The sequence below is a fragment of the Microtus oregoni genome, unplaced genomic scaffold, assembly GCF_018167655.1.
Source record: "Microtus oregoni isolate MIOR12 unplaced genomic scaffold, Mior012 000001F_ref0000356, whole genome shotgun sequence".
Taxonomy (NCBI): Eukaryota; Metazoa; Chordata; class Mammalia; order Rodentia; family Cricetidae; genus Microtus; species Microtus oregoni.
The window spans coordinates 5,014,032-5,157,141 of NW_024543060.1; the positions used below are offsets into that span (position 1 = coordinate 5,014,032).

A 143,110-nucleotide genomic window follows, 5' to 3' on the forward strand; every position below is an offset into this window, starting at 1 on the left:
GAAAATTCTTTTACACATGTTTAAGATTTATCTTGGGGGCTGGAGAGATGGCTCAGAGGTTAAGAGCATTGCCTGCTCTTCCAAAGGTCCTGAGTTCAATTCCCAGCAACCACATGGTGGCTCACAACCATCTGTAATGGGGTCTGGTGCCCTCTTCTGGCCTGCAGGCATACACACAGTCAAAATATTGTATATATAATAAATAAAATAAATTTTAAAAAAATTTATCTTTACCTAACGTATATGTGTGAGACTACATGAGTATATGTGTATCGCATGTATGCAAGAGGCCACAGAGGTCAGAAGAAGACATTAGATCTCCTGGGATTCAAGTTACATGTAAGCCATGTGGTTGCTGGGAACTGAACTCAGGTCTTCGGCAAGAGCAGCAAGTGCTTTTAACCTGTGAGCCATCTCTCCAGTCCCTAAAATTCCTTTTCTTCTTCCTCCTCCTCCTCTTCTTCTCTATCCTGTAGACCTTGATGTCTTGGAATTTGCCTTGTAGACCAGGCTTGTCTCAAGCTCAAAGAGATCCAACCTGCTAAGCACTGGACTTAAAACAGTGTGCCGCCACGCCAACTAAAATTCCTTTTAAGATGAGCCTCCTGGGTAAAATTTCATTTAGCAAACATTGAAACATTTGTTGTCCACCAATATCCCCAGGATGGAGTTGGGGACTAACTATAAAGAGGTTGGATAAAGGAGAATAAAAGTCTTGTCTTCTGAAGGAACCTGAGCAAAAGCAAAGCACAGATATTCTCCTGTGGAATTTACTGAATGAGGGGTCAAGGGTAAATACCAGGGGCCAGTAGTGTCTCCCTACTCCGTCTGGGCCAAAAGCCAACTTCTTTCTCAGAACCCCATCTTTCTCCCTCCCGAGCACGCCACCAGGCGTACTTCTGTCCTGGGTACCACAGTTGGTTCATATAGCTAGGGGCATTCCTTCTACTTAGAAATTTGTTGGTGCTGGGTCTGGGAGTTCAAGCCTGTAATCTCAGTTGTTCAGGAGACTGAGGCAGGAACATCACAAGTTCAAGGCCTGCCTAGGCTACATTAAGTGGCCAACTGAGTGAAAGCTTATCTCAAAATAATCTGGAAGAAGAGAATGGGGATGTAGCTCACTGGTGAGGGTTACTGTAGCAAGCAAAAGATCTAGGTGCAATCCCACAAGATTTCAAATGTTACTAGTCATAAACTGCGTTTGATTTAGTCAGGACAGCGACCTTATGTTTGTCCTTCCATTACCTCCCACTCCCGCGCATGGGTAACCTTAGCTTCAGGCCCCCAAAGCAATGCTGCACATATTGGCAGGCACCCGGAAGTGTGTTAAAAAGGCAACACAGAACAGCGACCAGTGCTGAGTGATGTCTTTGATGAGCTTGGAGGCCAAGCCCTATTCTGAACGCCTGACCTACCACATCACACAGAGATGCCTGTGTGACATCTCTGTTAGGTAGTTTCTGTCACTCGTCCAGGTTACGAGTCATTTCTGGAACCCAGCAGGGAGAAGTCAAATGACTTGCCCAAGATAACAAGTAGGTGGAGAAACAGGCCGTGGAATTCTGGCCTGCTCAGTCCTTTCTCCTGGAACAGGCACGAGAAAGTACTGCTGGGAAGGTTCCCCACCTCTCTGTCATCTGTGTCTAGCTCCTGGTGCTACCTGGAAGGTGGCTGGCAGAAGTGTGGTCTCCGGGTGAGGCAGGGGTTGAGAGGATGCGGACTGGACTGGGCCTGCCGGTTTGGAGTGGTCAGTTTTCTGACCCTGAACTGCAGTAAGAGATCGTACAGAGAAGCAACAGGAGGTCGTGACTGACTTGAGATCTCCTTACTCAGCCCTGAATCTCAAGTTCCTTCACCTTCGAGGAAAAGGCAACGAGCGCCACCCCGACCGCGCAGGAGGCATGTTTACGCAGCCGGAATGAGTACGCTCATCGAGAACGGAGGTCGATTTGGGGGCTCAGGCAAGAAATTAAGAGGTTCCGCCAGGCCCAGGCTACAGGGAAGATGGAGCGGAGAGAGCTGCGTGTGCAGAAACAGCGCCGGTACCCACGCCGCCCCGAGGCCCAGCGCGCCGAGCGGGTTGGAGCCGAGCCAGGCAGCGCAAGGCAGCGCAGGCCGCAGGGCGGGGCGAGGCGGGACTTGGCCACGCCCCCAGCCCATTTTCCCCTCCCGCCCATAGCGCGAGTCACGTGGGCGTGTGCGCGTGGGCGGGGCGGTCCCTGGGGGAGAAGGCTCGCCAAAGGCTAGGGGCCTCTTCGGCTCCGGGGCCCGGCGAGAGGAAGGCGGGAGGGAGGGGGCGGGGCCTGTTGTGGGGGGCGGAGCCTGTTGCTAGGGTTGGCGCAGGAAACTGGGCTCAGGGGCCCGGCCTACTGGCTGCGGGCTTCAGGACTGCTTGTTTACTCCTGGCGGGGGAGCTGTAACCCGGTGTGGGGAGGGGGGAGGCGGCGAGAAAGCGAGCGCGAAAACGCGGCCCGGAGTTGAGCCGGCTGCGGGAGCGGAGCGGGCTGGGGCCCAAGGGTCCGCGGCCGGCCTCGAAAGGAGCTGGATGATTCCGCCCAGCGCAGTCTTTATAAACGATTTCCTAGCCGCTGCACAGCTCCTCGCCTGTGCGCCGTTCACCCTTCGTATGCACACAGTACTGTAGTTGGTGAAGGGTGAATGCGCACCGTTTTTGAGGCCCTGAAATTCTTGGATCCTTTAGGGTAGGGCTGTGGAGCGGTGCTCCTGATGTGGCTGCCCTAAGAGGCGGACACCCGCTGCGTGCTGTTCCTGAATGGGTCTCTGCCACTTTTCTTAATCCAGGAAATGATTCATTTGCTCGTCCTCATGTAGTTCGCATGCCTGCATGTAGCCAGTCACACAAATAAGCCCTTTGGGGTTTGTTCTGGGCAGTTCAATCTCGCGCCTGGTTCTTCTAATTCATGGGATGAGCCAGAGGGCTGCTCACACAACCTAAAGTGCTCCACATAGGAATTCGAAAAAAATAAGTGAACACTGGGCAAATGCCTGCCTCAACTGAGTTTCTCGATATCTGAAAACTACAAAGCGCGGAGAAACTGTAGTACACACGTCATTTGATACTGTATTCCTAACTACCGTGTAGCTGTTTTGTACCCGAAGACTTGAAACTCTTAAAGTCACTAGTTGGTCAGAAGTCACAAGCCAGAAAAAAAGCAAAGGAACAAAAGCAAAAAGGAGGCACTGACTCCATTGTGTGAGGCTGTATGTTGTTCTGACACTAGTGTCTCCGATTTGGGGACATCACTCCTCTATTCCCAGGGGTTAGTTATTAAATATTTATCTTTTAAATTGTGTGCGTGCTTGTGTGTGGGTTATGTGCGTGTGGATGCAGGCTCTGGTGGAGACCAGAGGTGTGAGATCTCCTGGAGCTGTAGGCTGTGGCGAGCTGCCCTAGGTGGGTGCAGGGAACTGAACTCTAGGCCTCTTGAAGAGCAGCAAGCCCACCCCTTAAACTCTGAGCCAGCTCTCCCTGCGGTTTGATTTGGCCTCATGATCATAGAATCTTACCCTTTCTGGGATCCGTGGTTGAGAGGGTGGGACATTTTATCTCAGCAGTCAATTAGAGTCTTTCCTGGAGACCAACAGGAGGTGGTTGGGAGAGAAAGGGCTGTTTTTCTGCTAGAGTTGCTAAGTTGAGATGTTGGATTTAGGAGTTGCCAACAAACTGTGTTCCCGAGTATATGAAGGAAGTCCTTGGGGGGGGGGGGGGAAGAGGAGCTCTTTTTAGGTAGGGCCCATAAATGGAACTACTAAGATAGAGCAAACAGACATGAGAAATTTGGCTAGCTGAATCATTACCAAGTTGTTTAAACCTGAGCTCTTAAGCGCTGGGGATGGGTCTGGCTCCATGTTAGAGTATTTGACCAGCATGCACAAGGCCCTGTGTTCAATCCCTGGCACATTTGATTTCTCAGTGAAGCCAACAAGTTTGCTCTTTTTTTGCTTAAGCTAGCATAAAGCGAGTTCCTCTTATCTCTAAAAAGAAGTCTGACTAATAAGTTTGGCACGGGGTTTATTTTTCCCTCCGAGAATAATGGAAGTTGGGTGCTGGCCACAACTATCACTTCTTAAGTGTTCTACTTCCCGTAGTGAGTCAGGCCAAGAGTGTGTGTGTCCCATGGATGTGGGTTAGACAGAAGGAAGCAAGTTCAATTCTTCAGTGTTACTGCCATTGCAAACAGGACACACTTCAACAAGCCCAAATTAAGGGTTACATAGATAACACTTAACCCTGGGATACTGTAATTGTCTGAATTGTGAGTAGAATATGGACTGAGATTCTAGATTTTCTCATTTATGTTTTTTTGTTTTGTTTTGTTTTTGATTTTTGGTTTGTTTGGTTTTGGTTTTTTGAGAAAGGGTTTCTCTGTAGCTTTGGAGCCTGACCTGGAAATAGTTCTTGTAGACCACGCTGGCCTCGAACTCACAGAGATTCGCCAGCTTCTGCCTCCCGAGTGCTAGAATTAAAGGCCTGTGCCACCATGCCCAGCTCATTTATGTATTTTGCTTTTGTTTTCTGAGACAGGGTTTCTCTCTGTAGCCCTGACTGTCCTGGAACTCACTCTGTAGACCAGGCTGGCCTCGAACTCAGAGACCTGCTTGCCTCTGCCTCCTGAGTGCTAGGATTAAAGGGGAGTGCCACCACTGCCCAGCCGTTTATGTACAGCCAGACTAACGCTCACCTATAATGCATAAACTTGTGCCTGAACTCCCTAGTATTGGGATGGGAATACAGGCACAAGCCACCACAGCTTACTAAGACTGCTAAGGCCAAGTTTATCTCTTTATTACATTCATCATCATCTTGCTTTATTGACACAGACTCTCACGTATCTTAGCTTGACCTTGAACTGGAGTCCCAGCCAAGGATGATGACCTACTTTCATTTCCCATGTGCCAGGGCTGAGCACCATCTTAGTTGATTCTGTGCTGCTGGAGATCAAACCCAGGGCTTCATGGATTCTAGGCAAGCACTCTACTAACTGAACTCTGTCACCAGTCAAAGACAGGCTTGTGAGATGAGATTACTTGGTTTTTAGGACAAAGAAAGAAAGAAAGACAGACAAGAGAGAGGGAGGGAGGGAAGGAGGGAGGGAGGGAGGGAGGGAGGGAGGAAGTCTCGTAACAATTTTTAGTGGGTTAAAGCTGAAGGATCGATAGGAGCAGGCACATTTATAATCACTAAATCTTAGACACCAAGGGTCCCTAATGTGTCATTCTCCTTCCTGAGTAGTTCCAGTGATGAAGAGCTGGGCAGGTCACCAAGGAAAAGGGTGTCCGTGATGCATAAAGAACATGGGTAGATGATCTTTTTCACTTTTTTTTGTCAGTAATGGCCATTCTGAAGGTCTGTGGGGGAAAGGGAGCTGCGTGTAGTCCTTGGAAACACATCAGGGAAACCAATGAAAGTTTAAAAGAAGAAGAAGAAAAAAAGCTGAAATGATAGCGTTAGAGAGATGGCTCCATGATTATGAGCACTTACTGCTCTTGCAAAGGGCAGAGGTTTGATTTCTGGTACCTACATGGTGGTTCACAACCAGCCAGAACCTCAGTTCCAGAGGATCTGACCCCTATGGCGCACAAACATGCAGGCAGGCAAAATGGCCATACACATAAAATAAATAAATAGAATAAATAAACGAATCGAAAATTAATGAATTAATTTGAACACTTGAGATAACTAAAATACTAAGTACTATCTGTCCTTGGCTCCTCTGGGGGAGGAGCCTCTGCCTGGTGAGAGTAGGGTGCTGGATCCCTGAAAAAGCTTCTCTGCAGAAGGCAGGTTGTCCCTGGAGGAGGGGGAGTAAGTGAGACCCGAAAGGCTGAGGACAGCAGCAGAAAGAAAGAGAGACAGAGCGAAACAGCAGATGTGGGAGTTGAATCTTGAGGAGAGGAATTTGGAAAGAAGGTTTTTGAGAGCGTTGTTGTGTGTTGCGCAATAGAATTGCTCCTTGGCTTCTTCCCATCAAAGAGTCAACAGAGAGCCTGGGGATGGAGCTCGCTTGGTGGAGTGCCTGCCTAATTGGCACCACGCCTGGGTGCTAGCTCTAGGACTGTGTAAGCCAGGTGTGATGCAGCCTGTAATCTCTGCATTCTGGTAAGTGGTGGCAGAGGAACAGAAGTTCAAGGCTATATCCTTGGTTACAGAGGGAGTTGAAGGACAGACATGATGAGGCCTGAGACTTTGCATAGTAAAAGGGGTGGGAGTGAGGGGTGGGCATGGTGGATCAGCAAATAAAAGCTCCTGCCCAGCCAGCTCGACAACCCGACAACCCGAGGGCAATCCCTGAGCCCCAGGGTGGAGGGAGAGAACTGATTTGTGAGTGATGAACTCTGACCTGCATACTCAGGTGGTGGTACATGCATGTGTGCCTGAACACACACATGCACACACACAATAATACATAAACGTAGATCTAAAAAGAGAATGCAATAGTGTTATCTTATGGTCTTTTAAAGAAGGCCTGACATATTTATTATTGAGCCAACCAACTAGAGCAGATCAAAGGAAAAGAAACGTCAGATCCCCAAGCACGGTCAGTTGTTGGAACTGTGGTTATATATGTGATGGCGTAAGATGGTCATAATTGGTAAATCACGATTCTTGTGCCAGCTCATGGGGAGTCCTTATAGACCCAGCTTGCTTTTCCAGTGTCTGCTTTTGGAGATGGACCTGGTCTTATGACGAGTTTTCATCTGAATCCACCGAGGAATGGGGCCATCTGTTTTGTTGTCTTGGCTTGGCCCAGAAACTCTTGTGAGAGAAACCTGGGAATAATTCAGTGGAGTCAGGTATATCCCACAATGGTGGAGAAAAGGAAGGGCAATAAAGCACTCTTAACTGCAGAGCCATCTCTCCAACTCCAGAAGATGACGATTCTATGCCAGGAGGATTGTGCTCTACCACACCAGGACACATAGGAAGGCATGAATAACTGAAGTTACCAAGTGGCAGTGCGTTTGCTCACTGCAAATGGGCTGATGCTACAGTAAAGAACAGGCATTTCCTAGCTCCTGGCATTTGTTGAAACTAGCTGGCTAGTGTGCCTTAGGGGTTCAGGACAGTTTTGGTCCCTAGGTAAGCAGGAGTGATGGTGGGAAATATGAGGGATAATACCCTGTGGCCATCTGGAGTGGACTGAAGTCCTCAGCCCTGCCCTGAAGTGCCAGCGCAGACAATGCTTGGTTATTAGCCATTTCTTGGGTTCCCAGGAGGCACTGAAGCGGTTCATTACACACTGAGAGAGGGAGGGGTGGGACTTGGTAAATCAACAGTTTGTGAGAACATTTTGAGACTGGCCATGCCGGAGACAAGCTTTGGAAAATCAGAGTGCTCTCAGGTGGATCACAAATAGGTAATTGAGCAGGACTTTAATAATTCATAGGGCCTCTATCTCAAATTAGAAGGTTTACTAAAGGAGGATGTGGTTTAATGTCTAATGAATTGCAGCTTAAGAGACTCAGTGTGGTGATGGCTGTGTTAGGAGGTGAAGACTTAGCATCCTGGTAAGTGTTTGACTCTGAAAAACAAACAAGCAAGCAATGGAGCTGGAGAGATGACCCAGTGGCTACTTTTCCAGAGGACCCGAGTATAGTTCTCAACATCCACATCCGGCAGCTTATGACCACCTGTAGCTCCAGCTCCAGGGAATCTTATGCCCTCTTCTGGCCTCTAGGGGTACTGCACGCACGCACACACACACACACACACACACACACACCATGCACATAATAAAAATAAAACAAAATCTTTAAATAAACAAGCTTAAAGTAAGATCCACTTTTCTTTACCTGAACTTTGAGTTTAAGCATAGACACTGTTATCTAAAACTTAGATTCTCCTTCTAATGTAATTTTTAAAGATTAAATAACTTAATGGAAAAGTTTCTTCCCTTTTTGTAGATCAGGATAAATTTCTTCAGGCGAGGCTCCATCCCTTGAAATTTCTTCCACCTCTTACTATTGTCAAACTGGGAACTCGTCTCTAACCTACCAGGTTTGGAAGACAAAACCACTTCCAAAAACAATGCAGCCACCTTAAAAATCAAACAAAACAAAAACTAATTAATCTTGTATGTGTGTTCCTGTGTGTGAGCATGTGGCATGACATCTAAGTGGAAGTCCGAGGACAATCTGCAGGAGTCATTTCTCTTTTCATTATCTGGGTTCCAGGGATTAAATTCAGCTCACGAGGATTGACAGCAAGCGCCTTTTCCTGCTGAGCCATCTCGACCTGGACATCGAGTTTTATGTTGCGATACCTTACACACCTCTGACTTATTTCCCCTGTGGGTGGGAAAAGCTGCCCTAGGCCTCACTGAGGTCTTCTATGAGAAGATTCTTTCTTCAGGGATTATAACAGAGAAGCCCCTGGTGACACTGGGAAGCACATAGTGACACTCACAAAGTTGAATTCAATCAATGTTTTTGTTATTGTAACTTGCCTGTATCTGGGAGGCTCTGGGGTGACAGCCATCCAGATAGCCAGAAGACAGTGTGGAAAGCTTTCTGGTCCTCTGTACCTCCCTCCTAGGGACTTGATGTGCCTGGGAGCCACCTTCGAAATGGTCCTGTTCTGGATCTTATCACTGTGCTTCAAGCGCTGATAAACAGACTTCCCATCTCTGTTTTCTGCCCTCACTAGAAAGCAGGCAGGGTTGTCCAGAATGAATTTCCCGTGTCAGAAACCGCAGAAGCATGAAATGATAAAACCATATGTGCATATATACAGCCTGCCTGGGCTTACACATCCTCTTCTACCCAGAGTTCTTAGGCCTTGTGTTCTTTTTTTTTTTCTCTCTCTCCCCTTCAGTGAGTATGATTCTTGCTGAGATCCGGTTGCAAAGATTAGAGGAAGTAGGCACGGAGCTGAGAGATTGTGCACCGGAGTGTCCCTAGCTGTCTTCACCTGTGGGAGTTTGTCTGGGTGAAAGTGCATTGCACAGATCTAAGTCAGGTACTTGAGGGATGCCCTTAAGCTTTGAGCAACCTCACAACCTATTAACCATCTAGCGACAGAATGCTAAGCCTACTTCCTCCAGAAAAGCCTTAAGACAAGTAGATCAGAGAGAACCACTATTAGCAGCAGGCTCATCTGCAAAACGCTCTCTCTCTTTAGAATTTCTGACTCTTGTGCTTCTTAGAGTGAAAATTGTTCCGGATAGGTGCTGGGCCTGTGTGTGTGTGTGTGTGTTGTGTGTGCGTGCATGCATGTGTGTCTACTAAGATACATTGTGACTTTGCTCAGCTGGAGTAAAGCACCGAAAATGCTTCAGATGCAAAAATAGCATATTATTCTTTCCATCCGAAACTCACAGCCTGGTTTTGAGAGGACCACAAAGGAAGCTGTGTTTAGAAGTGTGTTTTGAAGAGACAGCAGTGGCTCCTACTTTGACTAAATAAGAAACAGAGCCCAAACAACCGAGTTGATAGGTGCCCTGCTTTAGGGTAGCTAAATTCTGGAGGGGGTTCAAGAAATTAAAGTTATGGATGGACTTGACTCATGTGTACCCCACCACATACCTCTTTTCATTTTCATGTGTGTGTATGTGTGTGTGAAGTATGTATGTATGCACATTTATATGCATTTACACGAATACACATGCATGTGTGTGGATATGTGTGCACATGAATACATGTGTATATGTGTGGACATGTATATGGAGGCCCGAGGTTGGGTTGATCAGGAATTATTCCCCTATCTCTCTTGCACTTTGTTCTTTGAAGGAAGGTCTCTCAGTCAAACCCAGAGCTAGCCGAGATGGCTGGTATTGCTAGCTATCTTGCTCTGGGAAGCCTCCTGTTGCTAACTTCAGAGGCTGAAATTCAATGCAGGCCACCAGTTCCACCTGTCATTTACTTGGGTGCCAGGGATCCAAACTCTAGCTTACATGCTGCTGAGCCTGGGTTTTCCCACTGAACCATCTCCCCAGCCCTTGGGTACCTTTTTGATTGACTAATCAGACTCTTGATTTCTGATTATTTGGTGGGTATCTATTATATGCTAAACACTATCCTAGAAGCTGAGGACACAGCACAGATAGAGTCCTTGTTCTCATTGAAGTTGGAGCCAAGCAGATGGAGAGACAGGCTGTCGGGTAGTAGTGAGTGCAGACTAGAGATACCACTGGGTGAATGAATGGGGTGGCGGCAGGAGCAGTCTCAGATGTGTTGGAAGGAAAATGTCTCATGCATTTGAGCAGAGATGGAGTTAAATACTTGATGTCTAGAGGAAAATTGTTCTAGATTCTAAATAAGTAGTCTCAGGAAGGCTAAGGTGGGGGCTGGTTTGAGCAACAGCAAGGGGTCAGTGTCAGTGGGTAGGCCAGAGTTGCTTGGGGACAAGATCACATGGCCTTGTAGTGAGTGGATGGAGATGCCCTTGGAGGCTTTGACAGAAGAGCAGCATGATCTGAAGGAGCGTTGTGTTTGCTGGGGTATTGCAAGGACTATAGAGAGACAACAGAGACAAGAGGGAGGCAGGATCTGTTTACAGAGATCCAGGTAGGAGAGATGGTGGCTGGTTCCGGGAAGCTGTACTGGAAATAAGACATTAGGTAGATAGTGTCAACAGATTTTTTTTTTTTTGGTTTTTCGAGACAGGGTTTCTCTGTGGTTTTGGAGCCTGTCCTGGAACTAGCTCTTGTAGACCAGGCTGGCCTCGAACTCACAGAGATCCGCCTGCCTCTGCCTCCCGAGTGCTGGGATTAAAGGCGTGCGCCACCACCGCCCGGCTTCAACAGATTTTTTTAAAAAAATGTATTACAGAGTTAGAGACAGGATAGAAGGAAGGAAGGAAGGAAGGAAGGAAGGAGAGAAGGGAAGGAGGGAGGTAAGAAGGAAGGAAGGAAGGAAGGAAGAAAGGAAATGAGTTAAGGATGTTTCCAAGGATGGGTGCTTGTTCCAGAGAACTAGCAGAATTTGTCATTTGCTGAAGTGGGAGGGACCAGGTTTGTCAAGGGCCATCAGAAGTCTGTTTTTGGACACAGAACCCCAGAGGTTTAATGCTGGAATGCCAAGCAGAGAAGTGGTGATAAGAGCTTGGTGTTCACAGCCAGGCAGTGGTGGCACACACCTTTAATCTCAGCACTCTGGAGGCAGAGGCAGGCAGATGTCTGAGTTCGAGGTCAGCATGGTCTACAGAGTGAGTTCCAAGTCAGCCAGGGCTACACAGAGAAACCCTGTCTCAAAAAAACAAAACAAAACAAAACAACAAAAAACAAACAACAACAAGAGTTTGCAGTTCAGAAAACCAAGTGATAGAAATGTCTCAAACTGGGGGTTTCACCCGGCTCTAAAGAAAGGGCTGGGAGCTCCTCAAGAACCCCAGAGCCCATGCGACATTTAAAGCATGCTTTGGACCCTAGAGCACTGCTGCTCTTTCCCCAGATCCGGTCAGCAGTTCATTCAGCAGCAAATTTTTAAGGCACTGTGCTGTATTGAACATGAGGCATTGGCATATCACAGAAATGAGACTGTCCTGTCAGTCTTGTAGGAGATGAAGAAGAAAGAGTGGAGAGTTCAGCACAGTGAGGCGGGAGTAAGCTGAGGGTGCTAGGACCATGGGAGAGGCACTTCATCTTGTCTGGAGACCAGAGAAAGTATCTAAGAGAACATGCTCCCGCAAACCTTCCTGCTTAGGGATGAGTAGGGAGAGCCACGTAGACCAGTGAGTGAGAGCAGTGTTTCAAGCAGAGGATACAGCAGGGCACAGAGGAAGCCATGTCTTCTGGTGAGCGGCTGAGGGTGTCTGGGGTGCAGCATGAATGGGGTGGACAGACACACAGACAGAGGCAGGTGGAGACTAGAGGCTCACCAGGAGCAGCTCTATGGGCAGTACTGGGACTGTATTAGGAAGGCTACAGGCAGCCTCTGGGAAGAGGAAAGAGGCCAAGGGAAAGGTAGGCTGGAGAAGCCAGGCCTATAAGCAGTAGCTTTAAGAGTCTGAGGAAGGTTTTAGACTTACAGAGGCCCCTAAATATGATAAGTGTGTCTATACAACATTAGGTAGGGGAGGGGAAGAAGAAGGTTGGGTGTGCTTGCCTTAATCTCAGCAGATGGAGGTACAAGGTACAAGCATTTTAGGAGGGAGTCAGGGTGTGTGGGAGAAAGGAAGCTGGACAGGCCGAAGATGAGACAGCCCCCAGGAAGAGCAAGGTCTTTAATATGGAGGAAGCAGCAGGCAGGAGAACAGGACCACAGACCCAAAATGACAGTCTTTCCAAGCATCCTTTGCTTGTCCCGTTGTGTGTGGTGTATATTCAGGACCGGTGCCTGGCTTCTGAGGGAAGGAGCTTTAGTATTTGGGCTAAGTGTTTGCGAAGGGATCGTCTGAGTCGGGGCTAACCGCGGAACTCTGGGATGTACACCATACTGCCTGCAGTTAAAAGGAATTTGCATTTAACAGATGCTGGGAGAGAACATATGTCCTTGAACAGCCTGTGATCCCAAGAAGAGATTTCAACCAGAACAAGCTATGGGCTGTGTTCACGTTCAGAGAGTATGGGCTCGCTTTGTACACAGTCAGGGCATATGTTTTGTCAACAGAACGAGCATTTCAGTTTTATCGAAACTCAGTCATTTTAGGAAGCATATGTTTGGTTAAAAGTTTGAATGAGATAGTTTAGGAAAAATGAATTCATCTGGGGGGTGGTGGCGCGCGCGCCTTTAATACGAGCGCTTGGGAGGCAGAGGCTGGTGGATCTCTGTAAGTTCGAGGCTAGCCTGGTCTACAGAGCAAGTTCCAGGACAGGCTCCAAGAGTTACACAGAGAAAACCTATCTCGGAAAACAAAAACAACAAAAACAAAAATAACTAAATAAATAAAAAAGAAAGAAAAATAAAATAAAATAAATTCAGGCTGGGGATTTGGATAAGAGCTAGAATGCTTGTCTAGTAGGCACAAAGCCCTGGGTTCAATCTCCAGTATTGCAAATTAAATGAGTAAGTAAATAGCCAGTAATGGTGATATATACTTTATAATCCCAGCACTGAGGACGCAGAGGCAGGTGGATTTCTGTGAGTTCAAGGCCAGCCATACAGAAAGACTCTGTCTTTTTTTTTCGAGACAGGGTTTCTCTGTAGCCTTTGGAGCCTTGTAGACTAGGCTGGCCTCGAACTCACAGAGTTCTGCCTGCCTCTGACTCCCGAGTGCTGAGATTAAAGGTGTGCGCCACCACCATCACCGGCCACTCTCATCCTCTTAGGAGGCCTAGCAGTCTGGATCCTGTGGTGCAGCTCCTATTCTGGCTAGAGTCCTACTCTGTGCGTGAAACTTTCATTTAGCTCAACAAGCATTTCTGGAGCCCTGGGTTTTACTATGAAGGTTCATTTCCCTTTCCACTCAGACACCTTAGTTCCTGGACTGCAATTAACACTTAATTATAGTTCTTTTCTTCTCTCTCTCTCTCTCTCTCTCTCTCTCTCTCTCTTTGTATTGCTCCTCAATTGTTAGTGAACAGCAGTCTCCCAAGGAGGCCGAGTGTTCCTTGGGGCAGGGACTATATTGCAAACTTCAGGTTGATCAAGAAAGGCAGGAGAGGGTGACTGACTATCCAGAAGCGTTTGAGGACAATGGGAAACAAGAACAGAAGACCATGCATCGGCTGGCTGTATGTTCCTTTCCTAATAAAATATACAATTGCAATCTACATTTTCATGCTAAAGGAAGGCTTTGTGTATTCAAGTCATTGATGTGAATCCCTACAATGCTTTGTTCTTCTTAATTCGAAACAGAACTCTTTCCCGGGGTTGAGGATTAAAGGGAGCAGCAGTCGAATCGCATCCTAGCAGAATCACCCTGGAGCAGGCATTACGGGCATTTCACACTAGTCATGAAGAACAAGCTTGTACCCAGTAGGGTATTGGTGGCATCCATGATCTTCAGCAGCTTAGATGCTAGCAGGAAACAGCCCTCACCTAACATCAATGACAAATGTCTCCAGATATTATTAAGTGTCCCTGGGGACAAAATCGCCCCTAATTGTGAACTGTGTCCCATAGGAATTTTGATTCCAGTTGGATAATATTATTTCAACAAGCAGTTGGAGGCAGGGGGACGTTCCATTTTTTAAAAAAATTATTTATTGTGTGTGTGCAGGTCTAAGGATAACTTGCAGGAGTTTCTTCTGCCACCTTTTCTTCTGCCACCTTGTGCATCCTGGGCTTTAACTTGGGACATGAGGTTTGACCAAAAGCACTGTTATCCACCTAGCTATCTCGCCAGTCCTCATGATACACTTTTTTCTTTTTCTTTTTTTGCTGTGACTTAGGCACTATCTCTAGTTACTTTGCTTTATCTTATAGATCAAGAAGCTGATGTTCAGAGTTGAAGCTGCTGAAGATGCCGGTGCTAGTTCAGCGCTTGAAACAGGATCACACATGACTCCCCAAACTTTAGCAACAAACACGCCACTGCCTACTAGAAAGGCAGCAAGTTCTAAACTGGAGAACAGCAACTTCAAAATATTTTAAAACTTTCTTTTTTGAGAAGGGAGGGGACTATTACTCTTTTACTCATTAGTTTGATTGTAAACACACACACACATACACACACACACACACACACATATATTATATATACACGCGCGCTCACACACTCATGCACATGCGCGCACGCCCCTCTCCACCGTCCTTGGCCTTATCTAGGAAAAACACAGAACTACACAATGGAACAGCTTCGATTCTCCCTGTTACAAATTATCCCAAAGCCAGAGCCTAACGGTGCCAAAAAGCAACCGGTATTGTTTACACAAGGGTTGAAGGCTAATAGTTAACTTTCTCCCATTTAATTCTAGAAACAGCAAACACCGCCTGGCGTTACAACTACAAACGAATAAATGTCATAAAACCGGGGATGAAAACTCTTGGTCTAAAGCAAAGTGGAAAGGTTGGGTTTTCAAGCGCTTCCGCCCTCGCGCGCCGCCCCCGGCTACCCGGCCTCGGGTCCCTGTCGCCCTCGTCAAACTCCTGTCCCTGGCGCCCAGAGCTTCTGGCTTCATTTCCCGCCCTGGGGCGCGCTGGAAAAACAACAGCCAGAAACTTTGGCTGGCTTTGCAGTTCAGTGAGGGGAAAAAAAGCCAAAAAAAAAAAAAAAGGGGGGGGGGTGGGAAAGCAGATACCCTAGTTCGGTTCCGGACCGAGCTGAACGTTCCGATTTAGGGGTGGGGGCTGGGGGGGGGTCACAACTCGGTCAGGTTCAAATGCGCATGTATGAGAGGAGTCGCTCCAGCATTTATTGAGCGCCCACTGTGTACCGCCAGCCGGGGTGTGTGGAGCGCGCGCGCTCGCGGCCAGGGCCGGGGGCGCGCGGGCCGTGCGCGCGCGTGGCCGGGGGTGTGTCCCCGCGTCTAGCTGGCTGGCTTGCGGGCGGACTGGCTGCGAGCGGCTTGGTGCGCTCCCTTCCCGGGCGGGGGAATCCGGGCCGGGTTGTGGCCGCGGCCGCGTACGTGAGCGCTGTGTCCCGGAGAGGGAGGGCAGGCCGGCCAGGTGGGCGCGAAGGCGGCGGCGGCGGGAGGCGGCGCTGTGCAGGGGCCGCGCCGGTGGCGGGCAGGGCCGCGGCCGCTGCAGGGAGCCGAACTGTCCGGGCCAGTGGCCGACCGAGGTGAGCTGCGCGCGGGACCTCACTGGGGCTGCAACTCGGGATTGGGGACGGCATCGGGCGGGGGGCCCAGGAGGCTCGCGCGGCCCGGGCGGGACCGGGGCTGCTGCGGCGGTGGCGGGGTGGCCGGGTGGGGGTGGCCGCTCGCTTTCTCGCGCGTCGCCTTGTTTATGTCGCGGATTCTACCGCTGGATCTCCCTTCCAACTTTGAGCAGTGACCGGGAGTGGCCTGGCGGGCCCACACTGACCTGTTAACCTGCCCCCTTTCCGGCTGGGCCGTCAGCCCGGCGCTCCGCGCGCCCCTGCCCTCTCCAAATCCAGAGAGCTCGGTGCTGCAGCACTGGCCTCGCGACACACCCTCTCTCAACCCCCTTCTTGCGGGCCCCCTTCGCCGCCCCCTTGGCTCTAATCTTGCCGGCTTCACCCCGGGTCCCTCCTTGGCCGTGGCACTGTGGGCCTCTGGAGTGGCCCTTGGGGACCTAGAGAGGGAGTTTGTCATGGGCAGACAATTCCGAGGCAGGGTTCCTTTCCTGCCTGGGAGTTAAGGCTCTGCGCCTTCACTTTAGGGCCTACTTGGAGGTCTAAAGAGACCCACCTGCCAGCAATCCTGCGCGAGCCCTGTTTTCCATCTCTCCGCTTCCTGTGGTTCTGGAGGACTTACACCAGGCAATGGGTTCCCATGATGCCAGGCCATGGCACAGGGGCTATCTACAGCCCTTCACTGCTTTCTTGACTCTCCCTTACCAGAAGGGTGTAAAGTGGGGCAGTTGGTTTCAGAGTGAGCAATCAACAGGTACTGTAGCCTGGGTACACTCTCCTGAGGGGCTTTGTAAACAGAGGTTCTTCTTGCTTTGGAAGAGTGAAACAGAAGGAAATTGGTCAACCCGCAGGTACCTCTGAGAACCTACTCTGTTCTTTTCTCACTGCCAAGCTTGCTGGGTGATGCTTAGAGGCACATGAAAAGTCGAAGGTCTCAGGAAGCTGCAAGACTTAAGAGCTCAAGTTTAAATTAAGGTGCTATGACTGCAAAGTTAGTGTAAACTCTGGGGCACGGGAAGCATGGCAGTTAAAGGTGGGGAAGGGCGCTTGGCACTCATTTTGAAACTATTTCCACCTGTAGACAATTCCCTGGCAAGACTCAAAAGTCAGAAGGAAGAGTTCACTGGTTGGCAAACTTGCCAAAGAATGCCCAGTGGCTTGGTTGTCTCAGAAAGAAAGGCTGCAGAGGATACATAAATATTTCCGTGCAGGGTTTATAATCTCTTGGAGGACACAGGAAGACTTGAGCATGTGAAATAAGAATCCAGATGGGGCACAGTTAGTTGTCAAAGCGCCAGGTGCAGAAGTGGGTGCTGTTGGAGGTCAAGGGAGGGAGCTCTGGACAAGGGATTGGCAGACCTGTGCCATGTCCTTGCAAGATGAGACTCTGTGGAGGTGGGAGGCAAAGTGGGGGGGATGAATCTGGGTTTCTCCGGAGACCAGGAGATGGCCTTGGCTCTCTTGAATGTTTCCTGAACAGTGAAAGATAAAGAGAGAGAGGAACAATGACTGAGATTGTGAAAGTCCTAGAAAGTCAGACTAAGGAATTAGACTTTTATCCTGGGTGTACCAGGGAGACATCAGGCCAGGGAGTGATGTTACAAGGATTATTTGTAAAGATTTTGTTGAATCTGATGTTAGAAGGCCGACCAGTAAGTCGCCTGTCGCGCTTTTGGGGGGCTGTGGGTTTGGACTTGGTTTTACTGGAAGACTTGACTGTTGAAATAATCTGTTGACAGGGGAAGGGTGGAGAGAAGACACAAGTAGGAACTCATTCCTGGTGGAAGTTGGTTGGGCCTTGGAGTTGCCGTCGTTGGTGATCTGAATCGGAAATGTGTGTTTTGTGGAGAAGTAATTGGCACTTGGGTTCTTGAGAAGTCTTGTGTTTGCCAGGTTATCCCGGATGTAGGGATGTAGGTGCTAGCTTGCCACTGTGGCTCTGAAGAACCCTGGAGGGTAGTGTAGAGGGGAACTCAAGGGAGCCGTTTTTTAGTCGTAGGCGCAGCAGAGGATTTACGTGGGACTGAGGGTCTGACCCTCAGGCTTCTGTTTTGCCCTCCTTTCTCTTGTCACTGCCTGGATTTGACCCTGAAGGTGGAGGAGCAAGGCTGGGGAGTGGGCTTTTAGGAAAATGGGGCCATTTTTTTTTTTTACAACCATGAGGGTGGAGTTAAGAGGTTGGAGGGAAGTGGAGTGGGCTTTGCTAAAGGAGTAAGTTATTAGGCTTTGATTTGTTGAACTTTACACTTTACAGAGACACTGAGGTAAGTCTCCCTCCTGCGCTGTTTGTACAGGGGGAGGGATGGACAGCAAGACAAGCTAAAGGAAGACAGAGGAATGTGGGGCCTGTTGTAGAGCCTGGCTTTTCCCAGTCTCATCCAGTTCCCCTTCCCAGGATTCTGGTGCCAAGGATGAGTAGCAGGGAGCTGGCATTTTTTTTTTTTTTTCTGAGCTCTAAGGTCTTTCTTTTTGCAAAAGCAGCTCAGGGTGATTTGCAGAATGAATTCCCCAAGCCTCAACTTGCAACATCTGAATTTGAAGGATGATTGCAAAAGGTCGTGGAGTGAGCTGAGATGGTCATTTCAGTTGCTTATTTCTCTTGAGATTCAGGATCAGAGAACTGAGGGGAAGAGGGCCTTGAGGGATAGGGACAGAGGCCATAAGGATCAAGTTCTTTCTTTCCTTCCCCGGCCCCTTCTTTTTCTTCCTCCCTTCCTCTTCCTCTCTCTTTTTGCCTTTTCTCCGCCCCTCATCCTTCTCTCCAATTCTTCTTACTCTGTGTAAGTCAGGAGCCTTTGAACTCACTGCAATCCTCCTGCTGTGGCAGTCCTGATCTTTAACAGATATCTTTTTCCTTATAGTGACTGTCAGAGTATCAAAAAAAAGTGATCATGCAGAGCAAACAAAGGGTTGAGTTCTTTGGTTCATCATAGAGTATAATGGCCTACGTACTGACCTATATTAAGAAATAAAGTTGAGGGCTGGAGAGATGGCTCAGTGGTTAAGAGCATTGCCTGCTCTTCCAAAGGTCCTGAGTTCAATTCCCAGCAACCACATGGTGGCTCACAACCATCTGTAAAGAGGTCTGGCGCCCTCCTCTGGCCTTCAGGCATACAGACAGAATATTGTATACATAATAAAATAAATAAATATAAAAAAAAAAGAAATAAAGTTGAAGTCGGTCAGTGGTGGCACACGCCTTTAATCCCAGCACTTGGGAGGCAGAGGCAGGAGGATCTCTGTGAGTTCTAGGACAGACTCCAAAGCTACAAAAGAACCCTGTCTTGAAAAACAAAATGAAACAAAACAAAACAAAAAACCCAAATAACAAAAAAAGTTGAATGCTGACACTTGTTGGGTAAGGATGCTTGCCACGAAGCCTGGTGACCTGACTTGATTCCCAGAATTTACGTGATGGAAGGAGAGAACCGTGAACTGCAAGTGTCTCTCTCAGTGTAAAATAAGGAAGAAACTTATATCTATCTATCTATCTATCTATCTATCTATCTATCTATCTATCTCATGATTTTATATACCTAATCATGTATGTAAAAACTGAATCTCATTGTGTGAAGTTTGTCTCTTTTCTAGGTGCAACCTTGGATTTTTTTTTTTTATTGTCTATTCTGTTACTTTTCACTAAAAAAACGCTCTGTTTCCTACTGAGTTGATCCGTCCGCTCTCTAGCGGATCATAACCCAATCACAGTTTGAAATGCCCTGGGAGACTCTCACATTCCTCAAGTAGTGCAGCCGAAGCTGCCTGCGTGCAGCGCTGCGCCCCCCAGGGCTGAAGGTAGCTGCCAGCCCAACAAAGAGGTGGGGGTTTATGGTCTAGTTGGAGAGCTGAGATATACCTTGGAGAAGGGACAAGGCAGCCTGCTAAATGCCAAGATGAGAAATTAATACCTGGAAGGACTGGAGAAGCGGACAGAGGAGGGAGGACAGCACAGTGGTGTGTGCTGATGGGAATGGGAAGAACTCTTTGGAATAGCCAAGTCTAGGAGGAAGTTTGGGGCATCTAAGTGCTGCATGAATGGGGGGCGGGGGCTCGGAATGTACACTGGGGTTGTGTGTGAGAGGGAACAGAAGGTTTTTGGGAAAGAGGACCGGAAAGGTGGTTTAGGACATGTGTAGTATAGGGCCTATGCATGTGTGGCAGGTTAGAGCACATCAAAGTTCCAAAGGTTTTTTTTTTTTTTCTGGATTTAGGTTTTTAGATAGGATCTCACTGTATAGCCCTGGCTAGCCTATAGACCAGGCTCAACTCCAACTCAGAGATCGGCCTGCCTCTGTCTCCGGAGTGCTCGGACTAAAGGTATGCATCACCATGCCTGAGCACCACAGTTTTTAGAAAAGAAATTGGGAGCAGTCCAGAAAAACCTCCGAATTTGGGCCTTTGAGGAGTCAAACCTGGCTGCCTCCTCAATTTGAGGAATGGCTGTCCGCTGAGTACAAAATAAAGATATTAGAGTCCCCAGTTGTGGCCTCAATGTTCCCTGGTGCTCTGGAGCAGTCACGGCATCTTTGCAGAGGCCTGTGGACATTGGGCTTTGGAACCCAGGGGTCTATGTCGTAGGCTCTGACTGGCCACCGGAAGGGTCTTGTAAGAGTGTCACATGAAATCTGGGATATTTGTGTGTAGTGAGTTTGTGTTATGCAAGTCAGAGGCTGCTCCTAAGGAAGATGGAGCCTGAAAATATTTTTATGTAATCAGAATTTTGTTTCTCAATTTATTTTTTAAGTGTTGAGTGTTTTGTCTGTATGTATGTGTGTACGCAACATATGTGTAGGCCACAAGATGTCAGATCCCCTAGCGGAGAGTTGAACTGTGAATCTAAAGCCTGGGTCCTCTGCAAGAGCAACAAGTGTTCTTCACTGAGCCATCTCTCCAGTCCTAGAATAGTATATTCTTTCTCTTCTCTGTCTTTTGTTTTTCGAGACAGGGTTTCTCTGTGTAACCCTGGCTGTCCTGGAACTTGCTCTGTAGACCAGACTGACTTTGAACTCATAGAGATCCACCTGCCTCTTCCTCCCGAGTGCTGAGATTAAAGGTGTGTGTCACCACCACCTGGTTAGAATGGCATTCTTTTAAACAAGCTTCTGCTGGTTAAATTAGGGTCTGACTTGTTTCTAGGGATGCCAGAGGCTCTCTGGCATCTTCACGGTAGGTTTTTGCCTTTCCTGCAGAGATGGTGACTCCAGGCTTTCCTATCCTCTAAGGATGATGTCTGCTGCTGATAGCTGGTGAGATTGTGAGTCATGACTAGCCAGTGCCGCCAGACAGTGGCTTCTCAGGTGCTGTGTCTCTGGGAAACAGTCCTAAGGGAGGAGTAAGAAGGGCCAAGCCATCTCTCTCTGGTTTCTTTACCCTGGGACAGTCTAGGATTCAGGGAGACTACAGAACAGCTGGTTCAAGTCTAGGTGGTAACGGGAATGACTCCAGAAATGCTAGTCTGATTTGGTGACCAGTAGTAGTGAGAAAGTTCAAGTTTTTGTAGTCTGGAATATTCTAGTTTACTCTGGAGAATCCATAGCCACCCGTGATTCAGAGGCAGTCCCACATGAGCGACAGGTGGGAACGCTGACCAATATTTTTGTATGAGTGTACAAAATTCAATTGCTTAAAAGATACTGTTTTGATAACATAAAAAACAAAGAAGTAAGAAGCTAGACTTGGTGGTTCATACCTATAATCCTAGCACTTCAGAGGTGAGGTAGAATTGTAAGTTTAAGGCCAACCTGAGCTACATAGACTTTGGGGAAGGGGAAGGCTGTTTTGCTTTATTTTGTTTAACTATATTCTGCTTAGAAAATGTGTCTGTAGGATGCAGAGGTAGCCCAAAGTCAGCTGAATCCTATCAAATTAAATCCATGTCCTGTTATATGATGGCTGAGTGGTAGCAGCTATCCTAAATTTTGGCTTTAGTAAACATTTTTTTTTTTTTTTTTTTTTTTTTTTGGTTTTTCGAGACAAGGTTTCTCTGTAGCTTTGGAGACTCTCCTGGAACTCTTGTAGACTAGGCTGGCCTTGAACTCACAGAGATCTGCCTGCCTCCGCCTCTCTGAGATGAAAGGCATGCACCACCACCACCACCTGGCTAGATATTTAGTAAACATTTTTAAAATTTATTTTTATTTTTTTCTAAATCAGAAAATAATGTATTAGATACCATTATGCCATTTTTGAGCAAAGTGTGTTTTTGTGACTCTCCTTCTCCACCTCCTGCTGTCCCACCCTCCCTTTGTAGCATCCTCAGTCTCCAAGATTATTCTCCTCTTTCATGTCCCGTGTGTTCTCTTGCCTCCCCCTCTGCATTCTTCCTCATCACCCGGTATTACCATCTCTGGACTTCTTTTCTGGATTTTTAGACTCTGTTAGTAAAGTATTTAACACTTTTTCAAAAAGGGATAATTGTTTATATTAAACCATAGGTGGTAAAGTGTGGTGGGCTGGGGGTGTTATTAATTTAGTTTGACAATCACATGCAAAAACTTTATTATTGGCGCCAAGCCAACCTCGAGGGAGCTCTGAAAGTAAAAGTTTTGTGATATTGCTCTTGATGGGTTCAACATTTTCCTAGTGTTGGGGGGTGTCGATGTTTATCCAGCTTAAGAGTCACAGAAGTGGCAGGGACTGAGTATTTCATACTAAACCAAGGTTCAGAGTCATCTAGAAGGAGGATGATTTAGAAAGGAATTCACTAAAGAATAAATGTCCAGAGTGACTTTAAACATTTTGAACTGTGGCTTGGCAAGATGACTTGGAGGGAAAGACACATGCTCTAGCCTAGCAAGTGTGGCCGTGGACCCACGGGGAGGTGGAAGGAGAGAACGGACGTCACAGGTCTGTCTGTTCACACACAGGCCTTGGGTGTACATGTGTGACCCACCAGTCATACATATGTGTTATAACACTGCTTAGAAAATTAGAACAATATTGAACTGTGATGTATTGAGATGTTCGTGCATTCTGATTGGGAATTCCTCTTCTGAGGGTATAGCTGAGACCATATCCAAAATGCAGATGTTGTTTTATGCCCAGATTACACAGAGATTTGAAGACTATATACAGTGAAAAATGATCTCATTATGTAGTTCACGATGGCCTTCAAGTTCATAACAGCTCTCCTGCCTCTGCCTCCTAAGTGATGGGATTTCAGGCGTGTGCCACTGTGAATGAGCCTTGTGATGACGGAATACGACAAGCTTATAAAAAGTAATGTTTAGGAATAGTTTACAAAAAACAGCATCAGAGATGCTTCTACCCAAAGGTTGATGTATAAGATGAACGCGGATGTTTCCTAAAGAGCCGCGGGTAGAAGATGAGAGGTATGATGTGCTCTCTTTACATTAATACAACACACATTGATTCCGCCTCCAGAGCTGACCCCAAAGACCGGGTGAACAGATGCCAGTTCGGCCTGTAGAAGGTTTTCCAGTGGGTAGGCTGCCCAACAGGGGGCCTGACTACCCGTGCAGTAGTGAGCTTCCCGTGGTTGGGTGCATTCAAGTAGGATTCAAGCTGTCAATCAGGGAGCAGTCAGGCTGATCGTCAGAGTCTGTTTCGATTTCCAGTATTCTGTGTCACAGCTGAGGGATGACATGGAGGAGTGGGTATCCTTCCTGAGTCAATATCACTACGTAGGTCTCAAAGAAAGTTTCTCCTCTTGTTTTTCTCACTACTGGGAATGGAACCTGGGACTTCACATAAAGGCCCATCCCAGACTCGTTCTAGCATTTTGAGATGGGTTCGGACTTGGTTTGTGGTTGTTGACATTGTGTTTGGTCCTCGAGAGGCAAGGAAAGTGGGGGAGATGGTCGATCACAATGAGCGCTCCACCCTCTGCTGATTTTGTTATGGTTGTTTATTTTTTGAGTGTGGTGTGCATATGTGTGTTTGCATGTATATGGGATGTGTATGTAAGCTTGTGTGTAGAGGCCAGCAGTGGCCATCCTGTGTTGTCTTAACTGTTGTCCACTTTAGCTAGTTACTGAGGCAGGTTCTCATATAAGACCCAGAGCTCACTGACTGTCCGGCTAGTCTAGCTAGTGAGTTTGCCCTAAGGATCCTGTCTCTACTTCCCAAGTGCTAGAATAACAGGTGACCAGCGTATTTGCCCAGATTTTATGTGGGTCTGAACCCTTGCCCTCAAGACAAGTTCTTTATTCTCTGAACTGTCTCCTCAACCTCTAGATTTTTTTTTTTTTTTTGAGACAAGATCTCACTGTGAAACCTTGGTTGTCATAGAGCTCACTATATAGACCAGACTGGTTTTTTTTTTGGTTTTTTGAGACAGGGTTTCTCTGTAGCTTTGGAGCCTGTCGTGGAACTCCCTTTGTAGACCAGGCTGGCCTCGAACTCACAGAGATCTGCCTGCCTCTGCCTCCCGAGTGCTGGGATTACAGGCGTGCGCCACCACCGCCCGGCGACCAGACTGGTTTTGAACTCACAGAGATTCAGCTGCTTTTGCCTCCCCAGTGCTGGGATTGAAGGAATGGGACCCCATTTTTTTTTTTGAAGCCATCTCTCACATAGCACGCTGGGCCCACACTCACAGCTGCCTCCTCTCAATCTTAGAAGTACGGATATGAGCCAGAGCGTCCAGCTCTAGATGTTTTGGAGGCGACTTTTGCCGTTGTTGGTATTGCTTGGGCTAACTTGCAGCAGCCCCTTAGGGACTATAGCAGATGGTCTTATCTTCCAGGACTGTCCCAAGCTGATCTCTGTCTCCATGCAATTCATGCTCCTATTGTGGCATTGGAAAGATCATTATTTGACAAGAAGTGCATTCATATGGATAAGGTAGTTTGGGAACACAACAACCCAAGGACTGGCAGTTGAGGTGTGTGTAAAGTGATTGGGGAGAATTTGCTGTGAGGGACCAGAACAAAACATCTTGGTACTTTTGTTTTTTGTTTTGACACGGATCTTTGTATGCGATTTTGATGGCTTTGAACTTGTGTCCGTCCTGTGTCCGTCTTCTGAGCTCTGGGAGGACTGACAGGTGTGCACTGCAGAACCTGACTGTGCTCATGCGGAAGGATGGAGGAACTTGCCCTTATTTCCCTGTTGCTTGTGCTTTACGTGGTGTCTGTACTTGCCTAGCTACTGGAAACTGATTCTTTGGTCCACATTTGTGGGTATGGAGAAAAGTTAAACTAACATGTGACTTTTTTGTGTGTGATGTTGGGGTTGGAATCCAAGGTTTTATACAGGCTAGATAAGGGCTACATTCTTAGTCCTAGTTTGTGTGTGTGTGTGTGTTTATGAGCCGGCCATAGGACAACCTCAGGTGGTGTTCTTTAGGTATTGCCCTTCTTCCTTCCTTCCTTCCTTCCTTCCTTCCTTCCTTCCTTCCTGCCTGTCTCTCTTTCTTTTTTGGCTTTTCGAGACAGGGTTTCTTTGTGTTGTTTTCAAATCTGTCCTGGAACTAGCTCTTGTAGACCAGGCTGGCCTCGACTCACAGAGATCCGCCTGCCTTTGCCACCCAAGTTCTGGGTTTAAAGGCATGCGCCACCACCACCCAGCTTGCTTCTTTCTTTCTTTCTGTCTGTCTGTTTTTTTCTTTCTTTTGGAAACAGGGTCTCATTGGCCTGGAACTTGCCAGAGATCTGTCTGTTTATAAGTACAGAATGACTGGCTTAATTTTTTTTTAATATGAAAAAATGTGAATTCTGGGGTTTAAACTCAGGCCTTGACCTATCTTCCCAGCTCTCCATCTTTACCTTTGTTGGAGACAAAGTATATAGTTGGAGTTGGCCTGAGTTATCTTATTTTGTACCACAGAATGACCTCGAGCACCTCACTTCTCAGCCTCAGCCTCTCAGGCACTGGAATTACAGACGGAGGTAGTCATACCCATGTACTTTTCTTCTTCTTATAAAAGCGAACTGGTAAGAGTCAGCAGTTCTTGGTTTTATTTTGTTCTCTGAGTACTGGGAAGTCATAAAAATCTTGGTTAAAGACAGCCGGTCAGTGGCCAAATGTAGACAGTAATAAAACTTTCTCTCCTTTTTTTTTTAAAGATTTATTTATTTTTATGTGTATGAGTTTTGCGTGAATGGATGTCTGTGCACCATGTGTGTGTCTGGTGCCTGTGGAGGCCAGAAGAGGGCGTCAGATCTCCTGGTACTGGATTATTGGACAGTTTTGAGCCACTGTGTGGGTGCTGGGAACCTGAGTCCTCTACAAGAGCACTAAGTGCTTCTAACCACTGAGTCATCTCTCGAGCTCCTTGTCATCTATTTTTATGTGACTGGCACTATGCTATGCATAGTTTAACAGATGTTTCTAGTATCCTATAAAACAGTTCAGAGGTTTAGCTGTTTGAGTTTTTTTTTTTTTTTTTTAAAGATGGGGTCTCTCCACATAGCCCCAGCTGTCCTGAAACTTGCCATATAGACCAGGCTAGCCTCAAACTCACAGAGATCCATTTAATTCTGTTTCTCGAGTGGGATTAAAGGTGTGCACCACCACCCCTTGCTGAATTGTATTTTTTTTTCCCTAGGGTATAATTAAGTACAAATGAAATTTTCAGATCTTAGTGTTCTTAATCAGTTTTGACAAAAACATCTTTTAACCCAGACTTTGTGTGTATGTGTGAGCGTGTGTGTGTGTGACTATTTTAAGGTAATCCTTAATCTTCATCCTAATGGAAGTACCATAAATTTGATTTATGTTACTATAAATTAGTTTTACTTAGTTCTTGTGTGTTTCTGAGGACTCAGTAAGTGGCATCTGGTATCTGAAGATGAGGAGGTTATAGGGGTGTGTGTGTGTGTGTGTGTGTCTGTCTGTCTAATAACACTGTCTGGGACTGAGACTGTTAATCATTGGGGTGTGTTTTTCTAGCATGCCTAAGGCCCTGGCTTGGATCCCTCTGTAGACAGTCAATCAATTAATCATTCAGTTTCCTGTATAACTAGGTGGCCACAGTAATAATGCTGTATGTAGTGTTTTTCTTATGGGTTGTTTATGTTCTTCCTCTTCATTAGCCCAAGGGATCTAGATTGTTTCCCAGCTGGAAGAATCAGTGGAAGCGTGACGGGGCAGGAGCTGTCTTATTGCTGTGTGCGTGCGTTCTGTGTGCATGCCTGTGTGCCTAGGGTGTGTTTTAGCTTGTTGAGTTGGAGCCCTGCAGTATGGGCTAGAACTGGAGTGGCTCCAAGGAGGTCCCTTTGGATTACCAAAGTCCCCATGACATACTCCCCCACCCCTACCCCAACTGACATAAAATTTAACCATCTGCAGAGTTTCCACAGAGTTAACTGAGTTGCGCCTGTGAGATTGAAATAAGATCCGTGTTGCAAAACGAGCTGCTGGCTTGCAGCGCACACAGTCTGTGCACTGCTGAGCTTGCAGCCTTCTGGCAGGCGGGAGCCAGATTCCAGTGGAAATAACTCTTAACTAAACACGTTATGTATTGAACAGGGTCCCAATCTCTTCTTTAAAAAAATTAAATGAGTGAGAGTTTCATTGCATAAACAATATGTGAACATACTCTATAGGGGAAGAAAAATGCAGACTTCAAGCAGGCAAAAAAAGGCTTCCTTGACAACCACCTCTAATTCTAGTCGTGTCGTGTCGTGTCCCCCCCCCCCCCCCCCCCCCCCGGAGGTTAACCACAGTCCTAGGGTTGTTGATATCCTTCAGATGCTTTGCATACTTATAGTTGTGCCCCTAGGATTTAAGAGTCAAATGCACTGTCCAGAGAACGTCGGTTGGGTATACCTTACCCATACCAGGATATCTTGTCTGTGTGTGAAAAGTGGCCTTGATCTTACTTCCTGCTTAGGTTTAGAAGGCTGAACAATTGTTTCATTCTTTTCTGATTGATGGACACAGGAGTTACTTCTCATCTTTTTCTGTTACCAATGCCCTAAGAGAAAACATTGTTGCAGCCTTTGCAGCTCTTGGGAGGTAGAGTTCTAGGGCAATGTACATCTGTCGTAAGGGATGGGGACGCTTCTGAACCTAGAGTTACTATAGGCGGAAGGGTGCTTGCATTGTGCGTTGAGAGCAGGATTTAGCATGTGCAGGGTGTGTGTTCTCTGGATCTCATTGGCCATGCAGGCCAAGTGATGGTAGGTGAGAAAGTCTGGTATTAAGAAAGGCCCTTTGGGTCAGGTAGTTGATGTCTGGCCCCGTGTCCTGAGGACTTTGGTCTGTATGTTGATAGTGCCTGTGTGAAGAGTCATAGGGTGGATGAGCAGTACTGTGGACCCACAAATTCAAAGCTCTCCACTCTTTCGCCTGAGACCCAACTCACTTGTGGGTCTTCTCCTTGTACTCTTTTAGGATACAAAGTATAGCTTCACTGTTCAAGCTTGGGTGGGGCACTCGGAAGTGTTTCTAGTGTTCTGCTATTCTGCGAGTGTCTAGACCCCTGCCACACAGTGATTGTTGGAGAAAGAAGCTGCGTGTCTTCCAAGTGTGAGCATGAGCCCATGGAGGCCAGAAGAAAGGATTGGATCCTCTGAGGGCGAAGCTGCTGGAGGTCCAGGTACTCATGAGCTGCCTCAACTGGGTGCTGAAAACTGAACTCAGGTCCACTGGAAGGCCAGCAAGCACTTTTATTTGTTGAGCTATCTTGCTATCTTTTAAAAAAGATTTATTTGTATATTACGTATACAGTGTTCTGCCTGCATGTATGTCTGCATACCAGAAGAGGGCCCTAGATCTTATTATAGATGGTTGTGAGCCACCATGTGGTTGCTGGGAATTGAACTCGGGATCTCTGGAAGAGCTGTTAGTGTTCCTAATCTCTGAGCCATCTCTCCAGCCCACAAGCCATCTTTCCAGCCCTCAGGATTTGTTCGTTTGTTTGTTTTTCTTTTTGGTTTTTTGAGACAGGGTTTTTCTGTAGCTTTGGAGCCTGTCCTGGAACTAGCCGGTGGTCTCAAACTCACAGAGATCCTCCTGCCTCTGCCTCCCCAGTGCTGGGATTAAAGGCGCGTGCGCCACCGCTGCCCGGCTTGTTTGTTTTTTGGGATGGGATCTTACTCTGTGAGCGGTAGCCATCCTTGAACTCTTGTTCCTTCTGCTCAGTCTCCCACATGCTGAGATTACAGGTGTATGCCCAGTATAGGATGCTTTTTCACTTTTTGTCTTTGTGGCTAGCATAGACTGGCCATCTGATCCACAAGGACGTACATGTCCCCGCCTGTGAATGTTACTGTATGCACTTGCAAGATTTTGATGCTTTTTTTTTTTTCCAGATGCCCTCCACTGTCCTTGTCAGTGGTAAATTCTGTTCCCCTCTTTGAAATTTTAGTGACTTTATTGCGTGTGTTGGGGGTGTGGGGAGTCCATGAGTGCATCGGTGCACATCAGTGGAGGTCAGTGGACAGCCTGTAGGAGTTAGTTCTCTCTCTCCACTGTGAGTCCACGGGGGTCAGACTCAGGGGGCAGTGCCTTTACCTGCTGGGCCATCGCACCGGACCAGTATTATAATTTATTGTTTTCTCCACTATAGTGCTACCCTGTAATCTGCCTATAAATTTGGCTCTTCACCGCTGCCTGTTTGGTGTCTATTATTTGACCCTTGTGTGGGGGATTGAATGTAGGGCCTTGTGGATCCTAGTCAAGTACTGTATCATAGACCTGATGCAGCCTTACTCAGCCCCGTTTCTTTTGTTAGAAGCCTGTTTTGGGGAGACGGTACAAGCATGAAGAATCTTCAGAACCCACATGCAGTAGGTACAGTGACACTTACAGTAACCAGTGCTTCTCTGGTGAGTTGGTAGGTGGTGACAGGAGAAAGCCTGAAGCTTATGGGCCAGTTAACCTAGTGCTTGAAGTCACCAGCAAACCAGGCGGAAGGCAAGACTGGCTCCACAGGTTGTCCTCTGACCTCTCTCCACAGGTGCCCTGTAGCATATGTGTCTGTTCATTAGTGCACAGACATCACACACACACACCCCTTCTTTTTACCCTGTTAAAAAGATCATTTTTCTTCATTTTTAATTGACCAACAAAATTAAACCTATTTATAGATGGTGGCATTGCGTGTGTGTGTGTGCGAGCACCTAGCATTTATTGCATAGCTGAGCTCTTGTGTTTGACATGTACTTTCTTATTATTTTCTCTCTCAGACCTGGGGACTCAATAGCTAGGAAGAGGCGCCCATGACTCCCAAAAGCCAAGGCACCCCCTCCACCTGTACGTGTGTGTGAGGTGTATATGTGTTTGCTTGTGTGCAGGTTCGTGTGCTTGTGATGCCTGTGTTTATGGAGACCAGATGTTGGGAGCTCTCCTCGGTTGCCTCTACCTTATTCATCTAGGCAGGGTCTCAACACTGAACCTAGCGCCAGTCCAGCTGGCTGATTACTAAGGGATCTCCATCTCTTCCTTCCAATAGCTGGATTTACAACTGGGCTGCCATGTCCGACTGCATTTATATTAGCTCTAGGGATCCAGAATTTGATCCTTATAGCTGCACCGTGAGAACTTTGTTTTCCAAACCATTTCCCAGGCCCTAAGGCATTTTTGAGAATAATAAAAATAAAATAACTCCAACACGTTATTGTCTCATCAAAAGTTTCAAAGCAGCAGTGGCGCTTGCCTTTAATCTCAGCTCTTTGGAGGCAGAGGGAGGTGGATCTCTGAGTTCAAGGCCAGCCTGGTCTACAAAGTGAGTTCCAGGACAGCCAGGGCTCTACAGAGAAACCCTGTCTTGATAAACCAAGACCAACCAAACAGACAAAAGCTTCAAATTGTCCTGTAGGATAGAAACTGGTGTGTGTGTGTGTGTGTGTGTGTGTGTGTGTGTATGTGTGTGTATGTGTGTGTATATATGTGTGTGTGTGTGTGTGTGTATGTATATGTATGTATGTGTGTGTGTGTGTGTGTGTACCATTTCACAGGAGTAGTAACTGAGGAATAAGACAAAAGAGGCTTTTTTTTTTCTCCAATAGTTGGGAAGTCTGAGCTCATTTGCTGCCCAGACTGTTGGGTTTTGCCTTCTCTGCGGGTGGTCCTGATGTTGGGGGAGCCCCGTCCTGGATCACCGCCCCAGGGCCCATTTCCCCTTTCATGCCACAACCACCAGTGCCACTTTGACCTCGATATGACTTCAGATCTGTTACAAGGAGCCTGAAGAGTCATCCAGCCTCGCCGGCCCTCCACTCGTGCGTGACCATCCCAGCCGTGTTAGATAGGCTGAGCTGCCAGCTGAATCCTGTCCTGTTTCTGTGGTTCTGGAAAATTGCTCAACCTCCCTGGGGCTCAGTTCTCTTATCTGGGAAATGGGGACAAACAGGGCGCTTATGTTGTGAATTCTTTGGGAGGATTAAATGAGGTGCAAGTTGTGAAGTGCCCTGCAAGTGACTGGCGCTTAGGTATTGGATCAGCAAAGCTAGCTATTGGACGGGTTTGGAACACAGCCCCTGAAAGGCTGTGGGTTGTGTGTCAAGTTTCCTGTTCTGTGCTTGCCTGTTTATGCTGTAACCAGCCGTTCTAATGAAGGAGGCATGAGCAGCTGTGCTCTGGGATCATAGATGTTTGCCTCTGGGCAGACCACACATTCTTTTCAAGGCAGGTTGGGACCTTCAAACTCTTCTTCTTCTGCTTAGCGTTGTCTTCAGGAGCTAGGCCCTGGTATAGCTAAGTCAGCAGATGGCTAGGGGCTGGGGCTTTGCTCTGTGGTGCCCCTGTCCCCAGGTTTCTGGTGAGTCAGTGCTTAAATGTGTCTTAGCACCAGTGTGGGCCGGATCTGCTCCAGGAGGCTGGCCAGGCCACACCCCAGGGAAGTTTGGCAGTCAGCCTTGAACACCCTGGGCAGGGCCCCAAGACAGATGTAGGCACAGAGGAGCTGAGCAGGGGAGCAACCCATGGCTGAAGAGAGGTGACAGGCAGCTAGTCATGCGGAAGACAGGCGGGATCTCACTCTGAACTCCCCGAATGTCTAGGTTGTCACTGAGCACGGTCTGAGTGCTGAACCCGGGGGTTCGTTGGCCAGGAGGCCTCTAACAGCGAGAGGTTGGGTTTCTTTTTCCCCCCTCTTGCTGAAGTCAGCTTTGTTGGGATTTCAGTTAATTAGTGGCTCATCCATTGTAGGCTTCTGGATTCCCTTGAGAGTGGGTAGTCTTATTTCAGGTTCTGGTACGGTACCTTGGTGCAATGCCAGTTCTTCCTAGATGGCTGCTGGATGGACAGTGGCCGCTCTGAGTCACTTGCTGTGTAATGTAGCATGGACCCAACGGCAGGGACAGGAGCATGTTCCTTTTGGATTTGGGGTGCTGGCATTGGCTCAACGAGGCAGATGCATTCTCGCCTTCACTAATGGAGGGGGCACTGTAGACTTTCCGTCTTTCAGAAGCTGGTGGCTTCTGGAGTAGACATGGATTCCTGAGGGGTCCTTGTGCGGTGCCTTGATTTCTGCCCTCAGTGTTGAGTGTCTTTGCAGGCACAGTGTCTCTTGTGTCTGTGTTTGCAGTGTGTGTCATCTTCAGCCTGCGGCCCGAGTTGGTGGTACAGCCACTGGACACCTGTAGCTCTGAGTGCCCCGGTTCTCCACCGCAGGGAAGTGGCAGGGCCGTGGGATGACCTGTTGATTCCAGCCAGGAGCATCACTGGGTCCTTCTGTGCATCCTCCAAGCCCACTGCTTGTTTGCTTGGCCCTGTCTGGAAATGTGGTCATTCGCAGGAGTGACGTCTGAACTCTGCAGCCTCCTCTTGTAATGGATTCACCGTCATCCATCATTCCCGTTCATATGGCATCATAAGGGTCTGAGGTTAATTCATGCAAATGATGGCCCGGTTTCAAAGTATGTTTGCTTTAGTCCATGTCCCGGAAAAGAAAATATGAATTATATGCTATGCCCTGCTTCATTATTCAAGGAGTGAAACTTCACCCTCTTCACTGAGCATCAGGAGGGGATCTTGGGTGCTGTTAATACTTAGCCTGTCTTTCTAGTGTCTGCCACTGGCTTGTTAGGTTTTTAGGACTCTCATATCTCGGCTGAATGTTTTGCGATGCCCATTTTGCCAACCTTGCTTGACACTCACATAGACCCTTCTTCCTAGTGAAAATCACCCTCTTTTCCTCCAGAGTCTCCTTCCCTTCCTGTGCCATCTTCCTACCCCCCAATTCCTGGAGAAGGGAGAGCCAGACCAGGAGGAGCCAGGGAAGCTGTAAATGCACCCCCTACCCTCATTGCTAGTGTAAGGGACCTTATTTTCTCAGCCATATAACAGGGGCACCATTGGCCCTATATATCAAGAATTATTTTATAAATAAATAAAGAGAACTGTTTTTACGTTTACTTATTGTGTGTGTGTGTGTGTGTGCATATGGAGTTTGGCCAGAGGAGAGTTTGCAAGCATAGCCTTCTGCCATGCAGGTCTCAGGCTAGGGATCAAAGTTAGGTTGTCAGATTTGGTGACAGGTACCTTTATGCCTGAGCCATCCTCTGTATTTTACTGAGTTACTGGGGTGGGGTAGGGGGGCAGGAAAGTAAAGCAATCCTGAAAATGTCTGTTAAGTTGAGACTAGACAGGAAGCCACACGAGTGTCCTCCTTTGTCCCTTAAGCTCCAGCACCAAGCTCTCAGACTTACCTTGAAACACGGCAGAGTCATCGGATGTCTGGGGCCTGTCTCCCTGGGGAAACTCTGGCTCCCAGTTCCCTCCCGGGAGACCTGGCTCTGGGGAGAATGCCCAGTCAGCACTTCTTTATCTCCCTGCCCCTTCAGGGAGGCTCACGGAGGAGTTTCAGCCCGGTTTCAGTCAGCTTTAACCTCATCATTCCCTCTCTGGTTTTTCATTTATTTGCTGGCTGAAACGGGTCTTACTATGTTGCCCAGGCTGTTCTGCTAGGCCCCAGTGATCCTTGTGCTCCTCCTCTAGTCTCCCCAGTACATGGGACTACAGGAATTGCAGGTGTGCACTGCCTGCATTGCTGGTTGGTTTGTTTTCTATGTGTGTGTTTGCTAGGAGTTGAAGCCAGGGCATGCTTGGTGCATGCTAGTCAAGTGCTCTACTTCTGGGTACCCCCAACCTTTTCACCTTTATTAATATTTTGAGACTGAGTCTCACCAAGTTTCCCCTGCTTACCTTGAATTCACTCTGTAGTCTAGGCAGGCCTTGAACTTGTGTTCCTCTTCATCAACTTCTTGATTAGCTCGGATCACGGCCCTTGTACCACAAGACCTGTCTCAGTGCCTGCTTTTATGAACAATCTTAGAACTGAGTTTGTGTGCTGTTTAAAACCCTGCCTTGAAGCCTGGTGGTGGTGGTGCACACACCTTTAATCCCAGCACTTGGGAGGCAGAGGCAGGAGGATCTCTGAGTTCGAGGCCAGCCTGGTCTACAGAGTGAGTTCCAGGGCAGGCACCAAAGTTACACAGAGAAACACTGTCTCAAAAAACATAAACATACAAACAAATAAGTAGATAAATAAAAATAAAATGAAACCCTGTCTTGCGTTGGAGAGATGACTCAGTGGTTAAGAGCACTTGTTGCTTTTGCAGAGAACCCAGGTTCAGTTTTAGCATCCATATGGCAACTCGCAGCTGTCTGAAACTCCAGTTAGTTCCAGGGGATCTGATTTCTTTAGGATCCAGGTACCTATGTGGGGCACATCTAAAACACTCAAACACATGCATTTAAAAAACAAAACAGACTGCTTTACTTTTTATATAAATGTGTATGAGTGTTTTGTCTGTCTGTCTCTGTGTGTGTGTGTGTGTGTGTGTGTGTATGTATGTATGTATGTATGTGTGCTACGTGTGTCCATATCCACAGAGGCCATAAGAAAGCACCAGAACCCTTTGAATTGGGGTTGTGAACTGCTATGTGGAAATTGAACCTGGGTCCTCTGCAAGAGCAGCAAATGCTCTTAACAGTGAGACCATTTCTACAGCCCTCTGCCTTGCATTGATGTCTGCATGTCAGGGGAAACAGGTCTTCTTTTAGAACTAATTTTTGTTTCATTTTAAAATTTATCTGTTTTATGTGTAGGAGTGTTTTGCCTGTGTCTTTTATACCACTTGCATGCAATGTCCAAGGAGGTCAGCAGAGGGCATCAAATCATCTAAAACTTGAGTTAGGAATGGTTGTGAGTTGCATGTCGGTGCTGAGAACCCAATCAGGATCCTCTGCTAGAGCAAGTGCTTTTAACCGCTGAGCCATCTTTCCAGGCCCCAGACTAACTCTTCTTGAGTCTGGGACTCTGGGAAGCCTTGTTTACAATAGCAAACCTGGACTGACAAACAAAATACAGTCTGCAAGAGGCTCAGTAGCACCACTGCTGCAGGTTGAGTATTCCTTAACAGAAGTGCCTGGGAACAGACGTGTATTAGATCTTGAACCCTGTCCCCAAATTGGGAATATCTGCAAATGTATAATAACATATCCTGGACAGGGAACCCTCGATCAAACATAGAAGTCATTTGTTCATCACACCTTAGCCACATACTCTGAAGGTAATTTTACTTATTTATTCCTATGTGCATGAATACTTGCATGTATGTATGCATCACATGTATGACTGGTACCCTCTGAGGCCAGAAGAGGGTGTTGGATCTCCTGGACCTTGAGTTACAGCTGGTTGTAAACTGCCATGTGGGTGCTGGGAACTGAAAAGACCTGGCCCTTTGTAAGAGCAGCCAGTGCTCTTAACTGCCAAGGAGTCTCCAGAGCTCCTTGCGCACTGTTTTTAATGTGCCTGTGTTTTCACTGTGACCTGTTATATGAGGTCACGTGTGGAATTTTCAGCATTGTAGCACCATATGAGAGCTCATGGTATCTGAGGTTTTCAGATGAGAACCCAGGCAGGCTTGTGTTTGAGTGTTGTCTTGTTCGATAGCCTTAGGCAAGCAGGACAGTTAGGAACAAAGGGTGCTGTGTTTCTGAAAGGAGGAGGAGGAGGAGGAGGAGGTGGTAGGTGCTAGGGGAGGGAGAGTGTATTGCTGGGGAGAGCTGTGAACCCCTTCCCTTCCTGCTGTAGGCAAACAGAACTGCCTCCGTCACCCTGTTGAATGACAGCCGGGCCGTGAGACCCACAGGCATAATTTGTTGATCAGGTTCATTTATTATTTGCTGGAAACCAGATCAGATGACCTCTTTCTCTGGCCCATCCACTGGCATATGAAAATGGCTCTGTTATTTGAGACCATTATTCTTCCCTTCCATTATCCCATTACATCTGTTACCCACAGCAGCAAGACTGTGCGCCCTGTTACGGGGATGCTGCGGAAAGGGCTCCAGCCCGATGCCTAGTTGGCTGACCTTATTTAAATTCATCCAAATTACGGGACTCTGATATACTGTAACCTGTTTTTATGTTTTTGTTTTGTTTTTTAAAAGATCTTCAGAATAAGATAATTAGAACACTCTGAGAATCCAATTTTTTGCTGTCTGGACAGCTGATTTGAAATTTAAAAAAAATACATCTTACCTATTTAAGTTTTGGGTGTGGGTGTGCATGCCATGATACATGTGTCCAGGTCAGAGGATAACTTGCAGGAGTTGGTTTTCTCCATGGGGGCCCAGGGGATCAAGTGTAGGTTGTTAAGCTTGGAGGCAAATACCTCTACCCACTCACCAGCTGCTGGGCTTAGAAACACTAAAGGGGTCACAGATGTGTTCAGCGCTGTATATCTTGATGATAGTGTAGAAATCTTAGATATATATATGCCCTCACCCTAAAACAAATGGCATGCAGGGCTGGGGAGATGGCTAGAAAGTGCTCTCTGTACAGCCATGAAGACCTGGGTCCAAGTCCTCAGAACCAAAGTGAGGCTGAGCATGGAAGCTTGTGTCTGTAACCCCAGTGATCCTACAGTGAGATGGGCAGTGAGGCAGTGGTCACTCGAGGGCCAGCTAGCCTGGTGTTCACAGGAGGTCACCCTACACACACATCCCTGCAGGATGCACACACATACACACGCTCCCATAGTGTGCACACACATGCACACGTTCCCACAGTGTGCACACACATACACACGTTCCCATAGTGTGCACACACATGCACACGTTCCCACAGTGTGCACACACATTCCCACAGTGTGCACACACATGCACACATTCCCACAGTGTGCACACACATGCACACATTCCCACAGTGTGCACACACACGCACACATACAAGAACTTGGTGAATAGCTGAGCTTAGAGACTTTGGGTTAGGGCCTTGGATGCCCTCACTGGGATTTAGTTTCTTTTGTTTGTTTGTTTCGTTTATTTTTGCTATGTGTACTGTTAATTCTCCTGGAACTAGAGTTTCTGATGGTTTGTGTCACCTGACATGGGTGCTGGGAGCCAAACTTGGGTCTTCTGTAAGAACAGTTCATGTTGTTGACTGCTGAGCCTTCTCTCCAGTCCTCTCACTGGGGTTTCTAACTGAAACCAGGTAGGGTTTTCTGTCTCTATGAAGAAAAAGCCCAAGTGTGTTTTGGTTTCCTCCAAAGGCTTGAGAACCAACAGGTAGTGGTGACGGAACGTGGCAAAGTGCAGGTGGTGGCCTGTGAACCAGATTGATCATGAATGTATTTGCACACGGCCCCTGTCCGCCAAGATACTGGGTGGTCACGATGGGAAGTAGATCCCTGTGGAGATCCACTGGAAAATAAGAGACATGGTTTCCTGATACCCTTCATCCTCTGGTTGAATTTAGAACATAACATTGAAAAACAACTCAAAACATTAAAGATTTAAAGGAAAAAAAAAAACCCTGGTAATTCTCTAGTAAAGGATGAGGACGGCACACAGGCTATTAAGGACTAAAATCTCAGGTTCCTGTGTACGCGCTGGTTGTCAGATCTGTAAAGACACAAAAGCTGGGGTTTAAAACGCTGCAGCTTCATGTCTTCACTTTGGCATGTTCATCAGCGACAACCAGACTTTTTGCAATTAGGAGCCTCGCTCCAAGCTTCACCCTCCTCAACTTTGACAGGAGTCCCATGAGTTGTGCAATAAATCACTGGCTTATGACCTGTGTCCTAGAAGTGCAGGGAGGTGATGTCATGGCATGCCACAATGCCCCTGGGTAGTGAGAGGCGCAGCCATTGTGTGCAGCTCTGTGCACTTGCAGGCGTGTGCTGAGACATGCCGTGGTCCAGCAGCCTTCTGTAATGAATGGCAGTTTGCAGCTCTGAACCATAGAGTTTGTTTCATTGTTCTGCCAGGTCCGGTTATGTAACTGGTGGCAGATGTCTGCATTAAAGGCCATCAGCAGTGTGTTTGCTGAGACTGAACGAGTGTTAACCATCTCTAGACCCTGGCCAAAGTACATAAGCCATCCCTTTCCTATTGGTGACAGCACTTGAGGTTCCAGACCCCCCTGTCATATGTTCTGAGACCATTTTGGCCTAGGTTTATGCCCCAGCAGGAATCCTGTAAGTGGGGAATGTAAAATTGGAAAGGATTTGACCACATGCTGAAGTTCAGTCCTTGTTATTTTACAATACAGTTTTCTTCATTTTTCTCTGCTGCTACAGAGCTGCATGGCAAATCAAGGGATGGCTGACCCAGGAACCATCAATAGCACTTGAGAAAGCATCCAGGGAGCAGTAGCTAGAAGCAGAGGTGGGGAAGAGGACCCTGAAAGAGGCCAGCAGGAGGGGTGCTTGCATGCTAGGGGGAAGGGTGAGATCCTTCCTGCTGGGTGATCAGCTAGCACCCCCAGCTACCACTCCCGAAATAGATGTGACCTTGCTCCCGTCTTTCCAGCCAACTTCTGAATCCTGAGAGCATAATGTGTGTTTTTGAGTGGATCTTGGGAGAAAGTAGCCAGCCTGTGGAAGCAGGCCAGGGGCAGGCGAGTTGCCTATTTGTGCAGATCTCTCTGGCTTCTGGAAGGTACAGGCTTACCAACCAACAGAAGCACATTCTTTAGAAAGAAGACAGGCTTCCAAAAACACCATCAGAGTTTGTTGCCCAAACATCTCAGGTTCTTCCTGAACACTGGGAACCAAGGAGGTTTGGAAACACACTGTCTTCATTTTCAGTACTAGAAACCCCAAACTTCCGGCTCAGGAAAGTGGGGGTGGCTCCTGGCATTTTTCCTTTTTCTTTTTTCCTTTGGCCAAGAAAAGGGCTGGTACTTTCTCCGTGGTAGTGCTTCCACCTGTTGTCAGTCAGTGGTACTACACTCTAGCTTCCGTTCACTAGGTGCCCTTCTTTCCTGATGCCTGGGTTTGGACCCAGGACCTCCCTTAATACCAGGCATGCACTCTGCACTGAGCGACACACCTGGTCCAGTGGCTGCAGTTTAAAAACATCTGGGATGCATTTTTTTTCTTTTTTAAATTGTAGTCACAATATGAGAGCGTGAAGACACCAGCTATCTAACTTGGGGACTCTGCATGCCACATCTTTGCTTTGTTTCTTGGGGGCTCTGGGCCAAGCTCTGAGATAACAGATTACAGCCTTTGAGCAGTGGTTGCAGAGAACCAGCATTTGCCACTCCTCATCCTCCCACCCCTCAGGTCTCTTTCTGTAGACCAGGCTGGCCTTGAACTCACAGATCTGCCTGCCTCTGCCTTCTGAGTGCTGGAATTAAAGATATGTGCCTCCACTGCCCCGCTGCCACTTTTTAAAAATTATCCTTTTGTTGTTTTTAAATTATATTGTATCATTTCAAGCAAGTTTTACATTTAAATGTTTGATCATATTCTTCCCTCCTCTAGGTTCTTCTAGCTCCTCCCTCCCTCCCCCAACTTTAAGTTCTTTCTAAAATAAATAAAACCCAATAAAATACCCCCATCTAAAGCAAGAAAACAAAACATCAAAACAGAAAACAAACTGTAACCAAATAAAAGCATTTAAAAAAAAACCCAAAATAAACTTGAGTCTATAATATGTTGGTTGCCTGCTCCTAAACTTGAGGCTGCTGTGCAGTAGATGCTATACCTAGTGTATAGTATAGTATAGTGTATAGTGGCGAACACCGATTTTCCCATTCCCAGCAGGTATAGTTCAGCTGTTAGCCTTCACCCTAGTGGCTAGGTTTTCTTTCATTCGTTCATCATTTATTTAAAAATATAACAAAACAAACTATAATAAGATAAAACAAAAGCCTTCACATTGAAATTAGAAAGGACAAACCAGTGGCAGGAAAAGACCCTAAGAGAAGACATAAGAGTCAGAGACCCACTTGCTCGAACACTCAGGAGTCCCATGGAAGCACTAAGCTGGAAGCCATGATATTTCTGCAGAGGACCTGGTGCGGGCCCTGTGCATGCTGCCTGGCTCTTCCCGCTTTCTCTGCCTCCTCTTTTATAGCTGTTTTTTCCTGTCTTGGTTAGTTGTTGTAGACATGGTGGCTAGTAGAACTTGCCTGGCTAGTTGGGAAAAGAAGCAAGGATGTATGGGGCGAGGCTGTGGCGGGAGACCCAGACAAATCAGCCCCGAGGTACTTTTGTACCAGGCAGAAAGTAAAGGCTTAGAGACCTGTTCAAAGACAGTTGGTGCTAACAAGTATTTAAGGGGTATTTAGTGTTAGGAGATGCAGTTCACTGCGTGTGTGTGTGTGTGTGTGTGTGTGTGTGTGTGTGTGTAGGTCAGAGGACAACTTGTAGGAGTTGGTTCTACTGTGTGGGTCCCTGTGGATTGGACTCGGATCTCCAGGCTTGGTAGAAAGTGACTTTATCCACAGTTATCTCAATGACCCTGATAGGCTTCTGGTTGTGGATTGGGAAGGAAGGGGAATGTTCTGGAATTCTTTTTTGAGACATTCAGCCTGTGTGCAATTAGCCTGATGGTGTTCTAGGCTGGGGAAGCAGCAATTAGAATCAAGGTCCTGAAAACCCTGGAGTTTAAGTGCCAACGCCAGCCCATCCACACCTATAATGTGCTTCATGCCTAGTTGTTCTCAGCCAGATACCAACTGAATGGACAGAGACCTTGAACGGTAGAGACCAGAAGTCTGTTGGAGACCCAGAGTGGTTGAGAGGCCCAGGACGGCTGGGAGGAGGAGGGAAGTGCAAGTTGGCAGAGGCTGGACTTTCTTTGTCTACTTGATGATTTATTCTTTTTACTTTGTGCATACAAGTGCTTTGCTTGTGTGTGTGTCTGTCTATGCACTGTTTGGTGCTGGTGGAGGCCAGAAATAGGGCATTGGATTCCCTGAAGCTGGAGTTATGGTTGTGAGCCACCACGTGGGTACTGGAACCAGACGTGGTCTTCTGGAAGAGAAGCCGGTGTCTTTAACTCCTGAGCTACCTCTCCAGTCCTGGTGGTGGTGGGTTTCCAAAGTTGTCTGCAGCTTGGACTTGAACCCAGCTTGGGAGTCTGTGTATCCAACAAAAGTGCTCAGTGCTGATCTGGCAATATCATGTGGACGAACCTCACTAAGGAAGCAATGCTGTCTGTGCGTGCAGGTGCTCGGCTCAGGGGTTGCCTGATAAAGGCAGAGTAGCTGAGACAGCAAAATGGGACTCCATCCTTCCAGGAAGTAATGGGGGAATTTGTTAAACAGCGGCTAACACCTGCCTAGAAAGTACTGGCGGCTGTTTTTATAGGTCAACACTTAATGATGTAGGAAAAACTTAGCCGTCACATGAAGTAAAGTCAGCTTATTAGTTTAGTTTTTATAGAAATAAAGTGTGGCAGAGCTCGGTGAAGCAGCGCATTCTTGTGATCCTAGCACTTAGGGCGCTCAGGCAGGAGGATTGCTGCAGGTCAAGGCCAACTTGATATAAGTTCCAAGCCAGCCATAGCTACCTAGCAAGACCTTGCCTCAGCAGCAAAACAAAATAAGAACAGAAAGTACGCGAGTAAAGTTATAGAAGAAGGAGCGGGATGTTTTTTGGGGGGGAACTTGGAGTCAGGGCTGGGGATGTAGCTCGGTTGGTAAAGTGCTTACTAAGCATGCACGGAGCCCTGCTTGTCCTCCAGCATCACATAAGATGGGCATGGTGGTGAATACTTGGGAGATGGGGGCAGGAGGGTCAGCACTTCAAGGTCATCTCCAGCTGCATAGGAAGTTTTGGCCTGAGCTACATGAAACAGGAGTCTTAAAAAAGAAAAAAACAATAAGAATAAGAAAATGGGAGTGGGGAGGAGTGGGTATCTTTGGGAGGCAAGGTCACAAATGATTTTATTTTCTTTGAGTTTATCAATATTTTTTACATGACCTCCTAGGAATAGGCATTAATTTTCTCTGTAAGGAAAAGAGAGAGCTGACAGGATGGCTCAGCAGGTAAAGCAGCTTACCTGCAAGCCCGATGTCCTGAGTTTATCCTTGCAACCTACGTGGTAGAGAGAGAGAGAGAGAGAGAGAGAGAGAGAGAGAGAGAGAGAGATAGTTTACTCGCTGACACACTGGCACTCTTGTCTCCTCAGCAGGAGCAGCCGAGTATCCAGCATGCTGTCCCGACGTCTTGGTAAGCGCTCCCTCTTGGGAGCCCGGGTCTTGGGACCTAGTGCTTCTGAGGTGCCACTGGGGGCCAGCCTGCCCTTGGAGCCACAGGTAGAAGTACCGGAAGGAGCCACACCCCAGCCCTCACTCACCTCTAAGGACCTTGTGTGCCAGGAGCAGCCCAAGGAGGTCCTCAAGACTCTGGGAACCTCAGGCCACCCACAGGTGGCCTTTCAGCCTGGACAGAAGGTAGGTTGATGCTAACATGGACAGGTACCCTCTCTGAGTGTTGGGATTGGCAGACTAGCGGTACCTAAGTGATGGGCTGGAAGTCCTATAAACTGGGGCTCTAGACAGAGAATATGCTGTCATTTCAGACCAGGGCTTCTCCATGATTGTCATGTGGAGTAAAAAGTGGCCAGGCATTCTGGGATGCTCAGAACCTCAGGCCAAAGCATGGCCTCAGCTCAGTGGCTTCTTGTCTGCCTCAGTTCACAAAATTAGGCAGCCAGGAGAAGGACCTTTGGCACAGGTGCCAGAGAAGAGGTGTAGTCCAGATCTGATAAGAACTGTTTTTTTTTTCTTTCTTGCATCCCCTGGCCATAGATGGACCCTTGGTCACCTAGGCCTGATTTATCACTAGATCCAGATTCACAGGGCTTCTGCCCTTACCTTCTCCAGGGACCACCTACAGAGACTTGGCCTTTATCTTCCATGAAGCTTGGTGTCCCCTAGACTTTTGTCCTTATGAGATAAGGTAGCTTTTCAATTTCAGGTATCCTGATGAGAGAGCAGTCTGCCCCCTCCCTTTCCAGTGCATACAGGGGAGAATGGGACTTAGAACCCTACAGGAGAAAAGCAGTGAGTCAGAGGTATTTACGAGTTCAGAGGCAAGGAGAGGGGCATGAGCAACTGAAGGATGCATAGAGATTTAGGGTTCAGAGAAGGTGCTGGCCTGCTCGCTGCCTTCTAGGGTGGAAAGTGGATGCGGAGCTGTACGAGGAAGCTTTGGTCCCGTGTGGCTAGTCCGAGAGCGTGGGTGGGCAGCAGGTGTCTGGGAATCTCTGCTCTCCCCTGGCCCGTTCAGGCTGCTTATAATGGAATACCCAAGGCGGGGAAATGTGTAGACAGTAGTTTATTTTGGCTCAAACTTGTGGAAACAGGGAAGTCTGAGAGGAGGATGAGGATAGGAGACTGCAAGGGTTCTGCACCTTGGCTTATCACAGTTCACACTCTCCCTGCCCGTCATCCCACTCTCTGGATAATCCTGTCCTGTTGTGACAGGGCCGTTGAGAGAGCAGCAGTCCTCATGACGTCCACTCACACTACACCCCACTTCCTGACCCTGGTCTTGGGGAGGGAGTAAGTGTCTAACGTGCACACTGGGGGTGTCTGCCAGATCTTAGCACGCACACATTAGAGATGAGCGTATCAAAGCACAGACTGCAGCAGGCAGCCTGATTCCCAGCACCGAGATCTCTACGGGTCCCGAGTGTTGACCATGGGCCATCATTCCCCTGCAGGTCTGTGTGTGGTATGGGGGTCAGGAGTGCAAGGGCCTGGTGGAGCAGCACAGCTGGGCAGAAGACAAGGTGACAGTGCGACTGCTGGACCAGAAGTTGCAGATTTGCTGTAAAGTGGAAGAGGTGTGGCTGGCAGAGCTGCAGGGTACCACGTCCCAAGTGCCAACCTACAGACCCGTGTCTCGGAACATCGATGTCCCAAAGAGGTATGGAGGGTTATAGATACGGGCTGGGACGTGTGGGGTCTTGGGTCCCTGCTTGCTGGGATAGTGACACTAGAGAGAGAAGAGGCATCCTTTGAAGGAAGCCTAGGTAACACCCTTCCTTCTCCAAAACTCTATTAGGGGTTACATCTAGTTGGTTTGGTGGAGGTTTAAACTCAGCTCCTAATTTTTCACGAGAAGAGACAGGAACAGATGAGACAGAGTGCCAGCACCGGCTCCATACAGTGCGGAGACGAATGGTTTCAGCCTTGTGGGCCAAGCAGACTCCATCATTGCTACTTGGTGCAGCAGCCACAGACATAAAAGCCTGTAGGCATGCCGTGCGCCAGTGAAAACCAATCAGTCCCCAAACTTTCCTGTGACTCACTATCGTTTGTATCATCTGTCAAGGAGTGAAATGCTTTTGATTCTGAAATAGCATTTGAAAAGGTAAAGCCATCCTTTGTTGGCTTAAAACTGGACAGGCAGGCCAGCAGGTTGTGTCTGGAGCATGGTCTGATTCTTCACTTGGGTGCTAAGAACCATGGGGTAAAGAATAGATACTCCACTTTGGAGCTTAATGGTAGGATGTGCCCTGGGACTGTAGATCCTGATGTGCACCTAATGGTCTATCTATATTGATCTTTTAAGATTTAAAAGGAAAATCTGGGACTGGGAAATGGCTCGGTAGGTCTGAAGCATTTTCTGTGCAAGCCCAACAGCCTGAGTTCTCTGCCTGGGACCCCTGTAAAGGTAGCAGGAAGAGCCTACTCCACAGAGCTTTCTCTGACCTCCACTTGTATGCCAAGGCATGAGCACACTAAAGCTCACACAGCGTGCACAAGCACAATAATATTAAATAAAAATGAAAAGCAAGAAACTTGGCCAGCTGAGGCTGTTTTCCATGCAAGATATGCAAACAGCTAAACTCTATTTCACCCACTTCTGTGGGTGTGGGGGCTGTTGGTAGACCAGGCGGTTTAAAACTTATTTTAAATTACATGTGTGTGATTTAAATTAGTATGTGTACATGCTATGGCGCACGTGTGGATGGCAGAGGTTGACTTTCAGGAGTCAGGTCTCTTCTCTCTGGGTACTGTGCACTGAACTCAACTAGCCAGGCTTGGCAGCAAGCACTTTTCCCCACTGAGCTATCTTGTTGGCCCAGCAGAGACCCACTGTCTTAAGACCAGAGGGACAGCATCGTATCCAGTGGAAGACCAGCAGAGAACTTATTTTTCTATTCTGAGGAAGTGAAAACACAAAGACCATGTAATGTTTAATATGTTGACAACTTTGGTCCATCTGGTCAAACCCAGCTGCACGGTTTGGTAGACACCGTGTATAAATATGAGCGAATATAGTCCTTTGAAATAGGCAAGCCACTGGCAGTTGATTATATTCTAATTTCCCCCAAATACTTTAGATTTCGGATAGTGCTTATTTTACTTACAAATCATGTAACTATGGATTTAAAGGAGAGAAAAGAAAGCACACGTAAACTCCCGTGCAGCCTGTTTAAAGCATGGAGCTTAACAGTGGGAGATGGTTTCATCTGGTTATTTATTTTACCCCAGTTTGTTTGCTCACTGACTTATGTAATAGGTTCTGTTGACATTCAGAAGCTAACAGAATGCCGTGTTTATTTTGGCAGAGGGGAGAGAGAAATCCATTAGTGTAATTGTTTCCTCTTAAATTTGAATATAAGGCAGGGGAAGGAGGTAGTTTTAGATTGTAGTGGGCATTCTTTATTCCATGCTTCATCTTAGCATTCTAACTCTTCTCGCCACTCCCAAATAAAGTGTTCCATTTCAAGTTATGGGATTAGAAGGAGAGTTGGGGAGAGCGGTACTATCTCAGGTGTCGGCCCTGGTTTAAATGGGGGGGGGGGGCACCTGTTCATCTTGGGCTCCTTGAGACACCACCCAGAGCAAGCACTTTCCACGTTTGTTGCTTTACTTTCCATTGAGCTCATGCTGGTTGGTTGGGTGGGAGATCTGAGGCAACAGCATAGCAGTGTAAGGGGATCCCATGAAAATAAGTAGATATGGAAGCTTAATCTGTGAGCCCAGGAAGTAACGTGCTCCCCACCCACTTGACTGCAGGAAGTCGGATGCCGTGGAGATGGACGAGATGATGGCCGCAATGGTGCTGACGTCTCTGTCTTGCAGTCCTGTTGTGCAGAGTCCTCCTGGGGCGGAGCCCATCTTCTCTGGTGAGCAAGCGGGGTTGCACTGGTTCCTGGTCGGGCAGAGGCTCATGACCGATGCTCTTTCTTTCCAGCTTCTGATGCCAGGCCATTGGGTTCTGGAGGCTCTCAGGACTGTTGGTCAGAGGCTCAGGTTCCTCATCGGAGCAGAAAGTCCTTGGGGTTTTGTGACAGTGACTGAACTTAGCACTCAGCCAAGATGAGCACTCAATCAAGTTCCGTGGGAGCCTGGACAGGGCCTGCAGGAACATTTATTTAGTTCGCAAAAGCAGAACCATGCTTGGCAGTCCCCCTAGTGGTTTCTCATGATCAATACTCACTTCTGAGTAAGTCAGCCTCATAAGTTAGCGTGAGTTTTCAGGCCAAATACCTGAGCTGAAGTCTCAAGTATGGTTGCTTTATATAAACCGATAGTATAGTGGGTAAAGGTGCTTGCTGCCGAGCCTGACAGCCTGTTTGATCCCTGGGACTCACATGGTGAAAGAAAAGAATCGACTCCCCTAAGTTAGTTATCCTGTGACCTCTACTTATGCACCACATCTCTGTCTCTCTCTCTCTCTCTCTCTCTCTCTCTCTCTCTCTCTCTCTCTCACACACACACACACACACACACACACACACACACACTCCACAGATACTGTAATAAAAAGTCCCTAGTAATATGACTTCAGGTTTATAGATGCAAACAGAAATCTTCTGATTATAATCCCGAGATGCTTCCCCAGCACTTGGGAGGGCAGCATGGAAACTCCTTATCTGCTGGTCCTAAAAGCTATTTAAAAGTCTGTAGGAGAATATGGAGCTAGTTCTAATTCACACGGAGAGAAAAGTGGCCTTTACAAGTGTCCCTCATAAATAATCTCCTTTTTAAAAAAATATTTTTATTTATTTATTATATATACAATATTCTTTCTGCCTGTATGCCTGCAGGCCAGAAGAGGGCACCAGACCTCACTACAGATGGTTGTGAGCCACCATGTGGTTGCTGGGAATTGAACTCAGGGCCTTTGGAAGAGCAGGCAATGCTCTTACCCTCTGAGCCATCTCTCCAGCCCCAAATAATCTCCTTTGATTGAAAGCCAATTTAATTATTCCATCCAGAGGCTATTGCCACACTTTGGGACACCTAGTGGTGAACCCCAGCAGTGCAGCTGCTTTAACGTGCACAAAGACCCAGAGCAGGGATGCTAAATTCTTAAGTCCAAGAAGTTGAGTCAACAGATTCAGGAAAGGAGCTGAAGGGGGTGGGGGAGACAAGGCTGTTGTTCCCTCTTGGGCCCATGTTCATGGGTCCATGATCAGTTGCTTTGGATGCTTCTCGAGTTCTGCCCTGAATATTTACTATTTTAAACTCTGTGAGTCGCGATGGGAATCTCTCAGTTTCCAGGAAGAGCAAGTGATGAGAGTTTTAAGATTGGGCAGGGGTACCTGGGGAGGAGGGGATCTTTATCCAGAATCCCATTTGGGCAAGCGTCTCCAAAAAGTAAAGAGAACCTTGTTTGGAAACATGGAACCTTGGAGTTGGCCCAGCCTTCAGGATCTGTCCTGATTCCTTAGGGTGTGGCAATGTGTCTTCAGGCCTAGGGTCAGGAGACTCTGAATGTCTGGATAGGAGCTGGGCTGCTGGGAGCATAAGTTTTTTGTTTTTGGTGTTTTTTTTCTATCTTTCTTGCTGCTCCCATGTATTAGACTTTCAGATCATCTTATGCGATTAATTGTCCAGCTTGAGTCTGAAGCAGCCTACAGACCCATCAATCAAAAAAGTAAAAAAAAAAAAAAAATCGAGGCTTGGGGTTTCTCTCAGTGATGACCCATGTGGCCATGGCAGAAAATGTCCACCAGGCAGAACAGTTATAGCACCAAAAATTGCCATAGCGTTTGCACCTCCCCCATCTTGTAGCTCAGGAAGAAACTTCTTTAATAATTAAAATTTTAGTAATATTTTGATTTTCACCATTTACTTGCTCCCTTCTTCTCTCTGTTCCTGGGGACAAGCCCCCTGAGTGTCCTTTCACCTCTCTCTGGCTAGTTTCCCGTGCAGCCTGCGGTGACCCGTGGAAGGAGAGCGGTGACGTATCAGACAGCGGCAGCAGCACTACCAGCGGGCACTGGAGCGGGAGCAGTGGCGTCTCCACCCCCTCGCCTCCCCACCCTCAGGCCAGCCCCAAGTACCTGGGTGACGCCTTTGGGTCTCCCCAAACCGATCATGGCTTTGAGACGGATTCCGACCCGTTCCTGTTGGATGAACCAGCCCCACGCAAGAGGAAGGTAGGTGACTGGTGAGCACGTGGGGACAGCCATCCCCAGGGGAGCAGGGACTCCATGGGTCCCGGGTGCTTCTAGTTTTCCTTTGTGGCACCTGTTGGTGAAATCCCTAGACTGAGGCTGCTTCCTTTTCCTTTTTGGGGGTGTGTATGTTTGTGGGTGTGCATGCACCTGGAGGCCAAAGATCAACCTCAGGTATTGTCTTGAGGTGCCGTTCATCTCTCCCACCTCATGCCATCTTAGTGTTTGAGATAGGTTCTCACTGCTCTGAAGCTCACCAATAGGCTAGGATCTACTGTCTCTGCCACTCATTGAGATCACAAGTGTACGCTACTATGTGTGTGTGTGTGTGTGTATACACATATACACATATATATATATATATATACACACACATACACACACACACATATATATTAATGTGGCCACCAGGTACTCTCAGGTTCTCTTGGGCATGTTTCTATGCTCTCTGGGAGCCCCCTACCTGGAGGTTTTTCTTTTGGGTCTGGCGGAGGATGGCAGCCAGCTGAAGTCCTCATCAGGTGACGAGAGAGGCCAGAGAGGATGCACACACCCTGGTTACTAAGACTTCTTTCTCCCCCCTAGAACTCCGTGAAGGTGATGTACAAGTGCCTGTGGCCCAGCTGTGGCAAAGTTCTGCGCTCCATCGTGGGCATCAAACGGCACGTGAAAGCCCTCCACCTGGGGTAGGTCTAGAGCTCAGTGCCTCTTGCCTAAGGTGCCTGTTAGGTGTGCCTCCACCCTGCTAACTCCACAGGACTCGCAGCCCAGAGGCTTCTAGTGAAATGGCTTGCTACAGGCACTGCCCGGTCCCCCTCCCTGACCACTGAATGTATGATGCCTTCGCTGGGCAGGGAGACTCTTTATATCGTGGTCAGTGTTGGTGCTGTTGCCAGAGAGTTAGCTCTGTGTGTCTTGTGGTGGTATCTTCCTACCTGGTGTAGGAAGCTAGATGTTTCAGTTCTGGGTAGAAATAGAATGGTTTGGTTTAGTCACTGGTGAGATTCTGTGGCTTAGGCTTAGTGGCCAAGTTTTACTTCTGCTTCTGTAGATGGAAGTTAGGTCTATATCAGCGCCGTGACACCAACGTGAGGGTCTTATCTCTGGACAGAACCCTCAAGGCAGCTCCTCTGGCATTCACTGCCTCACTGGATGCGAGAGCATGCTATAGATGGGGTGGGCCCCGAGAGGGCTCATAATAAGACTAGGTCTGTGTTGACACATGTTCGCTGTTGTGTGAGCCCTCATGCCAGGAAGAACAGCTTCCATGGGTGGGCAGTTCTAACCCCTTATGATAGCCTCTGAGCGCAGTGCTCCTGAGTATTTTCCTGGGTACCCTCCCCAACTTCCTGGGTGGGCACAAGTGTTCACTTCCTCCTTGTACCTTTCTCTTCTCTGGCTTCAAACTAAGGCAGCGTGTTCTTAACGATGGTCGAATGTCTGTTCCACACAGGGACACTGTGGACTCTGATCAGTTCAAGCGGGAGGAAGACTTTTACTATACAGAGATGCAGATGAAGGAAGAATCTGCTCTGGCTGTGGCTGCCCCCCTTGCCCCTGGGACACCCAACGGCGAGCCAGCCCCCACCTCCCGTGTGACCAGCCCATCCCTTGCTGCTCTTTCATTGCCTCCACCCAAAGTCCAGTCCTCTGGCTCTGAACACCCTGGCCTGGAGTCTCCCCTGCCTTCAGTTGCACTCAGCAAGTCAGCTCCTGGCTCCTTCTGGCACATTCAGGCTGACCATGCATACCAGGTTTGGAACAGGCGTATGCGGGGGCTTAGCCTGGGATCTCAGTGGTCACTGGCTGTCAGAGCGCAGGTCTCTGCACACCTTATTAAGACTGAGCCTTTTGGCTGAGTTGTTAATCTTACTTCCACAGAGAAGGAAAGGAAAGACTGGGATATAGGCCAGTTGGTAAAGTTGCTCACTGAGCATGCGCAGGGCCCTGGGTTGCTCTAAGCATAAACCCAGTGTAAGGCACACAGCACACACTAGCCCTCAGGGTGGAGACAGGAGGAATAGTTCAGGGTCATCCTTTCCTACTTGGGGAGTTTAGAGCCAGCTTGGGCTACATGCAAACTCTGTCTCAAAATCAGCAGCAGCAAACACTGAGACACTCAGTGCAAAGAGCAGTGCATAACAGAATGTGAACCAAGAGCTGTCACTTCCAAGGCCGCCTAGAAGAGTGGACAGGGTCACGCAGGGCTTCCCAGGCAGCTGCTTAGATCATTGAATGGTGCTGCTCTGAGCACCTACTGGATGTCAACACTGGGTTAGGTAAGCCTTCCAGTTAGACTGGGGCATGACCTCATGACATACATGATGGAGTGGGGTTAGTTGGGACTAATTGTAAGTTGTCAAAGTGCCATTTCCTCGAGACACGGGAAGGCATGGCATAGTCCCAAAGGAGAAAACTCCATCATTCTCTTGGGCCTGGGGAAGTTGTCATGTGGAGGATGACAGTGTCATTTAGAATGACCTTCACCCTGCAAGCAAGGCTCCCATTCCCGTATGCTGGTTTAGTTTATAATTTGACTTGAGCAGACCTGACCAGTGTGCAAGTTAGTAAATAAAAAGTAGTGCTTCCAGCCAGGTGTGCTTGTCATACTTAAAATGCTGGCACCTGGGAGGTCAAGGTCAGCTTGAGCTACATAGTAAGGGCAAAAATACCACCACAACAAAACAAATCAAAATAAAACAAAACCCCTAAACCAATGATACTTTCAGTGAGAAAAAGTACAAAATAAGCAGGCTATCCTCATTAGAATTCGTGGTCCAGAGATAGACCTAAATCAGACATCCTTGCCTGTACCTGAGGAGTTGCCTGGCAGTTCTCTGTCCTTTCTCGGAAATACTACTCAGACTTAGAGGGCTTTGGAAGTTTTGCCTGAAGCACGTTCTCCGTAGGTGACCCAGCCACTGACTACCACCCTGTAAGGACTAAATCATGGGGTTGGCATGTAAGCAGCCCCGAAGGGAGGGCTACAGAGTAAGATCAGCGCCTCTCAGGAAGAAGGAAGCTGTGCTGATGATGGATTAAATGGCTTTGAGGCTGCTCATGGTAAAACCTATCTAGCCGTCTTGGTGTTTTCCAGGCTCTTGCCTGGGCAGAGCTCCTCCTTCGATTGCTAATGGGAAGTTACTGGAACCTGAGGCAGTTGAATTGGAGCACAGACTAACACACTCCTGTCTCTGCAGGCTCTGCCATCCTTCCAGATCCCCGTCTCTCCCCACATCTACACCAGCATTAGCTGGGCTGCTGCCCCTACCACCACCTCCCCGCTCTCTCCGGTGAGTGTGAGCTTCCATACCTCCAAAGCTCTTGCATACACCCCCAGGGCTGGAGGACACAGCACATCCCTATACTTTATAAAGATCATCTTGTATCCTCCTCTATCTGGCAACAACTCCTCTCAGTAGCTAGGAGGGGTCTTCACGGGGAGTCAGGGTGGAGTAGTTCCTTCCTTAGAAATGTACTGGACAAGGGTAAGCTCACTCCCTTGCTCTGTGAATGTCTGAGTGCTTGTTAGAGTTCTGATGCCTAGATGAAAGGAAGGGAGAACAAGAAGGAAGACCACTCGGAGGCTGTGTGGGCTGCACCAGAAGTCTCAGACCACTATGAACTTGTACCCATGACTCTGAACTGAAATAGATTGGAAGTCATTAGAACCACATATGGGTGACTCTAGTTTCAAGTGTCTGCCACAGAGAAGTATCACACGTGGCAGAACCTAGTTGACAGAAGGTGTCTCCATTTACACCTTGTATGGTAACTCCATCTAATTCCCCTAAAATTTTAAGGGTGACTCCTGTCTCTGGCCCTGACCTTCTTGGGGAGGCTGCATGGTCCCCTGTACCAGCACCTGTTGTGGGGCTCAGGGAGGCATGCATGTCAGAGCCCAGGGAGTTTCATTGCAGTCCTGAGGGAGTCTCATGTTCACAGCTGTGCTTATTCCCCCTCATACCCAGGTCCGCAGTCGGTCACTCAGCTTCAGCGAGCCCCAGCAGCCGCCGCCCACAGTGAAGTCTCACCTGATTGTCACCTCCCCACCCCGGGCTCAGAGCAGCTCCAGGTGAGCCATTTCATCCTTAGCCTTGGGGTTTCTGCCCCCTGTCAGCACTGGGGATAAATCGACCCAACTTTAGTCTCCAGGGCTTGTCCTCAGACAGAGGCTACACTGGTGGAACTGGCTCCTCTCCCCTGAGTCTCTGACTGTGGGTGCCACCAGCTTGTGCCAGAAGCCACCCCTCCTAGCTCCTGAGTGCTTGCCTGCTTATGCGTGGCCATCAACTGGGTCTAATCTCCATTACCTGATGCCACCCTCATTTCATTCCTGTCAGGAAAGCCCGTGGAGAAGCCAAGAAGTGCCGTAAGGTGTACGGCATAGAGCACCGGGACCAGTGGTGCACAGCCTGCCGGTGGAAGAAGGCCTGCCAGCGCTTCCTGGACTGAGCCTGCCTCTCCCAGCCCCACTCCTCACCCTGCCTGGCAACTAGGAGGTCTTCAGGCCTGCAGCCATCAGCAGAACACAGAGAGATATGGAGTGGATGTGGGCCGCTGGGACTCCTTTGGCTAAGATTTAACACTTAAAAACACTTTCTCCCCCTTGTGGGAATGTTTTATTTTAAAAAAAAACAAAAACGAAAAAAAAAAAGAAAAGAAAATATTTTTCCCCCTAAAATAGGAGAGAGCCAAAATTGACCAAGGGTATTCTGCAGCGAACCAGAGACCAAAGAATTATCCCCCCCCCTCCCCGCCCTCTTGGGGACTAGTTTGTGTGCATCAAAAGTAGGCCAGGATGCCTTGCCCATTTTTGTGCTGAGCTGGTGAAACATTTGCTCCTTTAATTGTTCCAGAATGGACTGTGAGCAAAATTAATTTCATTTTCTTAGAAAAAAGAAAAGCCCTTTCTGGCAGGTGGATGACCCAGGGAGCAGTAGCAGGGCTCCGAGAAAAGTAGGCAGCTGGCTGTACTTGGCGAGATGCAGGGTTACTTCTGTGGGAGCAGCCTCTGGGGACAGAAGAGGGACACCCTTTTACCATGTCAACTTTTGGATCTGGCTCCCCTCAGATGTTGGGTTGCTTGTAAGTAAACATGTGGCTTCTTCTCAAAGCCTGTCCCCCAAAACACTGAACCAAAAGGCTAATACGAATTAAGTTTGAGAATGTGGCCTTGAAACACTACCCATGAGCATCCTTCCAGCTCTGAGAGGAAGTGTGGAGGGTCTCCACAGAAACTGCTCCCACTGAGTGAAGTCCTTCCTGAGGCCTCTTCCCTCCCGTGCCACAGAGGCTTTAGAATGTCTGGTCCTGTCTGCAGTGGGAGTCTTTGATGTTGAAGCCTTCTTTCCCGAGTGGGCTCTGGGAGATCCTAGCAGACTCTGCCCACGCCTGCTGAACATGGCTTCCCAGACCCAGCCCAGGGAGTTCCACCAGGCCACCTCTCCAGGGACTGACCACTGAGGGTCTACTGGTGACATTAATTACATGGGAAACACACGTCTGCTTTTCAGTCTGAGACACACTAAGTTAAGAACCTAAGAGACTGTGTATGTGATGTGAAGGCTGTAGTGGTAGCCTGGGCTGCTGGCAGAGGGAAGAGACACGAGTGTCTTTGGTAGGGATTTGTTTTTATAACAAACCTAACCCGCCAGAGGCGGCCCTGGGTTCTTCTGCCCCTTCAACCTTATGGATAATTAAAAGCTGGCAGCAGAAGTCTCTTTTCTCTCCTTACTTCCCATGATGCTCAGCTTCCAATCTTACTGGAGAGGGGAGGGGACTATAGAGACAGAGAGACCTCACCAGGAAACTCTCCTCTCCCCTTCTTAATCCCAGTGTGGGCTAAGCCTCCACTTCAGCAGAGGCATTGTAATCCCCCAGCCTCGGTTTGGAGCGTGCAGATGTAACTGACCATAATAATTTTCTCCATTTGAATCAGGCTTCCTATGCCATTGGCTTGCCAGGCAGAGAAGGAAGAGGAAAAAGAAAAAGGAAAAAAGAAATAGATGGGATGGCTTAGAAACTGAGAGAGTTTTGATTTTGTTCAGTTCTGTTTTATTCTGTTTCTGTGCAGCCTTCCATGTTGGCAGTCGTTCTCTCTCTTCTGGCGGTGGTGGCCTCCCGCCCACTGTTGTCTCGCCCCCTCCTCCCCCGTGCTCCTTCATCTTGATGCTTTCATGTTGGTTCCTGTCACATGGTCTGGCTTTGGGTTTGGAGGGCAAGGGTGGTTTGTGAGCACACCCAGCCACCAGGCCCGCTTCCTTCATCTCTAGCTCCCTGCCTCCCAGCCCCCTGGCTTTAGAACCTGACTGGGTGAAGGTGCCACAGGTGTGCTTCTGAAACCAACAGGCCCTAGTTTGCAAGTAGTTGTCCTGGAAACTGTCTAGCCCTGTTTCCGTTGTTCGGAGCGCTCTCAGAGTTCCTTTCAGACTTGGTGCCATGTTGGGAGCGGCCTCAAATGAGTCTGCACCATTCCCAACTCCGTTCTGCAAGTCCAGGGTTACTGTCTGTGGCCAGCCGAAGTCTCAGGTACAGAGCCAAAGGGCTCTCCGGTAACACAGGCTTGGATAGATGATAAGGCTTTTAACATGGCCCTGGAAGCAGTTTTTGCCACTTCAGACAGTGCTGCCTTGTCACAGTGAGTGTATAGCTCGACGCCTTAGAGGACCCTGTGAAATTGGATATGGAAACGGATTTGGTGAAAGAAATCTGTTTTGTTACTTTCTGGTCACCCCAGGTTCTGACTTTACCAGGGGCAAAAAAAAAAAAAAAAAAAAAGTAAAAAAAAAGATTAAAGCAAAACAAGAAGGGAAAAGAATCCCATCTGTGAATTTGTCTTATCGGCGCTTCTTCCCCTCCCCCACCCCAGCCCCGCTGTCTTCCAAGTATTATTTTTACTGTTAAGATTTTTTTTAAATGTGAAATGAAATGTAATGTTTTTACAGCAATGATATGAAATATATTTTATAAGGAATAAAATGGTACATTGTCTGAGTTAGTGTGTGCCTGCACTGAGTTCTTTCCTGTTCCTACAATAAGTTGCACATGATATCACATGACACTAGGCATCGAGACCCATTCACTTATAATTTCAGCCACTTGGTAGGGACTGCAGCTCACTGGAGGAGCACTTGTGTGGCTCTAGGTTCAAAGTCCTAAAACAAATTCAAGCAGGGCCATATTTACCAGGGAGCCGACCGAGCGCTGATGGCAGTGGTGCTCAGCCTTCCTAATGCTGCAACCCTTTAATACCCTCCTCCGTGTTCTGGGACCCCCAGCCATAAAATTATTTTCATTGATACTTCATAACTGCACTTTTGCTGCTGTTATGAATTGTAAGTATCTGATATGCGACCCCCAAAGGGATCATGACCCTTTGAGAACAGCTGCTTTAACAGATGAGGCGTGGAGGTTGATATCTTGCCAAGGGTACAGACTGGGATAGGGTGGGGTGATGGCATTGGTATTGTAATCTGGGCAGTGAATGTTTTCTATGACTTATGTTAATTTTCAAAAGAGGACATATGGGCATATGTTTATGCCTGATGGAGACTGGGTTGGGAACTTGGGAGAAAATAAATGACATTCTATATATCCATCAGCTTTTCATAGCTATAATAAAATACCCGAGGTGGGCTAACTTTGAAAGCAAGAGGTTTAGAGGCTGAAAGACCAAACCCTATGGTGCAGGGTCTTGCACTGAACACATCACCTCCTGGAACAGGTGGCAATGTTGGGAACTCATACCAAGGGAGGTATCACAGTGTGAACATAGGAAGCTAGAGAGGCTGGGGTCCCTTCCTCAGGCACGACTTCCCACTGCCACCCCAAACATTATGCCTCCAGCACATCAAGGCACATGAAGGTTGGGGACCTCCCCAGACATGTCAAACCATAGCACGGTGTCTACAGAAGGGCTTCTCTGTGTAGTCTCTGCAGGGCATTGACTTTCACAGGTTGTGGACAGATGCTAGCTAAGTTGGCTTCTGTTGGCAGGGTCCTAGAAGCAGAAAGGACCCCCCACCACACACACAGACATTGGCTTATTCAACTTTAATCATTCCAAGAGCCTGTCAAGCCAGGCCACAGGAAGTTGTGGGGGATGTGTTTAAGTGTTCTAAGGACATTTGGAGTATGAAGGGGGTTGTGCTGCCCTTGTAAGAGCTATCTGGTCCCCCTCCCCTCCCCGGTATTCTCTGTGCAGTTCAGCATGGCCTCCCCTTGCCTCTTGAGAGCTGAGATTACAGGTGTGCACCACCCTGCTCAGCTCTTAGATTTTAAGGGGGTGGCTGGAGTGTGGGAAGGAGATCTGGTATCTTTCATTTTATTTTATTTTATTTTTGCATTAAGCTGGCATCCTGTTTAGGAAAGGCAGGAGCTGGAGTGTGTGCCTGTTGGAAGAGAGAGCCAGAGGAATGGAGAGCTGCTTCTGAGCTTGGCAGCCATCTCTGGGGCTGGGGTCTCAGCATTGCTGGACAGTGAAGGCCCCTTAATCTTTTGCTTTTTGACCTCAGGAAATGTGAGCAGAGTAAATTAGGCATTGTTCATAATTTACCCATTTTGCGGTGCAATTGTCCACTGGTATCTACACAGTACAATAAAACAACTGTGTGCATGATATTTATGTTATAGTAGAGAGCATAGAAATAATTTTGATACACAGAAGCTTGTATGTAGGTTATATACAAATGTGCTATTTTGCGCAATGGATGATTTTGCTACTCACAGGGGGTCCTGGAACTAGTGCCTCGAGGTTATAGACAAACAGTTGTATTCTGTCCTTCCAGCAGGGGCAAATGGACCATGAAAGCTGACTACTACATAGATACTGAACTGGTCACTTCCTCCAATTGGGTTCTCCATGTGTTTCCCGGCTGGACTTCGAGAGTCACACACCTTACCATGCTTAGTGTTGCATGGAGAAAAAAGCAGGCGGGTAGGTTCACCACTCCCTTGCTTCGGTCACAACCCGCTGGCGCCAAACCACCAGGCTCTGCATCACCTGGGAGCTGTTAAAAATATAAGTTCCTGCTGGACCCAGAGCTGGAAGGAGGGTCCAAGAGCAGCCGGATGGACGCAAAGGTTGAGAACGGCTGTCTCCCTCTCCATCACCTACCCGCTCACGCGTTCACACAGCCCTTTGCATCTGACTTCACAGTGCCCTTGCCTGTTGCCCTCGGCGTGGTCATTTCCCAGTGGTCATGTCCCAGCGTCACCTTGCGCCAACTTTATAGTCCCCATAGCTGTCTAAGAGTTTCCAGCCCCGGAGTTGCCCACCTGGCTCTCACGGTGTGTGTTTGCACCGTGCCGCATTGCCTCGTCTAAAGACAGCCAACGAGTTTATTAACCATTTGCTCAGTAGAAGTTTAATGGAGAGAGTTGTTTCAAACGATCGGTCAAAAAAGAACAGATCTTTTAGAAACAGGTTATGGCAGTGACAAGGCAAGACCCCGGGTCTGATTTCACATTCCTCTCCCCTGGCCCTGGAAGAGGGCGGAAGGTGAGGGAGAGGAAGGGCCGTGGAAATGTTAGCTGGAGGAGTTACAAAAATACACTCTGATGTAGCAACAAGGTTGTGGTGAAACATGCCATGGGGAGGGGACAACAACCGGGCAGGGGGTTGCTGTGGGTACTCAATGCCTCAGGGAAGAAGGAATCCTGACTCCTGGCCGGCACTTCTGAGTGTGGACACATGCTGTTCGGGGGGTCACCTGGATGCCTGGGGAGACAGAAAGGAACAAAATGTCAAATCCAATAGGTCCACTAAGCCATCCATCCTGTTTGCCCAAGTGACTAAAGCAACCCAAAGTGGGCCACCACAGCAAGTGAAAAAATCCCAAAGTGACCAGAAGGGGTCCTTACTCAATGCCCTCCACTTACCTGTCACTTTTGCCTACTACTGACAGGAAGGATGCGTTGGATAGAAAGGGAGGCTGATGGGCAGTGACTTAAAAGGCCCAGTGACAAGTCTTTTCCCAGCACCACTTATCCCCTCTCCAGTTCTCAGCATCTATGTGAAACACAGCGTCCTCAAAGTTCTTTTATGTGACGCAGGCTCTCTAGGCTAGATGTGCAGACTACGGATGGGGTCATGAATGTGCTGCTGATGTCTAGAGGGTCAAGGCCGCACATAGCAGCAAGCGTTGGAACGATAGGTCAGAGCGGGAGAGGCAGTCCCCAAGACCTGCTATGTTCTTCTTCCTGTGTTGTCCAGGGCAGGGCCTGCACTGCAGTGCCCCGTCTTCCTACGTTGTTATTACGCTTTGGACCGGTTGGGTGGCCCCCTCTCCTGACTCCAATCTTCTGAGTATAGATTGGCGTTGGCATCTTCAACACCAGGAAGAACTACAGCAATGGGAACTGGCTAGAGTGGAAGGATTTCTGTCGTGCACGCGGCAAGTTGGGCTGTGTGTGTGTAGATAAGCCCAAGGTCTCAGCTGGCTGTGTGTGGCACATTAACACACACCCACTCCGGAACTCACCACCGTGCCCACGCAGATGAGAGAGGGAGAGAGCTGGTGACAGGGCGGCAGGACGGCCATTAATAATATCCAAATGAGCTGGCTAATGTTTCCATCAAGAACTTTGCATGTTGTGCAAAGTAGCAGATGGAAACCGGTTATTAGCCCTGTTACAGCACCTCTCAGCTGGAAGTATAATAGAAAATCAGAAAAGTCAATTGACTGGCTCAAATAGTTTTTCTTCTTTCAAATGAATTGATTCTTGCCAATGGGACTAATCTTAAACTGTCTTTAGGTAAAGAATATTGTTGTGGTTTAGAATTACATATGGGCTTTGGTGTCCCTTAGGAGCCCCTGTAGAGAATGCCATTAAGACTTAGAAAAAAATTCGTGCTACTTCTGGAAGATTTACTACTAGATACCAGACAGGTCTGACTTAGAAAGAAATTGGGTGCTTGTCAAGGACGGAGTGCAAGTTCACTCAGGATCTTTGGAGATGAACCATTCTGTTAAGACAAATTCAGGACCTTCTCCCACAACCTAAAAAATGTGACCATCTTTGGGGATAAATTTGATGCAAACAAGGGACCTAGCAGCTTGGGCACTGGGGGCTGACCCTGTGCCAGAGTGTGGGCACCAAAGATTAGCATTGGAAAACTATCTGGAAAGAGGACCATGAATGAGATGATTATGTTGGGTGTGTGGGAGGAGAAAAGAGAGGATGCATGTGTTTTTCTCTTCTGCATCAGAGACGGGAATTAGCTTCTGTTGGGACAGGATCATATGGTCAGCTAACTCGCGCTTTGTATGAGGCTGTGTTTCCAAGCTGTCTCGGGAGATGGGTGGGGCTCTGCTTAGGGTCACACTGGCATGTATGGACGGGGGGGGGGCACAGATGACAGTTGGACTCTCTTAAATCCACTGTGCTGATTCCTAATGCCATCCCTAGTTACGCACTGGTGATGGTGGGAGAGAGCTGGATTTGGAATCAGCCGGCAGTCACTGGGTTTTTGCTGTGTGTTTCCCGAGGCTTTATATGACTGTGTAAGTGTATACCAGAGGGTGGGAAGGGAACAAAGGAAGAGAACACAAGAGGCATCCTGGGACGAGTCCAAAAAACTGAAGAAAAAGAAGACTCATTCCTTAGTACTTATTCTAACTCCTACTAGCTCCATTGGACCAAATTCTGCAGTCCTGCTTCAGCAAGGATGTCATTAATGAAAAAAAAAAAACAAACCCACAATACTGGTCCTTCCTTGGCAAAGTGCAGGATGACCAAATTGTTAGTGGAAGAAATAAGAGCAAAAAACATGACTCTGGGGCCCAACAAAGGTCTTTGGCAGGGGGAAATGGGAAATATTAATGGTTTCCATGGAGTTTAGCCACCTTGAGATATAGGGTGAGTTGGATAAGCTCTCTTTGAAGTAGAGCGGTAATCAGCCTTTTTGCAAATGGCTAAGAGGAGGGCTGGCTATTGGGTATTTTTTTTTGCAGATAAAGTCTCCGAGGAAAGGTGAGCTGAATGGTTGCTATGGTAACTGACGGTTAGAATTGGACCACTTAACTGTCCCCATAGTAACTAAGCTCCTGGAGAGCTATAAAGGAATTAGTTATCTTAACATACTACTATTATCCCCATGGTAACCAGTGTCTGAATGGGAGTGGTCAGCCTCAAGGAGAATAGTGGGAAAAATCTTTCTCCCTGGAGAAATGGGTAGGAGGCAGAGATGTGAATTTCTTTACCAATCCAGCTTCTGAAGAGCTGGAGTTCTTGAGATGTGTGTAGGGAAAAGAGAGAGGGATTGGGTGGTGTGTGTGTGTGTGTGTGTGTGTGTGTGTATGTGTGTGTGTGTGTGTGTGTATGTGTGTGTTTGGGGCTGGCTAATGTGTTTTTAGGCCTGGGACAATTGGGTATATGAGGTCACTTCTTGCCCCCTGCTAATTGGTGCCCAACTCACTCATGGGTTGCAGTGGCCGGTGCAGCTGGGAGGGGCTCCTTCTGGCTACACATTACCATTCTGGTGCAGAGTGCGCCGGCGCTGACTTGATTGCATGCTCAGGACCAGGTACTGCCTCATAAACTCACTGAACCGCTTCTGGTTGGCCAACTTCCGGGCCGACTTCCGGGCCCCAGTGAAGCCCCCAAACCTCTTCTGCAACTGCTTCTGTTCCACCTCGTCGGCATCATCAGTGCCAGGCTCCGTATCTGCCGCTTGCGCCAAGCTCCTGACCCGGGGCATTCGCTTCAGATGCTGCATCTCCGAAGCTTTTGGCTGGTAAAGAGCAGCTGTCACGAGCTCTGGGTCAGCAGGGTTGAGCTGCCCAGGGTCACCGGCCATGACTTTGGCACATGCAGTCCAGAGAGGACGGAGTAAGACCTTTCCTTCACACTGGAGGATGCATGCCTGCAAAAACACAGGCAGGAGGGAGAGAAGAGGGGATAGAGCCAGGCGTGAGCTAGGATCATCTATAGCTGTTCCGAGTCGCGTGCCTCTGAGTCGCGTGCTTCTGAAGTGCTGGTTCTCAAGTGTTGCGCAGCAGTGTATGTATGTGTGGGAGTGCACATGTATGTATGCACGCGTGTGTGGAGGCCAGAGATCAATATTGGTTATCTTCCTCTAGTGCTTGCCATTTGATTTTCAATATCATTTTCCTTTAAAATAATGATTATTATATAATAATAAATTATTCATTAATAACAACAACAACAACAACAACAATAATAATATTATGATTGTGTGTGAGTGTGAAGGTCAGGGGACACTATGTGGAGTCTCCTTCTACCTTTATGTGGCTTCCAGGAATCAAATTCAGGTCACTGGGTTTGAATAGAAGAATATTTACCCCCTGAACCATCTTGCTGGCCCCTCCACTTTATTTTTTAGCCCGGGACTGTTATTGACCTTGGTGACCTGAGCCAGCTGGTCTATAATGGAAGGTCAGCAAGTCCCAGCAATCCTCCTGTCTCTGCTTCTCTAGTGTTGGGATCATAGGTGTGTGCTTCCATGCTCGGCTTTTCCATGTGTTCTGGGAATCAAACACAGATCCTCAGGCCTGTCTAGCAAGTACTTTACTGATGTATTAGTTAGGGTTATTATTGCTGTGATGAAACGCCATCACCAAAGCAACTTGAGGAAGGGATCTCTTTGGCTTACACTCCCATGATACAGTCCATCATAGAAGAAAGTCAGGACAGGAACTCTAGCAGGCCAGGAACCTGGAGGCAGGAACTGGTGCAGAGGCCATGGAGGGGTACTGCTTACGGGCTTACTCCTCATGGCTTGCTCAGCCTGCTTTCTTACAGAACCTAGGACCACCAGTCCAGGGATGGCACCACAATAATCACCAGTTAAGAAATGCCCTATAGGCTTGCTTACAGCCCTATTTTATGAAGGCATTTTCTTTTCTTTTCTTTCTTTTTTTTAAAAAGATTTTATTTATTATTATGTATACAGTATTCTGCCTGCATGTGGGTGCTGGGAATTGAACTCAGGTCCTCTGGAAGAATAGCCAGTGCCCTTAACCTCTGAATCAGCTCTCCTGTCCTGTACTTTTATTTCTATTGTTGTGGTAAAATTTCCTGACAAAAAGCAACTTAGGGGTTTATGTCTTATTCCAGGTTGCAGTCCATCACTGCAGGGAAGTCACAACATGAGGAACTTGAGACAACAGGTCATATCACATCCACAGTCAAAAGCAAGAGACATGAGTGCTTGCAGGCTTATTTGCTTGCTTGTTCACTTGTGCTTAACCCTGCCTAGGGAATGGTGCCGCCTACAGTAGGCTAGGTCTTCTCACATCTGTTAAGGCAATCCCCCACAGACGTGTTCACAGGCCAACCTGATACAGCCTATCCCTTATTGAGATTCTTGTGCTATGTGATTCCAGCTTGTGTTAAATTGATAAAATTAATTATCACACCAGCTTATTCTGCCCCTTTTGCTCATCTTCTCTGGCTTTCTCTGGGCGTGGTTTGTTATTCTAAAGTTGAATTTTAAAAAAAATTATTTTTTGCGTGTATGCACACATGTGTGTGTGTGCCTCTGGAGGCCGGCAGAGGACCCCTGAAGCTGGAGTCACAGCCGTTTGTACACTGCTAGACGTGAGTGCTGGGACCCGAGCTCAGGTCCTCTAGAAGAGTAGGAAGCGTTCTTAACCAGTGAGCCATCTCTCCAGCTCTGAGATTTTAAACTCTGAGTACATTTTTGCCTCTCTTCTCCCTACTATCCTCCTATCTATGCAGTATGTGCACCCGCCTCTTTTCCCATTCCTTCTACCACCGTGTAAGTGCTTCTAGAAGACAGAAGCCTCCCACCGATCTCCCCATCTCTCTTTTTGCTACTCAAATTCATGCCTCGGCCCTGGCAGGTCTAGGAGAATTATTCTAATCACATCATACCCTGCCCACAACTGCCTGGTACCTTGTCTTGTCTTCACAACATCTCCAGAATCCTGACCAGGACACAGAAGTGCTTGTACCATGTGGCCCAGCCTACCTGTACGTCACACTTCCAAGTCCTTCTCCTTCATAGTTCCCTGGGCACAGAGAGCTTCTCCCATACCTCATATATCTCCCTGCCTTTGTCACCATGTGCTCTCAGTTGGAATGACGCTTTTGCACTGTCCTCATGGACCTGGACATGTTCTAATTCTGTCTCTTTATCTTATTATCTTTTTTTTTTTGTTTTTTTTTGGGAAGAATTGCTCTGTCTTGCCTCTGTGTTCCCCCCCAACTTTGCATTCCATCCAGGGAGATGTTTTAATGATAGATAGATATATCCACAATACTTTATGAAGCATAATCTAAAAAGTTAGGGGCACATCTTATTCATATTTGAGTCCTGGGTAAGTATCTTCTCTTTATAGTGACTAGTAGGCAGTCAATTAAGTTCTTTTAAGTTCTGGACACTCTAGTGCTTGGACACGTTTGGCTGTCATAACGTGTGTCTTTTTTAACATGCATGTGTGTGTATGAATGTGTGTGGGAAGGCTAGAGAACAGTCTGGGTGTCATCCTCAGGAATGCTGTTCAGTTCCTTCAAGGCAGGGTCTCTCACCGGCTTGGAGCTCACAATTAGGCTAGACTGGATGGTCACTGAATCCCAGGGTGGGGCTAGAAGCAGCTCAACCTTTGGGTACCCTTGGTTCCTGTGCAGAGAAGGAACCCTCAATGCTCGCTGAATCCTCTGCACCTTTGGTTTGCAGGCAGAAGAGACACATCTAGAGGCCACTGGAGCTGATCACTCCCGGCCTTCTAATTCCAGATGGTAATTGGAATTTTTGTCAGTGAGAAAATGAAAATTTGTGATTGAACCAGATGCCACGGTCTTTACCAAGCTTCAACACAGCGCTAGATGAATTAGATACTGACCACATCATCACAACGGTCGCTCTAGAAGGTCTGAGGCCAACCCAGGCTGTCTAAATGTACAACCGCGTTTTTAGTGCCAGAGGGGCATAGGAGCCTAACGCTGAAGACTCTGGTCCGGGGTCCTCATCAGCTGCTTCCCCGGGATGGACTAGTGGCTTATTAAATGAGCTGGATGCATTTTCTCAGCCATGATGATGACAGGGCTATATTAAGCCAGAGTTTGCAGGAGCATCTGGAATCCTAGACTGGTGCCAAATTGATTTGTAAAGCTGGGCTCCTGAAGAGACTGAGCAAAGGGCCATTTGGATGTCTGGATCGAAGGTGAGGGTACAGGCTGAGGGTGTAACCCAGCCACAGAGGTCAGGCCTATATCCTAGCCTCCCACTGCTTATCAAGCTAGGCAGATACACTAGTCCTTTGAGAGGAATGACGACAGCTACTTCGTGATTTGGTTTCTGTTTCAGGCTAAGCCATACTTAGGAGCTGTTTGTTCTAGGAGGTTTTGCCAAAACATTCAAAGGCATGGCTCGGGATGTAACTCAGCCATGACCACCTGCCTGGTCATTCAGAGTCGCAGTTTCAATCATAACCACTGCAAAATTTAGAAAAATAAATTCAGAGGCTGGGAAGATGGTTCAGTGGTTAAGAGTACATACTGCTCTCATAGAGGACCCAACTTCAGGTCCTAGCACTTATGGGTGGTTCACAGCCACCTGTAACTCCAGCTGCAGGGGATCTGATACCACTCTGGCTTCTATGGGCAACTGTGTGTATATACCCCCTCTCTCTATTTTATATATATATATTTATTTATTTGAATATGTGTGTGTTCAAAGGCAGACACTATGACACTATCCAGGGCAGCAGGTGAACACTATGGGAAAAATCCATTAGAAGAGCTCCTGTTGCAAATCACCCGCAAAGAATTTTCACTAGCTGCAGGTAGAGACTCCAGAAGGCAGCTTCTATTGCAACAGCTGTAGGAATTTTAGATGCATTTCCCTAAAACATTTTCTGAGAGTGTATTGTTTTTGTCTTGGACTCTAAAATAACTCTGTGAATTTAGTTTCTTCTCTTGAACTGATGGAATAAGTACCACCGACAATCAGTTGAAGAACCAGAGGACACTGCAATGGGCGAGTCATTTGCTGATCGAAATTATAGTCTAACAAAAAGTCAACCATATTTGAGCCACCTACCAGGAGTAGAAATAGAAAAATTTCTGATGGAACCAAGTGTCTTGAGGATCCTGGGAGCAAGTCAGGATTATGTAATGTGGTAGAGGGACTGGTAGGTGACCCTGGCTGAAACGTGTGTCCCCTCCATCATTCCCCTCATCAAAGCAGACGTGGGCAAGATTGGCAGGCTCAGAAAACGAGACACAGTTGCTTATGCCTTTGGAATTTTGTTCTATTTAAAATGGGTTAAAAGGGAATAAGAACTAGAAAGAGAAAAACAAGCAAGCAACAGAATCCTTGGGGGGCCAGCAGGCACTGTAAAGCGTTTGTCTCCAACTGTGAGGCTTTTACCAATCCATTTTCTGACTTGTTTCTAGGAAGTAAAGTGAGTATTGTCTGGACCCCAAAGACCTGAGATGCTAATGGAGAGGGGATAGAAGCACACTTCCAATTCTCCACCACCGAAAGACCCAAATGTGAGACCTTACAGTGGCTGCCGGGATGTGCCCAGCAAGGAGCCTGCCAGTCTGAGAATCATACAGTTTCCACAAGTCAGCTGTCTGAGCCCTGTTGTGGGCCACACACAGGGCCCCATGCTGGGGTACCTAGTTAGGTTAGCAAAGGAACTCATACCTTAGTCAAAGAGAGGCGGGGGAAGGGGGGGGGGAGCATAGCACCAAGGGGCAGAATAAGTTCAACCCACGAGCATCAGCTCCAGGAAGAAGAATTTTATTTCATTTCCTCATGAAGTTCATGGTCAGATTGGTTAAAGAAACTGACGGTGTGGGAGTAGGTGGTTAAGTCTGCATGTATATTGAAAATAAAGGTCACTGTGGAGAGAACAAACCTGGTGGTTTTAATTTTCAGCCTTTGTACAGTGGCCACCCCTATCTGTGTGTGATCTACAGCCATGGCCTGGATACAGGCAGTTTGGGCGTTCGTGAGGCTGCACATGCAATCTACCCTGTAGGGCTCATTCTCGTGCCCAAACCAGACCCCAGAGTGCCAGGAACTCTGCTGCTGCTGTTTCTCCAAAGCACCACCATGTCTAGAGGAGTGGTAAGCTGGCCACTCCATCTCTGCAGCTCTTCCTGGCTGGTCCTGACCTTGGCCTCACCCTCCAGAACTTCCTGTCTCCTAGAAGCCTCTCTTTCCTTTTTCCCGTGTACTGCTTAGCTTTATCTCTGATTCTCTTGTGTATTTTCAGATCCAAACTCCACTCTATCCTCACCTTTTCCCTTTGTGAGTGAACAGTGTGTTTGTTATAAGGTGAAGCTTGGCTTTGGCCTTGAAGTGCAAGTGAGATTTGGTGGGTAGGGGAAGGGAGAGGCAGGTGCAAGGTAGCAAGACAGCAAAGAAATTCAGGGTTCCCTGGGAGCTGTAAAGAGTGCCTTGGATCTGGGAGCCTGTGAGAGAGGGTCAGGGGCCCCTTTTTCAGTTACCTGCAGCCTGAGAGAGAAAAACCAGCGAAAGTAGTGACATCTCAGAAGGAGAGGGGCAGGGGGGCAAGAAACATGCATCTTGCCATCCCTGTTGAGGGATTCGGCAGAGGAACAGAGGCCAATACAAAAGGCTGGGAAACAGTAGGTAGAGGGAAGAGACCCATAGGCTAGGTAAGAGAAGCAGGAGATGTCTCTTGAAGAATGAGATGCCCTCTGAATAGACAGATGCCTAGAGGAAAGTAGGATGGATGAGCATCAGAAACACATCCCATCCAGGTTCATCTAGGCTGCCCTTCCTGATTGCTTGATTGTGCCTTCCTGCCCAGATGACAGGTGCGACCAGGCCTGCAAGAGTGTAGTGCTTGTCTGTTTCTTCCTGGAGCCGGGAGATAGCAAGGTGTGTTGGGTACCAGCGACACTGCATTTTGTGTCTGCCTCTTTGCTTTAAGGAACAGCAATTACTTGCTCGTTTCGAAAGCTGAGGGCTGGAAGCATGGCGCCTTGACAGCAACTTTATTGACTTCAAGGGAAAAAAGTAATTGAATTATTCTGCATTTCATAGGAGAGAATCTCTATCTAAGCTGAAATTAAAAGAGTAAGAAAGCAGCTCATTTAATGAATAATAATTTAATGTTTTGTACTTCAAGCTGGAAATTTAAAACACAAGAGAGCATTTTGGATGCTCATTGTAGAAGTATTTGCAGTATAAAAAATGGATGATACTATACATGTTCTTCAGACAGGGAATGGAGAGTAAGTTATATATTCATAGAAAGAAAGCCCTTGAAATAATTGTAATAACATGAGAATATTAATTCTGCGACACTACAGAAAGTAAGAAAAGTAAGATTCTCTCTGGTTTTTGGAGTATAATGTAACATAAATATAATCTAGCAGTAGATCTTTATTGTCAACTTGAGGGGTTGAGTATTGTAGAAGAGACACAGTTGATGAGGTTGTTTCAAGAGAGATTCTACTGAGGCTGAGAACCCCACCGTGAGTCTGGGTAGCCCCACCCCTAGAGCTGGAGTCCGAGCCTGGATGAAGAAGACATGAGCTGAGTCCCAGCCTTCATCTCTATGCTCCCCAACTCAAGTTCCTGCCTCCATGCTGTCTCCTGCCTGATGGACTGTGCTCTCAGACTGTCGGCCAACATAAACCCTTCCTTAAGTCTCAACGATTTTTGTCATGGCAAAGAGTAAAGGGGTTAATTCATGGGCTTGAAGAAGATTTTAATTTTCCTTCTATACATGTATTATGCATAACATTGGGACAGGGGCATCATGAACAGATATTTATTGGAAGATGAAGATGGAGAACCACGGGAGTCTGGTGGTAGAGAGGGAGGATCACAGGGGTCTGGTGGTATAAAGGGAAGACCATAGGGATCTGGTGGTAGAGGGGGGAATCACAAGGATCTGGTATCAGAGAGGGAGGATCACAGGGGTCTGGTGGTAGGGAGGAGCGCAGGGACCTGGTGGTAGGGAGGAGCACAGGGACCTGGTGATAGGGAGGAGCACAGGGATCTGATGGTAAAGAGGGAGGACCACAGGGGTCATAGTTGGAAGATGCAGCTCAGCTCCACCTGTTTCCTCTTGGTCACACTACACGGCATAAGTCCTGTGACCTCTGGGGGAGACTTGAATGTCTCGTTTAGCATTTGCTTTGGAGTCAAAGGGAGGAGAGATTAAGGAAGAGGGTAATTCTAGACATACCTTCAAGTCGAAGCTGCCAGGGTCTGGGCGGAGCTTCTCCTGGCAGGTGAGACAGTCCCTGGGACAGCTGCTGAACACGCTGGAGAGCAGGCTCAGCAGCAGAACGTCACTAAGCAGGATTTTCATGGTGTAGCAGTGGGAAGCAAGAGGCTGAAACACACAGAGGACACATGCTAGTTAGTATCATCTGGGGAGAGGGTTAGTCTGCGCTGGGGAACCCATGACCCAGGGAGGCAAGCATCATTCCTCAGCAAGGAGATTCCTCAGGCAGCTCTGAGATTCACCTGGCAAGGAATAGATTGTAGAGAGTGCTGGTGGCCTGGTCCTGCCATCCAGGACCGCTTTTATTCATATACTGTGTATAGTCTGGATCCCTGGCAAGCACTTGTGACTCCTGCCACTTGACTGGCCTCTGTCGTTCCAGGGAGAGTTGTGGGGTAGGAAACAGCTTTCCTGGAGGCCAGAGGTGTTGCTTCCTAGCTGATTAATGTATGCACTTAAATCAACCTCTTCAAACCTCAGCTTCCATAACCATAAAAGAGAAAGCGTGGCCTATGTCTTACCATAGGCCTGCTAGGAAGATGAGAGGTGACCAGTAAGGGCCAAGGTTTTCAAGGAGCAGAGGAGCAGCTGAGTGTGGTGGCATACATCTCTCACCCCACTTTTTAGGAGGCAGAGGCAGGCAGATGACGACTAAAATGCTTCCTCTCATCCTCTCTGGCCTGATCACAAATGCCGCCCTTCAGTTCTCTTTCAGGGAGCTCTCACATGCTCCCTGCCTGTCACCTGTCAGAGCTGAGCTCCTGCTACTGTCTGAGTGTTTATGTCTTCTCAGAGACCGTATGTTGAAATCTATGATGGTAAATCTTGGCAGACAGCTTGAGCAGACTAAAAACAAGGAGAAGGAGGTGGCGGAAACAGCTCAGCGGGTAAAGTGCTTACTATGTTTGGATTCCACTCAGCAAACATGGAGTGGGGTTGGTGGACCACCTGCAACACCAAGGCAGTAGGAGCTGGAGACGGTGGCGAGTCACCAGAACAGGTTGGGCAAATAAATGGTTGAATCCGTGGCCTCCAGGTCTAAGCGAGAGAACCTGCTTCTCCATATATAGTCTAGTTAATAATTAAGGACTATATCTGAAGTCAACCTTGGGGCTCCATGCACACAATCAGTACGCCTCCACACTGTGCAAACACACACACACACTATGCACACACACACACACACACACACACACACCACATCACGTACAATGTTAGTAAATTACTCCTCTGGTTCCTGTGGGATTGGCATCTCTAGAAAGACTGAGATCTTGAGGATGCAGACATAATGAATAGGCTAACCCCTTGGTAAATGCATATGATCATGATATTATTGGGAGCTGGTGAAAGGGTAGCAGGTGGGGTCTACTAGGAAGAAGTAGGTCCCATGCCCCCTGGTTTATACTGAAGACCAACTCATGGGCTGAGTTACTGCTAGATTCTTAGACTTTTCTTTGGTAGATAGCCATTATTGAATTAGCTGGACTACAACCTATAAACCACTTTAATCAATCAATCAATCATATATATATATATGAATATATATGAATATGTATGAATATATTCATCCTATCAGTTCTGTTCCTCTAGAAATGCTAATACAACCTTTTTAGATCAAACCTCTTGAATCAAAAAACTATTCCCTTGGACTATGACATTTTGGGTTGAACCATCTTTACTTGGGATTGAATGGAAAGAGGAACAGGAAACTTGTTTTAACTGTTAACTTGACAGCTAGAGTCACCTCTGAAGAGAGTTCTAAAGTCAGGATCAGGCTGGCCCAGGAGCATGTCTGTGGGATTGCCTTGAGTGTTAATTGATGTGGGAAGACCCAGGCCACTGTGGGCGGCACCATTCCCTGGGCAAGCATTCTTGATCAGTATAAGAGAGGAGAAAGTCAACCGAGAGCAAGCAAGTAAACAAGCATGCATTTGTCCCCCTCTGCTCTACATGACTAAGTGACTGGCTGCTGCAAGCCCCTGTCTCTGTGGCAAAAGACTGCAACCTGGGGTTGTAAGCTACAGAAGTTGCTTTTAAAATATTTTCTTTTCATTTATGTGTATGTATGTATTTCTCTGTGCATGAGCCACACAGATGGTGGAGCTCCAGAGGCCAGAAAAGGGCAATGGAGTTCCTGGAGCTAGAATTACAGGCAGTTGTGAGCTCTCTGATGTGGGTGCTGAGAAGCAAAGAGTAGCCAGTGATCTTAATCACTGAGCTAACTCTCCAGCCCTCAAATTTTTTGTGTCAGGGTATTTTGTCATCGCAACAGAAATGAAGGCTGAATGGAAACTTCTAGAAATATTGACCTTTTTTTTTTTGGTTTTTTGAGACATGGCTTCTCTGTAGCTTTGGAGCCTGTCCTAGAACTAGCTCTTGTAGACCAGGCTGGCCTCAAACTCCCGAGTGCTGGAATTAAAGGCATGTGCCACTGCTGCCTGGAAATATTGACATTCTTTATTGAGGCCACAGGTGTGTGTGTGTGTGTGTGTGTGTGTGTGTGTGTGTGTAAACACAGAAATGAAGGTTGATTGGAAACTTTCCAGAAATATTGACATTCTTTACTGGTCTCTGTGTGTATATATCATATATACATACATACATATAATATATACATATATAAAATATACATATGTACACATGCACATACAGAAGTTAATGTTGAGTAGAAACCTTCTAGAAATACTGACATTCCAGGATTTCTCTGTGTAGCCCTGACTGTCCTGGAACTCGCTTTGTAGACCAGGCTAGCCTCAGACTCACAGAGATCCACCTGTCTCTGCCTTCCAAGTGCTAGGATTAAAGGTGTGCACTATAACTGCCCAGAAAGGGGTGTATATATTTTCCAAAATCCATCAAATTATAGATTTAAGGTCTGTGCATTTTACTATATGTGGCTTTTCTGCATAGAGGATTAAAAACAACTGTTCTCATTGCTTTATCGTCAGGTGATTCTTGTATCGGCGTAAATAAATGCAATGCAGATATTAAAGAATATTTACAACTTTAATGATAAACTTACAGAACCTAGGTTCCTGCGTTGCCCAGGAGGTAGGAAAGAAAAAAGGGAGGAGCTGCCTCCCGAGTGCCCATTTATCGGTATGCATTCGCCCGAGGCAAACCCGCCTCCTCAAGGGGCTGGCTTCACCCTACAGATTCTGAGAAATCTATGCATTTACCTTTCTAAGGCTGTCTGTTGGGCTCTTCTGAGAATCAGCCGGTCTTGGGCCCTACCCACAACCATCACCTCAGGATCTGGTTATTAGTAATATTCCTAGGTGACTTGTCTGCATGGCAAAGTTTGAGAGATGTGGGTGAGAAGGAGCAGGTTCATAGGAGTAAGGAGGGGACATGAAACAGAAACTACCAGGGAGCCACACTGGAAGAGCACTGGGCTCTCGCAGATCAAGAAGTGTTTCAGACCTAGGGAATGATGATCAAAGGCTGTTCAATAGATTTTTGTTTTTGAAAGAGTCTCATGTAGCCCAGGCTATCCCTAGACTCCCTTTGTAGCTGTAAATGACTTCCAATCCTTCTATTTCTACCACCCAAGGTCTGGGGCTCCGGTGTACACCACTAAGCCTAGCTTGTACAGTGTTGAGTATCAATCCCAGGGCTTCATTCATAGGTAAGCATTCTATCAACCGAGCTATATTCCCAGCCCTTAGCAGATGTCTAAGTGAGTGAGTTTCCATTTGTAGTGCATGTCAAACATGAGTGTTTGGTAACGGCGACCCTAGGAGACCTGGGATCATAGCCTGCGAGTGTGGTGAGCAGACAGGTAGCCTGGGGAACCTGCCCACATTCTTCAAGGTTAGCACCTGCTGTAAGGGGACCTAGTCCAGATGGAGCAGGTCTTGTCCTTTATCTTCAGATGAGGGATGTCTTGGGCTAATAAATAAAGCGCCCAGACATCTGTATCCATGAGTGTCTCTCAAACGCAATTTTTTTCCTTCTTTATCCCAACAACAAGCATCTAGTTGAGATTTATTGCCTTATTATTGTAATCGTCTCCTAATTAGTCCACCTAATGATCTGGCCTCCCTCCAAGCCATTGAATGATACCACTTCATTCTTAAAATAATTCTATAATGTCTATGGCTGTCAGATGTTCCAAGGACTTAGCAGGCCACTGGCTCTTGCCTTGTCCCTGTTCACTCATCCTGGCTTCAGGTCCAGAGTACAACTCTCATCTATATCAGGTTGCTAATGTTTTTTATGCCTCACCAGCAACTGTCTCCTTCGTCATAATATCATATCCCCAAGTCAGAAATATCTCCTTCCAGAAAGTCATCACTAGACAGGCTTGAGCTGGACCAGTCTTTGCTACTGTTCTGGTATCCCAAGGCAATGTGTTACCAAGAGAAACAAGTGGGGTTCAGGGCCCTGTTGGTCACATGGGCTAATCAGAATGGTCCTGTTGACTTGCATAATATGAGTTTCTGATCATCTTGGGAGAGGAGTTCTGCTTTCAGATCATTGGTTCTGTAACTTGTTGGCTGTACGCAATCTCTGAGTTCCTTATTGTAAAAGCATGGTCATCTTAGGAATTATATCATACTAGCATCAGGGGGTTCACGTCTGTGAACATTTAAAACAGTACCCAATGTATGGCAAACACTTCGTAAAAGAAAGCTGGAGCACAGTTCTCACCCTGAAGGTCCTATATCCTTACTCCCTTGGCTCTACACTTAGTAATCCATACATTAGAACCTCGCAGTTCTCTATTTCTCCCATGGGCCTAGGACTTCCTGGGGGACTGAGATCCAGTCCCATCATTCTCTCTGTCTGTGAGGTACCTAGGCTAGGACACAAACTTTAGGATCTGCACAGGGAAAAATCGACAATTAACAGCGGAAGACCTCTGGGACCACCTTCCTTTTTTTCCTGCAAATGAGGGGCCGAGGAATACTCTGGAGTCACTGCCTCATTGGGAGTCCAGCGTGCCCATGGCACAGGGGTTGCCTCGGGACCCACAAAGTCTTTACTAGTGAATCGTTCTGTTTGAGCAGGGAGAAGAGAGGGCTAGTTTTATGTCATCCTAGTAAGGTGAGAGGTTATCCTAAGCAGACAGTCTGATGCATGTCTACTAGATGACCGGCCACATGGGCTGTGTCCCACGCTAGGTCTGCGAGGGTTGAATAGGAGTGGGCAGACCAGCAATGGGAATGCTTCTTTGAGCTGATAATGCAGCTCATTAGCTATTAGGCAAAATAAATATTCTAGAACACAAGGCAGTCTTAAACATGCCTCTGTGATCCTCATTATTATCTCTCAATTATTATCTGATAATTGCTTCTCTGTGTGTGTTCATAGGAAACTCTGCTTTTGTGTTTCTGTTAGGAACCTTTTTTTTTTTTTTTATATAAGGATTTATTTAGAAAAACACAGTCGTTCCCTTTATTGCCACATGATGGCAGTGGCCATATGTCGCAGAAGAAAGGGTCTGGGCCATTTCCTTTAGCTCCTGCCTGGAATGTTTAATACAAGACTTTGCCCAGTTGATAAGCGGTGACAGATGCTAATGAGAAGCCCCAGCTGAGGGTACTCATGGACTTCACCAGCAACTTGATGGGCAGGCCGTGTCAGTGTTTTGGCCGATATTTGGCATCCGCGATTTGTGGTAAATGGAATTTAGGGGTGCGGTCCGGGGGCGATTAGCCTCTGCAGCTGGCTCTCTTTGGGGGTGGAGTTTGGTGAGAACTCAGATCTCCCTGGCTTTGGTCAGACCTTCATCCTGTTTGTACCTGATGGCCTTGCTTCTGCCTTCAATTTCTTCTTCCTCCTCCCCTCCTCCTTCCCCCTCCTTCTGTACGTCTTCATCTTTCTTTTTCTTTTCCTTCACCTCCTTTCTCTTCCTTCTCTCTCACTCTCTCCACATTTATTTATTTATTTATTTATTTATTTTTGAGTCAGGGTCTTACTATGTACTATGTAGCTTTGGCTGACTTGGAAGTCACCTTGTAGACCAGACTGGCCTCAAATTCACAGAGATGCTCCTGCCTCTGCACTCTGAGATAGGGGTTAAGGGGGTGTGCAGCGCCTCCTCTTTGAAACAGTCTCACTATGTAGCCCTGCTGGCTTCCAGCTCACTTTCCTCCTGCCTCAGTTTCATCATCTGGAATCATAGATGGGTGCCCCCTCACCCCTGCACAATCCCCTTTAATGAGCAGCTTCAGCTACTAAATAAGACCCTTCCTTCCATAACTGGCTGGTACTCATTCCTTTCTGCAAGTTCAAGAAAGCCATGAGCTAGGAATGACCACAGGATCCCATCTCACAGGTGGCTTGCCAGCTCTTAGGTATGGTCACTGTAAACAAATGTGCAAAACCTGTGGAAATACATCACAAAGTGGAGATCTTGCTCTTTTGTCTCCTCATAATATCCAGTTGTGTGCTGTATAAAATTATATTAAAAAATAGAACGCCTAGTAGAAGTTTTATTTATTTATTTATTTATTTATTTATTATGTATATAATATTCTTCCTGCGTGTATGCCTGAAGGCCAGAAGAGGGCACCAGACCTCATTACAGATGGTTGTGAGCCACCATGTGGTTGCTGGGAATTGAACTCAGGACCTTTGGAAGAGCAGGCAATGCTCTTAATCGCTGAGCCATCTCTCCAGCCCCCCCCCCCCCCAGTAGAAGTTTTAAAAATTTTAAAGTCATGATTTATTTTATTTTTGAGACAGTATGTCATGGACATCAGCTTGCCCTTGAACTTTACTATGAGCATGACCTTGACCTTTTGACCCTTCGACCCCCACCTCCCAAGTGCTGGGATTACAGGCAATGTGCCACTACGCCCAGTTTATGTGGCACTTAGGGTCTAATGCAAGACTTTGTGCATGCTAGGCAAGCACTCCACCAGCTGAGCTACAGCCCCAACTCCAAAAGCTTTTTGATTTTTAAGAAGCCTGGACAACATGTCTGGCATGGTGGCACATGCCTACAATCCTAGCACTTTGGGAGGATGAAACAGGAGGATTTCTGCAAAGCCTGAAGCCAGTCTGCGCTACAGAGTAAGACTCTATCCCCCAAAGTCCCTTCTCTCTCTCTCTCTCTCTCTCTCTCTCTCTCTCTCTCTCTTTCTTTCTCCAACCCCAATAACAAATAAAACAAGCCCAAACTCCACGCTGTGCACAGATGCTGGTGTCCAGGAGAAGGGAACCAAAGAGTTTAGCTAATTCTGGAGTCATATTTATGCTTAAGCCGTACACTTTGTAAAGGTGTGATTTGGGATGACTGAATTTACTCCCCAGAGCCTTTGTCTTCTCAGCTGCAAGGTGAAGATGAATTTTCTCCCATCTGAAGATGAAGCATTTCCCCCCCACCGCATTTGTTTATCATCCAGAAACGGTGACTGGCCATCAGGAAGCACAATGGACCTGAGGATGTTTGAGTTTTAATGGCTTCCTTTTCATAACGGAGCCCAGAGCTATTAGCCATTCACTGTGGCAATCCTATAATCAGGCTCTTTTGTAAAGAGTAAAGAAAGGTTTAATTACCTTTTATTTAAGTAATGGCACCTTATAAATTTGATTGCACCTTGCTGTTTATAAAGATAAGATACCACTGTGATTTAGTCTTAATCTACTTGCCTGTACTCTTGCCTCCAAGGGCAACACAATTAGCTGCTTTTCTGTTGGAGTAAGTGCACAGAGAGCTGAAGAGAGACTCCTGTTTTGTTTCCTGACCTAGGAGAAAGCCTGTGACTGGGGCACTACTGGTGAAGAGGGGGAAAGGGACTCACCTCCATTGGTGACACACAGGGAATACTGTTCCTTACAGGCTGTAGATGATATTTATTTTTATCTACAACCCTATCACGTGGGGGTAATTTTACTCACCTTTCTTGGATAAACATCAACTCACAAAGATGAAGTGGTTTGCCTAAGGTGGTCCAGATGATAAACAGCAGAGTTAGGACTTAAACTCGGGTATTTGAACCTGTGTTCTGGCTGCCCAGAAACGCTATACAAGGTTTGTGCTGTGCAAAAAGTAGCAAACTGGGATGGAATCTTGCTGGGAAGGAATCCCCATGCCTGAAAGCTTCTGAGAGCTAATGACTTTGTGAGGTTCCACCCTATGGCTAAGTGCTGCCCACTTCACTTCACAGTTGAGGAAACTGAGGCCGGAAGAGAGGCACTGTGAAGCACCAGACCTGGGATTGGACCCCCAAGCTTATGTTTTGAGGGTACCTCTGATGTTTTGTCTTCATGCAAATGCATTTGGAGGACTGACTCTGTCCCTCTTCCTGGTTTGACAAGAGGCACTTACACCCTCCCGGCTATGCATCAGCAGGGTGTGCAGGGTGTTCCTCATTCTCTGGTTCTCTGATCTGCCACAGGCAGGACTCTGCTATTTATTAATCAGGCAAACTGCTTAACTGCTATGAACTCACATTTATCCCAGAAAGGTAGATTACGTTACCACCAGATTACAGGGTTAGAGATGTAGAGAAAGGTCATCCATAACCTGTAAAGAACGATATTCCACATATGGCACTGATGGAAAGGAAGTGACCATACAGGCTCCTAGGAGGAAGGAGTCCCACCCTCATTTTCTAATAAAAACATCGAGAGTCACAGGGTTTCTCATAGCCCAGGGAACAAAACTCTGGGGTAGCAACAGCTAAAACTTCCATATAGAGTATGGCTTGCTTTTACCCAGGGAGACTGCTGTTTTTTTTCCTGTGATGGATGCATTTGCTCTTAAAAGGTTTCTCTCCTGCTCTCAATTTCCAGTCAGAGAGAAGGGGAAGGACAAGAGAGTTAGGGCACAAAGCATCTGTCTACCCTATGTGGACCAAGGCCCCCGTCTACACTATGTGGACCAAGGCTCCCGTCTACACTATGTGGACCAAGGCCCCTGTCTACACTATGTGGACCAAGGCCTCTGTCTACACTATGTGAACCAAGGCCCCCGTCTACACTATGTGGACCAAGGCCCCTGTCTACACTATGTGGACAAAGGCCCCCGTCTACACTATGTGGACCAATGGTGCTCAGGAAGAGCTGTAAATGAGAAAGAGCCCTGTGCTTGGAGACAAGGTCCTGGGTTCTAGATCTGATTCTGTTGCTACTTGTGAGATCTTAGGCATGACACTGTCTTTTCCTGGGCCTCAGTTTCTCTTTCTCTAAAACAGACAGTTGCATGAAATGGTTAATAATACCCTTTGATTTTATGAATGGCCAGAACTGCCCTCTGCCCGTAAGAGAAGAAAGAAGGGGAGGGGAGGAGATCACAGAGTAGTGGCTCCAGACAATCTCAAATGAAGGTCATGAAAGTGCATCTGGGTCTCACAAAGGGCCAGGAGGGAAGTCAGATGCATGTCCTTTTGGCTGTCACACATCGCAAGGGAGTGCTCTTAATGTTCACCTTCCTGATCCTGGCGAATGCTACCACGTACTCTGTCAGCATAGTTTAGATGGACTTTTAAAGCTTTTGTTTACTTTTATAAATTCACTCTAGGTTCTTTTAAAAATGATCAGAAAACCCAGATATGAAGAGAATGACGCATCTAGACTCATATAATCTTCCAGCTTCTTTAATTTTCTATCTCTAGCAACCAGTTTTAAAGAAAGTTTTAATCGACACAATTATATCTATTTATGGAAGTACAATGTGTTATTTCCACACGTGTGCAATGTGTAACAATCAGATTGGGGTGGTTGGTACATCCACTGCCTTGAAAATTTACGATTCCTTTGTGTAGTAAACATTCTAAATCCTCTAGTTATTCTGAAATAAAGAATTAATTGTCATGAACCACGGTGACACAAGGAACCAGTTTTGGATATACATTCCCAACCTCTCGATGAATGTTACATATATTATATAAAATCCACTAACGTGCAAATTAAGTAAGGTAAGATTTTGGGGGGTGGGGTGATGACTCAGTCATGCTTGCCACACAAGCATAAAGACATGTGCTCAGAACCCTGATAAAAATCCAGGAGTGGCATTGTGTGCCTCTAACCCCAGTGCTAAGGCTGGGGACAGAGACAAGTGGATGCTGCTGGTTTGCTTCCTGTCAGTCTAGCAAAACTTGGATCTTTAGGTTTAGCGAGAGATTCTGTTCAAATAAGGTGGGGAACAATAGCCTGATGTTGACCTCTGGCTTCCACATGTGAAGACTACGGGAGAAAGTGTTCTTATGTGCCTGTGTGTCGTCTGCACCTGTGTGTCCAAATAAAAAAAATAATTTAACATCTCAATTTCTAGTAACCTAGCAGGTATCTGGGTGGGTAAGCCCCTCTGGAGACCACTGGTCTGGGCTCCTTCACATTTTGAGACTTTAGCTGTGAGGTGGGAGGAAGCTGATGACGGACAGTTCTGCACTATGGGCACAAGCACTGCTCGGCTCCTATCAGGGACACTATGCACGTTCCCAGTTGGATGAATGAAAGGATGAATGAGGTGACAGGGCGGGGGAAGATCACAGGACTGGCATGAGGAGAAGGGAGGCTGACTATGACGCTGCAGGCTGCAGAGCCTTGGCTGCCTGTCAGGGAGGCAAGTCCAGCTTTTCCCACCTGGCTCGTCTATGCTGCTGCAATACCTAAGCAGCTGCTAGGATTTTGACAGACCCAGGACCATGCAAAGTCCATTATTAAAGTGATTGTAGCCTATGGAGGGTGACAATGCTCAGAAGGCCAACTTGTGTCCCCTTTCCCCCACCCTCCCAAAAATTGGTGTGCCCCGGACCTCACAGCTAGAGTTTGTGGTTAGAATTGCATGGTCTATGTGAGATGGTGGGAGCAGCTGTAAGCATCGAAAGAGAAGTGTTTCAAAGATCCCATTTGCCTAATGAGTTCCCAAGAACCCAAACCCCCAAAAGCTGAGGTGTTGAAGCCTCTCATTTTCTGAGATGAGTTCATCCTTTCCTAAAATACCTAATGACCCAGAGTACAGGAGACTTAGACATTTTCTTACGGTCTGTGTGAGCTGAGGAGTTGGGGGAGGGTCTTGGAACCACATCATTACAAGTACACAAGGATCCAGCCTCTCATTACTGCCGTGTGTGTGTGTGTGTGTGTGTGTGTGTGTGAAATAAGTAGATAACCAAGTTTATCTTACTGCCTGCCTTTCGTGACTTCAAGAAATGCTAATTCTTTTGCCTTTCTTTTGTGCCTTTGTCCTACCTGCCTTCAGACCTCTGGTCCATCCTGACTCCATCCGTCTTTCCACTGGCCTCAGTCCCTGGAAGATACCCTTCTTCAAGGTCCTCCAACATTGATTCTCTGGACCACAAGTGCAGGACTGATCCCACCCAGTCCTGAATTATCCCATTATCTTGAATTGCTTCCTGTCCGTCTGTGCTGTGTGCCTGCAACTCATTTACCAGCCTCACAGACCTTAAGGGGAGCGAGCACCAGACCTAGGACGGCTGCCCTGGGCTGGGCTTGCTTGCTGCACTGGGGGTCTTGTTCCTGCAACTCTGAGATAATGATTTTTTGCCTTCCAGGGTTGCTGCTGGAGATAATGGGTGCGAAGTGCGTAAATCACTGCACCAAGTAAAGTGCTGTTATTAGCACCTCTGCTGAATCTATAGAGCCCCATGCCTCTCCTTGCCTGGTGGGGTGTAGCTGATAAATACCTGATTGATTGAAGATGGAATTGCTTGGTGACAGCTCCATTCTCAGGCTCCACTAACGTCTAATTCCTGCAATTACTCCCTTCACTGGCGATGCAAAACCTGCTGAGTTTACTGCAGCCCTAAGTGCCCTCCGACTCCAGCCGATAAGGAAGGGATGCTGTACCTGAAGAAGACGACCCTCAGCGGCACCAGAGAGCACCTTCCACAGACAGCGCTGGCTGTCACCTGGAAAAGTGCGGCTGCTCCTTTGACTACGCAGGTGATGTCTGGGGGGGCAGTTGTCCCTGCAGAAGACTCAGCAAGCCCAAGGAATACAAATCCTTTCTGCTAAGGTATCATGGCACTGATGGAAGCTTGTAGAATATTTCCCTGCTAGGCTCCATAAATGAGAAAAGGAGGGTGTGTGCAGCACCCACCCACAGGCAGCGAGAAATCACAGCATTCTCTCTGCGAGGTTTTGATACGAAGCCGGGCAGTTACTTTTCTCCCTCTGCGATGAAAACTCTCGTTTGGGCTTGCTAGCAAATGCCGTGTGGAGCGCAGCTTTTGTTAGTCTGCTGAACAATGTTATTGGTTATAATTGGGGCAATTATGAGCTGCTGGAGGAAGCTAAACACAGATGTTTAAGCCCAGGCTTGGGGTATTCAAGTCCAAAGCGGCGTGCTTTAAATAGCCCCCTTTCCAAATCATCCTGCCTGACTTGAAATTCCCCTCCAAACTTGCCAAAGGGAGATGGGGGAGAGGAGACGATGGGTAGAGAAGGGAGGGGGGACGAGACTCACAAAGAGAGGAGGAGGAGAAAGAGAAGGCTGAGAGAGGGCAGAGAGAGTTCAGATGCTCTGACGTGTGCGAGAGTTCCATGCGACCTGGGTAGAGAGACCTTTGGATGGGACAGATGGGCAGTGGAGAGAAAGATGTCAAGAGAGAAAGGATACCTCAAAACAAGCCCGGATCCGGAGAACCAAGGTCATGCCTTCGGAAATGCCCAGGAAATCCACCCAGCCAGCGACTGACTGCATTCAGCCATGCACACAGGTGAAGCTCAGCCCTCGGGTCTGTCTTTTCTCCATAGTGTTAACAATTTCCATTAAGGTATAAGAGAACTCCAACCAGAATGACATCAGATCCAACGACACCAGAGCGGCAGCTTACACAAAGGGCAGGAAGCCACAGAATGAAAAATCCCCATAAGGTGTGCGGGGGGCTTCCCAGGGCTGCTCTGAATGGCAAGCCCCTTCCCTGGGTCTGCCCTCTCTCCTGTAGCCACCTCTTCCATGTGTATCTGCCACCCAATAGGGGCCACAACTGGGAAAGCAAAACTTTTCCTCATTTCCAAGTTTAGCTTTCTCTCGCATTTCTCTTTGAGCTTAGCCAGTCCTCCGCCCTCCCCCTTCTCTACCATCGGAACACAGAGAATAAGATGAATGAAGCCATAATCTCACAAGAGACCAGCAAGCAGCCACAGTGGACAAAAGACAGAGGTGGAGGAGCCGGCCAGGCTTCCCTGCTTTCCCCCAGAGAGGCTCCAGGCAGATAGTGCCAGCCGGCTGGTGTTGGTGCCACATGCATTGCCTACCTGACGCTGTCTGTCACAGGGCTCTCTCAGATGTGAGGCTTGTTCCTCTGTGTCAGCCACGCCAGCATATATATCCTCCCCCCCCCCCACGCACAGCCCTCCCCTTCCCTGCCTACCTCGACGATGACACATGCCTACGCTGACCCCCTTCATCAACCGAACAACCCAACTACAATCCTGCCTGCCTGGCCCCCTCCCCTGCTCTGCGTTCAGACTTGTGACACGCCAACCTCCCCATCAATCCAGCCTCTAGCCTGCTTTACCTGGACTTCGGTTCAGCCAGGATCCCTCAGCTGCCTCTCCGGTTGCTTTCAGAGCCACTGTGAGGCTGGCCAGGCAGGGAGAGCTGGCAAGTCACTCAGAAAAAACAGACTCCTGATGACAAGGGATGAGGCAGACCCCAAATCCTGTAGTCTTCTTCAGTACCCTCTCTGCCTGAGGAGTGAGGCTCAGGCAGCACACGGGAGAGGGGGGGGGAGCTCGTGCCCACCTCCCACTGGTGCAGAGAAGGGGTGAGCTGAGCTCCCCTCCTGATGTCCTGATCCCACTGGGGTGGCAAGCTCCAGGTCACACCAGGGTGGCTCTGGAGGCATTTTCCACAGGTGCCCACAGCACGGTACAGTACACAAGGCAGAGCAGGGGCTCGGCAGGGGCCCCGAGATTTCAGCTTTCTCCCTCAGAGCAGGTGTGTCTCCTGCGAGTCTCGGATTCCTTTCTGTAGAATGGGTGCACCGACTCCCAAGCTGGGAGCAGAGTGATGAGATTCTGTTTGTATCTGGAACACGCAGGCCTTTAGTAAATGCTAGTGCCGTGTTCTCTCCCACCTCACTGTCTTGTCCCTCGAGTTGGTGCCACCTGAGGTCTTCCATCAGCATCCAGGGGGTTTCCAAGCTGCCGCCGCACCTTAGGGTATTGGAGGCTGCTGAAGCCACCCCGGCTCTGCTACAGAGCCCTAATTTCCTTCTTAGCTCAGGCAGGGAGCATGCTGCAGACAGGTGGCTCACAGGCAGCTCAGAGTCCAGCCTAACCCCATGGATCCCCTTTCCTTGCTCCAGGAGAACTGCACCAGGACCCTGTGCTTCATTCTCCTAAGATTTAAAATATTCCAGGATGCAAGGCTTTCAGCATCCAATGAGAGCAAGCATTCACACATCTAGCTCTTGGTGGACTGGGGGCTTGGCAGAGGAGGGTGGAGGGAAGCGCTTGCCCTGATCGCTCATGGGCACAGGGTTTAAACGTGTCAGAAACATGCTTTTGAGTGGCGATGGTTGTCCTGTTGAAATTATAGCACAACAGAAAGCAAACAGCAAGCACTTGTCCAGGTGAAGAACAAGTCCCGAGAATAAAATTTCCACTTGTGTATGTTCCTGGTGAAAAGGTCCAGGCAACCAGCTTGCCCACGCGGCACAGAGATCTCTGAAGTCCACTTTCTCACCACGGGCCAAAGCAGCCAGGACAACCTCTTTGGGAAGTCAACATGACCTCTGTATGGCATGGGATGTGGAGAGGGGGGTCAGTTTTGCATCTTGCTGTACTTTGGGGTCCTTGGGATGGAGCCTCATCTCGTATGTGCTGTGGCAGATGTTGCTGGCTGGCTGCCCAATATGTTCCCATCCCCTTGTTACTCCTTATTGAGCAGGGGTTTGATTTTATTCAAAGTGACAGCCTGCTCAGCTAAAACTCCGCATTTCCCTCGTCTTTGGTGCAGCTGAGGCAGCCAGTGAGAGTCAAACCACTGGTCTTTAGGTGGGGTTTTGAGGAAGCTCTTTTTAAGGTGTCCAAACAGGCAGTGGAGGCTTTCTCTCTCCCCCGTTCCTCCTTTCCTGGAACACATGTATGATTGCCGGAGCAATAGCCGCTCTCCTGGATTTTGAGGCAACTTCGCGGTTGAAAGCCGTATGGTTACCGGCTACTTTTCTTGTTGCTGGGAAACAAATGCTCAACAAACCAAGGGGGAAGGGTGTATTTTGGCTCACAGTTTGAGGGTACGTACAGTCTGCCATGGTGGGAAGAACTGGATGGAGTCTGATGCCGCTGGTCATATTGTAGTCACACTCAGCAAGCAGAGAGCAATGCATGCTGGTACTCAGTTCTGTTTCTTCTTTTTGTTCAGTCTGGGATCCCAGCCAAAGGTACGTTGTTATCTACACTTAGGGTGGGTCTTTCTGCCTCAGTTTACCTAGTTGAGAAGCTCCCTCACAGACACACCCAGAGGTTTGGTTCTATGGTTCTAAATCTCATCGAGTTGACACTATTATCCATCACAGAATTCAAAGGTGATTCAACGTCAAAAAGACAGTTCTGGGTCTCCCATGGCCACGAATCTGCCATATTGATTCTAGACTTCCAAGGATCAGACCGCTGTTTTTTGAAGGGGGAAAAAACCCTTAAAGCTTTATTTCCAATGTCATCAGGATTCAGTTATATGTTGCTGTGTTTACATTTAATGCCAAAGGTGGAGGCTTAACACAACAGAACCGTGCCTGTCTCATGATTCTACAGACTGGGGATTCAGGCTGGGCTCAGCAGGGAAGTTCTTCCGGTCTCAGCAGGAATCTTTCACTCATCAGCACCCAGCTGCAAGTCGGTTTTCAGAGGCTGGCTCAGTTCTCCTGCTGAATTCTTTCTTTACTGTAGTCCCCAGCACACACCATCTCACAGCGACTGTCTTCGCTGTCCAGGACCAGGCAGGCTAGACACTACAGTCACAAGACAAAAAGAGGACAGTGGTGAGAGCCAGCCCACACTTTTGTTTAAGCCGTTGATTTGGATTTTATGTTTTACCCAGAGGAATTCCTTGAATAACACTCCTGCCATTCATTCTTAGAATGTTGAGCGATGCCGGCGGTGGCGGCTCAAGCCTTCAATCCCAGCACATAGGAGGCAGAGGTAGGTGCATCTTTGGGTTCGAGGCCAGCCTGGTCTCCAGAGTGAGTTCCAGGACAGCCAGGACTACACAGAGAAACCCTGTTACAAATATAAAAAACAAACCAAAAAAAGAATGTTGAGAGAGCTAAATACTTTCCTATGCCACAGCCAAGGAAAGGAAAAAAAAAAAGTGAGCGTGAGGAGTCACCTCCTCTGACGTTTTCATTCTCGTTTATCAAATGAGAGAGGTGAAGCCAGCGGCCTGGAGGTCCTCTGAGAGTCGAATGGAGATGTGTGTTCCATCAGGCTATTTCTGAGATAGAGGGGAGGGGTGGGATGAGCCCAGGGAGGGAACACACCCTTCAGAAAGCAGAGTACACGTTTGTCACTCTGTGATGGCTTTCTCCTGTGTACCTTGCTACAGACTCATGCTGCGGGGTCCTTGTCTTTCCTGTTGCACAGCGTGGTGACTGGTTAGAGAGTCACAAGCTCTCCTTTGTTTTCCTGACTGAACAGACACCCTGGGAAAACAGCTCAGTAAAGGGCTTACCTTGTAAGCATGGTGACTTGAATTTGACACTCCAGAACCTATATTAAGGAAAAAAAAAAAAAAGCCAGGCATGGTGGTGTGCACTTTTAACCCCAGCCTTGGGGAAGGATGTCAGGTAGACGCTGGGCCTAGCCAGCCAGTCAGCATGGCCTCCTTGGCAAACACCAGTATCAGGCCAATGAGAGACTGTGTCTCAAAATCAAGGTGGTTGGTGACTGATGATTGATGCTGTGGTTGTTCTTTGTTCTACACACGCACACACACACAATCATATTCTGGTTTTGAGTCCTAAGCATCCCCCATAGGCTGTTTTGAATATTCAGTCTCCTGCCGTTTGGAAGGCTGAGGAGCTTTTAGGAGGTGGGGCTGGTTGCTGACCACCTTGTGAGGGATGCTCACCACATGCTACTGGTGCCGTGATGGACTACTGCCCTCTGGAGAGCCAACCCATCTTCCCTTATGTGGTTCTGCCAGCTTTCGGTAGCAGAGACGAGAAAGTCGCAATGCACTTGCAGAGGGAGGCCACCTCACCTCATCTCTCCTGCTTTTGCTGGTTTTTCTCTCTCAGGAGAAGGACCCAAGCTGAGGACTATAGCAGGCGGAACTAAGGAGCAGAGTCCCACGGTCCCCACAGGGGAGTCTTGTCTCTTGTACCCTCCATTCCTCTCCCCTAGGTTTATCAGGGACTCCGGTTCATATCCTGCTGGCCGGGATAGGAGCAGACTTTTAGAACAGGTGTTGGACCCACTCTAAAGAGGAACTGCGGGGGGGGAGAAAGTGCTCAGAACCTTGCCACTTCTTCTGAACAACTCCACCGGCCTCCATATACCCAGTTATCTCCCCCTCTCAAGGCCGAGAGCACCTTCCTTCCAGGTGTTGCCACCCAGGATTTACTGATGAATTAAGGCGCCTCCAGCCAATTGGTCTCCTTAGTAACCGCAGCAGCAGGGTCCCGGCTGGAAAAGCTGCTTCTGCTTTTCCAAAGAGGGCAACCCGGCTTCACGTTTTTAAGACTCTTTCAAGTCACAATATAGGAGGACATTAAAAATAGACACATCTCTCCACAACTCTGTGTCCGAGAAAGAATGGATTTTTGAAGTATCGAGGGCAAGGTGAACCGTCTGAGAAAAAGGGTCCCTCCATTGGATGCGTTTATTTGTTTATTTATTGATGCCGGCACTAGGATGGGACCCAAGGCCTTGCATATGCCAGGAAGGTGTTGTACTACTGAACCACATCTCTAGCCCTGAATGGGCTTTTTGTTTTTAATTGGTGCATAAGAATCGTCCATAGTTAAGGTCTGAGTGATAGAGATTCATATATACCACATGGAATAACCAAGTCATGGTGGTTAGCAATGCCATCACAGCGTCATGGGGTCATTATTCATGTCTGTGACATGGAATGCAGCTATCATCTTTGCTACTTCAAACATTTGTCATTTCTCTGTATGGACACCCAATCCTTGGCTCTATCTACTTTAAAACACACAATAAATCATTGCCAATGGTGTTACAGAACACTAGAACTTAGTCCTCTTATCTAACTGTGTTTTTGTACCTCTTAGCCAACTTCCACGCTCCTCCTCTTCCTTCCTAACCCTCAGGTAATCACTGTTCTTTTGACTTTTGCGACTTCAGTTATGTTGCTGTTGAGATGGGGGTCTTGCTATGTTGCTGAGGCTAAGATGATTCTCCTGCATCAGCTTTTCCAGTGTCAGAGACTACAGGCATGCACCACCACAACAGTTCCACTAAGCAGTTTTTTTTTAATTTTTTTAAATATTTATTTATTAATTATATATACAGTATTCTCAGTATTCTGTCTGCATGTATGCCTGCACACCAGAAGAGGGCACCAGATCTTGTTACAGATGGTTGTGAGCCACCATGTGGTTGCTGGGAATTGAACTCAGGACCTTTGGAAGAGCAAGCAGTGCTCTGAACCACTGAGCCATCTCTCCAGCCCCCTAAAAAATTTTTTTATTGATTTTTATTCAGTTCTACATTTTTCTCTGCTCCCTTACCTGTCTCTCTCCTTCCCTTCAATCCTCTACCAAGGTCCCCATGCTCCAAATTTACTCAGGAGATCTTGTCTTTTTCTACTTCCCATGTAGATTAGATCTATGTAAGCTTCTTTTAGGGTCCTCATTGTTGTCTAGGTTCTCTGGGATTGTGACTTGTGGACTGGTTTTCTTTGCTTTATGTTTAAAAACTACTTGTGAATGAGTACATGTGATAATTGTCTTTCTGGGTCTGGGTTACCTCACTCAAAATGATGTTTTCTAGCTCCATCCATTTGCCTGCAAAATTGAAGATGTCATTATTTTTTTCTGCTGTGCAGTACTCCATTGTGTAAATGTACCACGTTTTCCTTATCCATTCTTTGGTGGAGGGGCATTTAGGTTGTTTCCAGGTTCTGGCTATGATAAACAATGCTTTTGTGAACATAGTTGAGCACATGTCCTTGTGGCACGATTGAGCATCCTTTGGATATATACCCAAAAGTGATATTACTGGGTCTTGAGGAAGGTTGTTTCCTAATTTTCTGAGAAGTTGCCACACTGACATCCAAAGGGGCTGTACCAGCTTGCATTCCCACCAGCAATGCAGGAGTGTTCTATTTACCCCACAACCTCTCCAGCATAAGTTGTCATCAGTGTTTTTGATCTTGGCCATTCTTATCAGTTTAAGATGGAATCTCAGAGTTGTTTTGATTTGCATGTCTCTGATGACTAAGGATGTTGAACATTTCCTTAAATGTCTTTCAGCCATTTTAGATTCCTCTGTTGAGAGTTCTCTGTTTAGGTATGTACTCCATTTTTTTTTTTGGATTATTTGTTTTTTTGATGGCAAATTTCTTGAGTTCTCTGTATATTTTGGAGATCAGACCTCTGTCTGATGTGGGGTTAGTGAAGATCTTTTCCCATTCTGTAGGCTGTCATTTTGTCTTGTTGACTGTGTCCTTTGCTTTATACAGAAGCTTTTCAGTTTCAGGAGGTCCCATTTATTAATTGTTTCTCTCAGTGTCTATGCTGCTGGGGGTTATATTTAGGAAGTGGTCTCCTGTGCCAATGCGTTCAAGTGTACTTCCCACTTTCTCTTCTATAAGGTTCAGTGTGGCTGGCTTTATGTTGAGGTCTTTGATCCATTTGGACTTGAGTTTTGTGCATGGTGATAGATATGGGTCTATTTTCATTCTTAAACATGTTGATATCCAGTTATGCCAGCACCATTTGTTTTCTTTTTCCATTTGATATTTTTTTGCTTCTTTGTCAAAAATCAGGTGTTCAAAGGTGTGTGGATTAATATCTGGCTCTTCAATTTGGTTCCATTAGTCTTCCTGTCTGTTTTTATGCCAATATCAGGCTGTTTTCAGTACTATAGCTCTGTAGTAGAGTTTGAAGTCAGGGATTTTGATGCCTCCAGAAATTCTTTTATTATACAGGATTGTTTTGGCTATCCTGGGTTTTTTGATTTTCCATATGAAGTTGAGTACCGTTCTTTGGAGGGCTGTGAAGAATTTTGCTGGGCATTGCATTGATTCTGTAGACTGCTTTGGGTAAGATTGCCATTTTTACTATGTTAATTCTACCTACCTAAGAGCATGAGACATCTTTCCACTTTCTGGCATCTTCTTCAATTTTTCTCTTCAAAGACTTAAGGTTCTCGTCATACAAGTCTTCCGCTTATTTGGTTAGAGTTACTCCAGGATATTTTATGCTATTTGTGGCTACTATGAAGGATGATGTTTCTCTGATTTCTTTCTCAGCCCATTTATCATCTGTGTACAGGAGGACTACTGATTTTTTAAAGTTAATCTTGTATCCTGCTACCATTACTGGAAGTGTTTATGAGTTGTAGAAGTTCCTTGGTAGAATTTTTGGGGTCACTTATGTAAACTATCATATCATCAGCAAATAGTGAAAATTTAACTTCTTTTCCATTTGTATCCCCTTGATCTCCTCCTTTTGGTGTCTTAATGCTCTAGCTAGAACCTCAAGTACTGTATTGAATAGACATGGAGAGAGTGGATAACCTTGTCTTGTTTCTGATTTCAGTGGAATCACTGGGAGTTTCTCTCCATTTAGTTTGATGTTGACTGTTGGCTTGCTGTATATTGCCTTCATTATGTTCAGGTATGTTCCTTGTATCCCTGCTCTCTCCAAGACCTTTAACATGAAGGGATGTTGTATTTTGTCAAAAACTTTTTTGGCATCTAATAAAATGATCATGTGGTTTTATTTTTCAGTTTATTTGTATGGTGGATTACGTTGACAGATTTTCATATGTTGAACCATCCCCGCATCTCTGGGATGAAGCCACCTTGATCATGGTGGATGATGGTTCTGATGTGTTCTCGGATTTAAGTTGCCAGTATTTTATTTAGTATTTTTGCATCAATGTTCATGAGTGAGTGTACCCGTCCAGCAGGTCCAGTTATTCCAGGGTCTGAAGAGGCGCTACCTGAAAGAACATGGGCGAGAGAGGAACGAGACCAAGCAAGATCTATTGTCAAAGTCTCAGTTTATTAGCGTAAAGTGAGATTGATCTATAATTCTCTTTCTTAGTAATGTTTTGGTTATCAGGGTAATTGTAGCCTCATAAAAAGATTGGCAGTGTTCCTTCTGTTTTTATTGTGTGGAACAATTTGAGGAGTATTGGTATTACTTCTTTGGAAATCTTGTAGAATTCTGAGCTGAAATCATCTGGTCCTGGTCTTTTTTTGGATGGGAGATTTTTTATGACTGTTTCTATTTCTTCAGCAGTTATAGGCTTGTTTAATTTGCTTATCTGGTCTTGATTTAATTTTGGTAAGTCATATTTATCCAGAAAGTTGTCCATTTCCTTTAAGCTATCCAATTTTGTGGTGTACAGGTTTTCAAAATATGACCTGATGATCCTCTGTATTTCTTCCGTGTCTGTTGTTATGTCCCTCTTTTCATTTCTGATTTTGTTAATTTGGATATTATCCCTCTTCCTTTTGGTTAGTTTGCATAAACGTTTGTCTACTTTGTTGATATTCTCGAAGAAGAACCAACTCTTTGTCTCATTGATTCTTTGCATTGTTTTCTTTGTTTCTATTTTGTTTATTTCAGCTCTCAATTTGATTATTTCCTGCCTTTTAGTTCTCTTGAGTTTGCTTCTGTTTGGTCTAAAGTTTTCAAATGTTTTGTTAATTCACTAAAGTGGGATTTTTCCCAGCTTCTTTTTTGTAGGCATTTAGTACTATGAACTTTTCTCTTAACACTGCTTTCATTGTGTCCCATAAATTTGGGTATGTTGTGTGGTCATTTTCATTGAATTTTAGGAAGTCTTTAATTTCTCCCTTAACCCAGTGATGATTCAGGTAAGCACTGTTTAATTTCCATGTGTTTGTGGGCTTTCTGGAATTAGTATTGCTGTTCGCTTCTCGTTTTAAACCATGGGGTTATTTCTTTTTCTTTTTTTTTTTTGTATTTGTTGAGGTTTGTTTTGTTACCGAGGTCAATTTTTGAGAGGGTTCCATGAGGTGCTGAGAAGAAGGTATATACTTTTATGTTTAGATGGAATCACTTAACAGTTTTTTTTTAAAAAAGTGTTTATGTATTACTTATTAGTCATATGTGTATACATGTGGAGGTCATAGGACTACTTTTGGGAGCTGGTTCTCTCCTTCCACCATGGAATCAGGAAACACGTTTAGGTGGTTAGGTTTGCATTGCCAATGCTTTTATCCACTGAGCCTCTGACAGTCCTTAGGTTCAATACTTAAAGCTCCTTTATATGAAGGAGAACACTGGAGCTGTTTTTCAGTACTTAGCTTCTTTTGCTTAACATAATACCTCACAGTCCTACACACATTGCTGCATGCAACAGGATTCCATTGCTTTTTTATAGAGATATACCACTTTAAAAACATGTTCAAGGGTCCACTAACACATAGACTCCGTATCTTAGCTATTGTGACTAGTGAACGCTGAACGTGGAAATCCTCTTATTTCTCTGACATATGATTCTAGTGTCATTGGATGTATGTCTGATAGTGAATAGATGGATCATACGTTCATTCTGTTTTCTTTCTTTCTTCCTTTTTTTTTTTGTTTTGAGGAAGGTCTTTACTAATTTCTAACAACAGTAACAAGTGAGTTTTCTGTAAGGTCTTTACTAATTTCTACCAACAGTAACAGGTGAGTTCTCCTTTGTCTGCCCCCATCACCACCTCTTTTGGTGATATTTTAACTGAGAGGACATAAACACTCGATTTTAAGTGAGTAGAATTTTCTTGCAAAGAGCCAGTGACGGCCTCTGAAAGTGTGGACTTGACCACGGCAGTGAGTGCGGTGCCCGGTGCTGTCAGAAGGAAGGGATCCTAACCCAGAGAGGTGAAGATGCTCACCTGAGCTACAAGAATTATGCTAATGAGTGCTGATCCACACAGCCTGTGCCACAGTGGCTCAGATGATGAGAGTTACACAGAGGGACTGTAAGGCGGTTCAAGTGTCTGCAAAGATGCTTGGACCCTGAGAGGACTTGGATTCCTTCCTGTAGGGATCGCGGAAAGGCTCAGTGGATGGGGCAGAGGTGAGTAGGGTCTGAAAGAGCAAGTGAGATCTGTCTGAGCGGACAGAAAGAGGGAGCAGGCAGGTGAGGGCTCAGATCCACCGAGAAAGCATATTGACCCAGGCAGCAGACACCTGGAGGGGTGGCCTCGGGACCCAGGCTTCTCCTGGGCCACAGAAAACACAGCAAGTATTTGCTATATATATATTAGAGCATCCAGCTTGGCACACAATACTTATTGACTGGAGAGAGCAGGGGAGAGTGTGGAGGTGTGCCTGCGTTTGTGACTGGCGCTTCGGGGCTGCCTGCCGTCTCAGGATTTTGCTAGAAAACGCGAAGAGTCAAGGGCCTGCGTGGAAAGCTCCCTAGGCCTCCTGAAAGCAGTTTTACATGAAAAATAAATCTCTGAATATCTTGATGTTTCTGTTTTCTACATCAGGAAATCTCTGCTCGCCAATCTGCCCTTCATCCCCGTCAGAGGTGTGATTGGCTACAGCACCCACCAGTGCTTCAGTGGGGAAGAATCTTCGCCCTCCCTTCCCCTGCGTCACATCAGACAGCGGTTGCCTTAAAGCTGGGATGGTGCCATTTCACAAAATTGGGTTCTTCATGCCAGATGACTATCGTCCCCAAGCTATTTCCTGCTTCTGAAGAGGAAAATACAAAATACAATTTCGGGGGAAAGGAGAGACAAAGTAGTTTCAATCCTTTGTAATACAAAACAGGTTTCACAGTCCATTTTTTTTTTCCTGTTTCAATGAAAAGTCAATGGTTTAAGCATCCTATTGCAACCTTCTTGGTCCTCCGTGGTCTCTTCCACTGCAGGCCACTGCAGGCTTTAGAAAGATTTGCACACACGGGCACAGGGCCACATCATCCCAGGGCATTTACTACTCATGCATGCACTCTGACATCTTGAGAATTTACTCATGGAAACACATAAGCACAACATTAAAGATCCACAAGGAGCCAAATGGTCAGTTAAGACAACGGAGTTGCTTCTCAAAGGGAAGGAAGGTGTGTTGAATACAGCCTAGCCTCACCTAGCACCTGCTTTAGGACAAGAACTTCCCCAGAGACACTTGTTTCCATCTCTTCATATCTGCTGCCCACTAAAGAGGTCAGGGTTCCCCAGGTCTGGTTCTGGGAGGCTAGACTCCTACCACAACATGCAGAGTACTGACTGAGAACGGGCTCCCCACTGAGGAAATACATCTGTATTCTAGACTGTCACACGGCCTCCAAGGGGCTGCATCTGGGACCTGAATGTTTTATGGAACCATTAATAGTGAATTTTCTGCTTGAATTCCCTGCTGCCTGGAGACAGAAGGCACTAGAGGGCTCTGTGTGGGGCTCAGGGGTGGTGTGAGAGCATTCTGATTTGTATTCCATAGCTTCTTGCATGTGTATGCTTTCAACCTGGCATAGGCGAGCCTCCTTTGCCAGCATAATTCTGTGTGTTCTTTATGTGTTCATCGACACATATGCAACAACGCTTCTAGGTGCCAGGCACTGTGCCCGGGGCTGTGCACGCAATTTGAGTCACGAGCTATTCGATGACATTCTGGACCCCTCTGAGCTTGTCCAGTGCAGTTTGTAGGAACGTAAAGCAGGGCACATCCCAATGTGAGCAGCATCCAGATGGTTTTAAATTAATGAGGCATAGATTCAGAAGGATCTACAGATGTGGACAGGCGGGAGATAAGCATACAAGCTTGTGCATGGTGGTCTCTTTCTTTCTTTCTTTCTTCTTCTTTTTTTTTTTTTTTTTTGCAAAATTTTGTTTCACGTGATTAGAGTGATACTTATGCAGTGAAACTGGAACACGCCAAGGGGAACTAAGGACTTTAAGAGACAGAGTTGGTGTTTACAAGCTATACGATGTTCCCTTGTGCTGAGTGAACAAGATTCCACCACAGAACAACAGCCCCAGGACCACCCTCAGCCGGAAAGATCACTTATGGAACAGGAAATGGTATTTTCTTCTCAAATGAGAATCCCCCCCCCCTCCAACTATACAACCGACACATACTTATTGTGAGGAGAAGTTCAAACTATATGCAAATTAAAAAATGAAAAGAAATCCTTTGGACTTCCTCAGAGGCTATTGATATTGCTGTTGGTCGGATCAATTTTAAACTCAGAGAACTGCATACATCTTTAACATCCGTGGTCACCACATAATTGCTATTATTAATATTTTAGAATTATTCTTTGAAGTAGAATTATTCTTTGACAATGCAGTCGCATATGCAATGTACCTTGATCATGGCTGCTCCCAACGCCCCACCCCCACTCGTTGCTAGTGCAACTGTTGGAAAGTTGAACCATGCGTTTCCATGTTTCTTGTGGGCTCTCCTTGTCAGGTACCAACCAAGATTAACACACTCTCCTCACCCTTTCACCCTCATCAGTCACAATTCAGCACCATCTAAGATCTGACATATAGTCAAAGCTTCCCATGAGCCTTCAAGATTTCTTTCAGGATTTAAAAAAAAATCCAGGATCCAATTGTCATCTATTGTATTTGGGGGCCACTTTTTAAATCATCAAAACCTAGACCGGTCCTCATGTTTGACTCTGTGCTTTGACAGTGACCTTTTGAAGTTTTCTGCTCAATTGTCTTACTGAACGCTCATCACTACGGATTTTCCTGGAGCTTCTTCATTTTGATTTGATTCATATTAAATTTTCCTTTGCGAAAATAATTATGAAAGTGACACTCTGTATTTCTCGCATCGTTATACAGTAAGCAACTGCTGTTAGGTCTCCTTCGTGGAGGGAGCAGCTGACAGACCAGTGAGACGGAGCACGATGTCTTTCTAGTCATTTAGAAACCGATGAGGCGATAACTCGGGGACTGTGAGCATCTTTTGTTTCTGCATAGCTTTCAAAGTGCTTTTTTTTTTTTTTTTTTTTTTTTTTGTCTAAAAGAAGGAATTGGGTCCCTTGGAGCTGGAGTTACAGACAGTTGTGAGCCACCTGATGTGGGTGCTGGGCCCTGAGCAGGTCCTTTGCAAGATCAGTATGTGGTCTTAACTGGGGAGCCAGCATTTTCAAAAAAAGTGGAGCCAAGGTCCTCACCTGAATCAAATCTTGGGATTTGCTGAGTGATAATTTTTCCTGGTTGCTTCCTTGTTTCTTAATGGCTTCTCTTCCGTTTTTCATTTCTTCTTTTATCTTCTCTCTTTGTAAGTACATCATTTGTTTGTTTTGATTTATTTGATACAATGCTATGCATCTAGTCCAAGATTACATGTGTACTAGGCAAGCTATGATCTCCAGACTTTTATGGGGCTCTGTAGATGTATATAGATCTTACAACAGCAGTCCAGGGATGCAGTTCAGTGGAAGAGCACATGAGGCCCTGGGCTTGATTTCTAGCAATGAATCCCACCCCTAGGTCCTCAATGAGTCATACACACTTAGTAAAATATTATTTTTTGTTGTTCAAATTGCCCCAAATTTGACAGTTACTCCTGTGCCTCCGACTGATTCTATTAGTCTTAGATAGAACCTTGTGTTTTTCTGGCACAAGAATTACCATGACCTTTAGTGCCACAGCTCAGAAGGCAACCACAAGCGAGAACCCAGCTCAGAGAATCAAATATTTCCCGAGATCTTGCAGAGAGAAGGGTGATTGAGTGCAGAGATAAGTCTGTCACACTGAGGCTGAAGTGTTCTGTTTTTTGAAAGAGGTTCAATGGTGGAGATGATGTTTAATTTTCCCACTATTGTGTCTCCATGGGTGGTCACAGCCCTAGCTGCGGTACTTAACCATTTGTTGAATTAACATCTTTGCCTGGAGAGCCTTATGTTTGGGCTTAGATAAGAAATCAAGACGTTAAAGGCTGGGAAGATGGCTCGGTGGTAAGAGCATTCACTACGCAAGCATAAGGACTTGAGTTCAAGTCTCCAGAACTCAAGACATGGGTTCCACATGGGCCTTTGACCTCAGTGCTAGAGTGGGCTAGAGACAGGCCAGGAGCTGCCAGTCTGAGATGCTGTCTTGTTGAAGGAGCTGCAGGCCTCATTCCTGCCACCCAGCTACCGGCCGCCTGGCTAGCTTATGCCCCAAAATAACGACACACAAATTGTATTCTTTTAAACACTGCTTGGTCCATTTCTATTAATGTGTGTAGCACCACGAGGTGGTGACTTACCAGGAAGATTCTAGCCTACGTCCATTCTGGGTCGGAGCTTTATTGTGTCTGCCCCAGAGAGGAGAGCTATCCATTCTGAGCTCACTTCCTTTTCCTCCCAGCATTCTGTTCTGTTTACTCCGCCTACCTAATTTTCTGTCCTATCAGGGCCAAGGCAGTTTCTTTATTTAACCAATGACCTTCCTCCATCACTGTTTCAGGGGACTAAGGTAGAGAAAAATAGAGCAGGAAACCCAATATCCTCCTATGGCTTCTGCATGTGCAACACACCACACACACACACACACACACACGCACACGCACACGCACACGCACGCACACACACACACACACACACACACACACACACACGGTGAGGGAGCTAGACTGAGAGCAAGCAAGGGAGAGAGAATATAGCTCACCTTAAAGCTTTGTTTGGGCTGAGGTTCTTGAAACAGTAAAAGTTCTAGGTGGACCGGAACAGCCACAGAAAGTTCCAGAAGGTAGATAGCATGACATCTGGACTTCAACCCCCAGCACCGCTATGCATTCTATCATCAGAGACCACTGGAGAATTTACTCATTTTTTTCATTTCAAATCATTCTATGACGACTGCACAGAACCGAGAAGAGACGGCACTGTACACAACTCCATTAGAAACTTTGGTAGGAATTCAAGTGTCCAGGCCTCTTTGCATCAAGTGAACTTCCATGTGCAAAAAGCATCCAAAGTGAAACGGTCACATGGTTTCTGCAAGATGCGATGGTCCAGGTTATTGTCCCAAATTATAGCAAGACAAAGTCCTTCCTGTTGTGTGGCAGGTAAAATGTCCTGTATTCGCTCCTTCTCCACAAATATGTATTATTCATGCACTAATTCTTTTGCTTGAGAAATTCACTCTGGGTGGAGTCACCTGGGGAGTCATAGGCTGAGGCTTACTTATAAAGCACATTTTACCCCAATATTAGAACCGAGAGTGCTCTTCCTCTTATCGTCTGGCTCATCTAATAATCTGAAAAGTCTTTCTCTGTCCATTTTCATTTCTTCGGCCTTTCAAGGTAGAAAATGAAAAATTCTGAATTGCTAATTGTGTTCCGTGAAGGCTAAAAGCAGACCACGAAGATAGCATCTCCCATCTTCTTTCGCACCTCCATGAAAGATGACGTCATCCTTTTGGCACCATGAAGGCAGGAGGGCGAGCTGGGGACTTAACTCGGTTGCTAAAGCTTTCACAGGGCCAGCATGAGGACCTGAATTTGATCTCAGACCCGAGGGGTGGAGACGGGCAGATCCCTGGAGCTCACCAGCCATCGTACTAGGACTATTTGGTGAATTCCAGGCCAGCGAGGCTCTGTCTCAAAAGAAAACAAGGTAGATGGCACCTGAGGGACAACACCTGAGGTTGTCCTCTGGCTTTTACATATGCACACACCTATGTATCTGCACATAGATGAACACACACATGCTCAGAAAAATGCAAGGTATGTTCTCCCTCCTCGCGTTGTCCTCTTTCCAGGAGATGCCATCATTCTTCCATTACAAGGTCACCTTCGCCGCATCTGGCACAGCTGGACCAGTGAAGGATGATAATCTCCAGGGTAAGAAAGCAGTAAGATATTTTAAGAGATAGGAGAAGAGGGATCAGCATAGTCCCATTATTTCTGAGATATATTGTCTTTGTGTGAAACAGGTTTCAGGGCAATGTTAGGGTCATTGCAAGATGGATTAAGTTTGATTCAATAAAAATGTGTGAAAATACTGTTTTCTTTCTTTCTTTCTTTTTTTCTTTCTTTCTTTCTTTCCTTCTTTTGGAGACAGGGTCTCTCTGTGTAGCTTTTGGAGCCTGTCCTGGAATTTGCTCTGTAGACCAGGCTGGCCTTGAACTCACAGATATCTGCTTGCCTCTGGAGAGCTGGGATTAAAGGTCGTGTACCACTGCCACCCAGCACAAATACTTTTTTCTTTGGAAGATCTCCCACAAAAATGTCATAAACACCACTCCTTAGAGCTAGAATCTGAAGTATGAGGCACACGAGGAGACTGGCGACAGTGAGTGAGCATACAGCTGCGGGGGAAGGCTGGCCAACGCGGGGAGACGTGACAAGGCAGGCCTGGATGGACGTCAGCAGGTGACTCGGAGTTTACCTAGCTAGGGCTTTGCAGAGTGGTGGGGACATCAGGTCAGGGGTCTGATTAAGGTCACATGTCGGTCCAAGTGTCATAAACTCCACTCCGCAGGTCCCCTGCAGCAGCCCTGAAGGGCTTTAAGCAGGGGTTTTGTGGTGCACTGGTGTACACAAACATTTTCCTGCACCTTTCTATGACACTTATTCCCACGGGTGAAACGTTAGACTGTAACAGAAATCAGGTGTGATAACTTCAACATCCAGTCAGAGCATTAGGCAATTTTTAAAGTACTTCCGTGGGCCATGCATTCAGCAGCGCGAATTAAAACCCACGTTCTGTCTTCAAGCTGAGTAAAAGCTGCTCCCTACTCAGACATAAGCCAATCGGCTTAACTATAACACTGGACATCAGCAGTGACTGAGCAGGTCTTGCTGGTTTAGGGCGACATGCTGGTTTGCCATTAGGGGAAGATGCCTTGGGCTGCAGAGCTGAAGGAGAAGCAGGGACATGATCATAGTGTTGAACTGGTAAGCTCAGGGGATCAAGAGGACACAACATTTGTTTTTCAAATTCTGAAAGGACTTTCGTAGGAAGGAAGCTTATAGAACCATTATCCCAAGAGGTGGCAGAACCTGCAAAACGAATTTCCCGGATTAAGACGCAGGTGGAGATGACAGTTATAATTGGCAATAAAAAGAAGCTGCGTGCTGTTGGTGGCCTGCCCGCAGAGGCTGTGGTCAGGGCCGTTCATTCCCAGGGGTAGACAGGTTTACCTTCCTACGCTCTTGGGAGGCAGTGTGAACCAAGGGGAGCCAGTGAAAGCTTTCCCATTTCTTGAATTGGTATTCTCAGCAACCACACGTGAAAAACTGGGTATGTTTTATCAGTTCCATCGTTCAGGCAAAGCAACAAAAGTTCAGGAACTTCATTCACAGGTCCCCAGCTGGTGGATGGCCCAGAGGTCAGTCAAACTCCAGGCTGGCCTGGGCCAGTGTGCCTTCCACTCATCACCAAGAGCCACCATCTCACTCTCAATGTATGTAAGGATGATAGACAGACAAACAGCCATGGCAAAAGGCAACACTGTTAATCTTGACCTGGGGGTGTATGACAGGAACCAGTCAAAACTGTTTTAGGAACTCTCGACCTATGAGCATCCTCCCTGGGTATAGCCAGACATGCCTGGCATCCAAATATTTTGTAACTTTTCAGCACACTAGGTTCTTAATATTTAAACTTATCCCCTTTCTAGTATGTATGTATGTATGTTTTTCTGGGTTGGGGATGAGACCCAGGCCTTGCATATGCTAGGCAGGTGCTCTGTCTTGATACATTTACATGCACACACACACATATATGTGTATGCATGTATATATGTATATATATGTGTGTGTGTGTGTGTGTGTGTGTGTGTGTTGCAGTAATCCCGCCAGATGAAGTGGTGAACGGATGTTTATAAGAAATCCCACACTAGCTCAGAACTGAGAGATAGATATTTATTTAGGGGTAAACTTACAAATCACGATTCTCTGCTTGAACGGTGGATGGAGGTCGAATCCAAACAATCTGAATGAGCAATCAGCGAGAAGAAGCATGGGGAAGGAGAAAAGGGGCAGATGCAAGTTCATTTTCTGGGGACTGTGTCCAGCTGTGGGAATGGGTACTGGACCGTGAGAAGATGTCCTCCTATCCTAGGCATTCCATCCGCCTTCTGCGATGGCTTGCATCATGGGCTAAGAAGATAGGAAGCTGCTTCCTAGAGATGGGGTGGAGGGAGCTTGGTAACTCTTGGTGGGGAGAAACGAGTCACCTTGTACCTGTGCTTCACTGCCTGTGGCTGTAGGGCGTGTGGGACAGGTGTGGCCTCAGTGGCACAGACTTCTCTTGTTCAGGTGGAACACAAAACAGCTGATAACTGGCAGTCAAAGCCAGTCACGCTGCCCGCAGATGAAATCTAAACCCTTCCTCAAGGCAGGTGGTGGAGAAGCCACATGCTCGGTCTACACAGGCTGTTCTAGACGAATATGGAAGAAAGGAAGAGAATATCACCTACATTGTGTGTGGTCTGAGGCTTAAGGGACCCAGACTGGCATAGAGAGTGGGTGGAAGAATTTGGGAGACTCTGTGCTCATCTCAAAGTGGGAGGGGGCTGAGTTAGAGATGGAGTCGGCCTGGCTCTCTACCCACCCCATTCCACCCCACTATTGTGTAGTGAGTTACTCAGGCTGGGCAGACTCTCCCGTCTGCCATTTCAGCTCTTGGCTGAGAATGTTTGTTATAGTGTGCTCAAAGTAAACTAGAATACCCCCTAGGGGGATAATGTTTTAAAGGGAGCCGCAGAAAAATTTATCGTGACTGTTAAGTGGCTAGAGAACAGAGGCAGTCTGGGGAGGGATGGGACGTCAGCTGAGCCTCACCACTAATGGGAGCGAGTAGGCACAGGACTGTGGCTAATAACTGCCTCGGGCCAGCCTTAGCGTTTGCCAAGAATCCATTGTGTCTTTCCTATTCTTTAAATGTTGCTTTCTTCCTGACAACCCTCTGCTGGCCTGCTTTGTGTCTCGCAGGTTTGGAGTGGCAGATTTGATGTGCAAAGTCTTCTTAGAAAATAATTAAACTAAGGGGTTATCTTTAGCTTGGTTTCTCTTATCTCCTGATCCCAAGGTCATTAACAGCAGCTGCCACCGAGAAGTTTCAAGCCTTCACTTATCAGAAGGATTTATCTTGCTCTGCTTTGCCGGGGAAATCTTGGCCTTCTGTCACCCTGTGGATGTCAAGGATAGCGGGTTACTCTGAGCCCCCTGGGCAGTGAGGCTGCCCCTCAGACACCATTCTGCCAGCTTCTTGGAGGATGGATTGGAAGATGGAGGTGGAGATGTCTGCAGGAGGCAGAGCACCATCTGCAGGGCCAATCATTTACAGAGCCATGATCACACCAGTTAGAAGAGAGCCTCTTGGGAAGCTGGAGAAACTCTGGGTTGTTAGTTTTCAGCAGTGAGAAAGGGAACTAGGGAGTCCAAACTGAGACTTACACCTAGGTCATGAATATCATCTGTGAGCTAGCATTGTGGGAACCCTCAACAAGCTGCTCCCAGAAGTGAGTTTCAAGGTGGGCCTGTTAGTTACTTTTGCATTGCCGTGTCAAAACACCCAACCCAGATAGTATAGTGAAGGAAAGATTTCTTTTGGCTCACGGTTTCAGGAAATTGCAGTCCATCACAGTAAAGAAGGAGTGGCAAAGCTGCTTAGTACATGGTAGACGAAGCTGTTAGCTAGCAGGGTGGTAGACCACAAGGCAGCCTACAACCTTTAAGATCCATTTTATTCACGGTTATGTATATGTGTATGTGTGTATCTGTGTATGGGTATGTGTACATTAATGCAAGTACCCACAGAGTAGTCAGATCCTTTAGAACTGAAGTTATAGCCAGACGTGAGCTGCTTGATGTGGGTGCTGGGAACGGAATTGAACTTGGGTCTTATGTAACAGCAGAAGATGCTCTTGACTGCTGAGCCAGCTCTCCATTCCCCAGGCCATAACCTTTAAAAAGCCTATTCTTGGGGACATACTTCTGCCAGATAGGCCCTACTCCAAGGTGCTATGGCCTCCTCAAAGAATGCCACCATTCAGAGAACAAAAGTCAAACATGAGTCTCCTTAAATCCTAGTGCAGCATCTTGAGGAATGTGGCATCTTTGAGCCACCGAAAGACTGCAGAGGAACAGGACAGATAAGACAAGGGAACACCAGGGCCAGCATCCAGTCAGGGAGGGGTTCTCTGTGTTGGAGACCAGGACATGGCTGGCAAGCCAGCCCACATGGGAAAGGGGGTTGATGAAGTAGGATGATGGTTTCTAATCAGATCACCTTCCTGGAGCCTGGAGAATTGAACCAGGAACTACAGGAAGAAAGGGAGGCTGTGAAATGGCTGATGGTGGAAAGAGACTGGGTGGTAATGACACTCCAGGACACTGTTGTAGCCTGCGTATGAGGAGATGGAGGAATGTGCTATCCATTCTTAATGTCACCATCATGACGTTCAGGACTGGAACTCAGACCCTGGTGATATTCTGACAGTTCCATAGTGGGACATTTCCAGTTTCCTGGTCCCATGTTCACTGACTCCCCAACACTGTGAACTCAAACAGTTGTAAAGAATTTCCTTTCTGTGTCTCTATAGGTGGAGACTGCTCATTTATTTCCCGGCCTCCCTGACCCAAATAATCACACAAAAACTATATTAACTACAACACTGACCTACTAGCTCAGGCTTCTTATTGACTAACTCTTACATCTTAAACTAACCCATTTCTATTAATCTGTGTATTGTCATAAGGCTGTGGCTTACTAGAAAGGTTCCAGCAGCAGGGTCTTTCTCCTTTGGCAGCTACATGGCGTCTCCTTGACTTCACCTACTCTCTCTTTATATCTCTTCTAGCCTGGCTGTATTCTGCCCTGCCATAGACTGAAGCAGCTTCTTTATTAACCAATATTAACATATTCACAGCACACAGAGGGGAATCACACATCAAAAAACCTCCTCAGTGTTCCTGAAGCCTTCTGCTCACGATGAAGAACCACACCACCCCATCCCTTCTGTGCCTCCAGGCCAGGCAGAATTCTTTAGTAAGCATCATGCCCTTCAGCCTTCCTTCTCATTCTGATCTCCTACATCTAATCCTACAGAAAGTCAGTTTCAATTCTGCTGCTTCTGTGTCTTTATTTATAACTTTCCATTCTGATTCAGATCTCCTTTCCCGTTCCTTCCCCTGTGGCCTCATTGATAAAACACTTGCTGTCTTGAAGGTCTAGTCTAATAAACTTACCCACGTTTCTATGAGTAGAATGAATTTCTTTGTAATGCTATATAATAACATGTAATCTTGGCGTTTTGTTTATTGATTTTTCTTGTCTTCTCCATCAACATCTTGTACATGGGACTTGACCATTCTGGGACAAACTGCCAAACCTCTTATTACTCACTTGGCTGAAATGCGGACATCAGTTACTTTTCCCTACTGTGTATGTTCCTCTTGGTGACCAGCATCTGTTTCTCTGACATCCTTCTCCTCCTCCACCTGTTCAGTCAATGATGCCATCCCTTTTTCTGCAGTAGAAGTTGTCAATACAAGGCTGTTTTCCACTCTGCTGTAGCTGAGCATGGTGGACCCACCAGCATCCCTAGAGGAGACCACTGGGTGAACTTCACAGAACCATTATGCAGATGTTAAAAATGGGAACCGAGAATTGCTTCTCAAGGGAATACCAAGGACAAAAATAAGACCACCAGTGACAGAAGACTTCATAAGGGAGACCTTAAAGCTCAGGATACAGCATCCAGTTAGCAAAACCACAGCAGCAGGTTCACCCCTAAGGCCCGTGAGCTTCCCAGTCATGACTTCTTAGCCAAATTTACAGTACCAGAAATGAGTTTCCTCCTGTGCTGTGGGACTTCAGCCCAATTAGAAATTCCTCAGTTATTCCAATGGTATCCATGCCACTATCGCATCCACTGACATGTCTTCCCAAGGCAATCATTACTATAGCTCAAAGCGTTCATAGCTGGATAAGACTACTCCTGGTTTTTCTCCCCTAGTAGCCCGCATAGTACCTTTTGATATTATAAAGACTAGCCAGCAGGTAGGAAGCTTCCAGATTGGTAGTAGCTTGATTTCAGCCCTGTAATCAACATACTTCAGCAGTGGGGTCTTACCATCAATTTCTAGTGGGAAACCAAGACAATAGGCAATAGTCTGCACTGCTTTGGGAATCCCTCAGATCCCCCCACCCTGTCACTGGAGCACTGGGCTTTCTATTTGGTGGCCTATGGCTTCTGGGGGGAGCATTATATCCCTTGTGGGGTAGCTCGTGTAGGAAGTTTATACAGTAATAGATTCCCATACAGTCTTTTTAAACATCTCTAGTGTTAGCCATTCCTCCTCTTCCTTACCTTCACATTCTCCTCCCCACTTAAACCTCAAGCCCTCATTATTTCTCTTCCCTGTTTTGGAAGCATTTAAACGATCCTTGATTCATTATTGAGTTTAAGGTGTTGTTGGAGTGTGGGTTCAGCTTCATTTATAATAAACAGCATTAACTAAGAGTCCTCAAAAATATTTGTGAATTTCCCTGGATAACACAAAGTGTAGACATAAGTGATTACTCAAAGGTCAGGTCATGTAGCTAGTGGGGACCATACTGGGGCACTGGTATAGGATACAGCACTGACCTAGATGCAGGGGAGAGGATGTTCTTGTAACTAGGATGCTCAGGCAAGGTGGTTTCCTTCTGGTATCTTCTAAACACATTGAAGTGGGTTACAAGGGCTGTGGCTGTTGACTAAATGGGTCACCTGGCTTAGTCACCCACCACTCTCCCTGGATAAACATCAGTAAGTGCTCCAGGCTCTCCCTCTGGGATGTCATGCTGCAACCGGCTGACAGGTCTTCTGTTATAGACAAGAACAGTGGGAAGGCATTGGAACTTTCCTGCGGGATCAACTTGAAGGATTAAAGAGGTCATAGCTACAAACGGCACCCTGCCTCCAGTCCCAAACTAGAGAAAGCATTTCACTGAGTGGCCATCACTCAGAATGTCAGTGAAGTACCTTGATTGTCTCAGAATTTGCAGCTGGAAAAGCCCAGAAAGCCTGTACTTAAATCTCTTCGAGGAGGACTTTCTGTCAGATGGTCTGGACTAGGGGTTTGCCGTCAATATAGACCTTTGATCTGCAGGGACTACATTGTGTACACACCTGGAATCCTGCTCATGTGCCCCCCCGCCACCCAGACATCTTCAGGGCTTGTGGAGTTCTTCTTGTCCCTAGGTGAGGTCTTCCGTCCCTTGCTGCACACCCAGACTTGGGATTCGGTCTTTTGGCCCAGCACAGAGTGAGCTCTCCTGCTTGCTCAAGGGCAATGTTCAACCTTTTGGAGATAACTATCGTTCCTCCCCTGAGTCATCTCCCTGCCTAAAGGAGCCTGACTCCTCCAGCCGCACATCGTGACCCACAGTTTCCTGACTCTTCACGATCTCGCTTCCTTCCTTTGGACAATTTTCAGGTCTATGATTAATGCAGAGTCTCCCTCCTAAAAGGATTAGCGTTGGTTTATGACAGCCGCAGAAATGTAGCAAGGTGAGGTTTTGTTTCTGATGCAAAAGAGAAACAGAGATCTTGAAAAACAAGCAAGAAAACACGATAGCACCGAGGAATAACAGAAGTGATGTCCTCTGGCAGGCGATTTGCCTCTGAGCATCCTCTTTGCTTTTAATAATCATTTAAAAATTATTGTTATAGTGTGAATGGTGTGTGGGGGATTGGGGGGTGCTGTGCCTGCTACAGCGCGTGTTGCCGAGGGTAGAGGACAACCTTGGGGAGCTGGTTCTCACCTTCCCTTTATGTGGGTGCTGGGGATCAAACTCAGGTCGCCAGGCTTACACGTGTGGAGCCATCTTGCTGCTCCTGATTCTGAGCAGCAAAAGTACAAGGAAAAAAGACAGTCAGCGGTGGGCACTTGTTAAAAAGGAGAACGCGTAGGAGACTCTTAGGGGAGGCATCTTCTTTTGGGCTTCAAGCTTCTTATGCGTTTTATCATGGAAAGAGGCGTTTTATCTTGTAGCAATTTCAGATTTACAGAAACATGGTAATAGGCACAGAGAAGTTTATGTTCCTTTCCCAATTCCCTGATGCTACATGTGTCTTACATAACATTTCCCCATCCTAAGAAACAAATACTGGTGATTGTTGACAAAACCCCAGACTTTATTTGGGTATCACCAGTTTCTCATTAATGTCCTTCTGTGTCCCAAGATCCTTGTTGAATCTGGACCCCTGATGGCACAAGTTTCATTCGACTTGTGAGTCTCTCAGACGTTGCTTCATGTAGGAGTTTTGTTATCATCATCATCATCATCATCATCATCATCATCATCATCATCATCAGAAATGTTGCATAATTTTTTGTGCTATGCTGGGGATTGAACCCAGGGTCTTGTACATGCCAGGCAGGCTCTCTGTCCCTGAGTTATATAATTAAATAGTTATTTCTCGTGAAGAATTTCCTTAAATAATGAGATTTGAAAACCAAAGGAGGTTCACCTTTCACTGACATCTTGGAAATATTTCCCAGCTCAGTAACAATGGACGCCGAAAATTCCAGCGAGTTCTGTGAACAAGGCTCCCTTATGTAGAGAAGGAGAACGAGAGTCAAGAACACAGCCTCTGGTGTTTAAGGAGGGAAGTCAGAAGTAGGGGGCGTTAGCCCTCTTATCTGAACATCACTTCTATCGGCTGGGCTTTCTATGAGAGCCTGGGGTGGGCAGATCAGAGCTATCTTCTCTGACAAAGGTCTGAAGTGGAGGTATCTCCATGGACAGACAGACACCCACGAAGGTTCAGCTCTCATCACCTAGGAAACAGAGATTTTGGAGGGTTTTTTTTTTTTGTCACATTAATGAAATAACACTTTCTGCTAATGGTAAAAATTGAATCCGAGCAAGTCTCCCCTCCGTTTCCTCCTTTCCTTGACACACCACAGTTGGGTTTTTTTTCTTCTTCTTCTTCTTTCCCCTTTTCAAGTCGTTTTTACCCCAGTGTCTGTGAACTGTGACAACTGGGGCTAAGCGTGTGGCGGCAATGACCCGCTGGCGAGGCAACAGCTGTTAATCAGGCCAGGTGAGAAGGGATTTGGGGAGGAATGCATAGCAATGGGCTGGAAAGCTGGCGTTACTCAGAGACCGAGTGACACCAGTCTGGCTGAATGGCTCCCACTGGTCAAGCAACCAGGTCCTCTGCCAGGACAAGCGTCGGTCTCTGCTGACGGCAGTGCTCTGACCTACTTCCCAGTTTGCTGTGTGACTTTACAACCCTGAGGAGCAGCTCAAAGAACTTGATGTGAACAAGTTCTTCTGGCCTAGATGAGCAAGGGTTTCTGATTGCTTGGCAAAGGCATTTTCTCTGTAGAAACCCAAGGCCAGGTATAATCTTTAATGCTGTGTGCGTCCTGGTCTTAATACGTAGCCCAGGCTAGCCTTAAACTCATACACCTGCCTCCGCCTCCTGAGGGCTGAGATGAAAGATTTTTTTCAGACGGCTCTGAAAAGCAAATACTGCATGTCAAGCAATGAAAAATTCTTCATGTAAACAACACGTTTTAATTGAGCTCATTAAGCGTTCTTAGAACATTGTCGGGGTGGAATTTCAATGGAGTTAGAAACTGTGACACAGGTTTCATTCCTCGGATCACAGTTGGCGACTGTGCCCCGTGTCTGGCATCATGCTGGGCACCAAGGGCTTCATAAAAAGTCAGAGCCTCCAGCTGTGAGCCCTGACATCCTGGTAGGGGACAGCACATCAGAAGGTCAACCAAACCACACCTGCTAGATGTGACAGGTACTCACAAAGGACTCTGGGACCTCTGAAGAGGGGGTCTAACCTAACCTCTGGGTTTAGGGACAGCTTACTATAGAGCTGTCAACTGAGCTAAGTCAGAAGACATTGGGTAAGAGACATAGCCGCATGGGTAAAGGTACCCCCATGTGTAGCACTGATGCGGGGCCCCAGTCTGTCTCTGTAGGTGTAGTGTGTCTGGAGAATTGAAGAGCCAGGCAACCCTGTTACACGGTTTGGGCTTTCTCTTCTGCTAGGGAGAAGCCCATAGTTCTCATGGGATGCCACGTTCTTCTGTTTTAGACAAACTTAAAGGGTGATTTCTGTGGGAGCCAGTCAGGATGCTGGGGATTCTGAGAAGATGTTGGCTGAACTGTACCGTTGTGACTTCCGGTTCCCTTCTCTCTGCTGGGTTAACGGGAGGATGTGGCAGATTGGCTCCCTGCAGGAGTCTGGGTCCTTGAGAGTGTAAGACCAAGCACAGGTGTGAGCTGGCAGGAACCCTGTTCTCTGGAATGCTGGGGGAAAGTAAGTCTACGGACCCGGGAGGAGCCAGGCTTCCTGTCAATCAGTGCGCACTGTTCCTTAGGGCACATAGGTTTCTGCCTCCACTGACCCCTGTCCCCTTAAGGGACTTCTCTGTTTGGTTGTCCCACTTTCCATGTGACTGGAGAAGGAAAGACCTTCAGATGCTTTTGTCAAGAAGCCCAGGTATTGTCTGACTGAAGTCGGTCTCCCTGGCTCACAGGAGCCACAGTCCCCAGGGTCCATAAGAGTCCTCCAAACTGGCCTACATAAAGGCATGCAAATCGCTGGACTTGGCAGCTTGAAGAGAAACCTAACAAAAACCAAAATCGGGAGTTCTGATTTAGATTTAGGAGTAGCTGGATTATGTAAATTTACAACTCTTACGTAGGCCACTGGAATATTATTCTGAAGGATGGTAATAGCACAAAACAAAACAAATCCAGGAGCAAAACCAAATCATTGTTTTATGTGTATCTGCATGCGTGCATGTGTGTGTGTGTGTGTGTATGTGTGTGTGTGCGCGCATGTGCTCATGCATTGCATGTACATGCATGAGGAGAGACCAGATGAGGTGTAGGGTGTCCTTCTCTCTCATTCTCTCACTGAGCTTGCAGCTAGGCTGACGGCCAAACCTATGATCTTCCCGCCTCTGTGCTCTCACAGTGCTGGGGTTACGGCACGTGCTGATCGGACCTCAGGTTCCGCGCCAGCATAGCAAGAACTCTTACCTACTAAGCTGTTTTTCCGGTCCCTAAAAGCATGCTCATTACAAAACCGAAACAGGCCGCACCACAGGTGAAACAAATAATGGCTGAGTGGTCGGGAGGGGCAAAAGAGTGAGGAGATCTCTGATTTCCCAAGGTCCCTCACTCAGCTACCAGTGAGTCATGGGCGTTATGAAAACAAGCAAGCCCCATGGAATGACGGTATTCATGTACAGTCCACACATTTGCAAGTCCAACTGTGGCTTATTTTTTCCGTTGCTTACCTATTTAATGTGTGCCCCGATGTGTGTGGAGGTCAGAGGATAGCTTTTGGGAATGAAGTCTCTCCTTCCACGTGGGCTTCTCAAGACTGAACTCAAGTCTTCAGGCTTGGCCACCAACGCCTTTACCCACTGAGCCATCTCGCTGGCCCCTGATTGTGAATCAAGCTTCATTGTTCTTCTCAAAGGCCAAGTCTGTACTGAAAGAGAGGCTGCGCGCGAATGCGTCTTCATAATGCCACTGCCGGCAACATTTGGGTGATCTGAATTCAGTTCTTCAGGTGAGTGCGTTTATGTATCATTTACATGCCATTTGCGTGGGCTGAAATCTGCGCCCATTCTCGGCAGCGTTGTATTATAACATCAAGAGAAACAGTGACATGGAGACAAAAATACTTCCAATCAAAACCCATTTGGAAACTTGAAAGCAACATTTAGGGTAATGTTCATGGCTGAAAATGTATTGTCCTATTTTCCCAGTTTACAAAGAGGGCTAGATGGCTCAGAAGCAGTAGGTACAAACAAAGGGATAAATGCTGCAACTGGGATGCAGAATGGGCACGTGTAGAACGCGGCTGCGGGACAAGAAGAAGTGCGCAGTTTATTCAAGGAGGAGCGCAAGTGAGTCCAATTAATGAATCAGAAATTGGATTTTATGGCAGGCGATCATTTCTCTCTGGTTGCCGATATGCTGTAATCTGAGTCCCATATGGATTCTCCCCAATTCTGCATCTAGCTCGGCCGCCTACCTCGGAAACTTCCAGCCTGCTAATTTTGATGTTGTAGAAGTAGAAGAGGCCCCAGAATGACAGAGACACTGTCCAAGGTTTCAGTGATGTAGGAAAAAGAAGAAGCAATAGTTACACTGCAGAGCGGAAAGCTTAGCAAATCAGCCAAGCACTAAAGATAAACATACTGAGGAAAGCTAAAGGGAGAAAAAAGGTGTTAAAGAGACACTGAAAAATGATATTAAAACATGGTGGACATCATAGGCAATGCAAAGGCGCAATTAGCATCGGGCATCCTGCTCAGAGTATGAAGTTACCCAGTAGGGGTACATGCATTATCTAGGAGAGTGTTAGGGACATTGTCCTTTCTGTCTCTATGTATATGGAGAGATGTTGGGTCCCATCAGTTACTCTTCTCAATACTGGTGCAAAATATCTGACTGAAGCAACTTAAGGGAAGAAGGGTTTATGTTGGTTCATGGTTTAAGGGGTCACAGTCTGTCATGGCAGAGAAAGGACAGAAGTTGGGATCGGATTGGTTGGAATTGGCCTTGTGGCTTCCAAAGATCTTCATGGAGCAGGAAGTAGAGACGGGGGTGTTGGCTTCCTCCTTTCTCCCTTTTCTTAATGAACTAGTCTTAGCCTCCAGTCTATGAGATGGTGCCATGTACCACCAGGGTAAGTCTCCCTCTTCCATTAACCCTCTTTGGGAATACTCTCATTGACACACCCAAAGGTGTGCCTCATGAGTACCCTAGGGCTTTCCTGACCAATCAAGGTGATAAAATGAACCATTGCAGGGGTCGCTTTCACAGAGAGCAAGCTGCTCTCTGTGTGCTGAGAACGGCTAGGCGTCTGGATTTTGATTTGAGTTCAGTGTGGGAACAGTGAAAAATGGTACCCACAGACAGTGTATCATTTTGATAGGCTAAATCAAGAAATGGGCACCTCCTTCCAAGTCTTCTCCACACAGAGGCAATCCAGCTGTGAAAGAGCAGACAGCATTCACAAGCTTTTGAATCAGGGACGCAAGAATAGCATTTCTCACGATGCTGGTCGCTTCATAACTCCACTCTCGAGACTATGTGCATTTTCCTCGACTCATGTATCCAGCCATGTGTGCCTTGTCTTTTTTGTTCCTTGTTGTTAGAACCTACTGCCTGGGGGGCTGCACGATAGTGAATTTTAATACTGAAGACGAGTCAACAGTATCTCTCTGGGGTGCAAAGCAGCTCAGTTAGAGAAAGATGGTCTTTCTTCCAACATTTGATTATTTCTCTTCTTGGGGAGAAGGAAATCAGTGACGATGGGCCGTATCTTAGAATTACCCCAAAGAGCAGCCAACGAGCAGGGGAAGCTGCTTTCTAAAGAGTAACTTAGAAATCCACTCAGCACTGATTCTCGGGCTGAGAGTCCTTCCTGCTCCCGTGTGTGGTACACTTACTGACTTAGCATCTGATAGAAGGCAGAGTGGTTTTGGTGAGTCATGCACTCTCTACGACTCCCCTGTCCCCATTCCTCCCGTGTCTCTATCACTACCCACCAGAGCCTGGCTCTTGCTGCTTTGCTCAATAATTTCAAATTTTATACTTGATGGAAATAGTTGAAGCCAATCAAATTCAGTTACATTCTGATGGCATGGACTGTGCTATCAGTCCAAAGAATAAAAAGAGCTCAGATCTATCTTCTGCCTGCATTTTAAATCATTCCTAACGGGCTGCAGTGGCTCAGTGGGTAAAGAGCTTGGTGCTCAAGCGTGAGGACCTGAGTTCGGATGCTCAGCACCCATGGAAAGCCAGACACGACAGTTCGTGTCTGCAGTCCCAGCTCTCCCGTGGCAAGACAGGCAGCAGAGGCAGAAGAATCGCCAGACACTCTTGGATCAGCTGGCCCGGCACACACAACCGAGAAGAGCCTGGCTTGGAAAAGGTGGTAGGAGAGATGGCTTAGTGGTTAAAGAGCACTGGCATATAAATTCAGACAAACACCAATGCACATAAAATAAAAAAGTGGAAGGTAACATCAACACCTGATGTTGTCTTGTGAAGGCCACACACATGTTGTAGCATGTGTATGCCCCCACCACATACACATCCCCACCACACACACATACCACTCAGACCACACACACATCAAACACCACACACACACACACCACATATCACACCATACCACACACACACACCACCCAGACTGCACACACACTGCGCACATACACTGCACACACACACCACACCACGTACACATACTACACCATATCACACACACCACTCAGACCACACACGCAGCATCAAACACCACATACACACACACACACCACATATCACACCACACACACACATACCACCCAGATCACACACACAACACTACACACACACAACATCAAGCACTGCACACACACACCACACCACATATATACATCACACACATACACACCATATCACACACACCACATCACATCACATACCACATACACCACATCACACACACAGAACACACCACACACACACACACACACACACACACACACACACACACACAAGATTTCCCCCAAAGCATAGTGGGTTAAGGATGTGTTGGTCAACTGATGGCCTTTTTCAAGGTGATTGGATAATGTGGGTTCTAACTTGATCAGTGGGTTAATCCACCGAGAAATTCATAGCTGAGTGAATGGCTAGGAGATGGGCCTTGTGAGAGGAAGCCACTGGGTATGTGCCTTTGAAAGGAATGCCTTGTCCTGGGTTTTGCACCACAGTCAAGTGACCAAGGACGAAGACTTGAGTGAAGCAGTGAGTCAGAGCAAACCCATTTTATTTTTATTGTTAAAACCATGACGAACCTCTTTAGAAATGACCTACAATTTGTGCTCTAAATGCTCATTAAGTGGTTTGTGGGCACGGACTGGTACAGGTGACTGTTTTCCAGGTTCCTTTAAAGCGATGCTTCATCCACAGTGTTCCCCACACTTTGTTCTTTCAAGCAGGTCTTAAAGCAGTCCATGCCGGGGGTGGAGTAGGGATGCCAGAGGGCAGGCAGACTGCAGAGGGCGGGCGGACTGCAGAGGGCGGGCAGAGAGGCTCACCTATATAAATTATGGAATCTGTCTGTAAGGAAGCCCTTTTCTTCTCTTCTGTTTCTCTCTTTACTGGATCATTTACTTGGGTTGTACTTGAATTCTGTGATCTTCAGCTTGTTGTTCATGTTGTCCCAGCTCTGGACATTTGCTATTTGAGCAGCTCCTACATTCCTCAGAAAGACCCATCCCTTTCTTTTCCTGAGCATGTCCTTTCTGTCTGCAGCTTCTTGATCCTCAGACTTATCTGGATTGACCTCAGCCCTGGAGTCAGCTGGTTCTCCAAGGAGCATTGGCTCCAGGTTCAGGAAAATGGTACTTAGCTCGTGGAGGTGTCTATGTGTTGCTTTTATTGGTTAATGAATAAAGAAACTGCTTTGGCCTATAGCAAGGCAGAACTTAGCTAGGCGGGGAAAACAAAACTGAATGCTGGGAGAAGGAAGGCAGAGTAGGGAGAAGCCATGTAGCCCCGCCAGAAACAGATGCCAGAACTTTACCTGATAAGCCACAGCCTTGTGGCGATACAGAGATTAATGGAGATGGGTTAATTTAAGATATGAGTTAGCCAGATATATGCTTAAGCAATTGGACAAACAGTATTGCAAATAATATTGTTTCTGTGTGATTATTTCTGGAGTCTGGGTGGCCAGGAAACAAAAAAGCAGCCTCACACAACACTTAACATGTCAGATCTAGATTTGGCCAGGCGGTGGTGTCACGTGCCTTTAATCCCAGCACTCGGAGGCAGAGGCAGGCAGATCTTTGTGAGTTCAAGGTCAGCCTGGTCTACAGAGTGAGTTCCAGGAGAGCCAAGGCAATTATACAAATATCACCATAGAACCTTCATCCAGCAACTGATGGAAACAGAAGCAGAGACCTACATTGGAGCGCTGGACTGAGCTCCCAAAGTCTAGTTGAAGAATGGGAGGAGTAAGAATATGAACAAAGAAGTCAAGACCATGATGGGCTCATCCACTGAAACAGTTTACCTGAGCTAATGGGAGCTCACCAACTCCAGCTGGACTGGGAAGGAACAAGCATGGACCAAACTAGTCCCTCTGAATGTGGGTGACAGTTGCATGGCTGGGACAGATGGAGAGGCCACTGGCAGTGGCACCAGAATTTATCCCTATTGCATGTTCTGGCTTTTGGGAACCTATTCTCTTTGGATGGATACCTTGCTCAGCCTAGGTATAGTAGGGAGGGCCTTGGACCTTCCCCAAAGCAATGTGCCTTACCCTCTCTGTGGAGTCGATAGGAGATGCAGTGGGGGAATAAGTGTCGGGAATGGGAGGAGGGGAGGGAGTGGGAAATTGGATTGCTGTGTATAATGAAAAAAGATAGTTTGTTCTCTTTTTTAAAAAAAATAAAAGAAAGAAAGAAATAAAGAATTACAAGAGATAAAAAACCAAAACCAACCAAACAAAAACCCCCCAAAACAGAAGACAGTTAGTCTCAGGCTCACTTCCCTGGACCTTGAACTCTGCAGATAGACTCTTTTCTGCTCCCTGGTGTTTCCTGGAAGGGCCTGATTTTCTATCTTGGACACTCTAGTGAATGTAGAGCCCACATTGACCTACCAGACAGTAAATTATGAATCTACACAAAAGCTGAACACCAAGTCTGTGAGTATGGAATAGGGAGGTACATGGCTGTCATCCAGGGGCAGGGGCAGGAGGATCTCCTTGCAAGGCTGAGGTCAACCTGGTCTCCAGAGAGTTCTAACCAGAGCTATTATAGTAAGAGCCTGTCTCAAAAACCTAAAACAAAACCAACAAAACATAAAAATCAAAAATCAGAATGTGGTTTCTTGACCAGCACATTTAAGAATGATTTTATTTTTCTCTTTCTCAGGCCATCCTTGACTGTACTGATACTTACATTGTCTGGTCTTCTATTGGGCTTGTATATAATAAAATCTATACTTATGTGTTCAGAAGAAAAAAAAGAGTTGCCATGGTCATTGGTGTTTCTTCACAGCAATAGAAACCCTAACTAAGACACCTCCCAATATTTTATTAAGTAGTGTACATTAATTTTACAAAACCACGGGTCTTGTCATAGCGTTTTCATACACGCATAAAATACACTTGGCTAATTTCCACTCCCAGGTTTTTATTTTAATGCCCTTCCTGAGATACAATTCATCCACTTACTGTGCACAATTACATGGATTTTCGTGTGGGCTGCTGAGCTAATTTTTTTTTTACTGCAGTAAAAGTAAAATGTGCATAAAATTGATGTATAGGTCATTGGCATTAAGCATATTCATACCGATGCACAGCAATCACAACTATTGATCTCCAGGGCCTTTTCATTCCTCCCGCTGAAACTTCAGACCCACAGAACTCTGATGGCTGCCCCTCTCACTCCTAGCCCCTGTGACCTCTGCTGTATCATCTTCCTTGATTTTGACGGCTCTAGCCACCTCATCTGAGTGAAATCCTGTAGCATGCGCTCTTCTTCTGAATCGCCTATTTCACTTAACATTTTACCCTTAGAGCACGGTCATGGAAAGATCCTAAAGCAGAATCTTTTCAAGGTTCAATTAGACGCTATTGTGTGTAGTACACGGTGCTTTGTTTACCCATTCTCCTGTTTTAGGACGGTGGGTGGTTTCCTCCCTTTGGCTTCTGTGAACGATGCTATCTTCATAATGTTAAGTAGCTGATATCAGTATATTTATTTGACTTTAATCAAAATTTGGAACCCCGTGAAAAGCCTCCCTCCTACGGATTCCCAGAGCCCCCCATTCCTGTCCGCACTTATAATTCTGTTACGTTTCTTCTATATCCGTCCAGATATAGCATGGCTTTATCTTCTTTTAGACATGGATAGCATAGCATTGACACTGGTATTCATCTGCTTTCAATCTTTTTAATTCAACCATGCTCCTTGGACATCTAAATTAAGAGACTCTTCAGAAACATATTTATTTATCTAAATTATGTATATGTGTGTGCCTACGTGGATTTATATGCACCGTGTATGCGTGGTGCCTGCAGAAGTCAGAATATGGTATAGGGTCCCCTGGAATTGGAGTTCCCATTGCCGGTGAGTGTCCTGATGTGGATGCCTGGAATCAAACCCAGTCCTCACCAAGAGCAGGAAGTGCTGTCCATGGCTGAGTCATCGCTCTACCTCCATAAACATCCTTCTTTCCCTAGGTTTGTCACATAGCATTGTATGGATGTACCATGCTTTATTTAACCATTCCTCGTTGACTGACGGACATTTAGGGTTTCCAATTCTGAGCTTTGGAAGCACAGCTGCAATAATGAATGAATAATCTTGTAAAACGTCATTTTTATATCTGAAAACATTTGTATGATCCATTCCTAGAAGTGAAGTTAGACAAAGATAACGCATGAGTAAGGAGTATGAATATGGCCAAATGGGTATAGATAGACATCTAAATATATATCGCAAAATTACTCATATAGCCATGAGTGATATATTTAGCCAAATTGGTCTCCGCTGAAGTAATTCAAGTTTATGCTCCCATCAGCAAGACATGAACAAGACTACCCGTGCAACCTTGTCAACAGATTCAATATCAAGTCTGTATTTTTTTCTAATCTGATGGTGAGTTAGAGTATGACATTCACTTGTCCGAGACACTGTAACCTTAATCATTGGTGGGCCAATAAAAAGCAGCTGGTGAAGGTGGTATGGTGCCCAGCAGGTATTCTGTTTAATTTCTACCTCGGAGAGGTTATTTGGACATGGTGAGCTAGGACGAGGGGTCACTTAGATCAGACGGGAGAGGGTCATCCCAAGAGCAGAACCAGGGGCTGCCAGGTTGGCCACCTGAGGTTCTCCTGTCTGCTCTGCTTGTATCCATGGGACCTGGTGTGTATTGTAGGCTCGTGATTCCTCTCATTTCGGAGTCTTGATTCAATTACTTTGCTCCTACTTTCTCATTGTTTGTGAGGTGAATTTCTTTCTTTTCTTTTCTTTTTCTTTTTTTTTTTTTGTTTGTTTTTCGAGACAGGGTTTCTCTGTGGTTTTGGAGGGCCTGTCCTGGAACTAGCTCTTGTAGACCAGGCTGGTTTCAAACTCACAGAGATCCGCCTGCCTCTGCCTCCCAAGTGCTGGGATTAAAGGCGTGCGCCACCACCGCCCGGCCGTGGGGTGAATTTCATCACGTGTTGTTTTATCTGAATAGGGCAGCAGACCATCTGAACCCACCAGTGAGGACTTTGAGCTGGGTGCAATAACTGGACCTGTAAAAAGGGGACTGTTAATGTCGTGGGTAGACTGTGGCAGACTTTGCTGGGTCCTTGATAGAAATTTCTATTTCTGTTGGTTACAGACACTTGGTAAGGCCAGACAGTGGTGGTAGATCCCTTTAATCCCAGCACTTGGGAGACAGAAGTGGGTGGATCTCTGTGAGTCCCAGACCAGCCTGATCAACAACCAGGACTAAACAAAGAAACCCTGTCTTGAAAAACCAAAACAACAATAACAACCTCAACAGACAGAAATTTGGTGTGGTGTTTGAAAGAAAAATTCCCCAGGAGGTGGAGAAATGGTTCAGTGGTTAGGAGTGCTGGATGCTTTCTCAAAGAACCAAGTTTCAATCCTAACATCCACATGACAGCTGTTTGAAACCCCAGTCCCAGAAAAGCTGACATCCCCTTTTGGCCTTCATAGGCACCAGACACATGGTGCACAGACATACATGCAGGTAAAATGCTCATACATATAAAATAAAATAAAAATAAAACAACAACAACAAAAGAAATGTCCCACTAGGCTTACACATTCAAACACTTGGTCTCCAGTTGCCGGTGCTCTTTGGAAAGATTCTGAAACTCTTGTGAGGCAGAGCCTTGCTAGAGACAGAACATCACTGGGGGAGGCTTTGAGGACTACAGCTTCACCCCGCTTCCTGTTTCCTCTGCTTCCTGTGTGTGGGTGAAATGGATCTCCCTACTTCCTGCTTCTTCCCGAGTACCCTCTGGAATGGAAAACCAAAATAAACCCTTTCTTCCCTAACTGGCTTTTTGTCAGTGTATATTATCCCAGCAACAGAAAAGTAACAAACAAATACACCTGGTTTTGTTGAGGTAAAAATGTCCTAGCAGCAAAGAACAAACCACAATGGAGTTAGCTGGATCCGGAGGCCTTTCTGAAATTGTCTTGATTTCTTGATACAAAGCACGGAGGCGGCTGGTGCTGGCAGAACGGCTTCAGTGAACACTGTAGGACAGTATTGAATTCACTTGGAAAAGCCCATTGGTAGGACTCTACAACCCCACTGCTCAGAAAATCTTGCATAAAGGCATGCATAGCAACTTTACTTATATTAGCTTAACATTAGAAATAACCCACGCATATGTCCAGGGGGGGAGTGCAAATTGTGTTGCCTCTGCTTAGTAGTATTCTATAGTGCCACAGTAGTAAAAATAACAAAAACAAAAACAAAAAAAAGCCGAGTGAACAAATAGTCACATGCATCATCCCAAAGAAATCTCATAATCACAGCGCTGAGTGAGGAAAGCCAGAAGGATATGTGCGCTCTGCCGCCATTTATAGGAAGATGATTACCATCGCTTAGGGGTTCGTGAATATGAAGCGAAGCATTTAAAGCTCCACCGCCAAGTGCTGCCGCTCTAGGGACTTAATGGGTTTGTCACTCATCTGCTCTGAAGCTTTGCTGTGAATCCTCGATGCCTTAGCGTTCGCTCTATAAATTCAAGCTTTAGAAAGTGGTGCTGCCTGCCAGAGATGTGCTGGCTTTTTTTCGGAGTTCTATCACATCAGGACCAGGGCGCAGAACACCAGTGCATCCGAGTCCAGAGTGGGCCTTGGGGTGGTGGCACTGTTGCCATCCCACCTCTGAACAACGGGCCCTCCCTCTAAGACATGCTGGGATGCCTGGCTCTGCCCCAAGCACTGACCCCTTCCCTTGCTCTGTTGTGCCTAAACTTGCAGGGAGCATCACATTTGTTCCCGTTTCAAAGGCAAGGATGAGTGTGCTGGGCCAGCAGAGCTCCCACCGCTGGGTCATTGCATACCTGTGGGGGAGATAAGTGGGAGGTGGACTCTCCCGACTAGAATTCAGAAGGCTGCAAGCATCTCGGATGTTGGGCAAAGGTTCCGACTTGGTGTGATCCTGAACCATAAAAACATCCAGAACAAATCTTTGCTACCCATAGCCAGAGGTAACAAAATAGATGTCTAAGTGACTTGAAATCATTGCAGAGAGTTTTCTAAGAGCATGGTGGGAAGGAGGACAGTGAAGAAGAAAAGTAAGTAGGTCAAACTTATCCTGGGTATATAGACTATTGAAATCACTTGTGTTCATGATTACTTCCTGACTACTTAATTTTTTTTATCAAACCAAAGGACCTCTTTTATTGGATCACTCCCACCTCTAAATGGAGGACCATCCCTTTCTTGGAAAGATGCCTTGTTCTCTAGGAAAGCCCACCAGGAGCAGAGCCTTACTCCTGGGCCTGTTACAGCCGCTCACCTACGGGTCGCTGTTTCTGTTTGTTTGTGGTCTGCTGAGGGTTGAACTTCCCAGGCGTGTGCTTCGCTATTCCGCTGCACCCCCAACCTGAACATGTCAATTGCACGAGTCGTGCCAGGGGCTTACAGCCCCAGCTCGGTAAGTTTGAAATTAGAGCCGGGCGTTCGGTAGACAATCCCTTCCCTTCTCTGCTCCTCGCACACCAGTTCTGGCCTCAGAAGGCTCTTGCCGTCTTTGTGCTTGGCTTCACCATGCTGCTCACAGATGTCAAATCGGTCCAGCCTGCTCCCTGGCAGTTCCGTCGGCTTGGTGCCATCCTTCTTGTTCACAGACAGCCTCTAGGAGATTTTTACATGCCAGCTGGACTTCACAACCCCTAGTTTCCCCCTCGTGAAACAGTTCGCTGAACAAATGGGATATCAGATGTGAACTCAGCATCAGGGGTGACTGACACGGATCCCACTGTCATGGAGCTGGCTGGTGCTGGCTGTAGGAACAGACTTGTAACTCATCCAGGAACCCAAGAGCTGTAGTGCCGATAAGCATCTCTCCTGCTGTCTGTCCCAAGAGCAGAACATCTGCCACTGTCGAGTTCCTAAGGTTTTCTTAACAAATGAATGTTCAGGTAATGGTTGCTTAATTATTTGAATAGAGTATTTTTGAGAGAATGAACATCCCCTCCCCATAGTTCCCAACATGCCCCAAACATGACTTTCCGTGGATTTTGTATTTGCCTCATCTTAGTGGTCTTTCAAGTTAGATTAGTCAGGTCTCGTTTTGTTTTTGTTTGTTTGTTTGTTTTTTTCAAATTTCCTGTTTCAGGTTGTTTCCAGAGCTCCATCCCTACTTTTCTTTCCCTCTCCCTTTCTTCCCACTGAGAAGGATCATGACTAACACAGCTTCCGCTGAGAACCAATTATGAAGACGGCAATGAAATGACTGTATCGGTATTCTCATTAATCCAGCCACTCAGTGCAAACCCTGATGGAGCTGAGTCAAGGCTGTAATGTTGCAGGGATGGGTCCACCGGAGCACCAGAGGAACCGGAGGGACCGCTGGGTCCATCTGCCTTCAAAGGCTGATGCTCAGTTTTGAGGGGAAAGAGGGGGAAGGAAGGCGCAGGCTTTTAGCAGTCGGAAGAAGGGCAGACTAAGGAAAAGACTAGCATCCAAATATGGGCAGAGCTAAATGGCGGAGGAGAGAAGGGGAGGAATGGCAAAACTCAGCATCACAATTGAACGAACAAAAAGCTAATTGAAAAATGAGATTTTTGAAATCTGCAAAATAACTCCATATGGTATTTACATATAGTGCCCTCAAGTACCCAAATTGTTAAATATGAACGTGCATGGAGAATTCTGAATTCAGGGTAGGGAAAAAAATAGTTTAGGCTTGGACTCAATTATTGCAACGTTGAACTGTAATGAAGGAGAGAACATATATGGGCAGAAGTTTTGATGCTCAACAGATACAGCCAAAGTGTTAGAGTAGAATGAAATGGAACCCGGTAGGGGGACTTCTGGGTGCTACCTACACTGCAGTGAATTCTAAGGACCTTGGGTGAGTCTTGCCAACCTCCCCTGGGCTTTCCTCCATAGACTAGAGAAGATCTTGGTCATCTCTACTGCTCCTGGGGGCCTCCTGGAAAAACCCTTTATTTTCCGTGTATGAGAGGATACTTTATCATGCTGTGAATTGTCCAGATGAGGGATTCTTTTGAGTAGACAATGCCTAAGCTTTAGTAATATGATTGCGCTATAAATGGTCAGAGTTGGAGTTTTGGGTAGCCATGGTTGAATTTGGTAGGCGCGGTTGAGGCAGAGAGGGTTACGAGCAAATATCCTCTCTGGAGCCCTCTGAAGAAGCAGGGCATGCGTGCGTGCCTGCGTGTGTACGCGCACGCGCGCACACACGCACACGCATGCACGCGCACGCTTTCTCGGCCATCTTCTTCAGTCCCATCTTCCCACGTTTCATCTGTCAACAGTTCTTTCTTCATCAACGCGCTGCTGCTGCTGTCGGCACAGTCTCCCCCTCATTGTATTATCTTCTTCCTTCCTTTGGTGACTGTGCTTCTTGGGCGCGTGCTGTTTCTCTCCTTGCTTCGTGTTTCTCTGAATGACGCCTATGGGCTGGGGACCAACAGGAAGTCTCTCCTGAAAGAGCGGCTTGTGTTATTATCAAGGCGCCTTCCTTGTCGCTCTAAAGGAACAAATGTTGTCCCAAGTAGAGTGTGGCAAGAGAGACATTTCACTTTTCTTGGGGAACTCGGCGACTCTGCCTGCTACAAGACTCCACAGCGAGAGGCCATGGCTGATTATGCCGGGGCACAGCTAAGAGAGTGCCTTTCAGGGAAGCAAATCCGAAGGAGGCACTGGGTGAGCAATATGACCTTGGAGCTTAGATATGATTCTATTTTAGACACCTGGCGAGCAGCAGTTCAGTAGAGAGAAAAATCCTCATTTTAGACAGTCGTAACTTTTTACTGTAACATACCCCTGCCGATGGTATCGAACAGAAAACTAGACAGCATGGGAGAAAATGGTTGCCTTTCCCCTCAAAGGTCTGTGCGGCCCCTTTCCCAGCCTGAGCTCTCGCTGCCGGATTGGGGGATGAGCACTGGGTTTACTTAAGCTGGTGGAACAATCAGCGCTCCCACATGGACAGAGGTGCAGGCCAAGATGCTGGAGAGTGAAATAGAGGTGTTTCAGGGCAGCTGCCCGTGAGGCCGGCCTTCCCAGGAAACGAGAGGCGCTAATGCTTCTTGTCTGGTTGTCTGGGGACTCAGGGCTCAGAAGCTCCAGGGACTGGCTTTCTAGGTGTGAGGTCTGAGTCTCTGGGTAGGCGTTGAGTGTGTGAGTGTGTGTGTGTGTGTGTGTGTGTAGGGGGTGGGGTGGGTGCATGTATGCATGCCCGCGCGTTCACATGTGTGTGGAGGCTGAAGGGCAGCCTTAGGTGTTGTTCTTTGGAAGCTGTCCACCTTGGTTATTTTTTTGAGACAGGGTCTCTCATAGACTTGTCAAATAGACTAGTCTGGCAAGCACCCAGCCCCAGGGATCCACCTATCTTTCACCAATTCTAGAATTACAAGTGTGTGCTGCTTTTTTTTTTTTTTTATGAGTTCTGGGGAGTTGAACTAGGTCATTGGATAGCAAGTCAAACAACTTACCAACTGAGCAACCTCCCTAGGCCTGCTTTGGTTAGATATTAGCCCCAGAGTTGTGTCTAAGGCCTGTGAACCTTTATTTTTATTCAACTGTGTAAGAAGCCTCTCTCTTTCTTTCTCTTTCTCATATACACACAGAGAGATGTATTCTGGGCAGAGTGCAGGCCAGTTCCCTCCCTGTGAAAGTGGGCTATCCTTCACCCTGTGTGGACTTGCTTTGATACTTGCTGTTCCTTGCTCATCGTCCTCACACTGCCAGGCCATACTCCGGGCATCCTGTCCCACCGTTCTGCTGCGACAGTGCAGTCCCTCTGTTCTGCCTGAGTTTAAAGCCAGCTTGGGTCACTTCATGAGGTCCTGCCTTAAAATAAAAATGCTTTTCTTTTTGGTCTGAATATGGTATTTTCTTAACTTTAGACTATTCAAATAAGGTCAAAAGTAAAGAACAGTGAAGATAGAGACTGAAGGCACATTTCCAATGAATCTTGGATGTGATCATCCATGAGTTCGGTGTGAAGACTGTAGAGAGATGAGGTCGTGGTGAAGAATGTTCTGGAAAGAATAAGCCTAGGATCCTTATGAAAATGGGTGAGATCATAGTGTTTTGGCTTCTGTGTTTGAGAATATGGTGAGATCAGTTTTCAGAAAGAAGCAAAGAAAGCAGTAAAGAACGTTTTCAGGTCACATCTTGGCATTAAGGCTCAAAAGGGTTGCAAGACCAACGGTGTCAACATCACATCAGAGATGTTCACTGTAGGTGTGGAGGCGGCTCAGGCAATGAAGGGGTTAAGCCTATAATGACTGGATTTTGGTGACCAGAACCTGAATGGTGACAGGAGAGATCATCTCTCAGAAGTTATCCTCTGACCTACACACACACACACACACACACACACTCACACACACACACACACACTCACACACACACACTCACACACACACACACACACACACACACACAACACGGGAGAAGGGTGAGACAAGTGGTCAGGGTCCACACAACTACTACATCAGAAACAACTTTTCTTTTTCCCTCTAGTAACCCTCCAGGTATCACACATGTATTTAAAAATTTGGAAAAAAAAAAAGAAAGAGAAAGTAGAGATCATCAGAAGCCCAGCCCCCATGGAGAACCACTTCATGTATCAATTGTGTGTACAGAAGGGATGATGTCGTGGGTGCTGAAACAGAAAGCCTTGCAGAGACAGTTAATGTGGTTGCTAATTCTTGGCTGTCAACTTGGTTTGACTACGAACACCCTAGGAGACTTGTCGAGCATGCCTCTGAGTGGCTCTGCAGTGGCGTCTTCAGAGATGATTAGACTCGGGGCTCTGATTGAAGACTGGATGGATCCTTTGATGGGGTCATCGATCCAGCGGCCTTGCTGGGAAGCAACGGAAGGTAGAAGGTGGGACCTACATGGAGGAGCTACATCCTGGGTGCTATTTTTTTGCCCTGAGCCCTTCCTATATTCCTTTTCTCTGCATCCTGTCCACCTTGGGTTGCACACCCTGCCCCTCCCAACCCTCTCCATCATGATAAACTAACCCTCGGCAATCCCTGCTCCTTTGAGTTGTCTGGGTGAGGTACTTGGTCACAGTGAAGAGAAAGGCAAGTGGCGTAGCCTGGCGCTAAGGCCAGAGGTGGGGTAGGGCCACAGACAGCTGGTGTGTTTTGCGGGGTGTGTGTGTGTGTGTGTGTGTGTGTGTGTGTGAGGGGTATTGTCCTGAAGCGTTATAGATCCCCCCTCCCCAGCCACCCCAGTGTCAAGTCAAACCTTGCTCTCCTGATCCCTTCCCTGCTGTTTCTATTGTTCCCCGCTTAGGAAAAGCAAACTTGCTTTTTTCCCTACTTGGCCAAAGAGAAACTTTATTGATTCAAAGCATGCAGCTATGAAAAGGAGAAAATGCAATAAAAACCACCCACAGACACATTACCCGCCTTGATCATCTCACTAAGCCCCACTTGGCTTTGAGTTCTTTAAAAGAAACGACACATTACAGACACCCAATCTAGGCCTCCCGGGTGCCCTTCATGGGTCTTGTCTTCTCCCCAAACCCCACAGTCCCCAGAAGGGAGTATGTTCATGCATTCAGATTTTATCAGTTCCACCCACATTTTAATAGATCTTTTGTTTTTTGCTATATATATATATATATACCATGTATCCATAAAAACCTCTAAAGCATTGTTTTGCCTGTCTTAAATGCTTGTATCACTCTTTCTCTCGTCATTGTTGTGGGGATTTATTTGAAGCTGGTAGATGCAGCTTTAACGCTTCCAGCTTTAAACGCCGTGGGTATTCCAGTGTTGGATTGTGGGACCGTGTACTCATCCACCCTCCCGCGGCTGGGCATTGGGCTGGGGTGTGAAGAGGGAGCTTGTGTTTTGTTTTTATGACATCACGAGCACCATTCTGATTCATATCTTTTTGTGTAGAAGTGCGGGACGTTTTTGTGTCTGTGTGTGCGCTTGCGTGTTCATGCACCGGTGTGTAGGTGAATGTGGAGGTCGTGGGACACTGAGGACTGTTCCTCAAGAGCCATCTTTTGTTGTTGTTGTTGTTGTTGAAATAAAGTCTTTCCCCTGGAGCTTGCTGATTCAGGCCATGAGCCCCAGGCTCCCACCTGTTTCCAGCTCTCTAATGCTGGAATTTCAAGCAGATACTACCCAGCTTTTTTTTTTTTTAAATGTGGGTTCTGGAGATCAAACTCAGGTCCTTGTACTTGTGTGGTAAACACTACTGACCGAGCTGTCTCTCCAGCTCTATTTCCTCGTGGTGTGAGAAAGTCTGAGCTAGCGTGTCAGAGAGGGCACATTTTCAGCTGAGCTGGAGGCTGCCCCAACGCCCTCCAGCATAGCCTCTTATACCCATGTTCTAGTTCCTTCTCTGTTGCTATGAAAAAAGTAACCTGGGGGAGAAAGGGTTTATTCTAGCTCACACTCTTACGTTGCAATCCATGACTGCAGAGACGTCACGGCAGCAGAAACTTCAGACAGCTCGTCACGTCACGTCCACGGTCAAGGGCAGCGAGAACTGAGTACACGGGGTGTACTTTCTCGCGTGTGCTCAGCTCCATTTCTCTGCCTTAATGTAATTCAGGATCCCAGGAGTAGGCGGGCTCAGCCTTATTCCCTGGACCCTTTAGAAGCAACTTCCTCTCGATAGTCACCGAAGAGGGACGGTGTATTAATTGCTCATCTCGTTGCTATGGCAGAACACCTGACATTACATGTCTTGGTTTATGATTTCAGAGGATTTGCTCCGTTGTGGTCACGAGGGCATGGTGGGATCGAGCAGTTTACGCGCCGGCAGACTGGGGCCAACATAGGGATGAGAATGCTTCCTCCTTCCCCCACTTTTATTCTGTTCCGGTTCCCAGTCCTCAGGGTTGTGCCATACCCATTCAAGGTGGGTCTCTCTGGGAACACTGTCACAGACAAACCCAGAGGCAAGTCTCAGCCTCCTAGGTGATTCCTCATCCAGTTACCCATCACGGACATGCTCTGGCTTCCCTGGAAAAAAAGGAAGCTACGTGTTGGGAAAATGTCCCCAGGGCCAGGTGATCCTCATGGCAGGAATCTCTTAGAGGTGACAGTCACCCTTGGCTATACAAAAATGGATTCCTCAGTTGTCAGTGTACGTGGAAAGGACCCCAGAGTCTAGAAGATGGCTCCAGCGCAGCCTGAGAGACACCTCGCCCCCCCTCCCCCCGAGTATCAGCTGTGTTGTGTCTCCTATAGAAATGGAGAAATAATGGCTGTGGTTACTCACAGCTAAGCTTGTGGTAACTTGTTCTAAAGCTCTCGATGGAGGTATTTCTGTTTTGTTTTTAACAGCTTTAGCCTCATCTAGGTCTTCATTAAGAACCCCCAAATCATCTCTGCATCCGGACATCATCCATCCCTAGCATCCCCAGACCACCAGCCCCCTTCTATGCAAAGTCCTTTCCAGGGCTGCGCACCGGCACGCCCACAGTTCTCACGGTGGGTGTGCTGCTTCTCTGTAACGTCTGACAAACTCATGCTGTTCAGCCACAGGCGTGTCCTGCGGTCTCTGTCTAGAAGACACTGACGCCCAGCCTAAGGTTGGGACCAAGTGTTGAGCTGGCAGTCTGAGCTTCGAAATGGGCTTGTGCGTCCTCTGGCCAAGCTGAGCCAGCTACTTCCTGGGATCCTGGTGTTTTCTTCAGTTGGATGAGACGACGGGACTGTACAGTAGGGTGGAGAGAGCTCTGGAGTCAAGCAGCCGTTGGTTTCATCTTCACTCTTACCTAACCAGCTGTGGCTTGGGTTAATGGCATCTACTTTTCCAAAGTTTAGTTCATCTGCTTCTAAACTGGAACCAGCTACCTAAGGAGGTTTGGTGCGAAGATTCAGCAAAGTGTGAAATTTCTTGATCCACGCAGACACTCTGAATACTATTTATGCACACCTTAAACGCTCATGTTTTACAGCAGTAGGAAGTATTTTGACTGCGCAGGGTACAGATGTTAGGAAATGCTTGTCTTCATCACTGGAAGCAGCTAATTAGATGCCACTGTGGTCCAGCAGATACCCATCATTAGCACCTGGAATTCAATGTGCATCTTTCTGTCAGGACCCTCGAATGCTATTTCAAACAATGTTTCCTGCCTCCCTTCCACAGGGTCCTGGCTAATGTCTGTGATGCAGACTTATTACGGTCTTTGCCACCATGTGTGAAAATGAAGGTTAGATATATGTCACATGTACTCTCTCCTGGTTTGAGTCCCCAGGAGAACAAAAAGGAATGTAATTTGTTAACAGTCCTAGGTGAGCTCTCCCTGCAGAGGCCCCTTCCCTTCGGGCTTCCCAGGAATCCCCACAGAAAATGAGGGGTTCCACATTCACGGAGAAGTGCCCCCTGTGTAGAACCGTGGCTTGGAGCACTGTAAGTGTAGAATGTGCTCAGCACCAAGGCGATAACTGGGTAAAGAGGGGTGCAGGGAATGAGACAGTTTCTGGAGAGTAGAAGCAAGGTGAGAACTTCTGGGGGAGGGACCAAGGAAGTAGTTATGGGACAACTTCGGGGTACCACCCTGGTAGGTAGGGAAGGCCCTGGACCATATGAGGTGCACATGAGTCTAACATGGTGCCACAGGTCTCATGACTTGAGTGGCTAATATTACTTTCTCACATCAAACATCATAGATGCAAATACAGGCAGGATGATCGTGGCTGAGAGCCCCTGGCTTCCGGGAGCTCAGCCATCATCTGTCACTGTACCATATACACATTATGCTCTAAGCTCTTCTGATGATGATCTGGCCGTTTGGGATTAGGAATCACCCTAGCAGCCTCATTCTACCACACTGAGCCGGCATTTAAAGCCCCGTCTCTAAATATTGTCTATAGTTAAGATGCTGGGGTTTAAGACTTTAACATACGGGCATGCCGGGGGCGGCACATTGTAACAATCCTACAGGCCTTGCTCACGGAGCTGTTTGGATTTCATTCTGTGTACAGCTGAACTGAGAAAACGGAGTTGTGCAGACTATGTGGAGTGAGGACTGGGATGATGAAACAAAGACCCATTGACGTTTATAGTTTCACGAACATAAACATTTATTCCTCTCATATGTTTTAGTTTGGGGTAGGGAGGTGGCTTCCACAGAGTGGCCTCACTGAGGAGGTCTAACTTGTCAAGGGCTGCTCTCAGCAAGTCCCCTGAGAGCTGCACGGTGTAGTCCTCTATTCCCCTGGAAGAATCCATCTGTGGTTACCCAACCAAATACCTAGACAAGAAGGTTTGGGAGAAGGCGTTGACCTGGCAGAACCCTTACATTTTATTTTTTCACGGGGCTAAGAGAAATGAACCTTCGCTTTTCTACGACTCCTCTGCTAATGTACTTCAATTTTCATTTGCTTCAGGAGTCACCCGTATCCTATCCTTGGAGCTAAGGTTTAGGCTGGGGTTTGGGGGAGACTTATTGATGAGAGGGGGCTTGCCAGGAGATCCGAGCTCACAATCCTGGCTCGGCTACTGAGGGCTGTAAGTTAATTGAACGGAAACAATGAGTTAGTCAATTGTCATTCGAGTCAGACCTTATGTCTGACACACTGTATCATCAGCGCCAAGGCATTCTGGGAAAGAATGATTATCCTCATTCATTATGCTCAGATTCTCCAGACAGTTGAAAAATGCTAGATTACCGAGTTGCTGGGGCAGAACCCGGGAAAGATAAAGTTATAATTGAAAGCTACGTACGTGATAGATTTTCAATGAGTTTGACTTTCTACTTCTTCCGGGCATGTTAAGAAATCTCAAGTAATTGTTTTTGGCCCAAGCTAAATTTAGCACCTCAGAGATGGATGGTTCTGTCGCCCTCTTGTTGAAATCATGCTAATGATTTCCTGTTGTTTTGCAGGTGCCACCACTGAGTGCCTACTGTGTGCACTGACGGAACCTGGTCTTTCATTTTCTTTCGTCCTTGTAACACTCCTGGATATGGTTGTAAGGGTTAGGGAAAAGCCATAACATGCCCAGTTACATTTGAATGTCATATAAATAGTAAAAATGAAAAAAAATGTTCCAAATATTGCATTGTACATACTTGTATGTAAAAAGATGACTTGTCTGGATGCAAATGCAAATCAAGCAGCCCAAATTCTTTCTGGTTATCCACCTGGGAAGTAGGTGACACCATCCCCAATCTTCAGAGGAAGAGAGGGAGACAGAGAGTTGGGTCCTGCAACCAGGAAGAAGGTCTGTAGGCAGAAGCATTTCAAAACTCTTGGTCTCATTTCTTCAGAGGCTCCTGTCAAACAGTGGCCAGTCAGCAATGCTAGCTGCATCTTAGGCCTTTAGTGCCACAGACTGTGTGTGGAAGACACTACACGTAGGAGAGTAAAGGATGTTTAATGCTGTCTTTCACAGCACCCGCCGCTATGACTGACCCACTCCGGTGACAGAGGCAGAAATCTGTTCACAATGGTAGAACTCTCTGACCTCAGACACTTCCCATTAGACCCCCTCTTAATGTGGTGACAGTAACATTGCATTTTAACATGAGTTCAGGAGCAGACAGACACACTACCTGTGGCGATGCCAAGTGATAAATGTTGGAACTGCTCAAGGAACTAATTTATTCTGGCTCGGAGGTTGGGGAAGACCAGAGAGGGCAGGTTACATCTGAGACAAACCTAGAAAAATAAGCAGATATCACAAAGAGGAAAGAAGAGTGTTCCGGGTATAGGACGTAAAACAATGAACCATAGAGAATGACCTGGGAGCTCTAGAGCCCCAGGGTCCAGATGACACCTGAAGATTAGTACTCAATTCCAGATCAGCATGTGGTCCTAGGAGCCTAGGCTCTCACCATTACCCTTATGGTTTCAGAATGGGCACTCTACCAGCTGACCCCGAGAAACTACCTCAGGGACCCCAGGAGATGAGGTTTACATGCACACCCAAACAGGGGAGAGAATTTTATGTTCCATTGACTTAAGCTAATAGCTTATTTTAACTTAAAGACAAATTTAAACTCTCTAAGGAAAGATCAAGATTAAATCTTCCAAGATTAAATAGAGGGATTTGGGGGAAGTATAATTTTGAAATGAGTTTTGAATGAGATTAGAACCATGTTGACAATTCTCGTGTCAAGATAAGATGTGTAAATCCAGGACCAAGATATGAGATATGAAGACAAATTGTCAACAGAGAAGTTGACCAGCTAGGCACGTGTGTGTGTGTGTGTGTGTGTGTGTGTGTGTGTATGTGTGTGTGTATGTATGTGTGTGTGTGTGTGTACTTCAGGGATCAGAACCCAGGACTTCAAGCATGCCAGTGCTCTGCCTCTGAGCTACTCATCCAATCCTGATTGGCATTTCGATGTTTGACTTCTGTGTGTCAGAGAGTTAGAAAATACATTATTCTTTTCTTTTTTTTTTAATCCTTTTTTTTAAAATATTTATTTATTTATTTATTATGTATACAATATTCTGTCTGTATGTATGCCTGCAGGCCAGAAGAGGGCACCAGACCCCATACAGATGGTTGTGAGCCACTATGTGGTTGCTGGGAATTGAACTCAGGACCTTTGGAAGAGCAGGCAGTGCTCTTAACCTCTGAGCCATCTCTCCAGCCCCCTATTCTTTTCTTTTGCATGAAATACTCAGCTGATAGTGTCAGGAAACTCCTGAATGATTCTTTCAGGCCAGAGAAACCAGTATGTGAGCCTTAGTAGCTCAATGAACAGAATGCCGCAGAGAGTGTATGATTTCTGCTTTCTGACTTAATCACCTAAAAGTTAACTTCATTGTAAGTATGCACACATTTATTTATAAAAATTAGGAAAATATAGAGAAGTAGGAGAGAAAAGTCATGCCTATTCTTATTTTCAAATAAAACCCATTACTTTTTGGCTGTCTATAGCAGTTAGAGTTTTACTGCTATTCATTGCTTATGGGTTTTTATGATCACGGCAACTCTTCTAAAGAAAACGTTTAATTTGGGTGGCTTGCTTACAGTTTCAGGGATTCAGTCCACTATCGGGGTTCAGTCCCACTATAAAGGGGAGCATGGTGGCATGCAGGCAGACATAGTGCTGTGTAAGCAGAGACTGCTTTTTCATTTCCCGGCTGCCCAGACCCAAATAATCACACAGAAACTATATTAATTACAACACTGCTTGGCCAATGGTTTAGGCATATTCCTAACTAGCTCTTACATCTTAAATTAGCCCATTTCTATTAATCTATGTATCACCAGATTATGAAATGAGGCTGTGGCCTACCAGTAAGGTTCCGGCATCTTTCTCCTTTGGCAACTATGTGGCATCTGCCTGACTCTGCCTTCTTTCCTCCTCTACTCTGCTTGGATTTCCCACCTTACTATATTCTGCCCTGCCATAGGTCAAAGCAGCTTCTTTATTAACTAATGATAATAAAACATATTCACAGTATACAGAGGGGAATCCCACATCATTGCAGGAGCTGAAAGTGCTACATCTTGCAGGCAACAGAAAGTTGACTGAGACACTGGGTGGTATCCTGAGCATAGCAGTCTTCAAAGTCCAACCCTCACAGTGACACATTTCTTCCAGAAGGCCATACTCACTCCAGCAAAGCCACACCTCCTAATAGTGCCACTCCCTCTGAGATCATGGGGGCCAATTACACTCACACTACCACATTGCCTTTAATATGAAAGTGTTAATTCTCTGATGTTACTTCCAGTTTGGACTGAATAAAATGCAAATATCCCCCAGCTTGTCTGAGTGAATGTGACATTTCCCCCCAGCAAAAGACTTGAATAATGAGCTAGCTTAAATTACATTCAGTTTGATAAATACCTGCTGAGAGTCCACCATGTGCCGAGTGGTAGTGGCACACGTCTTTAATCCCAGCACTCGGGAGGCAGAGGCAGGTGGATCTCTGGGAGTTCGAGGCCAGCCTGGTCTACAAGAGCTAGTTCCAGGACAGGCTCAAAAGCTACAGAGAAACCCTGTCTTGAAAATCAAAACAAAAAAAAAAAAAAGAAAAAAGAAAGAAAGTCAACCATGTGCATGGTAGACACGAGTTAGACCATGTGGTAGTCACAAAAATAAGACAGCACCTGAATCGAGAAGGTTGTAAACCAGCAATGGAGTCAGACCTGGGTAGCTCGAGACGGAAGGATGATGGAAGTGTCAACTAAGACACTTATGCTGGTGGCCATTGAAGTATAGGATGGCTCATGGGAAGAGTGTTTTAAGAAGGTGGCATTTGAGCTGGGGCTAAAAGTCTGACCACATCAAAGTCAACAAAGTGACAACATCGAGGTCAAGAACTGCTTAGTTGGGACATCTCCCTCTGCATAGGTCAGAGCGGTAGCCATGGACTTTTGTATCTGCCATTTCCTGGCTTCTTAAAAATACTCTGCTCAATGACTGTACACCCTACACACCGCTTGCTGTTTCTGGTTGGAGCTGCCTGTTTTGAGCTTCCCGTGGGCCTGTTCTTCATTATACTGACCAGCATGTTCACGTGACTTCGGCTTTACTTGGGGGCAGTACTTTCTGTCTTCAAACCACCACAACAAGATGGGCTGAAACTCAGGGCTGTCTGCCTTTCCCTCCCAAATTGTACAATCAGGAAAGAGAGCGGTCCAGGGACAAATGTCCCTAACAGGAATTTCTCTGGGTGACAGGACCATCATAAAGAAGCTGAGCAGACTGTGCCTGAAGAGACAAACAATGGAACGGTGAAAACTAAATGGGGTGGCAGCCAAAGGCTATGCATGTGGGAAGCGCGCTGCAAAAAGAAGGAACCTTCGGCACTGATGCTCAGAGGCAGAAATGATCAGGTCAGTGCGTGAGCTGAAAGTCAGAGAGAGAGAGAGAGAGAGAGAGAGAGAGAGAGAGAGAGAGAGAGAGATCTACTGGAGAACGTGGGAGATGTGAGAAGGAGAGAGACCTTGAGCTGCTCCTCCTCCTCCTCCTTCTCCTCCTCCTCACTGCAGGTGTACCTTGGAGGGCTTCAGGTGGGGCAGCTCCTGATTATTTGCATTTTTCCAGCTCCTGTGGTTGCTGTCTAGAGTGATTGTGGGTCTCCTTTAATCAACAACAAATCCTCGTTTTTTTCTGACTGGACCCTTAATCTATCAGCTCAATCTAACTTTGGCTTCTGTAGCCACAGAATTAAAATTGACTTTCTAATTGGATCACTAACATCTGCTGCTGTTCCTGCTTTTCCTTATCTCTCTTCTGCCCTCTTGTCAGGTGCTCACAGGAGCTTATCCCAGTGGGTCCACTGAGGCTCCAGACCCCAGGGCAGGGCTGCGTACTCTGTTAAGATGAGGGGGAGGAGCAGGCCAGACTCCAGGGTGTTTGAAAGTGTTTATCTCCATCCTGTCTCCAAAGGGGACAAACCTGTGACTTCATTCTTTGAAAGCAAGCGGAGGGCTATGGCAAGCTTGCATCTCTAACGTTTGCTCTAAAGGCTTGGTTTGGATTAGGTTCACAGGATTTGGGGCGGGGGTATGAGGTTGAACCCTTCATCACAGGGTTCAGCTGTCAGTTGGAGACCTATGTGTGTTGGGTGGGGTCTCACGCTGAGCTTGCTGTATTTGAATACATGCAGATTTTCACATGCTATGCTGTAGCAAGGCCGAACTGTGTGTTTTGTTATATTTTAGACATTTTTTGAACATTCCTTGAAACTCTCCTTTCATAAAGTAAAATTGCTTGCTTGCTGTCCTCTTTGTTTATCCCTTGGTCTCCACCCCGGGGCACCTAGCATGGCCCTGGAGAAAAGTAGTCACTTTCTGACCTGAGCTTTGCAAGCAAGGGCTCCTGTGAGTGGGAAGGGGCAGGTAGAGTCATGTAACCGCTGCTGGACCTCTACCTTCCGTTTTACAGTTTGTGGGCTCTAGGCCAAGCCTCAACCTCAGGAGTCTTGGTTTATGTATAAATGAAAACAGATAGATGATAGATAGATAGATAGATAGATAGATAGATAGATGTAGTTTAACAATGCATTTGGGGTTGCTGGGAGAATCGAAAGAGTTAGTTTGCATAAGGTGGATTGTTGCTATTTTCTTGCAGCCTGCTAAGTCCCTGATCCCCTTCAAGTAAGGTCTGTGGGGCTCCTTATTTAGAGGGCATTGTGGTGACACTCCTGTCCCCTCCTCTGCCATTCTTCACCTGCAGAATCACATTTCTTCCTGAGGGTCCTTACTGAAGGCCACTACCTCTCAGTCAGCTTTATCCCACGGGGGCCTGATTTTCACATCTTACCTCTTCACAGTTTGGGGGACCTCTCCATGGTCCCGTATTGTCATAGCTAAGGGAGATGATTTTCTCCGTGTGACATGACTTTGGTGATGTCCCGAAAAAAAGACTAACTTATGGTGAGTGGCTGGCTCAGCTTCCACGCATTCGATTTATGCAGCATGAACCAGTTTGTCTTGCACTTAAAGTCACCCTGTCCACCTAGGGTTGGTGGTACCATTATTCTACAGTGGAAAACAAAGGCTTTTTTTGTCCTTTCTCATAACCAAGAGGGGTGCTACTTGACCCTGATTAGGAGAGCGCCCACCTTCCCTACAGCGTCGGTAGTGAGGCCTTGGTCAGCAGTGTAAACAGAGTGATGTCCAGGGCCATGATGCAAGCCCTGAAGATTCTTTGTTTGTTAGAGCGAGGCAGGTGGGGAGATGGCGCCCTCAGTCACAGCTTTAACTTGCTGCAGCTTCTTCTCGACTGTCCAGGCCCCTCCGTGTGTAGCTCACATCCTCCTTGGGCTATTGGCACCTGAGGTGAGAATGGGTTAAGGTTCCCAGTGGGACACTCAGTAGGACAGACAGATCTATCTCTGACTCACTCGGTCAGATTCATCCACCTGTCTGTCTGTCTCTTGCCATTATCCCTGAGGGCCTTGACGCTGCTGGCGGCTAGTGCCCAGTCATCTATGGTATAAAGAGAGAGTGGTACAGAAATATTTCATTAAGTGTTTATCCCGAGGATGAGGTCAAACCTGCACAAATGGGATGCTTGGCTCCTAAGACGTGGTTTGTGTTTGCTTTGTGTTCTGAAAGAGCCTCAAGCTAACACACTACACATTTTTAAATGAAAATGAGTCTTGGAACAAATCCTCTAAGTCGGCTTTCAAAATAAAAAAGCCCCATGGGTCCTTATTTCTAATGTGTTTTGAAAGAAGCTTTCCACACAGGAGGTACCCCTTACCTGGCCTCCCGAAGCCTTCCTGCTTTCTTGAACCTTCTCAGTCCTAGAGGAGGAGGGTAGGGAATGGGTCAGGGACTTGAGGGGAGGGAAAAGGCCAGTGGGCAATGAAAGGGGGGGGGCACAGAGGCTTGGGGAGGAGCGGTGCTGCCAGTGCCTTCTGAGAATAATCTTGGCCTTGAGCAGGGAGCTTAGCTTAGTATGCACAGGGGGAAGAGAGTAGAAAGGGAAAGGGGGGTGGCTTTGGAAGAGAAGGGGAGGCTAGCTGGAACTAAAAGCTGGAAGATGAGCCCATGAGATTTAGGGGAAGGTGGGACAGGAGGGGGAAGGTTAACCTTAGGGAGAGGCGAAGGTCAGTCGGGAGAAGCTGTACATAGTCTCTATGGAAGCTTGCAGGGAAGGACTCAGAAGGTTCCAAGACACAAAGCAGAATGAAGGCTATGGCTGGGAAGAAAGAACCCAGTGGTTTTTGTGCGGGGTGTTGGATGTTGCACGTGTCCATAAAAGTTTGACTACCACAGCCAGCAAGGGTGACTTAGGTGACAGTCATTTCCCTTCTTCCTGTCGTAGACTCTAGGAATCCAAGTTGACTACTATGATAATGCCTGCCCAGCCTTGCTGGTGACATTCCCCAGGCCTATCCAGACTAGAATAGCATGAGCCTTGTTTTCCTGGTCTGATTTTCCAGATGTGTGACAGAGGTCCGTGTTATTTAGGGCAGGAAGGTTGGGAAGGTACGTGGTGATACTCTAAGCAAGGTTAAGTGTGAATAAGGAGTAGAATTTCCTCCAAGCTTTAGATTATGGGTCTTTTTAAGTGGGGGCACTCATAGAATTAGTGGTAAAAGCTGGTAGATATCCTGTCTTAGTTGGGTTTCTATTGCTGTGAAGAGACACCATGACCACAGCAACTCTTAAAAAGGAAAACATTTAATTGAGGTAGTGGCTTGCTGTTTCAGAGGTTTAGTTCATTATTATCATGGCAGGGAGCATGGCAGCATGCAGGCAGACATGGTGCTGGAGAAGGAGCCGCTACATGTTGCTACACACACACACACACACACACACACACACACACACACACCAGGAAGTAGACTGAGTGTCTTGCTGAGCAAATCTTGAACAAAAGAGACCTCAAAGCCCACCCCTAGACTTCCTCCAATGAGGTAACATCTACTTCAACAAGACCACACCTCCTAATAGTGCCACTCCCTTTGGGAGCCATTTTCTTTCAAACCACCCATTCAGCCCAGGGTCTCTCTCCCTTTGCTGAAGCAAAAACTGTCATTTGGAAGAGGAGTAAAGCATTGGAAATTGGATTAGGACTCATGGAAGATGGAATGGGGAAAGGCAAGGCTGGGCTGGGAACTGTACATTCTTCTCCAGTACCAAGTATGTTCCCCACTTTTTCACACATCAGATCTATCAGGTTGACAGGTGTCCTCGTTTTGCATGTGAAGAAATAGAGTCTTCGACACTTGGGTCTGAGCTAGCTTGGAAAACTTAGCTATAACTCAGCCAAGAGAATTCAAACTCAGACCTCAGGTTCTCATGCTGATTATTTCTGCGTAAGGGGCAAGTCTGGAAAAATTCTTACTCTTCTCTTAACTTAGCCATTCTGTGTAAATGCATTCTCTTCAGATGTTGTTTTGGAGGGCGGAGATACTCAGTCTAGAATTTTAGGTTTTGGGATTCATGGCCCAAGAGCTGGCTCACTGATTGAGAGAGGCTGCTGCTCTTCCAGAGGACCCAAGTTCGGTTCCCAGCACCTGTGTTGTACAGCTCACAACTGTCTGCACCTCAGAATTCATGGGATCCTATTGTCTTCTCAGTGGACACCTACAAACATACGTATACATAGGGAGTGGAGGAGGGGGGAGGAAAATAATAAATTAAAAGAATAGAACCCTGGAAATGTAACCAGGAAAAGATGGTATTTGGATAGATGCCGCCACTATGATGAGTCTGACTTTTATACCTGTCATTCTTTCAAACACATTTCCATATTTTGATATTATCTGTAGCCTTGGAGAGGTTCTGTGTGGTGATTTGTCCCCGCATGAAGGCCCAGAGAGGCCATTGTGTGAGGCTGTAGAGGTAAAGCCTGGATTGCTTGGAGATCCCGAGATGTTAGAGATGCCAGAGTCATGGTGTACCCACCAAGGAGGACTGCTAATTGGATGTGGAACTGGCCCAAGAGAGAGACGATCTGAAGAGCATTTGACATCAGACACGGACGCAGAGTTTGGAGTTTGCCCGGCTGGATTTAGTTTTGCTTTGGTCCAGGATTCCCTCGCTGTGTTCCTTTTCCTCCCTTTTGGAAAGGTAATGTATATTCTGGGCCACTATATGTTGGAATCATGTGATCTGATTTTTGATTTTACAGAGGATTACAGTTAAGATATTGCATGAGTCTCAGAAAAGACTTTGATCTTTGGACTTTTAAACAGCGTTGACACTATGGGACTTTTGAAGTTGAATTGAATACACTTTTGCCTTATAATGTGGCTGAAGTCTAGAGGCACCAGGGAGTAAAATGTGGTGGCTTGATTAAGAATGGCCCCCATAGACTCATAGATTTGAATGCTTGGTCACTAGAAAGTGGCACTATTAGGGGGTGTGGGCTTGTTGAAGCAGGTGTGGCCTTGTTGCAGGAAGTGTGTCACTGGGAATGGGCTTTGAGATTTCAAATGCTCAAGCCAGGCCCAGAGTCTCTCTCTTCCTGCTACTGCCTTCAGATCCGGATATAGAATTCTCAGACGACTTTTCCAGTGCCCTGTCTGCATGCTATCATGCCTCCTGCCATAATGGTAATGGGCTAAATCTCTTAACATGGACGCAAGCCGCAGTTATATGCCTTCCTTTATAAGAGTTGCCACGATCTCGGCATCTCCTCCCAGCAACAGAACATTGTCTAAGAAAGACATCCAGTGTACTGATCTATTCTCAGGTCCTTTGCCAGGTCCCTAGTTTGGGATGGCACACGAGCAGGGCAATGTTTGACTTATTCTCTGTGTGAAACCATTGTGAAGCTCTCTGTACAAGTCAGTTTTCTTTCTTTCGATTTCCTCGGAGGTCCTTCCCCAAAGAGGAATTACTAGGTCAAATACAAATGCTTGCAGCACTCTTTGTAGCTCCTAGTGTTTCATGGCACTCTCTTCTCTTCCTTCCTCTTTCTTCATCCAAAGATAGAAACCCTTGTCTATAATGGGGCAGCCCTGTTCAACAGTGGTAGTGTGCAACTTCGCAGTTAGAAAAAGGCAGAAGCCTAGATTCTAGTCTTCCCTCCCCGATGCCTATGCATCTCGTGGCAATCATTTAGACGTGTTCTCTTTATAAAGCGAGGTCCTATTTGCCCTCCCTATAATTGCTGACTATCAGTTAAGTAAAAGCTCAGATGAAAAGCTAGAGGTATGGCTCAGCAATTAAGAGCATTTTCTATTCTTGCAGAAGACCTGGGTTCAAGTCCCAGCACCTACATGTGTCAGATGACAATGATCTTAGTTCTGAGGGGTCTTATGACCCTGCTGGCCTCTGAAGGTATTGCATATACAGACAAGCAGGCACACACAATATGCATACATGAAAATTTAAAAACACATGAAAATGTGAAGACATGTAAGAGGACTCAGGACTCTACAAAGGAAAAGGATGTCAATTTACCTGGGAATACACAATCATTGTGATAAGGTAAAGAAGCTAAAATTCACATGACTTCATGCATATGAAGTTCATGAACCTCACCTCATTTAATCTGGTGTGAGCCTTAGATCACCTGAGGGGCAGAGTCTTCCCCTAATTCTGGAAGAACCTAAGGTTCAGAAGCAGAAGTCAGTTTCCAAGGCAGAAAGCTAGGGTCTATCAGGCACTGGTTTTTACCCCAGTGTGGTTGGATTCCCAGTCCAGGTTATGTCCCATGTCAGGTTCCTGAGATTCCCTTCGTTGGCTTCTAGTCACCAACAATCTAACCTGAAGACTTTATAGTTGGCAGGCTCAAGGAGCCTGTCCTGGAACTAGCTCTTGAAGCCCAGGCTGGTCTCGAACTCACAGAGATCCGCCTGCCTCTGCCTCCCAAGCACTGGGATTAAAGGTGTGCACCACCACCGCCTGGCTCTTTTTTTTTTTTTAACTCGAATCTGGTCCTGTTGGATTAGCAGACATTCCCAGGACATCATTCTACATTCGTTACCTCTGTAAAGAGTCTAATGAGGGGCCCATCCCGAGATGCTAGAGGGTGTGGTTTTAGTGTATAAGTGTGAGAGAAACGTAACTCAGCCCAAAGCCAAAGCTGAATAATTCCTTACTCTGGTCAATCCTGGCCAAGCAAACCCAGTAAATTGATGACCTGAAATGGAGACTACATTAAAACCATATATGGCCTTGGCTTTATGGTGGATTTGTAGATTGGAGGCATCTTGCTATTTTCAACCTCATTTAACAATGTGGTGAGGCAGAGGGGAGAGGTGTCATAGAGCTTGGGCAGCAGTGGGGGCTGAGGGCTTTAGATGACTCTCTGATGAACCCACTATCTTGGGTGTCATTTTTGCGGTCCTCCCAAAAAGGACTAAAATCCTTGCATGTAAAGGCAAGAAGTATTGACTCATTTAGCGCAATGCTGTCCTAACGCTGTAGACAGATTATTGAATACAAAGGAATAAATAATAACAGTTTCATATTTTACAAAAATTAATTCTCTATGATTCAACTCAAAATCTGCTTTCCTTTGTGGCCTTTGCCTGTGTTTTTGCATAGTTCTAATTGTTGGCTTCTTTTCTTGTATTATGTGTTTCCACTGCATTTTTCCTTCTCACTTTGATGTAATTTTAGATTCACAGGCAATTGTAAATAATATAGAGAAATAACATGTTTCCTGTATAAAACTATTTTAGCAACCAGGATATAATCATTGATATAGAAGGGCACAGGACATTTCTATTCCTATAAGAGTTTCCGTCACCCCCTCCCCTCCCCTCTCTCTTTCTCTCTCTCTCTCTCTCTCTCTCTCTCTCTCTCTCTCGTGTGTTGGTGTCTGTATGGATGTATGATTACCGTGTGCATTCCCGGGTGCCCTTAGAGGCCAGAAGGGTTCCAAACTCAGGATTTCACGCTTGCATGGCAAGCACTTTACCTGCGGAGCCATCTCCCCAGCCATTCTATACAGAGCTCTGTTTTAACAACATATTTTTAGACAAATTTCGTGGCTCATGCCTTTAATCCCCGCAGTCAGGAAGCAGAGGCAGGCAGATCTCTGTGAGTTCGAGGCTGGCCTGGTCTACAGAGTGAGTTCCAGCATAGCCAGAACTACATAGAAGGATCCTTTCTTAAAAAGAAAAAAAATTAAGAAAATATTTTTTTATTAATTTTTTGAGAATGTCATACATCATGTAAAGCTCTCTATAAAATGTTACATGTATGCATCATTTTGTGTTTGTGTGTGGGCACATGCATGTCACATTGGACATGAGGGCGTCCGAGGACAACTTGCAGAAGTCTGTTTGCTCCCCCCACCATGCGGGTATTAGGGATGGCACTCGAATCGTCGAGCCTTAAGACACTGAGCCAGCTCAGGAGCCCCACGAGTACCCTTTATGTAGCCCTTTTAGAGCCGGACCGGTCCTCACTAATCTTGTCTCCACTTACATACTTTTACCATTGTAAGAACATTGTGTAAGTGGATCATGTAGCATGAAACTCATTGAGTTTAGCTTTTTTCACAAAACGTAATTCTCTAGTGGTCATCCAGGTTCTTACCAACAGTCATCAGAACTTGCTGCTTACTGCATTGTTTGGATTGCCACAGTGCGTTTGACCATTTGTCTGCTGAAAGACATCCGAGGTAGTTAAAGATCTGTGCTGTTACAAATAAGGCAGTTCTAGAGATTCCTAGGCAGAGTTTTGCAAGAGGCTATGCTTTTATTTCCCTTAGATAACGACTCAGGGTGAAGCCACTGGGCTGGATGGTGACTCAATGTTTAGAGCTTTCAGAAACCGCCACGCCATCTTCTAGGGTAGCTGCGTTGACTTCTACTCACAGCGGCGTTGTCCAAGTGATCTGGCTTCTGTGCCCTGTTGCCAGCATTTGGTGTGCTGCTCTGTTTTTATGGCTGTGACGAGCACCCTAGAGACATGATTTATTTGGGCTCCTGGTTTCACTCTAAGGTCATGTGGATCCATTGCTTTGGGTCTGAGGCAGAGTTATCAGGGCAGTGGAAATACGCGGCAGAGACTGCTTGACTCATGGCATCCTGGAAGGACAAGGAGAGGGTGGGAGGGGAGGAGTGTGGGAAGGAAGGAAGGAAGGAAGAGAGAGACCCATCACCTACCCAGTAGCCCCACAAGCTGGGGGCCAAACCTTCAACACCTAAAATTGGGGGGGACGTTTTGTGTTCAAATTGTAGGCATTTTTAAAGTTATTTATTTTATGTATATGGTATTTGCTTGCATGTGAATCTATGCACCACACGCATGTCATGCCTGCAGAGGCCAGAAAAGGCTATCAGATCCCCTAAATCTGGAGTTGGAGGCGTCTGTGATTTGTTGGATGCTGGGAACCAAAAGCCTGGTAGCGAGTGCTCTTAACCACTGAGCTGTCTCTCCAGCTGTATAACAATTCAAAAAATTTTAGTCATTTTAATAAGCGCACGATGATAATCTTAATGTGATTTTATTTAGCATTTCCCTAATGGCTGATAATTTTTGTTGTCTTTTTAATTTCCATATATGGCAAATACATGCATATGGCATTATATAAATATGTGCACACATGAATATATATGCATAGAAATACATGCATGTGCATGATAGAAGCACACGTATAAATATGCACAACACAAAAATGTACACAGTGCAATACTATGTGTACATGTATGAACATATTGCTTGTGTATATGTAAACACATATATGCACATGCATAGGTATATATGTGCATAAAATACCTTTTGTCCACGAACTGTTGGATCGTTTGGGTATTGTGTTCTTTTGAGTTTGCTATTATTTGTGTATTTTAGATTAGTCCTTTGACAGTTTGCTCACAGACATTTCCCCCTATCTATTTTTCCTTTAAATGGGGTCTTCCACAGAGCAAATGTTTTTGGCTTCACTGAAATAGAACTTATAATTTTCTTTTGTGAGCGTCGGTGTCTCATTGTCTGGAGCTCATTGTCTGGAGTCTGGACATTTTCCCATGGTTCTGAAGAGTTTTATGGTTTCCTGCCTTACACAGAAGTTTGAGATCTGTTGGGAACACATTTGCATAAGCTATGAGGCCAAGGTCAGTTTTTATGAGCCATAACCTATGGCTGTCAATAGCTCCAACCCACGGACATATCCATGTCCATCATATTTCACTCACAGTTTTATTAAATATCAATTGTGTATGGGTTTGTTTCTGGTGTTTGGTTGGCTGGTTGATTTTAAACTTCTGGGGCAGACTCTTACTCCATAGGTCAAGGGCCTCAATCCCCTCTCTTCGGCCTCCCTAGTGCTATGACTGCGTCAGGATTCAGCAGCCCTGGCTGGTTTCTACATCGCTTGTTCTGTGTGTCTATCCCTTCATCAAGTACTGCACACACAGGATCGATCAGCATAACTACATATCGGTCTACTTCCTCCCCAACTTACTCTTGTTTTTCAGCATGGCCATTCCTTTGCTTTTCCACATAGATTTCTCTAGCACTGTTGGTGACGGTGAATCGTCTTGCTGGAAGTTGGTGGAAATTGCAGCTATCCATCTGTTTGCAGAGACCTGGTGCTTTCATTGTTGTCTCAGTGCAGGAACACGCTTGCATCTCAATTTATTTACGCCTTCTTTCCTCTTCTCGGTGTCTTGAAAACTTTAGCACACTCTTCCATACATTCAATTGGACTATATTTAATCTTTCATTTTATTAAAGATTTATGTTTCTGTCCATGTATGTGTGTACTTGTTTGAGTCAATGCCACAAGGCTACTGGGAACCAAACTCAAGACCTCTGAAAGAGCAGCAAGCGTGCTTGGCCACCGAGCTGCCGCTCCAGCCTCACGATTTCACTTTTGAGTGATTGTAAATAGCACCGCATGTTTGATTTAACGTTCACGTGTGCATTCCCATGGTGTAAAAGTGCAGTTTATCCTTAGATGTTTATGGCATGACTTATTACCTGGCCAAACTCACTTACTGTTTCTTCATATATTTCTTCAAACATATCCTTTGTGTAGACAGTCATGCCGTCTGCAAAGAGAGATCATTTTATCTCTTCCTTTCTGATCTATGTGACTTATTTCCTTTTCTTAGCAT

The 143,110-nt window shown here is 46.7% G+C and overlaps 2 protein-coding genes across 6 annotated transcripts; one reads left to right on the forward strand and one right to left on the reverse strand.

The window, feature by feature from the left end:
• The first annotated feature begins 15,383 nt into the window (after window positions 1-15,383).
• Window positions 15,384-55,177, forward strand: Znf395 (zinc finger protein 395). 2 transcript variants are annotated; one of them, XM_041673551.1, is made up of 10 exons: window positions 15,384-15,625; window positions 41,951-42,215; window positions 43,490-43,695; window positions 45,798-45,907; window positions 47,931-48,169; window positions 48,773-48,873; window positions 49,641-49,941; window positions 51,388-51,480; window positions 52,159-52,262; window positions 52,531-55,177. In XM_041673551.1, the coding sequence occupies exons 2-10, from the start codon at window positions 41,973-41,975 to the stop codon at window positions 52,640-52,642; spliced, it is 1,509 nt and encodes a 502-aa protein (XP_041529485.1). In that variant the 5' UTR covers window positions 15,384-15,625; window positions 41,951-41,972; the 3' UTR covers window positions 52,643-55,177. The 2 variants fall into 2 exon arrangements, with proteins under 2 accessions (XP_041529485.1, XP_041529493.1); XM_041673559.1 differs by having other exon boundaries at window positions 41,954-42,215.
• Window positions 55,178-57,542: 2,365 nt separating this feature from the next.
• Window positions 57,543-82,145, reverse strand: Pnoc (prepronociceptin). 4 transcript variants are annotated; one of them, XM_041673872.1, is made up of 4 exons: window positions 81,840-82,145; window positions 68,356-68,505; window positions 60,665-61,055; window positions 57,543-57,908 (listed from the first exon to the last, which is right to left on the reverse strand). In XM_041673872.1, exons 2-4 carry the CDS (start codon window positions 68,479-68,481, stop codon window positions 57,823-57,825), a joined length of 603 nt encoding a protein of 200 aa, XP_041529806.1. In that variant the 5' UTR covers window positions 68,482-68,505; window positions 81,840-82,145; the 3' UTR covers window positions 57,543-57,822. The 4 variants fall into 4 exon arrangements, with proteins under 4 accessions (XP_041529806.1, XP_041529799.1, XP_041529819.1 ...); XM_041673865.1 differs by lacking the exon at window positions 81,840-82,145 and adding an exon at window positions 81,577-81,636; XM_041673885.1 differs by lacking the exon at window positions 81,840-82,145 and adding an exon at window positions 81,577-81,636 and having other exon boundaries at window positions 60,609-61,055.
• Window positions 82,146-143,110: the final 60,965 nt, after the last annotated feature.

Coding starts and splice junctions, on each gene's coding strand:
- Znf395 (XM_041673551.1), top strand. CDS start 41,973: ATGCTGTCCCGACGTCTTGGTAAGCGCTCCCTCTTGGGAGCCCGGGTC. Junction 42,216..43,489: donor CCTTTCAGCCTGGACAGAAG/GTAGGTTGATGC, acceptor ATTCCCCTGCAG/GTCTGTGTGTGGTATGGGGG. Junction 52,263..52,530: donor CGGGCTCAGAGCAGCTCCAG/GTGAGCCATTTC, acceptor CATTCCTGTCAG/GAAAGCCCGTGGAGAAGCCA.
- Pnoc (XM_041673872.1), bottom strand. CDS start 68,481: ATGAAAATCCTGCTTAGTGACGTTCTGCTGCTGAGCCTGCTCTCCAGC. Junction 61,056..68,355: donor CTGGCAGCTTCGACTTGAAG/GTATGTCTAGAA, acceptor GTGTTTTTGCAG/GCATGCATCCTCCAGTGTGA. Junction 57,909..60,664: donor GCGCACTCTGCACCAGAATG/GTAATGTGTAGC, acceptor CTGTCTCCCCAG/GCATCCAGGTGACCCCCCGA.